This window comes from Eurosta solidaginis, chromosome 2, assembly GCF_040869045.1.
Source record: "Eurosta solidaginis isolate ZX-2024a chromosome 2, ASM4086904v1, whole genome shotgun sequence".
Taxonomy (NCBI): Eukaryota; Metazoa; Arthropoda; class Insecta; order Diptera; family Tephritidae; genus Eurosta; species Eurosta solidaginis.
In genome coordinates this window covers 113453618-113597796 of record NC_090320.1, presented here as the reverse complement: position 1 = coordinate 113597796, position 144179 = coordinate 113453618, and the positions used below count along the sequence as shown (strand labels likewise).

General features: G+C 40.0%; 2 pseudogenes; both read right to left on the bottom strand.

Moving 5' to 3' along the window:
• Positions 1–46401: 46401 nt before the first annotated feature.
• LOC137242317 (protein RCC2 homolog) lies at positions 46402–48886 on the bottom strand (annotated as a pseudogene).
• A 9595-nt stretch (positions 48887–58481) lies between these two features.
• On the bottom strand, positions 58482–137387 carry LOC137240162 (hydroxysteroid dehydrogenase-like protein 2 pseudogene; annotated as a pseudogene).
• Between the last annotated feature and the right edge of the window lie 6792 nt (positions 137388–144179).

The window sequence follows — 144179 nt, the reverse complement described above, 5'->3', positions numbered from 1 at the left end:
TGACCTTACAGGAGAAACCTTTCACAAAATATCTATGGAGTTCTTGTTTGGTGGAAAGCCACACAAAAAACAGCATACCTCAAAAAATTAGAGGGGGCATGCAGACTATCGATGCTTAGCATTACGAGAGCCCTGAAAACAACCCCGACGGCTGCACTGTATGCCATTCTGCACATTCCTGTAGACCTGGTAGCAAAGAACATAGCATTAACAACTGCAACTAGGCTCGGTGCCTCGGGGCAGCTTGAGCGCCGACCATATGGCCATAGTAGTATAGCGTCATCAATCACAAGACGAACAGACTACCTGATTCCCTATCTGCGCTTCGACAGAGATCTTAAGGTCACAAGAGAGGTGGACGGTTGGCGCAAGGGTGCGCAAATGGCGGACGAGGCGATACATGTGTACACAGATGTTTCCAAAGTAGTGGAAGGAGTAGGGTCTGCGGTATACTGTGCTGATCCGGAAATAAGCAGATTCTACAGGCTGCCGGATTACTGTAGCGTTTTCCAAGATATTAGCCGTAACCAAAGCAGTAGAAACCCTGGAAGAGAATAGCTTAAGCTGCAACCATGTTAACTTTTATATTGACAGTCAAGCAGCAATTAAGGCAATAATTTCGCATAGTACAGCATCTAAACGCGTGTTGGAGTGTAAGCAGTCTCTGGAGAGAATCGGGACAGGGAGAAGCATACATCTTTAGCTTTTTAAAAAGGGCGCATCCCTTGAAGCTTGCTCTGTGGACGTCCCATTTCGACTGGGCGAGAGTAAGCGAAGCTGAGAGGTACACATGATCGACCAAGCGGAAAAGGCGTGGGTTCAAGCGCGGGGCTATAAAGTGTGGAAGATTATGTGTAGGTCTTACACCCTTAGACTAAAAAAGTCGCTTCTATCATTAAAAAGAGGGGACTGTAGTCTCATGACGGGTATTCTGACTGGACACTGCCTTCTGGCGTCACATGCCTTTAAATTAGGCTTGGCTAGTGATAGCAGATGTAGGAAGTGCGGATTGGAGGAGGAAACGATTGAGCACGTTCTGTGCTCGTGCCTTGCCAGGCTAAGACTCCAGCTATTAGGAGTGATACAGCTATCAGATCTAGAAGCAACAGCAAGTATTTGCCAAGAGGACGGAGTTATTTTATAACACAGGTCATGGTTTTTGATGGGGTTTTTCAGTTTGGTCGTTAAAACAAACATCTGGTAACACAACGGACTCAATTAGTCTATGTGAGGTCCTCATGGACCGGCCAGTTCAACCTAACCTAACCTAACCTGCTACGCTATTAGTTTCAGGGGTAGCTACCATTATATTAGTAAAGTATTCAATAACAAATTTCGAGGGCCAGCTTGATGAATTTTCTGATAGCCAAGGTGGACCATTTTCCATAACTTATATTCTGCCAGTACCTTGGCTCTAACGCCTCTGGTCAAAAGATCTGCAGGATTTGTCTTATCGTGACAATGTCTCCAATCATAAATATTGGTAAGGTCATTGATCTCGCTTACCCGCACTGCAATATAGAATTTCATTTTCTTACCATGACCGATTATCCACTTAAGTGCTATTGCGGAATCAGTCCACAAATGAACAGATGCTATTTCGAAATCCAATGATTTTATTAAAAATTTGCTTAACCCATATCGTCCCATTGTTCGAATAATCGAACAGTAATTTTTACTGTTTTTTGCAATTTTTGCAGGGGTTTTCTTTAAAAGTGAGATACGAAATTATGACGTTTTATGTTGGTTTGGAGTGTTTTCTACATTATTACGAACAATTATTTTTTCTGACCATCACCCAATCTTTTCACAGAGCATAATAAAAACTCACTAATTTTAGCATGTTTTAAAAAGAATTATTTTAATTAAAGAGAATTAGAAAATATGAAAACCTGGTATAAGGTTTTGCTGCGAATGAGCTGAAGTTTTCGTTTTGATAGTTTTCGTGTTTGCAAATTAAATATACCGGCCCATGTATGTATGTGAAGTTAGATGTTCGATTAATCGAACGCTAGGCACAATTCAGAATTTTTTTCCTCTTTGAATTCGGTTGGAATTTGAAATGTATTTACCGTTTGTTCAATTGCGTAGAAATGTTTCAGTCGGAATAACTATAAGCACGTGTTCAAATTTAGTATGAATAAAATGACCATATCGAAGAAGACGCCGTCATTGGTATCGAAATTTGGTCAGATACAACTCCTCCTGCCACAGAAAATCGCTCCAAAAGGCAGCGTATTGAGACAAATGCAACACCAGTTAAAAAATATAAGCCCTTATCAGCTTTTAGTAAGCCCAAGTGGGTGCAGAGAAAAAACCGTGGCGGGACATTCGAATATGATATTTCCCCTACAAACGAGCCATTGGATAATGTTAAAAAAAACTTGGCAGAAAGCTTCCAAAACAAAACCACATTGGAACTGTTTTCACTCTTTTTTGATAACGAAGTCCTTGACATGATTATCAAAGAAAAAATAGATATGCTCAGCAGAAAAACGAACACTTTCGCAATGATCAAGTTGCTTTGAAGCGATTTCTTGGTATTTTAATTTTATCAGGATATCATACTTTGCCGACAACTCGGGACTATTGGTCAACAAACCCAACATTAAGAGTACCTATCGTGAAATTATGCATGTCCAGGAATCGTTTTCAAGATATCAAGAGGTTCATCCTTTTCGGGAACAACTACAATCTTCATTCGACAGATAAAATTGCCAAGGTACTTTAATCAAGTTTTTTTCATTTTGCATGATTGGCTTATAAACTGTATTCTGTTCACTTAGGTAAGACTATTGTATGAATTTATTAACGCATAATTTATGCAATTTGGTGTTTGGGAGGAGACGCTTTCAATCGATGAACAAATGGGTTCATATTTCGGGCGTCTTTCTTGCAAAATGTTCATACGTGGGAAACCCATTCGCTACAAATTTTGGTGTCTGTGTTCGGCTTCTGGCTACTTTTATAATTGTATACCATATGCTGGAGCAGCCGATAAATACGACAAGCCGCTTGGATTGGGAGCAGATGTGGTTTTACGGTTGCTGGAAAATGTTGAGTATCCAAGTCTTCATATGGTATACTTTGACAATTTTTTTACGTCCTACTACTTAATGTGCCTATTATCTGACAAAAAACTCTGCACAGCTCGCACCGTACGGGCAAATCGTATTGGAGGTGCACAACTTAAAACTGGAAGGCAGTTGGAGAGGTGCAATCATGACTACCAATTTGATAACAGCAATAAGATTTTGGTTTGTTGTTGGCAGGACAATAGCGAGGTTACGATTGCCACAAACTTCGAGCAAATCATGCCAATGGTGCCTGTAAAAAGGTGGAAGAAGCAAAAAGTAAGCGCTTGTGGGGAAATTGTTCAACCTGGAGGATATGCAAACTACAACCAGCCTCAGCTACTCAAAAATTATAATATGGGTATGGGGGGAGTGGATCTTCACGGCAATGCCGCCCAGAACTATGACATTGCGATTCGATCCAAAAAATGGTATTGGCCTTTATGGATTTCTCTATTATATTCTGCTTTTGTAAACGCATGGAAACTTGACTGTTTTTCTCGTCGAGTTTATAAGAAAAGCATCCTGCATCAGAAAGACTTCCGTGTGCAAATTGCTTATTCTCTTATAATGACCGCTGATGATGAAGACGTCGGAAACGCCGCAGAAGACGAAGAGAGGGACCGTGATTATTTACCAGGATCTTCAAAGGATAGTCATCCTAAAAAAATCCCGAAACTTGCGGACAGCACTTCATTGTGAAAATCGAAAATAATAAAAAATGGAGATGCAAATTGTGCAACAAGCTAGTAGCTTTCATATGCAAGAGATGCAACATTGCACTACACACCCATTGCTTTGAGTCATACCATTTAAAAAAGTAAACTTGAGCAATATATTAACTTGTTATGTCCTTTTAAAAGTTACTTAATAAATCGTTACCTTGAAATAATTTAGTTTTTTTTACTCAGCTGAAGCAATAACCAGATAAAAAAAAAATAAAAAAAAACACCTACTTGTGCCCAGTGTTCGATTAATCGAACACCTCATATCTCGAAAACTAAAATTTCTAAAAAAATTTTGATCACAAATATGAATTCAGCGACCCATTTTTACCCTAATCTACAAGTTTCATTAAAATTCGCGAAAAAAAAAAATTTCTTGGGATCATATGGGTTAATCTTGCTGCTATTAATGCCGTTGTCAACTCTAATTTTGGCAAAGTTAATTCCCTCTTCGTTGACACCTTTTCGATTGGACTCACTGTGTTTTTGGAGCATACGAAATGTATAGTTATAGTTCCACAGGCTGATATTCGGTGAACATGCGCAACAGTTCCGTATGCCTTGGGGCTAGCGTCAGCAAATATGTGTAGCTCACATTTTGAATCACTCGTGGGTAAACATCGCTGTATTGCAAAATCTTGTAATAATTGCAAATCGCCTTGCCAACGTTGAAAATCACTGGACAACTCGCCGCTCAACGCTTGGTCCCATTCAACATTCACTTTCCAAACGTCTTGCAAAATGAGTTTAATTGTAATTGTAAATGGACCAATAATCCCTATTGGATCGTAAATCTTCGCCATCGCTCTCATAATATTTCGTTTTGTGCCACGCAAAGACTGTAAAAAGTCGATGCTGCTTGACACATCTACGCTGATATCATCGCTTAACGTGCACCAATTAATGCCAAGAACCTTTTGATTGGGTTCGGCTTGAAACCCATCATTGAGAAAACGTTTTCGTAATTCGGTATTGTTTGTGTTCCACTTTCGTAAGTTAAACTTCAATTCACCCATGATCTTAGAGGCTGGGTGATATGTGGTCATAGCCAGATCTAAATTTTGCTCGCTTAAAACCAAGTCATCAACATAAAAGGACCTTTTCAACTTATCGCAAATAAGACCATACTGTTTCTTCCTAAAATCTAAGTGCTTATGAATCGTAGCTGCCAACAGAAATGGGCTGGATGCGACACCAAAGGTAACACTCATCATTCGGAATTCAACTATTTCTGGGAGCTCGTTTTGTGAATTAGGCAGGAACTTATACCACAAAAATCGATGCGAATCACGATCACAGACAGCTAGGGAAATTTGTAAAAATGCCTTTTCAATAGCGGAAATAATAGCAATTGCATTGGAACGAAACCTTAAAATAGTGCTCACCAAATCCGCAACCAAATTTTCTCCTGCTGTTCGTTGAGAGATGTAAATCCCGGTTAGCTTGAGGACGCATCAAACACAATACGCATTTTGGTTTGGTGGTTTCATGTTTACGATAAACTGGTCGATGTGGCATGTAGTACACTGGGTTACCAACGGCGATTTCAGCGCCTTCTCCACGATGTTATGTTATTTTGTATTAAATCGCGAATCGCGTTATCATATTCAGCAAAATTTTACTTATTCTTTCGCAATTTGTAGGTTAGTCCATAAAGCCGACTGAGGGCTACTTGTTTATTATTATTTAGTGTCGCATTGTCAATTATCCACGGCAATTTAACTACATATCGTCCATCGTCAATCGTTATATTAGCCAGTGTGTTTTCAATTGCCAATTTTTCATCGCGATTTTTTACGTTCGCTATGCTAATTGACTTTAAATTCCAAATTTGTGAAATATCAAAATATCCAGTGTCCTCTTCGCGCACTTGAAATACATATGCTGCGCCTTTGTTGCCTTTATGTTGAACTGTCCAACCGAAAAATGTTTTCACTGCTACTAAGTTATCCGCTACCGATTTGCTCTCCGATGTATTGTATTTCCAATAGTATTCTTGCCCAATCAATAGATTTATGCCGCTGATGAGCCTTTCATACAACTCTTATAATCTTCTAGTTCCATTTGCACATTGTTTAGCTTCGTGTTGTCAACTGTTGGCGTAGGTTAAGAGTCTTCACATATTGAAGGCACTACAGTCGCTATGACCTTACTTTGAACGCCGTTGTATTGACTCATTAGTGACAATTTACTCGCTTAAATTTTGTTAGGCGCTTGCTGTGATTTTTATTGCCAAATGCAATGACTCGTAATTTCTCAGTATCATATGTTAGTAAATTGAGCTCTTTCACAACTCTCTCAGTAACGTATGTTAGCTGGCTTCCATTATCCATTATAATTCTGAACAGAATATGCTCTGAATTATTTTCGTTGCTAATTATTACCTTCGCTGTTTGCAAAAAAGTTTTTGCACCGCTCTCCTCTGTAGTGCTTAACGTAGCAGCGGTCGCTGTCGACGGTGACGTCTTGGCTTCGACAGCGCTCGACTTATCGTTTATTGCGCTTTGTTCGACCTTTGTCGGCCGCTCACACATTGACACCACATGCCGCCCACCGCACAACTCACATTTAAGCCACTGGGCTTTGCAGAATGTTGAATTATGGATTTTTTTTGCAACGAAAGCATCTTCCTTCACGACGGAGAATGGCCTCCCCTGTTCAGCACTAAAATTACTTTTACAATTTCTTGTGGTGTGATTAGTTTTCTTACAAAACACACATTGTGGCGGTACTTGTTTAAGCATGCCATCCTTTACGTTCGTGGTCATCATATCGCTTACCTCCTCGCTCTGACAATAATGACTTTTCCAAAGCTTCCAGTTCAACTTTAATGAAATCAAGTAGAGTCTTTAACTGCGCGTCACTCGTGACGCTATTTTGGGAGTTGTTAGTGGTTGTGTTAAGTATCGTACTAGAAAGAGATGCCCTACCAGCTGATCTATGGAATTGAACGCGCATGGCTGAGGGGAGAGCTTTAAGCAATACCGACTTCACCATAACTTCATAATGTGACGATGGTATTTGAAGTGCCGTTAGGGATCTCATAGTGGCACTCACCTGATTATACAGTTGGCGTAGACCATGAACGTCGCTCTACGACTGTACTATTTTAAGATTCATTAATTTTTGCACACATTTCTCTACTAGTTTGTCACTACCGCCCTACTCCTCTTGAAACAGGGCTATGACATCGCTGTAGCATTGTTCAGGCGAAGTAAATCCCGCTACCGTAGCTTTCCCTATCAACGCCTCGCTTAGGAAGTTAAACTTTGCCGCTGTTGATAATTTTTGATTCTCATAAACCGCTAGCTTGAGCTGGTCCCAGAATTGCAACCAGTTTTCCAGCCTTCCGTCAAAAGTTCTTTATCTTGAAAGCCTTTAGTTTAATGCCATAATAACCACTTTTATTGTTTTGAACGTGTGGCGCGGTGCCCGCGCTGCTGTGTTGATTTGCTTCGCGCTGGATTAAAATAGGTAGAAAGGACGTAATCCATTTCTGATGGTAGCGTTATGGCCTTATCGTCGTACTCGATTACGCTTTCAACCTCCTTTTGCATATCATCCAGCTTTACAGTGTTCCGTACGGCTTCATCCGCCCTTTTGAGGTTGGCATGAGCATTTTTCAATCGCTGTGTGAATATGGTTAGCTCTTCCTCTACTGTAGCTGGACAACTTGAACCGGAAAAAATTGTAGGTTTGATTGTTTTTAGAAAATCGTTGGCCGCGTTACATCGCTTAGTAACCTGCGTTCGACACGATGCTCGGATTAGCACTTCCATAGTCACTTTTCAATTCGATTTTAATTAGGTTTTATGAATTTAATCGATCGCTAAGTCCCACTGTCCCGGGTTTCGGCACCATGAAAAAAATGATTTAAATAAAAACGCGCTATTTCATAAGGTTTCCGATTTTAGACAGTCTCGGTGAACTATTTAATAAGAACGAAACTCAAAAGTAAATTTACGTAGGTAAGTACATTTGGTTGAGTACATAGACACCAGTAAAAGAGAATAGAGTACAATGAGTGAATTTAAGAATTCAAATAACTAAGTAGGTATGTATATATATGTCAAGCTATTGAGTGACAGAATTCTGTTATATGTTTAATTTTCTACACCCAACGCTACGACAGTACAAAGAAAATGGGATTTTGTCTCAATCGTCTTTCGAAGGGACATCAAGTAGCTCATTGTCCATCAACACACAGGTGCAAGGTTTGTGCACGGCAACACCATAGTTTACTTCATCGGGTGTCCACGTCTAGCCAACAAGCAGCAGCTCAGACATCCACTTCACAACAAGCAGCTGTACATACACATACGAACAATTCATCGTCGGAAAATGTAATCCTCGCTACCGCAAAAATTCTTGTTCGTGACGTAATAGGTAGTTATAGGTTGGGCACCGCACTACTGGATTCTTGTTCGCAAGTCAATTTTATAACTGATGAGTTTGCGAAAAGGTTGTTATTACCAAGAAACAAGCAAAACATAGAAACTCAGAGCATCGGTGTGTCATCACTTACTTACTTAATTGGCGCTTAACCGTCTAAACGGTTATGGCCGTCCAACAAGGCGCGCTAGTCGCTCCTTCGCTCCGCCAACCGCCGCCAATTGGTCACACCAAGGGAGTTTAAATCGTTTTCCACCTGGTCCTTCCAACCGAGTGGGGGCCGCCCGCCCTCTACCCGCCGTCTACCATAGGCGGGTTCCGATAGAAACACTTTCTTGGCCGGAGCATCATCTTTCATTCGCATAAAATGGCCTAGCCAGCGCAGCCGCTGCGTTTTAATTCGCTGGACTATGTTGATGTCTGCGTAAAGCTCGTACAGCTCATCATTAAATCTTCTTCGGTACTCGCCATCGCCAACGCGTAGAGGTCCATAAATCTTTCGAAGAACTTTTCTCTCGAACACTCCCAAAGCCGCTTCATCTGCTGTTGTCATGGTCCATGCTTCTGCCCCATATAGCAGGATGGGTACGATAAGTGACTTGTAGAGTATGATTTTCGTTCGCCGAGAGAGGACTTTACTTTTCAATTGCCTACCTAGCCCAAAGTAGCATTTATTGGCAAGATTGATTATTCGCTGGATTTCAGTGCTGATGTTGTTGCTAGTGTTGATGCTGGTTCCCAAATAAACGAAGTCTTTTACTATTTCGAAATTATGGCTGCCAACAGTAGCGTGGTTGCCAAGGCGTATATGCGCTGACTCTTTGCTCGATGACAGCAGGTACTTCGTTTTGTCCTCATTCACCATCAAACCCATCTTTACCGCTTCTTTTTCCAGTTTGGAAAAGCAGAACTAACAGCGCGGGTGTTTAGGCCGATGATATCAATGTCATCAGCATATGCCAGTAATTGCACCCTTTTCACGGGTTTTTTCCAAGATTTGGAGCATTGTTAAAATCTGGTCGATGGTAGATTTACCAGGTCTGAAGCCGCACTGATAAGGTCCAATCAGCCGGTCCACGGTGGGCTTCAATCTTTCGCACAATACACTTGAAAGGACCTTATATGCGATATTAAGAAGGCTGATTCCACGATAGTTGGTGCATTTTGCAGTATCACCCTTCTTGTGGACTGGGTAAAGAACACTTAGATTCCAACCGTCGGGCATGCTTTCGTCCGCCCATATTTTGCTAAGAAGCTGCTGCATGCGCCTTACCAACTCCTCGCCGCCGTACTTGAATAGCTCCGCAGGCAATCCATCAGCGCGCACGGCCTTGTTCTTTTTCAATCTGGTTATTGCTATTCTAACTTCGTCATAATCGGGGACATATATTCCATCATCATCGATTGCGGGATCGGGTTCTTCATCTCTGCGCGGTGAATTGCTGCCTCCATTTAGGAGAGCAGAGAAGTATTCCCTCCATAATCTAAGCACTAAGGTGTGTCATCAACAAACATCAAATACAAAACCATAACGAACATAAGGTCGCAAGTCACTGGTTTCGAGCTCCTATTAACGTTTTGCATCACATCGAACATGGCTTCTCAACCAGAACCGTGAAATCCACATTTTAGCATCGAATATACCAAACTACGTTGTAATTGCTGATGATGAGCTTTATGTACCAAAGAAAATAAACATGCTATTGGATGCAGGAACATTCTTTAGTCTGCTGTCTGTTGGTCAAATCCAACTTGGACCTAACTTACCTATTTTGCAAAAATCCCTCTTAAGCTGTGTTGTTTCGGGACGTTACCAAACGGGTAATAATAACTTAACCAAATCATCTTATTTATTTACAGTCTTCGATCTTTTACACACCAAATTGGAAATACTGTGGAAGTTGGAAGAAGTTACGAGTAAACCAGAGGCTTGGACTCATGAACAGCAGAGTTGCGACCAGTTTTCTAATAATTCTAACATAAATTTAAGAAAATGAAAATTCATTAATGAACTGTCTAAAAAGAAAACAAAAACAAAGAAAAAACAAACACTAATGTAATTTTAACGAGTCTAAAAGAAAGTTTATTTTTTTATGGCCGAAGACCTTAGTTGTTAGTGCCTAGTTATAAGCTTATTTGTAAAATTTATTTTATAAATAAACTGTACATAATAATAATAATAATTATAAAAATGGTGTACAAACATATTTGAACATATATATAAATAAACACACCACATTATCTAGCTAACTTAGCAAATATATAGTCCACTTAAACTCATATCTATACAAACACATACAAACGTGTACATACGTACAAGCCTAAACCAATATACAGCGTCAAACTAAAGCAGGCATGCTTAACCAACGAAACGATATCATTTCGTTACGATAATCAACGTTAATAAACGAAACGAAGTCATTTCGTTTCGTTTATTAACGTTAAGTTCGTCAAATTAACGAAATGATTTCGTTTCGTTTTCTGCCATATCAAAACGAAATCAAATCGTTTATGTTGATTATTAATTTCAAACTATGCTGGCAAAGCTGATTGATGGCGGAGTCATTAAAGGTGAAAGCATTATCCAAGCTGATTGCAACTTTTCTCATGAATTTTGACAGTACGAACATTTCTCAGAGTATTTTTGACATTACCACCAACGAATTACACAAACAAATTACATAGAGTTTGTGTGTGTATGTGCGCTCGTTGTTGCCACCTTACGGCTTCACCATGGCTATAGCATTGCCAGCACAATTCAAACATAAAGTATCACGTTTTCGTTAACGTTTTTAGCGTTAACGAAAGCTTTTCATTTCGGTTAAAAACGAGATACAATTTATCTTGATAATTTCTTTATCGATAATATTTCGAAGTGTTTCAACGGAAACGGTGAAAATTTTTTGATAAACGATTAGCTTAACGTTAAGGTGCATCCCTGAACTAAAGGCCGCGGCACAATGACATTTTTCATATAGATGCGTTTAACACAAGCGTATGTATTCCAATAACAACGCCATAATCAACCAAGATGTTGCGTTTGTAAATATGAAGGAACTTCAGATTTGGAAATTAAAGTTTATTACGCCTTGCCCATTCACATACAAAATTTCGCGAAGCACTGTTATAAACATTCTCCCTATACAACAAAAATACTTGGTAATATATTTTGTGCCGTATTCGATTGTTATATTGCAGTTTTTAATTGCGAAAAATGTTAGAAAAGTTACCAACCAGTGGGAAAAATAATTTCATTTGCAAAGTGTGTCAACACCCTTAGCCAAAGCAAATGTCAAATTTTAAAATTATATATATATATAATATATATATATACATATAATATGTCTTGTCATACTAAGCTAAACTATAAACATAACGAATAAGTCGCGGCTATTTCGTCGGTGTCTTCTTTCTTGTTAATCGTATATTCCCTTTTCTGCATTATACGTGGGCTCTCCAAAGTATATCTCGTCTTTTCTCTTCGTTATTTATCTAATATTCTTGTGTTGGCAAAAACACGTGTGGTTGTTTGTTATTGCATGCTGTGATAGTGCTGTGCTGTGTTTTTGTTTTCTTATATCAGCCCCGTGCTCTGCTAGTCTGGTGCTTAAATTACGCTTCGTAGTCCCGATATAAATGTAGTTGCAATTCTCGTTGTTGTTGCCTTTGCAAGTTACTTCGTACACTACATTACTTTGTTGTTACTGATCTATTAGGCTTTTTGTTTTTATGAAGCATGTCGCTAGTGCGCAATTCGATTTGTAGGCTAAGCATAAGTTTAGTTTTTGTATAATGTTTGTGACATTTTCTGAGAGCCTGGGAACGAATGTGACGCTAAAGTATCTTTTGGGTTCATTTGTTATATCTGTAGTTGGTGATGGATTTGTTATGTTTTGCATTTCTATTATTTTTTGTCGAATTAAGTTATTCGTTAAGTGATCCGGGTAATTATTTTTCTTTAGCGTTCTTTTAATTAATTTAAGGTTGGCGTCGTGAAATTTGGGATGACTTATTGTTAGTATTTTGTGTATGAAGTTTCTCGCAGTATTTACTTTATATTTTTTGGGCTCTGATGATAGGAAGTTTATTAGGCGTCCAGATGATGTAGGTTTGGTGTACCAGTCTAATATTATATTGTTGTTGTTTTCGTGTATTCGGACATCGAGAAATGGGATATTGCCATTTTCCTCCATTTCCATGGTGAAATTTAGTCTTTCATGATATTTATTAAGAGTTTTTAAGATGAGTTCCTCGTCATTTCTTTTGATTATAGCGAATATGTCGTCCCCATATTTCACTAAAAATTTAATGTTTGTGTCATTTTGTTGCTTTAGTTCTGAGAAAGTATCGTCAAGTATTTCATTCATCACTATATCTGCAAACGTCGGGGGAAAGGGGGTCACCCATGGGAATTCCAAATGTTTGAGCAAAAATTTTATTGTTGCAAACGAAATAGTTGTTGTCCTTTAGGCAGAAGTCTAATATGCTTTGAAATTTATTCTTTGGTATATTTGTTGTTTCTTTAATTCTATCCCATTTTTTCATTATTATTTTAGAGGCTAAAGTGGTCGGTATATTAGAGAAGAGGACACAACATCAAACGACGCCAACACAACTTCATCACATATACTTACATTGGATAATCTTTCTTTTAGTTCATACGCATTGCTAATCTTGTATTTCTCAGATATTAAAGTTTGGAGAATTTATCCAATATGTTTGGACAAATAATAACACGGAAAATTAGTGGACGATACAATAGGACGTAGCGGATATTCAGGCTTATGTGTTTGGGTAATCCATACAGTCGGGGGGCTATGGCTGTCGAGCTTGTCATTTGTTGCATCTCTTTTGCACATATGAGTTTTGCCTTATGAAGATCGTATACAATGTTGTTGTTTTTCCTCTGAAGAGTGTTCGTTGGATCATTACGAATTACCTTGTAAGTTTTATTGTCTTCTAGTAGCTGGTCAATCTTTTCGTTGTATTCGGTTTTGTATAGAGCAACTGGTTTATTCCCCTTTTCTGTGTCTGTGATAATTATGTCGTCTTTGTGAAGTTTAAGGAATGTTTTTTTTTCTTCTTGTATGTTTCAATTATGAATTTTTCTGCTGAGTTATGACGTATGTTTCGATTGTAAAGTAAAATTCTGTTGCTTGATTTATTTCTGGCTACTTCTTTATCCTTTTCATCCTCTATTGTTTGAAATATTTGTTCCATTTCAGCTATCGTGCGTATGGGTGAGAAATTTTGGTTTGTTGTGGGCAGTGTAAATTTTCTGCATAGTGAGAGGAGCCATTTAACCTCTTCGGGAAACACAATGTTCGTTCTGTTGACGAACCAGTCGGTGTTTATGTTGATTTCCAGTTTTCGTAATTTTTCGCGCTTAAGATCATTTATTTTTCCTTTAAGTTCTGTTTCTTTTCCTTTTCTAACCATTTCGTGTATTAAGTTTTTTTTTGGTGATAGCCGCACCGAATTCCTCTTTTGTGAATTCTCGATGTATTTGTTGCTGTGCATTGCATATACTGTTATTGGTAGCTTTTATATCGATGTTTGTTTGTGTTATTTCTATGTTTAATATTTTTTGGAGGAAATTTTGTTTTGTTTTTTCCATTGTTTGTGTTACTCTTTCGGAAGTTGTGTTGATAGTTACATTTCTTACTGAGTATGTTAAGTGGTTTGGAGTTAAGTTGTTACATTCTAATAGAAACTTTAGTTGGTCTCTTTGTTTCGTTAATTTAAGCACCAGACTAGCAGAGCACGGGGCTGATATAAGAAAACAAAAACACAGCACAGCACTATCACAGCATGCAATAACAAACCACCACACAGCTGATATTGCCAACACAAGAATATTAAATAAAGAACGAAAAGAAAAGGCGAGATATACTTTGGGAAGCCTACGTATAATGCAGAAAGGGAATATACGATTAACAAGAAAGAAGGCACCGACGAAATAGCCGCGACTTATTTGTTATGTTTATAGTTTAGTTTAGTATGACAAGAGTACCGCGAATTATTTGTTATGTTTATAGTTTAGTTTAGTATGACAAGAGTACCACTAATTGTGGTATCAACATTGTATGTGTGTAGTGTTTTTAACGTAAATATTAAATGTAATATAAAAATCTACCATTTTCAGTGTAAGTTAGATATAAATGTTTAATGTGTGTTTAAACTTTGTGCATCTATATGTAACACCTACTAATGTTGTTTTTGTATTTTTGCTTTTTTATGGTTTTCTAAATAAACTAACAGTTACGCTCCTGAAGATGCTAAGAAAATCTAAGCGAAACGTTGAGATGTAAGGTGGAAAAATTGTGTCTTATTCGCACCCCACATAAATAGATCAGACCAGCTTATTATATATAAAATTAGATAAATTAACTGATCGGATAAATACGAAAGCAAATATCAAATTCTTCTTCTTATGATTTGATTGGAACAAAATTTGGGAGTTGGCTACTTTTCCATATCAGATGGCGCCAGTGTGGCTCAATCTACCGTTCTGCATAAAATTACGTGCAATCTACTCATAATGCATAAGCTTGTGTTAAACCAGAGCCGGCCACACAAATACTAAAACAATTGCATAAGTGTGTGTAAAAATTGAGTGAAAACTCCCCACAATGTGCTAAAAGAAAATGTGGACTGTGAAGTTTGAAATTAAAAAGGACTTTGTTTATTTGATAATAAATATAATATATATATAATATAATAACGCGGAGGTCGAGCTAGTCAGATAAAACTTTTGTGTTTATTCAATGCAAAATATACTTAAAAAATTCACTTTTTCATTAATAAATAACTATAAAACAAAGTAAATGCGGCCACCGTGGTGTGATGGTAGCGTGCTCCGCCAACCACACCGTATGCCCCGGGTTCAACCCCCGGGCAAAGCAACATCAAAATTTTAGAAATAAGTTTTTTCAATTAGAAGAAAATTTTTCTAAGCGGGGTCGCCCCTCGGCAGTGTCTGGCAAGCGCTCCGAGTGTATTTCTGCCATGAAAAGCTCTCAGTGAAAACTCATCTGCCTTGCAGATGCCGTTAGGGGCCGGCATAAAACATGTAGGTCCCGTCCGGCCAATTTGTAGGGAAAATCAAGAGGAGCACGACGCAAATTGGAAGAGAAGCTCGGCCTTAGATCTCTTCGGAGGTTATCGCGCCTTACATTTTTTTTTTTTTAATGTAAAGATAGAAATATATATTTTCGAAACATAAATTTATTCAATAAAAAAAATTTATGAAAATTAATAAAACTAAGTAGAACTTATAAAAATATATTTATACTAAATTGTCAATATTTATTAATAATTAGTTAATTATTATTGATTATTAATATTTAGATTGTCAATATTAATATGTATGTTCAAAGGGACTTAATAATACTAATTAAAACGTATTAAAAGTCACTTTAGCATTGCAGCATATTGTTTTTATTATGTGCCCAAAAAGTAGCATGGACTTTTCCTTTTGCATTCGCTGTTGATTTCAGTGAGTGACAAGCGAAAGCAAACGATCGTGATCACACATCGTTAGTGTAGGTGTGAAAATACGAACTCAAATTGCACAATATGCAACTTTTGGCCGGCTTTGTGTTAAACTCATCTATATGAAAAACTGATAATAGTCGTACTTAAAAATAGTTCAATATTATGAATGTACTATGTAATGTGATAAGTGCACGAACTGATAGTTTTAGGTTTAATCAGTATATATACGCGCACACTCATGCATGAAAATAAATACGTAAACATAGATAAACAGTGAGCCTTAATAAATATTAAACATCCTGATAGATTAGGTTCCTAAAAATGCATTGTTATGTGATGTACATGTGTGTTTATGTGTATAAACACCTACACAAACACACATAATTAGATTAGGAGCATCATTTTAAGAATTTGTGTATAAACACTAGTTATTACTAAATAAAATCAGAACGCATTTAGCTTCTCAACAAGAAACATTGTTGTGTCATTGTTTTCAACATTTTAGTGTTAACTACTGCTTCCCTCACCAGTGGTAAGGGCCAGCTAATTAATATTTTTTGGTCCATACGAGCCTCGAAAGAGCTCAGCAAAGGTACTGTAAGTCTCAAAAGAAAAAGAGCTTTGAAGAGATTTACAAGGTATAATCGAAACAGCTGCCGCCTTGTCTGTCCTGATGTCACGTTGTTTAAAATTCTCCCAAATTATTAAATAAATTAGAAAAAGGGCATTACTAAACAAAATAAATCCATGTAAGTCGGGCCTGCTCCCATTTACAAAAAATATATATAAGCCGTATTAGTGAGAAAACTATACGCAAAAATAAATTGCAATCCAAACGAACAACGAACGGCTGTTAGTCGAGGCACAGCTAGGTCAACCGGGCGACCAAACCAGTCTCCTCAAACGGTTCTTTCGGCGAAGAAAAAGCAATTTATTTAAACATATAAAAAAAAAACCTGTTAAAATGGCTACGAAGCATCATTTATTAGAAGAGCAAAAGAATTTGGGCGCGCAATTCAACACGTGGCTGGTGAAACAGGAAGGCCGCAAAACTCATGCATCAGAGGAGGCGAAGAAAACAATTCTTGAAATAAAAGACAAATTTATATCAAACCATCATAAGTTATTAAAGTTGAATTTGGAGGAGGAAGCTTACACTTAATCAAATTTTTATGACTGTGTTGGGTCATAGATTGGTAACCGCTGCATTTTTGAACATATGTTTTATACATACCTCACTACTATTTAATTATATGCATAAAGCTGCAGATATTGGTGCGTTATCGTTAACCGTATCTGTAACCTTATAACAGCTGATTAGACCAACCTTATGGGAATAAATGTAATCGATTATTGGTGTCATATCGTAACGCTCAGGTCGTAACCTATGATACGGTCAACCAATTGGTTTTTGCTTTTTCGCCGTATCCATAACCTAAAAATATTTGAGTTGGTGAATTTAATAACTTTTTGTAGATTTTATTCATTGTTTTGATACGTTATGACTAGGAAACTTATTTTTTGGGGAATATGTTTGTGATTGTTTACGTTTTCTTCATTTTTATGAAATTTTCACGATTTTTAGGTTAAGGCACCATTAATTGATAACAATGTATCGTATAGGGTTACGTTAGAGATACGACTACAGCGATACGACAAACGGCACAAATGACTCCGCTTTAAGCTATTCAAGGCCAGAATAACATAAGTCATTTACCCAATCATGTTTACTTGCATTGTTTACTTTGATTTGCTGACCTATTTTCGTTTGCTGCTAATGTACCATTGCATTGCATTCAAATTTACATACATACTCCCGCTATAATTAATCACTCATATTTGTTGTTTGTACACTTGCTAATATCACATTAAACACATCACATTAATATCACATAAAGCAAGCATAAGAATGTTGCGATCTCACTTTTTGCTAAATGCTTTTCTATATCATCTGTATGTTGAGATGTATGAATTATACAAATAGCTTTAAGCATATACATATTAGAGACAACCACCTTTTAAGAAGTTTGAATCGCTTCCCAAGGCAGTCGGTTCTATGTATCGGAGCGAATCGGGATTTTTCCCGACCAAGGACTGTCATTTCAGTGTGACCCCACTTAATTTGTTGCGTCCCTCCCACAAATTGTCATCCTCCCAGCAGCTCCTTGCAGCAGGACTGCTCCATATTCTCTTACTCCGGGAAGGCATCGAATCCAATCCGGGTCCATCTCCTGACCCCGGTCCTGAGAAATGGTTTTGCTGCATCTGCCGGAAAAGAATCTTTTTAGGACGGTATACTCTGCTCAGTGTGTCTCGTGTAAAAGATGGTTGAATCCGACAGGTTGTTCTGGGCTTGATCCCAAAACCCGACGTCCACGTAACTTTTATAAATCTTTTGTGGCTCCTTGCTGTTCACGCCCAAGGGCGTCTCGCTGTCTACGCCTAAGGGCCCCCACTACCTTCCAGCAGCCCCGCTGCTCAGCAAGCCACAACAAGTGCCCGCTGCTGCTCGCGCCCTATGGCGCCAACAACTCAAACAGCTGCTACCACTCATAACTACTACCTTCGTAGTAGAGTCGGTAGCAATTCTGAGCATCAGCCCCTTCCCCCGCCTTCTACCCCTCCCCCCCCCCCCCCTCTTTTCCGTCAGCAATCGTGTAGGTCAGGGAAACAGACTCTTAGTCCCTACCTCAATTTGCACCGTTTTCCAGCACAGAATAAATATGTTTGCGACATCCGCCCAATGCAGCTCCTGCCTTGGATGGTACCACTTTCCTAGATGTTCTGGTCTCCGCGACGGCAACCCCCGCGCCATGTTGCCAGGTCGCAAACCCAAATCATCCGGGTACCCCAATGCTTGCCCAAGGACGCCCAGTCCCAGGGCCACAACAGCATTTGCGTCCTGGCCTTCCACAACCCAGGCGTAGTCACCCGTCACTTACCCCCAGAGTGGCGGCGTCTCCCCTTATGCACTTCAGAATTCTGCAGTTAAACTGTAATGGACTAACTGGGAAGATTACGCAGATAGTCGATTTCATGAAGCGGCACAACATCCGCATTGCTACGATTCAATAGACTTGCAGACCTGCTCTGGGAATAATGTCCACAGGAAAGACCGCGAGAGCGGAAATGGAGGCGGCCTCGCGTTTATCATACACCACTCTGTGCAATATTATATATTTGATCCTGGCATCGACCGCAGGGACAATGTCTTAGAACGTCAAGGCCTATCTGTCCGGTCAGGCGATGCAAACCTAGAAATCATCAACATCTACATCCCTCCTGCCACCTGTTGCCCCAGTGGATACCGCCCTAATATCAGAGCCTTACTCACTGGCAACAATCGCATTATTTTAGGCGATTTCAATGCCCATCACGATCTATGGCACTCAAACTTGCGGGCGGACAGTAGGGGTGAGATGTTGAGGGATCAAATAGAAGAAACGACGTTCTACACAATAAACGGAGACGCCCCTACACGTATGGTAGGAAGCTGTCACAGTTCGACAGATATCTCAATCGTGAGCGCAGAACTCGTAAACTGCGTCAACTGGCAGCCGATGGTAACATTGGCATCCGACCACCTGCCTATACTTATTTCGCTCGAGCGTACCGCCGACTTCATCGTCACCGAAAAACGCACTTTCATAGACTTCAAAAAAGGAAAGTGGAAAGAATATAAATCTTTTACAGACAACCGCTTTGCTGCCCTCCCTATCCCGACTGATGCCCGCCAAGGGGAGCGTGCCTTCCGTAAGGTCATTGAATCCGCCTCGGCACGTTTCATTCCCGCCGGGAGAATTCCCGAAATCCGGCCCACTTCCCGGCGGAGGACACAAACTTAGCGAGAGAACGTGACCTAAATAAGACAGCTTGATCCTGGCGACCCCCAAATAAGGGATATAAACCAACGCATCAGTTTGCTTGTGGACGAACACAAGCGGGCGAAATAGGAGGAGCACCTAAGAGGTTGTAACCTCTTTACCAGTGTTGGTAAATTTTGGTCCACCGTTAAGTCCCTATCGAATCCGGCTAAGCACAGAGACAAAGTTTCCATCGCCTTTGGCGACAAAGTGCTGTCGGATGCGAAAAAATGCGCGAGCGCTTTCTGACGACAATATATAATGCATCCTACGGTCGACAAAGATAGACGGAGAGCCAAGAGACACGCATATAAACACAAATTCAGCGCGTCACCAATCACCATCACCGCTAAAGAGGTTGAGGATGCCATTGGTCGCGCTAAACCGTCCAAAGCAGTGGGCCCAGACGGCATAGCCATGCCGATGCTTAAAAGCCTAGGGAAAGAGGGTTTCAAATATTTAGCGCATGTCTTCAACCTGTCTCTTTCCACCTTTGTCATACCCGAGAAATGGAAAATGGCCAAGGTGGTCCCGCTACTAAAGCCTGGGAAACCAGCTAACATAGGAGAGTCGTATCGTCCGATATCTCTCCTATCGCCAGTAGCAAAGACGCTTCAAGCCATTTTGCTCCCTTATTTCCAAGCTAATTTGCAGCTAGCCTCTCATCAGCATGGCTGCAGAAAACTCCATAGCACTACCACCGCGCTAAATGCCATTAGCACCCAGATAAATTGCGGTTTAAATCAAAACCCCACCATAGAACAGTACTCGTAGCGCTAGACCTATCAAAAGCTTTTGATACGGTCAACCATGGCTCGTTAGTGCAATACGTGGAAGGGTGTACCCTTCCCACATGTCTTAAAAGGTGGACCGCAAATTATCTTGGTGGTCGGCAGGCATCGGTGCAATTTAGAAACGAAACATCAAAACCAAGGAGAATTAAACAAGGGGTGCCACAGGGTGGTGTCCTATCCCCACTTTTGTTTAATTTCTACATATCTAAGCTACCTTAACCACCGGAAGGAGTCACAATCGTTTCCTACGCCGATGACTGCACAATAATGGCCACAGGTCCAGGCCCAAAGATCGATGAGCTATGCAATAAAATAAACGGCTACCTCCCTGATCTCTCCAGTTTTTTCGCCTCGCGAAACCTGGAATTATCACCGACTAAATCTTCCTCGACCTTATTTACAACATGGACGTCCCAAATGTCGACCATTTTGATGGCACTACGCTACCGACTGTCCTACACCCCAAAATCTTGGGTGTGACGTTTGATCAGGATCTACATTTTGGTGAGCACGCAGCCGCAATTGTTCCGAGAATTCAGAGCCGTAACAAAATCCTCAAATCCCTTGCTGGTAGTACCTGGGGAAAAGATAAAGAAACGCTCATGACTACATACAAAGCAATTAGCCAGCCGATTACGTGCTACGCGTCACCCATATGGTCGCCAAGCCTAAAAATTACCCACTGGAAGAAGCTACAGGCCTGCTAAAATACTGCTCTCATAATTGCCACGGGCTGTCTTCTTATGTCCCCAGAACACCACCTGCATAATGAGGCGAGAATACTCCCCATCAGGGAGAGAAATGAGATGCTGACCAAACAGTTCCTGTTGAATACCCAGAAACCTGAGCATCCCAACAGACATCTGATTGATGAACCAGCAACGCATAGGGGCTTAAGGAGTCATCTCCATAAGCATTTTGAGGAAATACGGCACCTGAGAACCCAGCCGTATGAAGCGAAAAAACACAAGCAGGTCCTTGGTGAACTCCATAAACAGGCGTCGGACCTTTATACCGGTAATTGCCCGGTGAATCCAGTACTTAAAGAAAAGTATCCAAAACTCGCGGAAGAGGAACGCATACTCCCCAGGGAAACGCGTGCCACTCTTGCTCAACTTCGTTCTGGATACTGTAACAGGTTAAACTCTTGCCTATCCAGAATCAACCCCGACATACAAAATGTATGCCCCGCTTGCAATGTGTCCCCACATGACACCAACCAACCATCTCTTTAATTGTAATGTGGAACCAACGCCTCTAACACCCCTTTCCTTATGGTCCACCCCTGTTGAAACGGCAAGTTTCCTTGGACTCCCGTGAGAGGATATTGATGACAATTTGTGATCGGTCGCGGCTGTTAGGTGGCGCTAAGCATTGCTACAACAACAACAACAAGAAGTTTGAATATATACCATAGAATATCGGTAGTTATTAAATTATGTGAATTATATTTGGAACTGAAACTGTAAAATAAAGTTAGTCTATTAGCTGACCACCACGTCGTCAAGTTTACTCGGCACTATCAATTTTATAGTCGCTGCTATTATTAGTGGTTTTTCGCTTTTTGTAAATTTGGGCGGTCGCAAAAAACGCTTTGTGATCCTACATTTTTGGCTCCCAATCGTGGGGAACGAATAAGTTTTTGGTACCGAATTGCGCTTGGATTTTGGAATTGGTGGTCAGCATTAGACTGCACCATTAGGCATTATCATCGCATTATAGTTACAAAAACTACATCGCTGGACATCAGCATATTTGGAGGTGCCAGCATAGCTCGCTCATCGTGCGTTCATCAAGCCAAAATCACTGCATATCACCTGCTTTGCCGTCGCTATATCGTTGTCGCCAGAACTTGCAGCTACTAATACTTAAGTGTTTTCAACATTGGTTGCCGTAAGTAAATAAATTTTTGCATTCATCATAGCTCGCTAACCGTGCGCTCATCAAACGCATATCGCTGTATATCACCTACTTGCCCTTACTACGTCGTCGTTGCCACAATTTTCCTATGTTAATATTTTCATTTGTACACGCGTGAGGCACTGCAACACTTATACAAAGTTTTCCATTGCAGTTTATAACGTAAGTAAAAATCTTCTTTGCGTTGATTTTGTTCTGCTTTACGATGTTCTTGGAAGAGTTAAAACAGCAATGCGCTAGCACCTAGAAAAACATTTCGCGCATAAAAAGTATCGTTGACTCTAGTTTACGACCAGGTGGAAAGCCCCTTTCAACTGCAGAATACAAATGTCACCTGAGTATCCCGAGTCTTATTTTAAGCAGATCCTCTCATATCAAACTGACATCGAAATATTGGATGCTGAGGATGGAAGACGCGCTGACCTGGAAGAACTGTACATAACAACTAAACTAGCCATTCAAACGCAATTGTCAGAAGATAACAACGTTTCACTCTCGGACACAACTTGCGTACTACAATCGACGTCAAAACTTCCACGGCTCGAGCTTCCATCCTTTGACGGCAAGTATTCGAACTATCAAAACTTTATTTCCTCTTTCAAGCAAATTATAGATCGAGAGTTCAATTTAACAAATATTGAAAAATTCAATCATTTGCGAAATTGTCTCCAAGGCCAAGCTTTAGAAACTGTTGGTGCGTTCCAGGTGACTAATTAAAACTACCCAAAGGGTTTAGAGCGATCTAACCTAGGGTATGACAAAAAAACCCAAATATTTTTAGAGGATAAATCGTCATTATTTGATTTGCCTGCGGTTACAAAACCAAACAGTATTCAGCTTAGAATTTTAGTTGATAAGGCGTCTGCTATTTATGGTTCGCTGACGTCGCTAGGCAAATATTCCAAGATATGCTAATTTATATGGTTTTGCAGAAATCCGATGAACAGACCAACAAAAAATGGAAGGAATCACTGGAATTTAAAACGTTGCCATTATGCTCCAGTATGCCTTGCCAATTTTGTTCCAGCACAGGCCAAAGGGTTCCAAATTGTGAACGTTTCAAATCTTTGGATGTCACCCAACGCTACGACAATACAAAGATAATGGGATTGTGTCTCAATTGCCTTTCGAAGGGACATCAATTAGCTCATTGTCCATCAACACACAGATGCAAAGTTTGTGCAGGGCAGCACCATAGTTTACTTCATCGAGTGTCCACGTCTAGCCAAAAAGCAGCAGCTCAGACATCCACTTCACAAGAAGCAGCTGTACATACACATATGAATAATTCATCGTCGGGAAATGTATTCCTCGCTACCACAAAAATTCTTGTTCGTGACGTAACAGGTAGTTATAGGCTGGGCAATGCACTACTGGATTCTTGTTCGCAAGTCAATTTTATAACTGATGAGTTTGCGCAAAGGTTGTTACTAGCAAGAAACAAGCAGAACATAGAAACTCAGAGCATCGGTGCGTCATCAACAAACATCAAATACAAAACCACAACGAACATAAAGTCGCAAGTCACTGGCTTCGAGCTCCTATTGACGTTTTGCATCACATCTAACATGGCTTATCAACCAGATCCGTGAAATCGACATTTTAACATGGAATATATATATGTTGGTCAAATCCAGCTTGGACCTAACTTACCTATTTTGCAAAAAACGCTCTTAGGCTGTTTTTTTTCGGGACGTTACCAAACGGGTAATAATAACTTAACCAAATCATATTGTTTATTTACAGCCTTCGATTCTTTACACACCAAATTGGAAATGATGTGGAAGTTGGAGGAAGTTACGAGTAAACTAGAGGCTTGGACTCATGAACAGCAGAGTTGCGACCAGTTGTACAACAAAACAGTGTCAAGGAAACTCGATGGAAGAATAGTTGTGAAATTACCTTTCAAAAATAACCCAGGTTGTTTGGGCGATTCTCACACAACGGCATTGAGACGATTTAATGCACAAGATCGTCGATTAGAGAGATCATCACAATTGAGGAAACAATATGTGGAATTTATGAACGAATTCGAGAGTTTGGTACTCATGAGCATTGTAGAACATCCGAAGCTGAGCGGAGCACATTATTATATCCCACACCACTGTGTGTTAAAGCCAACAAGTACAACAACGAAGCTTCGAGTCATATTTGATGCCTCTTGTCAAACAACATCGTAAAAATCATGGAACGACATTCGAATGGTTGACTCTACAATTCAATATGAACTATTTACTCTCCTTTTTCGTTTCCATATCTTTATGTTTGCACTCACAGCTGACATTGTTAAGATGTATAGACAAGTGCTGATGCACCAAGACGATGGAAAGTTCCAGCACATCCTATGGAGGAATTCGCCGACTGAAAATATTAACACATATCAACTTAATACCGTTACGTATGGAATGGCGTCCGCTCCATATTTGGCTACGCGGAGTTTAATATATATAGCTGTGCAGCATTCAGAACAATTCCCAATTGGAGCAGAAATCGTTAAGTAATCATTTTATATAGATTACTTTTTGTGTGGTGCTGATACTCTGGTCGAACTCTCTCGAATAAAACAGGAGGTAACGCAGTTGTTAGAATTAGGCGAATTTGAGTTATCGAAGTGGCACTCCAATTATTATAAATTCAGAGAAGAAAACTCTGCAAATGATCTGAACATAGACGCATCTATTACAAGCACACTGGGCCTGCAATGGAATCGAAATCTTGATTTTTTTTATTTTTTCTTTCGATGCAAAACTCGGATCCACACGCAAATTTACAAAACGTTCAATTATTTCTGTAGCATCGTCGTTTTTAGACCCACTTGGTCTTTTGGCTACTGTGGTTATTACATCAAACATTTTACTGCAAGAATTATGGTTGCTTAAGTTGGATTGGGATGAATCGGTGTCACAGAACATTGCAAGCGCTTGGAAAAACTTCTTAGACTGTTTATCTTCACCTTCATCAATTAAGGTGAATAGGTACTGTTTATCACCCGACATGGTGTCCCTTGAGTTACATGAATTCTGTGATGCATCGATTCGTGCATATGGTTGTGCAATATATACCCGTGTTACCAAAAAGTGTGGAACTACCGTCGCATAGTGGTCCCAAACACCAAGCTAGCCGGAAAAAAGTCAATTTTTTTAACACAGCGGGAGAAAATATTTTGAAAGAGGTACGTTTGCAATTGCCCGCAGTGCATAACGGTACAATTATTTCACCTCAACTCGTTGTAGTTGCTTTGATTTATTGCTTTTAACAGAGGCAATTTAAATGAACTGCTGATCTTCATATAGTAGTTGATTTTTAACAGCGCAAGTGAAGTGAGTGTACAAAAATAAAAAAAAACTGTGTTTCAAACATATTTTGGTGATAAGGTGAAAAACGTAAGTTTAAGAATTAATTAAGAATTAAGAATTAATTTAATTAGCCATGCAACTCATTCTACGCTGCGCGTCTCTGGAACTCCATTCCTGCTGCTTTAAAAAATACCTTAAACCAAAACAACTATAGGAGAATCCTTCTTAGCTACTTTTCTACTTGAAAACCTAATCTTACCACTAAAATATCCGAATTTCATTATCTATCTATATCTTTATCTTGACTACATTCCTATTTTCTCACTCTTTCATTGTATATTTAAATTATTATTATATTAAACAAGTAAGGAAGGCTAAGTTCGGGTGTGACCGAACATTACATACTCAGTTGAGAGCTATGGAGACAAAATAAGGAAAATCACCATGTAGGAAAATGAACCTAGGGTAACCCTGGAATGTGGTTGTATGACATGTGTATCAAATGGAAGGTATTAAAGAGTATTTAAGAGAGAGTAGGCCATAGATCTATGGATGGACGCCATTTAGGGATGTCGCCATAAAAGTGGACCAGGGCTGACTCAAGAATTTGTTTGTACGATATGGGTATCAAATGAAAGGTGTTACTGAGCATTTTAAGAGGGAGCGGGCCTTAGGTCTATCGGTGGACGCCTTTTCGAGATATCGCCATTAAGGTGGGCCAGGGGTGACTCTAGAATGTGTTTGTACGATATGGGTATCAAATGAAAGGTCGTAATGAGTATTTTAAAAGGGAATGGGCTTTAGTTCTATAGGTGAACGCCTTTTCGCGAAATCGCCATAAAGGTGGACCAGGGGTGACTCTAGAATGTTTGTACGATATGGGTATCAAACGAAGGGTGTTACTGAGCATTTTAAGAGGGAGTGAGCATTAGGTCTATAAGTGGACGCCTTTTCGAGATATCGCCATTAGGGTGGGCCAGGGGTGACTCTAGAATGTTTGTACGATATGGGTATCAAACGAAGGGTGTTACTGAGCATTTTAAGAGGGAGTGGGCATTAGGTCTATAAGTGGACGCCTTTTCGAGATATCGCCATTAGGGTGGGCCAGGGTGACTCTAGAATGTGTTTGTACGATATGGGTATCAAATGAAAGGTGGTAATGAGTATTTTAAAAGGGAATGGGCTTTAGTTCTATAGGTGAACGCCTTTTCGCGAAATCGCCATAAAGGTGGACCAGGGGTGACTCTAGAATGTTTGTACGATATGGGTATCAAACGAAGGGTGTTACTGAGCATTTTAAGAGGGAGTGAGCATTAGGTCTATAAGTGGAAGCCTTTTCGAGATATCGCCATTAGGGTGGGCCAGGGGTGACTCTAGAATGTTTGTACGATATGGGTATCAAACGAAGGGTGTTACTGAGCATTTTAAGAGGGAGTGGGCATTAGGTCTATAAGTGGACGCCTTTTCGAGATATCGCCATTAGGGTGGGCCAGGGGTGACTCTAGAACGTTTGTACGATATGGGTATCAAACGAAGGGTGTTACTGAGCACTTTAAGAGGGAGTGGGCATTAGGTCTATAGGTGGACGCCTTTTCGAGATATCGTCATTAGGGTGGGCCAGGGGTGACTCTAGAATATGTTTGTACGATATGGGTATCAAACGAAAGGTGTTACTGAGCACTTTAAGAGGGAGTGGGCATTAGGTCTATAGGTGGACGCCTTTTCGAGATATCGCCATTAGGGTGGGCCAGGGGTGACTCTAGAATGTTTGTACGATATGGGTATCAAACGAAGGGTGTTACTGAGCATTTTAAGAGGGAGTGGGCATTAGGTCTATAAGTGGACGCCTTTTCGAGATATCGCCATTAGGGTGGGCCAGGGGTGACTCTAGAACGTTTGTACGATATGGGTATCAAACGAAGGGTGTTACTGAGCATTTTAAGAGGGAGTGAGCATTAGGTCTATAAGTGGACGCCTTTTCGAGATATCGCCATTAGGGTGGGCCAGGGGTGACTCTAGAATGTTTGTACGATATGGGTATCAAACGAAGGGTGTTACTGAGCATTTTAAGAGGGAGTGGGCATTAGGTCTATAAGTGGACGCCTTTTCGAGATATCGCCATTAGGGTGGGCCAGGGGTGACTCTAGAACGTTTGTACGATATGGGTATCAAACGAAGGGTGTTACTGAGCACTTTAAGAGGGAGTGGGCATTAGGTCTATAGGTGGACGCCTTTTCGAGATATCGCCATTAGGGTGGGCCAGGGGTGACTCTAGAATATGTTTGTACGATATGGGTATCAAACGAAAGGTGTTACTGAGCACTTTAAGAGGGAGTGGGCATTAGGTCTATAGGTGGACGCCTTTTCGAGATATCGCCATTAGGGTGGGCCAGGGGTGACTCTAGAATGTTTGTACGATATGGGTATCAAACGAAGGGTGTTACTGAGCATTTTAAGAGGGAGTGGACATTAGGTCTATAAGTGGACGCCTTTTCGAGATATCGCCATTAGGGTGGGCCAGGGTGACTCTAGAATGTGTTTGTACGATATGGGTATCAAACGAAAGGTGTTACTGAGCACTTTAAGAGGGAGTGGGCATTAGGTCTATAGGTGGACGCCTTTTCGAGATATCGCCATTAGGGTGGGCCAGGGGTGACTCTAGAATGTTTGTACGATATGGGTATCAAACGAAGGGTGTTACTGAGCATTTTAAGAGGGAGTGGGCATTAGGTCTATAAGTGGACGCCTTTTCGAGATATCGCCATTAGGGTGGGCCAGGGTAACTCTAGAATGTGTTTGTACGATACGGGTATCAAATGAAAGGTGGTAATGAGTATTTTAAAAGGGAGTAATCCTTAGTTCTATAGGTGAACGCCTTTTCGAGATATCGCCATAACGGTGGACCAAGGGTGACTCTAGAATCTTTGTACGATATGGGTATCAAACGAAAGGTGTTACTGAGCATTTTAAGAAGGAGTGGGCATTAGGTCTATAGGTGGACGCCTTTTCGAGATATCGCCATTAGGGTGGGCCAGGGGTGACTCTAGAATGTGTTTGTACGATATGGGTATCAAACGAAAGGTGTTCCTGAGCACTTTAAGAGGGAGTGGGCATTAGGTCTATAGGTGGACGCCTTTTCGAGATATCGCCATTAGGGTGGGCCAGGGGTGACTCTAGAATGTTTGTACGATATGGGTATCAAACGAAGGGTGTTACTGAGCATTTTAAGAGGGAGTGGGCATTAGGTCTATAAGTGGACGCCTTTTCGAGATATCGCCATTAGGGTGGGCCAGGGGTGACTCTAGAATGTTTGTACGATATGGGTATCAAACGAAGGGTGTTACTGAGCATTTTAAGAGGGAGTGGGCATTAGGTCTATAAGTGGACGCCTTTTCGAGATATCGCCATTAGGGTGGGCCAGGGTGACTCTAGAATGTGTTTGTACGATATGGGTATCAAATGAAAGGTGGTAATGAGTATTTTAAAAGGGAGTAATCCTTAGGTCTATAGGTGGACGCCTTTTCGAGATATCGCCATAAAGGTGGACCAAGGGTGACTCTAGAATCTTTGTACGATATGGGTATCAAACGAAAGGTGTTACTGAGCATTTTAAGAGGGAGTGGGCATTAGGTCTATAGGTGGACACCTTCTCGAGATATCGCCATTAGGGTGGGCCAGGGGTGACTCTAGAATCTTTGTACGATATTGGTATCATACGAAAGGTGTTACTGAGCATTTTAGGAGGGAGTGGGCATTAGGTCTATAGGTGGACGCCTTTTCGAGATATCGCCATTAGGGTGGGCCAGGGGTGACTCTAGAATGTTTGTACGATATGGGTATCAAACGAAAGGTGTTACTGAGCATTTTAAGAGGGAGTGGGCATTAGGTCTATAGGTGGACGCCTTTTTGAGATATCGCCATTAGGGTGGGCCAGGGGTGACTCTAGAATGTTTGTACGATATGGGTAAATAACAAAAGGTGTTACTGAGCATTTTAAGACGGTGTGGGCATTAGGTCTATAGGTTGACGCCTTTTCGAGATATCGCCATTAGGGTGGGCCAGGGGTGACTCTAGAATGTGTTTGTACGATATGGATATCAAATTAAAGGTATTAATGAGGGTTTTAAAAGCGAGTGGTCCTTAGAAGTATATGTGAAGGCGTTTTCGCGATATTGACCAAAATGTGGACCAGGTGATCCAGAAAATCATCTGTCGGGTACTGCTAATTTATTTATATATGCAATACCACTAACAGTATAACTGCCCAGATTCCAAACGCTGTTGATTTCGCCTTGTAGAACTTTTTCATTTTCTTCTACTTAATATGGTAGGTGTCACACCCATTTTACAAAGTTTTTTCCAAAGTTATATTTTGCGTCAATAAACCAATCCAATTACCATGTTTCATCCCTTTTTTCGTGTTTGGTATAGAATTATGCCATTTTTTTCATTTTTCGTAATTTTCGATATCGATAAAGTGGGCGTGGTTATGGTCGGATTTCGGCCATTTTTTATACCAATATAAAGTGAGTTCAGATAAGTGCGTGGACTAAGTTTAGTAAAGATATATCGGTTTTTGCTCAAGTTATTGTGTTAACGGCCGAGAGGAAGGCCAGACGGTGGACTGTGTATAAAAACTGGGCGTGTCTTGCACCGATTTCGCCCATTTTCACAGAAAACAGTTACCGTCATAGAGTCTATGCCTCTACCAAATTTAAGAAGGATTGGTAAATTTTTGTTCGACTTATGGCATTAAAAGTATTCTAGACAAACTAAATGAAAATGGGCGGAGCCACGCCCATTTTGAAATTTTCTTTTATTTTTGTATTTTGTTGCATCATATCATTACTGGAGTTGAATTCTGACTTAATATACTTATATACAGTAAGGATATTAAATTTTTTGTTAAAATTTGAATTTAAAAAAAAATTTTTTTTAAAAGTGGGCGTGTTCTTCATCCAATTTTGCTAATTTTTATTTAGCACATATATAGTAATAGTGGTAACGTTCCTGCCAAATTTCATCATGATATCTTCAACGACTGCCAAATTACAGCTTGCAAAACTTTTAAATTACCTTCTTGTAAAAGTGGGCGGTGCCACGCCCATTGTCCAAAATCTTACTAATTTTCTATTCTACGTCATAACATAAACCCACCTACCAAGTTTCATCGCTTTATCCGCCTTTGGCAATGAATTATCGCATTTTTTCGGTTTTTCGAAATTTTCGATATCGAAAAAATGGGCGTGGTTATAGTCCGATATCGTTCATTTTAAATAGCGATCTGAGATGAGTACCCAGGAATCTATATACCAAATTTCATCAAGATACCTCAAAATTTACTCAAGTTATCGTGTTAACGGACGGACGGACGGACGGACGGACGGACGGATGGACGGACATGGCTCAATCAAATTTTTTTTCGATCCTGATTATTTTGATATATGGAAGTCTATATCTATCTCGATTCCTTTATATATGTACAACCAACCGTTATCCAATCAAACTTAATATACTCTGTGAGCTCTGCTCAACTGAGTATAAAAAGTGTAACTTTCTTTCATTCTACGATAATTACATATTGTTTTCACATTGATATGGCTTAGTATAAGTTTTTAGTTTAAGTTCAAATATTTGTACGCATGTCGAAACCGACTGTCAATACTAATTCATTGTTGTGCTAAAAAATATTTCAATATCTTATTGTGCTAATTTCAAATCCTGAATAAATTTTAAATACCACTAAAAATATATGTTAAAAATCGTATTTTTTGTAGTCAAAAATGTATTTTTGTACATGTGTACCTCATCGTAAAGTTTTGTTTTACTTAGTAATCCACACGTATCAACCTTTAGTTTTGTATTTATTGTAACCTGTGTGTTAATAACTTGTGAGTTCTTTCATTATTGGCTGCCAAAATCTGCCTAAACACCCATTATTGCGTTTTCAGTAAAAATGTCTATCCAAAGGAGTGAACTTTTCAATGTTTGGTGTGGCGAAAAGCAGACCAATAAAAAAAATATGCTGTTTTAGAACATATTTATAATAAAACTGAAGTAGAGAATAGAGAAAATGAGGTTCTCCGCAATAGTTTGATGCGAGCTGTCAGTGGGTTTTTATATATTTTAAGGAAGAAATGGGCGCAGCCCAATCGAACAAAGCAAGTGTTTGAAGCTAACACTAAAAGTTGGTTAGAAGGAATGTTTATTATCCCGAAAAAAGTTTCGTTGAATGTTTCTGATGACGATATACCTTCAACATCTCATGGGCGTCCTTCTGAGCAGTTTTTAAAAAAAGGCGATAGAGCGAAAAAATGTAGGTTACACAATTAGTTGATAATTGGTCCCCGGAGGAATTGACCTTTGCTGCTGGAACAAGTTTGAATAAATCTTGGAAGAGAAATGTTGCATACATTATAAGATCCATTGACTCCTCTCCAACTAGAGCTCAAAAAATTAAAGAACAATTGTGCTCTTCTTCAAAAGGACCAAAACCTTATTCCAATGATGAAGCTTTAGCTTTGTATATCGACGGCGAAGTATGCGATGGATACGGCAAATTTGTACGTACAAATATATTCATAGTATTACATTCCGTCAAGTGTACACAAAATATTAATTCACAGTGCGGATTTTATTAAACACGCTGGACTTCCAATTGGAATGTTGTCAGAAGAAGCTTTAGCATGTAGAAACAAAGACTTAAGATATATACGAGAAGGTCAAGCACGCAAAACGTCTAGTGAAAATACCATATATGACCTATTTCACTATCTTCTGCTTTCATCGGATCCGATCATTTCATCATCTTCGGCAAACTCTTCTCATCGTTATCGTAATGCTGAACCTTTAAGCAAAGATGTGTTGTCACTGCTTTCAGATGTATCACTGGCCAATCCGGAAGTGGAATCTGAAAGTAAAGAAGATTCTGAGAAATTAATACAAAATTGAATTCTTAACTATTTTCATTAATATTTTGTATACAATTTAAATATGTTTTAGTAAACGTTAACTTTATATGGAGCGAAGAATTATATGTATATTTTCCATAAAAAACAATACACTTTCCAGTTACGGAACCCGTTCATTTTTGCTTCGATTCTTTATTGTAATTAGATATTTGAATGTGTGAAATTTCATTTCGATCCATTGACGGAGAAGTAAGTTATGACTTTTTTCCGGCTAAATTGAGCGTTGGTACTACTGTGCGTCGTCAACTTGCTCACCGCAAGGTCCAGAGTTGCATCCATCTAAAAACAAACTTTACCCAAATTAGAACTTTGTGGCGCTCTTCTTCTTGCTCGTCTTATAGAAAAAATTTAACCAATCATTATTAATAAATCGTTTACCATATTTCTTTGGACAGATTCCCAAATCGTATTACATTGGTTAAAAATGCATTCGGCAACACATTCGACCTTTGCAGGAAACCGGATTTCGGAAATTCAAGATATGACGAAAGGCGCTCATTGGAAACATGTCCCAGCACATTGCAACCCAGCAGATTTGGTGTCTAGGGGAGCGACTGTGGAAGAACTTGCCAAGTCAATATGGTACAATGGACCAACGTTTTTGTATGAAATCCCAAACAAGTGGCCAAAGGGCAGGTGCGGCGACATTGACGTGGAAATTGTAGAAAGCGAGAAATTAAAATCAGCATTACATTTTAGAAATCATCAATCAGCGTAGTAGTTACACTAGCGCACTTCGATTAGTAGCCTGGATGTTTCGCTTTATTAACAAATTACGACACCATATCAAACCTAATGGCGTTCATACACTTTCACCGCAAGGATTGCATCACGCGCTGCTGTGCATAATTTGGAACTTACAACAAAAACATTTTGATAATGATATTTGTCGACGGCGAAAAATCAAAGACGAAAGGATTATAACATTTAAATTACATTTACTTAAACACGATGAAATTTAATACATTATTCAACAAATTTATGTAAAGGCAAATAAACTTGACACGGCACGTTAAAAAAGTTGATGCCGTTCGTCTTCTTTTCGATAATCATACGATTATGCCGCTATGCGTTGAAGTACTGTTCAAAAGCAATAAGCAACATTACCATGTATTTGTTATTGTATGTTTTTCTATGTTGGAAAGTGCACGGTAACTTTTATTAAAATAACTGAGCAAACCCAGCAGACTATTAGATCACCTCAGTAGCCCAGTAATATATTTTAATTTACGTTGTTTGCTAAATTTATTATGAAATGACATCACCCCAGACCCCCAGCACCTTTCAGCCATCTTGACCATGTACCGTACTGAAATGTAGTAGACGTAATCGTTGCTTTGTCTGCTACGTTAAGCGCTGTAGGAACCCATCGCCATTGATCTGATGTTTTCGTACTTACAATCTCAGCTATGCGGAATGCGGCAAACTGTTTGTAAGTTCTGCTAGTTGAACGAACCCATAATATGACAGTTTTGGAATTGCTCCAAAATGTTGTACTATTAATGCGAAAGCCATGACAGTGGACTGATGATTCTTTTAGGCGATGATTCTTTGTAGCTCCAAACGTGGTATTGTCATACCCTTGAGTGGTGTGCATCTTACCTTGGCCGAAACCAGCGTAACATCGACCACGTTCGTTATTCGGAGATATCCGACGGCAGCATATGCAGAGGAACTTGCATCCACAAAAATATGTAATTGAACATCATCAGCAACATGCAATAATGCCGAGTAACAACGCGGCACCGTGAAAATTTTCCAGCCATGACTTCCATTGATATGTCAAGTCTTGGGGTACTACCTCATCCCGCTCAATTTCTAGTCGCCATAATGACTGAACCAACAGCTTCAAAAATATAGTGATGTTTGCCAGAAGTCCGAATGGGTCATATATTGACACAGATATGCCTAATAACGCTCGCTTTTTAGCCGTTCGCGTGCCATTTAGAACATCCAGGGCGATGTTGTAAAACTGAAATTGAAACTCAAGAGCATTATTAGTGGTATTCCAATACATACCAAGCACCTTTTCAGTTTTTGTGTTGAATCCATTTTGACGAGTTCCGAGTTACTATCTAAGTTTTCCCCATTGAACCTCTTTCTTGTTGCATATAAAATTGCGTAATTTAAAACCTGCGACGGTATTTATTTTAATGGCTTTATTTGTTATATTTAGAGCTTCTTCGGCGCTATCAAAGCTTATGACCAGATCATCAACGTATGCGTTAGCTATGGCAGCACGGATACCACCTGACATGGCGGTCTCAAATTTAGCGGCGTTGAAGTTCTTTATATATTCGGCGTAGCAAAGTGAACAAATAGCTCCAAATATCATCGACGACATTACATCGTTTGACTTACCATCTCGCCACAAAAAACGTTGAGCTTCTTGATCTTTATCAATTATTCGTACCTGAGAGAACATGTCTTGTATATCTCCGGCTACTGCAATAATACGTTGGCGGAATTTTTGGATGATCGCTTTAAGCGGTTGCGCTTGTTCCGGGCCCTTCAGTAGTGCGGAGTTTAACGACGTAGAACTTGTAACGACGGTTTCGTCAAAGACAATACGCAGTTTTCCCGGTTTCGACGGATTGACAACACCAAAGTAAGGGAGATACCATGTTTTGGGACTTTCAATAGCGGCTTCATTTTGCGTCAGCTTTCTGGCATACCCCTTTTCTATATATTTGGCGATTTGCCTTTTTAATTCTCAGCATAAAGGGCATCCTTGTGCATTCTAGACTCAGTACTCAATAAACGCTGCTTCGCCATTGCATAACTCGACGGAAGTTCGGTAAAATATTGTCGCCAAAGTAATCCTACTTCATAACTTTGGCATATGTTTTTTGTGGTTTCTAACAAGATTTTCCTGGCTCGTTGATTTTCGTCCGATTCCAACACGATTTTGATACTCCGGACTACAAAGCTCTAATTTGAAAAATACTTCTCCATTAAATTATTTAATTATTTATATGATTCCGACTTACGTACATAAAGCTAACCTGGGCATGTCAACGCTTTCTTGTTGGTGTGGTGCGTATACCACCCAACCCAACTTAGCTTCCGCTGCTACTGGTTGATCACGTCCAGCCTCGACGACTTTATTAGAAAAAACACAAATTAAAATTGTCCAAACCCAACAGTAAGACTGGTTCGACATCTTCATAGCTCTCTACAGGCAAAGATTTTAAATGATTAAACTTACTTTTTTCAAATGATTGCTTTGGCAAATGGAAACCCTTTATCATATGGACGTTTTTTAGGGTGTATGTATGACGACTGCGCTGGCTGAATATTGTGTTCACTTCGATTTTCCAATCGATAGGACCAATGATTACGTGTAATTCGGGACGATGGGGATTCGCTCGCACGTAACACCAAAAAAGAAATGTAAATGAAAGGGAACTAGTTAGTGGCTTATTGAAAACAACACTTTCACTAATCTAATTAACAACAAACTTTCTTTATTCAATAATTCAAAAGTAAGTGGAACAAGTAAGGAAGGCTAAGTTCGGGTGTGACCGAACATTACATACTCAGTTGAGAGCTATGGAGACAAAATAAGGAAAATCACCATGTAGGAAAATGAACCTAGGGTAACCCTGGAATGTGGTTGTATGACATGTGTATCAAATGGAAGGTATTAAAGAGTATTTAAGAGAGAGTAGGCCATAGATCTATGGATGGACGCCATTTAGGGATGTCGCCATAAAAGTGGACCAGGGCTGACCCAAGAATTTGTTTGTACGATATGGGTATCAAATGAAAGGTGTTACTGAGCATTTTAAGAGGGAGCGGGCCTTAGGTCTATCGGTGGACGCCTTTTCGAGATATCGCCATTAAGGTGGGCCAGGGGTGACTCTAGAATGTGTTTGTACGATATGGGTATCAAATGAAAGGTCGTAATGAGTATTTTAAAAGGGAATGGGCTTTAGTTCTATAGGTGAACGCCTTTTCGCGAAATCGCCATAAAGGTGGACCAGGGGTGACTCTAGAATGTTTGTACGATATGGGTATCAAACGAAGGGTGTTACTGAGCATTTTAAGAGGGAGTGAGCATTAGGTCTATAAGTGGACGCCTTTTCGAGATATCGCCATTAGGGTGGGCCAGGGGTGACTCTAGAATGTTTGTACGATATGGGTATCAAACGAAGGGTGTTACTGAGCATTTTAAGAGGGAGTGGGCATTAGGTCTATAAGTGGACGCCTTTTCGAGATATCGCCATTAGGGTGGGCCAGGGTGACTCTAGAATGTGTTTGTACGATATGGGTATCAAATGAAAGGTGGTAATGAGTATTTTAAAACGGAGTAATCCTTAGGTCTATAGGTGGACGCCTTTTAGAGATATCGCCATAAAGGTGGACCAAGGGTGACTCTAGAATCTTTGTACGATATGGGTATCAAACGAAAGGTGTTACTGAGCATTTTAAGAGGGAGTGGGCATTAGGTCTATAAGTGGACGCCTTTTCGAGATATCGCCATTAGGGTGGGCCAGGGGTAACTCTAGAACGTTTGTACGATATGGGTATCAAACGAAGGGTGTTACTGAGCACTTTAAGAGGGAGTGGGCATTAGGTCTATAGGTGGACGCCTTTTCGAGATATCGCCATTAGGGTGGGCCAGGGGTGACTCTAGAATATGTTTGTACGATATGGGTATCAAACGAAAGGTGTTACTGAGCACTTTAAGAGGGGGTGGGCATTAGGTCTATAGGTGGACGCCTTTTCGAGATATCGCCATTAGGGTGGGCCAGGGGTGACTCTAGAATGTTTGTACGATATGGGTATCAAACGAAGGGTGTTACTGAGCATTTTAAGAGGGAGTGGACATTAGGTCTATAAGTGGACGCCTTTTCGAGATATCGCCATTAGGGTGGGCCAGGGTGACTCTAGAATGTGTTTGTACGATATGGGTATCAAACGAAAGGTGTTACTGAGCACTTTAAGAGGGAGTGGGCATTAGGTCTATAGGTGGACGCCTTTTCGAGATATCGCCATTAGGGTTGGCCAGGGGTGACTCTAGAATGTTTGTACGATATGGGTATCAAACGAAGGGTGTTACTGAGCATTTTAAGAGGGAGTGGGCATTAGGTCTATAAGTGGACGCCTTTTCGAGATATCGCCATTAGGGTGGGCCAGGGTGACTCTAGAATGTGTTTGTACGATACGGGTATCAAATGAAAGGTGGTAATGAGTATTTTAAAAGGGAGTAATCCTTAGTTCTATAGGTGAACGCCTTTTCGAGATATCGCCATAACGGTGGACCAAGGGTGACTCTAGAATCTTTGTACGATATGGGTATCAAACGAAAGGTGTTACTGAGCATTTTAAGAAGGAGTGGGCATTAGGTCTATAGGTGGACGCCTTTTCGAGATATCGCCATTAGGGTGGGCCAGGGGTGACTCTAGAATGTGTTTGTACGATATGGGTATCAAACGAAAGGTGTTCCTGAGCACTTTAAGAGGGAGTGGGCATTAGGTCTATAGGTGGACGCCTTTTCGAGATATCGCCATTAGGGTGGGCCAGGGGTGACTCTAGAATGTTTGTACGATATGGGTATCAAACGAAGGGTGTTACTGAGCATTTTAAGAGGGAGTGGGCATTAGGTCTATAAGTGGACGCCTTTTCGAGATATCGCCATTAGGGTGGGCCAGGGGTGACTCTAGAATGTTTGTACGATATGGGTATCAAACGAAGGGTGTTACTGAGCATTTTAAGAGGGAGTGGGCATTAGGTCTATAAGTGGACGCCTTTTCGAGATATCGCCATTAGGGTGGGCCAGGGTGACTCTAGAATGTGTTTGTACGATATGGGTATCAAATGAAAGGTGGTAATGAGTATTTTAAAAGGGAGTAATCCTTAGGTCTATAGGTGGACGCCTTTTCGAGATATCGCCATAAAGGTGGACCAAGGGTGACTCTAGAATCTTTGTACGATATGGGTATCAAACGAAAGGTGTTACTGAGCATTTTAAGAGGGAGTGGGCATTAGGTCTATAGGTGGACACCTTCTCGAGATATCGCCATTAGGGTGGGCCAGGGGTGACTCTAGAATGTTTGTACGATATTGGTATCATACGAAAGGTGTTACTGAGCATTTTAGGAGGGAGTGGGCATTAGGTCTATAGGTGGACGCCTTTTCGAGATATCGCCATTAGGGTGGGCCAGGGGTGACTCTAGAATGTTTGTACGATATGGGTATCAAACGAAAGGTGTTACTGAGCATTTTAAGAGGGAGTGGGCATTAGGTCTATAGGTGGACGCCTTTTTGAGATATCGCCATTAGGGTGGGCCAGGGGTGACTCTAGAATGTTTGTACGATATGGGTAAATAACAAAAGGTGTTACTGAGCATTTTAAGAGGGAGTGGGCATTAGGTCTATAGGTTGACGCCTTTTCGAGATATCGCCATTAGGGTGGGCCAGGGGTGACTCTAGAATGTTTTTGTACGATATGGATATCAAATTAAAGGTATTAATGAGGGTTTTAAAAGCGAGTGGTCCTTAGAAGTATATGTGAAGGCGTTTTCGCGATATTGACCAAAATGTGGACCAGGTGATCCAGAAAATCATCTGTCGGGTACTGCTAATTTATTTATATATGCAATACCACTAACAGTATAACTGCCCAGATTCCAAACGCTGTTGATTTCGCCTTGTAGAACTTTTTCATTTTCTTCTACTTAATATGGTAGGTGTCACACCCATTTTACAAAGTTTTTTCCAAAGTTATATTTTGCGTCAATAAACCAATCCAATTACCATGTTTCATCCCTTTTTTCGTGTTTGGTATAGAATTATGGCATTTTTTTCATTTTTCGTAATTTTCGATATCGATAAAGTGGGCGTGGTTATGGTCGGATTTCGGCCATTTTTTATACCAATATAAAGTGAGTTCAGATAAGTGCGTGGACTAAGTTTAGTAAAGATATATCGGTTTTTGCTCAAGTTATTGTGTTAACGGCCGAGAGGAAGGCCAGACGGTGGACTGTGTATAAAAACTGGGCGTGTCTTGCACCGATTTCGCCCATTTTCACAGAAAACAGTTACCGTCATAGAGTCTATGCCTCTACCAAATTTAAGAAGGATTGGTAAATTTTTGTTCGACTTATGGCATTAAAAGTATTCTAGACAAACTAAATGAAAATGGGCGGAGCCACGCCCATTTTGAAATTTTCTTTTATTTTTGTATTTTGTTGCATCATATCATTACTGGAGTTGAATTCTGACTTAATATACTTATATACAGTAAGGATATTAAATTTTTTGTTAAAATTTGAATTTAAAAAAAATTTTTTTTAAAAAGTGGGCGTGTTCTTCATCCAATTTTGCTAATTTTTATTTAGCACATATATAGTAATAGTAGTAACGTTCCTGCCAAATTTCATCATGATATCTTCAACGACTGCCAAATTACAGCTTGCAAAACTTTTAAATTACCTTCTTGTAAAAGTGGGCGGTGCCACGCCCATTGTCCAAAATCTTACTAATTTTCTATTCTACGTCATAACATAAACCCACCTACCAAGTTTCATCGCTTTATCCGCCTTTGGCAATGAATTATCGCATTTTTTCGGTTTTTCGAAATTTTCGATATCGAAAAAATGGGCGTGGTTATAGTCCGATATCGTTCATTTTAAATAGCGATCTGAGATGAGTACCCAATATACCAAATTTCATCAAGATACCTCAAAATTTACTCAAGTTATCGTGTTAACGGACGGACGGACGGACGGACGGACGGACGGACGGACATGGCTCAATCAAATTTTTTTTCGATCCTGATTATTTTGATATATGGAAGTCTATATCTATCTCGATTCCTTTATATATGTACAACCAACCGTTATCCAATCAAACTTAATATACTCTGTGAGCTCTGCTCAACTGAGTATAAAAATTAGCACCACCTGCAAATGCCCCTACCACAAAAGTGGAAACCAATCCAAATCAGGGACATAAAATCCGGCTGCCCCCTTGCGATACCGATGTGTTTAAAAGTGATTACCTTTCTTGGCCGGCTTTTAGAGATATGTTCACGGCCTTATATATTCTCAACAAGGATCTGCAAGATGTTGAAAAAATTTACTATCTAAGGCAGAAAACTCAAGGGGAAGCAAAAGAAATAGTAGAAAGGTGCTCCCTGACGAATGAAGGATTTCAAACAGCCTGGAAAAACTTAAAAAACAGGTATAGGAATAAGCGTGTCCTAGTGAACACGCAATTGAAGCTTTTGTTTAATCTTACGGCAGTCGAATACGAATGCGGAACAGCAATAAAATAATTACAACGCGAAATAAATAATTGCATATCGGCTCTTCAATGTGACAAAATCGACATTACAAGCTGGGATGCAATTATAACATACTTATGTTCCACAAAGCTCCCGGAATCCACCTTGGCGCTATGGGAACAAACCGTAGAGAAGAAAACGGACATCCCAAAATGGGAATATATGAACAAATTCCTGTCCAGCCGTTTTCAGACTCTAGAAACTGTGTCTGACATAAAAGGTAGCAAACCATCCAAGCCGCCCAAAACTCACACGAATAGTTCAAAGGAAATGCCTACAAAACTTGGAGCTTACCAAGCCAGCGTTCCAAAAACGGCATGTAAGATGTGCAACAGTAAGGAGCACAAATTACGAAACTGCCAAAAATTCCGTAAGCTGTCCACGGCAGACAAAATAGCTGTGAAAAGCAACAACTGTTCTCTGAACTGCTTGTCGGCTGGGCACACAATGACAAGATGCACGAGTCCATTCAACTGTAACTCATGTCACTCAAGGCACTACACCTTGCTCCACCTTCCGACAGCTCATCCAAAAACAACATCAACAACGCCCCAAAGGGGCAACCAACATAACAATGATAACATCCCCTCCACTTCACAACAGGCAAGGGCAAGGATGGACTCTGAAAAGAGGAAAGAAAATATTAATAGCGTCTCTTCCTGTCATGCACATACAACAAAGGGGGTATTACTAGGCACAGCACGAGTGAAAATAAATTATAATGGAGTGGATTTCTCCGCGAGAGCACTTATAGACTCTGGGTCTGAATGTTCGTTTATAACAGAAAGACTCAAAAACAGAATACATCTGCCATCGAAACGATTGCACGTCCAAGTTTCAGGCATTAATAATACACCGTCTGCACAAGTGAAAGAATCCTGCTCCATAAGACTGGGTTCCCTTATAGACCCCTTAGTATGCATTGATACAGTGGTTCTGGTCCTACCTCAGTTGACAGGGGATCTTCCAACATGTCAAGTTGACGCAATGACTCGACAAGAGCTCCCTGCTGGCGGATAAAAGGTTCTTCGTTAACGAACCAGTGGACCTAATCCTAGGAGGCGACATTTATCCTCAAGTAATTCTAGACGGCATACGGAAGAACGTCTTAAATACGCTTCTCGCCCAAGAATCCGTCTTCGGTTGGATATTAACCGGTCGCACAGAAGCAACTCAGCCAATTAATAACCGAGTATCTTTTTTTAATGAAATCAGCATCGAGAAACAATTGACTGCCTTTTGGGAGCTAGAAGATATCCCTAAGAAAAGGTCCCTCACTGAGGTTAATGTCTATGGCGAGGCACTTTACAAAGCGACAACAAAAAGGAATACTGATGGGAAATACATCGTAGCCCTACCATTCAAGAAGGGGTTTCCAAACAGTATCACATTAGGGCCCTCTTTGAAAAGCGCTTGCTCTCAGTTTTACCGAAACGATACGCGTCTATCGAAAACGCCAGCCCTACAAACTGAATACAACAGAGTATTAGCGGAATACGAAACACTAGGGCATATGACAAAAGTTCCCACAATTATCCCTCCCCATGAACAAATTGCTATTTTTTGCCTCATCATGCGGTAATAAAAGAGGGGAGCACGACTACAAAAGTAAGAGTAGTTTTTAACGCATCGTGTCTCACTGCCAATGGCACTAGTTTGAATGACGTGTTATACACCGGCCCCGTACTGCAGGCCGACCTAACAATTCTGCTCCTGCGTTGGCGATTCTTCAAATATGTCTTTAACAGTGACATAGAGAAGATGTATCGCCAAATATGGGTAATGCCCAACCAAACCCAGTTTCAAAGAATAGTATTTCGCAATAATCCAGGGGATCCTATCAACGTCTATGAATTAAAGACAGTAACGTTTGGAGTTAACTGTGCTCCTTATCTGGCAATAAGGACACTGCACCAACTGGCAGATGATGTCGAGACTTCATCACCCATAGCAGCCAGCATTCTGCGTACAAGCATGTACGTCGATGACGTGCTAGCAGGAGGCCACAGCATCGAGTCAACAATTAAAGCTCGGGAGGAAGTCACCCACGCACTACGATCGGCAGGTTTTTCTTTGCGAAAGTGGACTTCGAACTGCAGCCGAATACTGAAAGGAATCCCAAAATCCCACTTGCTAAACGAAGATTTTCTGGAATTCGAGGATGCGAGTACAGTCAAAACATTAGGCATCAGATGGAACGCGCATTCGGATTATTTCTATTTTAACGCAAAACCTATCGAAAATCGTGAGGTCCTGACAAAAAGGGCAATACTTTCAGCGATCGCCAAACTCTTCGATCCTTTGGGATGGCTCGCGCCAGACATCATAGTAGCCAAGATCATAATGCAAAACATCTGGCTGGAAGGAACTGACTGGGACGAGACAGTGTCCACGCGTACCCTAGATAAATGGCAAACCTTTATGGAGGACTACCCGGATATTAACAATATTCAGATACCCAGATGGGTAAATTTTACACTAAATGCGGACGTTGAATTACATGGGTTCTGCGACGCACCCGAAAAAGCCTATGCAGCTACAATATTTCTTAGGGCAAGGGTTAATGAGGAGGTCCACGTCAGCCTACTAATTGCGAAAACAAGAGTAGCTCCCGTAAAAACAGTTTCGCTACCCAAATTAGAACTGTGTGGAGCAGTCTTGTTAGCCGAAACTTTAGAATCAGTGCGCGAAAATCTGAACTTGGGAAAATTCCATATACATCTATGGACTGACTCAACGATCGTTTTAGCGTGGATTATAAAACCTCCCTGCTCTTGGTCAACATTTGTTGCTCATCGAGTAACCAAAATCGTAGAAAAGGTAGAGAACAGTGCCTGGCACCACGTAGAGTCTGCATCAAACCCAGTAGATTTGGCCAGCAGAGGGATGTCAGCAAAAGACCTAGTCGCAAGCTCCTTGTGGTGGCAGGGACCTTCTTGGTTACAAGAAGACAATTCAAAGTGGCCAAATCAAGAAAAGGAGCATCAGACAAATATTGAGCAAAAGCGCGTAAAAGCCTTTACCAAATCAAAAATCAGTGGAAATGAGGATATCCTAGAAAGGTTTTCAGAATTTTCAAGAGCCCTGCGGGTCATATCATATATTATGAGGTTTTCGCAAAGAACCAATACTAAAACAAAATCTTCCTTTAAAGCGGAATCGTACTTCATTTCACCCAATGAAATTCAGGCCACGAGAAATTGTTTAATAACTCTCTACCAACGGAAGCATTATTTGGAGGAACTTTCGAGTTTAAAATCCGGGAAACTCATCGGATCAAAGAGTGAGATCCTGCCTCTTACCCCCTTGTCGATGAAAAGGGCATATTGAGGGTGGGCGGTCGTCTTTCAGGGGCCAAGGATCTTCCCTACAGTGAACGGCACCCGATCATTCTGCCGTATGACTGCCGGCTCACACGACTTCTTGTCCAGTTCATCCACAAAGATACCCTGCATGGTGAGAACCAACTGATGTTTCGTCGCCTCCGCACAGAATATTGGATTCCTAGGGTAAAAAATATGATCCGATCGGTTATACATAATTGCAAAACCTGCACCATATTCCGCAAACGGACCCAAACCTAACTGATGGGAGATCTACCTCCAGAGCGTACCACCTTTTCCCGGGCTTTCACCAATACGGGGGTAGATTTTGCCGGACCGTTTGACATCAAATCTTATAGCGGAAGAGGATGCCGCATATCAAAGGATTACGTCTGCCTCTTTGTCTGCTTTGCCACAAAGGCGATTCATTTAGAAGTCGCGAGTGACCTCAGTACCGCCGCCTTTTTAGCAGCTTTCGATCGGTTTGTCGCCAGGCGAGGTTGTCCGAAGAACATATACTCCGACAACGGAACAAACTTCGTCGGTGCCTCTCGAGCACTTCGATCCGAACTCAAAGCTTTCCTCGCCGATGCGCGTAACCAAACCCTATCGAAGTACTCTCACCAAGTCCTTCAATGGCACTTCTTAACTGCAGCCGCCCCTCATATGGGCCTACTGTGGGAAGCTGGAGTTAAAAGTTTTAAAAACCACTTCAAAAAGATAGCGTTGGACTATAAATTTACTATACCCTTCTTTGCAGAGTTGAGTCTTGTCTCAACTCGAGGCTTCTGAGCCCCTCCTCCAACGACCCGTCCAGCTTGGCGCCACTCACTCCGGGCGGTCATCTACTAGCCCCACTAGAGATTGACGTCAGTGAAAATCGTGCCTCAATTGTCAACCGCTGGGAGAAGCTGAAGGCATTACATCAAACGTTTTGCAAACGGTGGAAATCCGAATATCTCACCGAATTGCAAAAACGCACCAAGCGGAAACACCCACAAGCCAATCTGAAACAAGGGGACCTGGTAGTCATAAAAGAGGAAAATTTACCTCCGAACGAATGGAGATTAGGGCGAATAACCAAACTCCATTATGGAGCCGGCAAACGAGTTCGAGTCGTCGAGCTTGATACAGCGAGAGGGCACACGACGGGACCAATCACAAAGTTGGTCTTGCTTCCTCCTTGCGAGGAGAGGGTCGGAGATCTTTAATACCCCGCTTCTCATGCTCCCTAATTCCAATTCTTTTCTAGTCAGGGTGTGACACCGAATTAGGGATCTGAAGCTTGTCTACAATTTTTATTATCCTATTACAAATTATCCAAGACCAGCAAACCCTTCATGCAACACTCCTTAGGAACCAATTTCAAAACAACAATGCGGTTGGCCAATTGCATTGCTCTTTAAAATAGGTCTAGGTTTAAAAGCTTTTTCCTATCAGCCATGAAATTATTATAGAACAGGAGAATTTCCTACATATAACCTATGTTTAGCGGAGCCATTCACACACCTCCTATTTGGCGGAGTCACATTCATACAACTGCCTATGTTTTGGCATGAGTGCACTATACGCTCCTATGTTTAGCGGAGCCATTCACACACCTCCTATTTGGCGGAGTCACATTCATACAACTGCCTATGTTTTGGCATGAGTGCACTATACGCTCCTATGTATAGCGGAGCCATTCACACACCTCCTATTTGGCGGAGTCACATTCATACAAACAAACAAAATGGGGGCCAAACCAACACGTTCCCAAAATTTTACTCATGATAATGGCATATCTTCAACTCTAAGACTTTCATGGCTGACAAAAAAAGTTTTTCCTTAAAATTTAAAAGCTGATAGCTTAGCGCACAAAGTTTTTTTCTCACGTGCGTGGAGCACAAAAGGTTTCCAATCATTTTTATTTAAACTTTATTTCAAAAAAAAACAAAATTACCCTATGAAGCACCGATCGGGGTATTGGAGCAAAACGATAATTTTGGGGAAGTTATGTTTTCCGAAATTAGGCTCCAAAGCATACTAAATGGCTTTAGGCATGGAAAAAAACCCCGGTTTCTAGCGCTGCTGTCCTCAAAGAACGCATCACAGAAATTTAGAACAGTATAACCCCTGTTAACGAATTTAGTAGCCTCAGCGCCACGACGGTTTCAAGATGTTATTAAAAAACAACATTATTTAGAGCTACGTGAGGTTATTCATACTAAAACAGGTTATTTGTGTACTGTATGGACGTTGGTTTTTGTTTCTTTCACATAACTTTGCTATTTTATGCTAAAGTGAGGGTTTTTTGTATCTTATTATGACAATCAATAAAACAAAATGAGTCAGTTATACAACTGTATTATCCCATTTTTCAGAAAAATTATTAGCCTTTCAACCCAGCGGAAAAAGGGGGTGTATGTAGACTTTTTTCCGTCACTGTCTATTTATTTTTCTACGCCACCCTGAATATGTTTAATAAATGTTGGATAAGCTTTAAATAAATACGTTTTTGCAACTGCATTACTCAGTCACCGATAGTATATTCTAGTAACTTATCATATTTTTGCTTAGTTGACTCGTGAGCAGTATCTACTAGTAATATAGCATGAGAATAACCCATAGCGACCTGAGGTATTTTCATATTATCCATTTTGGGGACTTCCTTAGGAACAGTGGACGACATTGGGAACTCGCCAATACCCAATTCCCCATAGGTGGGAGAAGCGCCCCATGCTATTAAGGTATCATCAGCTGATAGGATAATAGAAGTGTTTCCGCATCCGATATCAGTAATGTTCCACCCAGATAAGTCCTGAACAAGTTTTGGGTACTTATTTGCTTCTCCCGTCTTCTTATTTTGCCCAAATAGAAAGAGTACGCCAAGCTCGTTGAGGACAAGACTAAAGGTTGCGCCACAATATACATTATGTTCATCACGTCCTTGAATGTCGAAAAATTTTATTAAACGAGGTACCATCTCGTCCGTAGGCTCTCATGACCAAGGCGCCCAAAACCGCCAAATCCCCAGCTATACACACGCTTATTAGAATCAATGGCGACCGTATGATTATTACCGCAGGCGAAGTCGACAATTTGAACATTCTCTATAGGTATACATTTCCTTCTTGCCTTTCTCAATATAAAGTACAATTTTTTTTTTTTTTTTTGGAGACGTTTCAAAGTGAAAGATAATTTGTTCGCATGGACGAAACACTTTGCATCTGTGTTATGTCCCAATTGACCGTATTCGGGTAACCCAAATGTATGCAAATTACCTTTAATGTCGAGCATCACGGAACACTCGGCTCCACAACATATACGAATAATTGGCGGACCACGGTAGTTTATTGGGGTTGGGATACTTACCACCGGCTGGGTGTTGCCTATACCACATTGGCCTGACTTATTCTCTCCGCAGGCATAAACACTACCTGTCTCCGTCAAAAGGAGGGAATGGTGCCGACCACATACAACTTGGACAACGTTGACGCGTTCCAAACCAAGGAAAAAAGTAGCCATCGAAATTTAAATCAAATGAAAACATGATTGTCAAAAGCTTGAGATAAAAAGCGCTCACATTCTAAAGTTATCAAAGGCACAAAGTATATACACAGAGCGTCTCAAAAGCCAACGCAGTCATAATAAAAAAAGCTTCAATTAATAAAAATTCCAACACACAAATTAAAAGCAAGAATGGAATTTGCATAGAGCAAGGGAGTGCGCGAAACAAAATTTCGTTTTCACCACCAGCACGGCTACCACTCGGCGTGGCATAATAGTAGGTATTTCGCATATTTTCACATCAGGTAATCCCAAGTGACCGAAAGGATTGCGGCCAAAAGAAATCGCCTTACGATCCATGTTTATTAGAAGGGTGTGAGCAGAAGTCGGACTACTTGCACAATAACGATACTTATCATCAGTAAATCGATGAAAGTTATAATAACGATTGGGTCCAACTTTTGCCACATTTTTGCGATCTCGTTTGCCAGTCAAATCCCATGTCACCATTCCACAAATTAGCAACCGGCCCGGAGTTTTGCCCAGGGATGCAAGTAGATCTTCTGGCAATTTCGTAGGGGGATCTAAATCCTCATTAGGAATCAAAACCTCCCCTTGGTCTGCGGTAGACTGGCCGTCTTCACTGGAAGCATCGCTTAACACAGCCTTGAAATCCTCTTGCTTCTTGGGCGACGTTTGTTAGGGCCAGCACCGTTTCCACCAACTTTACGTTTTGCAGACATAGTGCTTATTCTTTAATAAGATGATGTATGGATAGATATTGTACTTCTATACGAAAAAATTTATTCTTTATTCGCTTATTACACGGAATTTTAAAAAACGGGTACAGCGAAAGCGGTGCCGTAGATCTCAAAGTAAAATTCTTTTTATTCTCACTTTTTATTCGTGTTTCTGGCTTGAATGAGTCTTATACTTTAAAAGTAATACCCTTCCTTCATATAAAATCCTGAAATTTAATGTTACACACAACAAATTCGGGCGATTAAACCGGAGAAGGCGACGCTACAAATAAAACCACTACGTTTCCTGGAAATAAAAAGGGAAAAGTAATGACTAAACAAAAAAGATAAAATCGATCAGTATGTACTCACCACCGCGTGTTTTACATTCATGATTTTTTTTTTCGTTAAGGAAGTGGAAAAGTGTAGTAAATGTCAAAATTTCTACACTTCACTTCGGACCATCAAGTAGTCAAGCATCACAAATCACACATTCAAAATGGTGCATGCATGAGTTCAAGGTTGCTTCGTTCTGCGCATCTACGTCACACTTGACTGCTTCGGCGAATGAAGAAAAAAAAAAACAAGAGCTGAAGGAGAATGACGTAAAAACAGCTGACGTGATGTTTACATGAGCAATGCGCCACCATATATAATTCCAGCATTCAACACAGACGTTAGGAAACCACATGTCGCGCTGCCACACTACATGTCGCGTATAAAATATCTCTATCAATCATTTGGTCGAGATTCGAATACTTAAAGCTAAGGCCACACTGAGCTGCACTACACTACGCTGCAAAATATTCTTCGCATGTATTCTTATGGAACAATTCACACCTAGCGGCAGCAGCACTGCGCGGCGGGGCCATGAGCGGTAATGTTGATCAAATAGGCAAAAAAGTGAAGCGCCGCTGCCGCTACATGTCGCATCGCTTAGTGTGCACGCACTTTAATTCTACGTATTTCAGCATTTGCCATTGTCCTGAACCAGATAAATAATTTTGCATGCAAATGCAACATCAACGATTTGCGCCAGATAAATCCAGACCAGAAGTTTGGTTCAATTGGTGCGCCAGATAATTTGTTAATTACTTCTTTGGCAACGCTGCGTTTAATAAACCTACTTTTCAAAAATAGATGTTGCTGCTTAGCCTTTCGCCGTATGTGTTAAATGAAAAACCGCGGCGACATCTGCCTATCACATTTCGCGTGTGCGAAAATTTCATGACATCTGCTTCTCAAGTCTCTCCATGATCCAGTGCATTCCCGTGAGAATTGAGCGGGAGCCGGAGCGGTGAAACTTAGTGGAAGACGGCAATAAAGACAATACACGTCGAAAAATAATTTTAAATGGTGAAAACGCAACTGCGAACGATTTTTTTTATACACTTACAATAGTCAAATTGCGAATTCGTGGGGTGTGGTGGCATGCCACTTGGGGTAAAATTAAAATACACCACAAATTATGTTCCATGTGGTGGCAGGACCCTTGTGGTAAAATTAAAACACATCACAAATTATGTAGCGCCAGCTCAGCGACATCGGCCGACCAAACGCTGAAATATGTAAGGTAAAATACCAAAGCATCATCTACATGGGATGATGGGTGCTAAAATCAGTTTAGCGATTTTCCCTTTGCCCTTCTTTATAATAATAATAGCAAATATTAAAAAACATCCTCATACATAAACCCACTAGCCATCCATGTAGACGAAATCAATGTAATAACGCTCGATTATGTTTTTAGAATGACTCGTTTCACGGCAACTCGCGTCAAGACAGAGGAGCGTTCCAGAAATTTCTCCGTACCATGCCGCCTTTGCGCCGCAAATCGCGGCGTACGATTCTGCGCACAATACCGCAGGATGTCCGCTGAAAAGATGTGGCAGGCGGTTCGCAAACATAACTACTGCATCAACTGTTTGTCCCCTTTCCACAGTCACGAGGTATGCACAAGTAAGGACAAGTGCTATCGATGCAACGAGCATCATCATACTACCCTTCACCTGGACAAAACCAAGGAAAGGAGGCAAACAACCAGCGACCTTCTCGATGACGGAGAAAGCTCAGACGGGGCCTTATCCCTGGCCCTCACCGAAAGAACCAAGTCTTGGGCGCAACAAATGGATGATCAGGATGCCGAAGAAGAAGCAAGATTAGCGGCATTAGCTACCCTTCCTAAACAACAGAGCGGCTCTGAAACACGTCCTTTCCGACCGCTATTACGGCACGAACAACAACGGCAATTAGAAACCGAAGATGTACGAGCAACTGGGAGCAAGCAGAAATCACACGTCGGTGGCTCTGAAACACGTCCTTTCCGACCACCCCCCCCCCCCCCCCCCTTTCTACTCAGGTGAGACGTGGTGACGCGGAAACGCGTCCTTTTCGCTCATTGCGGCGCACATCGGGTAGAACGGTCCCGTATGAATCCAGAAGAAGACCGTGGGCAAGCACTTGTCCGACGAAAAGAAGTGCACAAACGTTTTAGGACCGGCCGAGTTATAGCAACCCCAGCTACACCATCGATAATAAGATCGTTTATCGCGATCGCACCCACGGCAGTCGTTCGCATCGAGTCCGGAGGACGCCTGCATCTGGTACGCGCACTCATCGATCCCTGCTCCCCAAACACAGTGATTGATGCCAATCCGGCGAACGAACTCCATCTGGAGCGCATGGTCCACGTCACCAACGAGATGTACACTCATATTGCGCGGGAAGTATGGGGTAGCAGGGAGGGTAATCACCCAAGCTACAGTAATAACACGCCATAACCGTCTCAACCCGATCGCTAGCGTATACTCCACAATCATTCACAATCATTTACATTTCTTTTTTGGTGTTACGTGTGAGCGAATCCCCATCGTCCCGAATTACACGTAATCAACGACTATTTACTTCTCTTGTTTCAAAAGACACTTTCCTGGGGCTTTCTGTTGTCTGGCTGTCACCGTACCATTGAAGTGTGAGAGGCATGACACGACCTCGTAGACTTAACTGTGTTGCGACATCTTCTTCCAGAAGCGACACTGATGACTCTTCATCGAACATCGCGTAGACAGATATTTTTCCTTGAGGACCTGACAATGTCACAGGGACAACTTTAAAAAGACTGCTTGGCTGGTCCTTTCGACAATTCAAAATTCGTTCCCGGTCGGATGACGACGTAGACGATGATCCTATATCCTTGTTCAACAACTTATGATGCATACGTTTGGATCATTGATTGCGGCTACGACAATTTAAGAGACTATGCCTTTTACCAGGCATCCGAAACAAAGACGATGTTGTCTGACCAATGACCACTTGTTGACTAGGTCGAGCGACTAAAATCTTCGGCATTCCGTAAAAGAGTGAGCGTTGTTGCATGAAAGACATGCAAGTTACTCACTGTTGCTATGAAGAACTCTGCGAGCCGACCCTCCACTTGGTCCAGACTGACAATTAGTTTGTGCATTATATCGCGGCTGTGGTAATGTTTGTTGACTAGAACGCAGAGAACTGTTACTAATTCCGGGCATAGTCGAGACTACTTTTGCCAAATCGCTCCAATCTGAAAATACGTCGAAAGTTGGGGAAACGGGAAGCATTAGCGGCATACTTACTCCAGTCAAATTGTTTGGATGAAGGAAGCTTAGAAACCAATTGTTCCAGCAACATGGGGTTCATAAGATGGTGCTGAAATTTGACTGACTTGAAAAACGCTGAAATATTGGCGCCACGATTTCAAAATTGTAAAATTTGCCCAAGGTGTCTATCGTTAATGGCAGGAAACTGCTTCACTTTTTGCAACTGGCAGCGTATCAGTAAGTCTTGGCATCCAGAGTTAAATGCAAGTTCTTTCATAACTTTTGGAACGTCATCAGGATATATTAGCATTGACGTTACTGACCGCTTCGCGTTACCTTGAAGTGCAGTCGCATTAGATTCTGTCGGTTGTTGTAGGAGAACTGGGCTGTGCTGTCACTGAAGTTCGCTAAAAATAGAGGTCAATCCTCTGGATTGCCATCGAAGGTAGGTAGTGGGTGTAATTTTACGGTGGAACTCTCTACCAGCCACATTGGATTTGATGACGAAGTTTGTCTTAAAGTTTTCGCAATAAAAAATATTTTAAAATCGCAGTGTCCTTTGCGGGACATTAAGATAAATGCGCTCCAGAAGGTAAGAACAGTCAACAGTTCTTTGTATAATGCCAAAAAAAAAAAATTTAACGAGAGGGCAGACCTTCTTTTTTCTAAAGATTTAAGATTTATTAACAATGATCGAGACCTGTAGGAGGGAACTGGTTCCGTGAAGTGAAGGTAAAGCAAAGCGTATTTAAGAAACACTTTTTGAACACGTTCTATCCTGTCTATTCTAAATTGATGAAATGGACGCCATATAAAGGCTGCATACTCCAGATAGGGACGTACAAAAGTGGTGTAAAGCAACTTTAATGTATAGGGATTTGAGAAATCAGAACTATTTCTTCTAAGAAAACCTAGCATAGCATATGACTTCGATACTATAAAATCAATGTGACTGTTGAAAGAGAGCTTGGCATCGAAAATAACACCAAGATCCTTTATTTCACTGGATATCTGCAGAGTATGAGCTGAAATACTGTAAGATGATGCTAAAAGATTATTAGATTTTGAAAAAATGAGAAAGAAACATGAAAACATTTGCTGATATTAAACGAAAGGTGCGACTTCAGGCACCACAAGTATACATTATTAAGGTCTAATTGAATTTTAGCCACGTCAGTTAGATTGGTAACTCTCGAAAATATTTTCAAGTCATCGGCATTTAGCAAAAAGTATAGAACTTAAAGCATGAGGAAATATTATTTATAAACAACACAAAGAGCAATGGACCAAGAATGCTACGCTGTGGGACACCCGATGTCACAACATACGAATAAGAGGAAGCATTATCAACCATAACCACGCATGGTCTATGACGTAAGTATGACTTAAGCCAATTCAAAAATTCAGAATGAAAGCCAATACAATCAAGCTTCGCAATCAGGATCCTATGAGACACTTTGTCAAAGGCTTTCGAAAAATCCGTGTAGTCACAGTCTACCTGACATCTGCTAGAAAAAGCCGATAGACAATACTCTCTAAACACTGCCAAATTTGAAACAGTAGAGCGCCCCGGAATAAAACCATGCTGGTTTTGAACAATCAAACTTTTGCCTGAAAAATACATTTTGTCCTTAATAATACATTCAAGTAGCTTTGAAACATTAGATAGTTTGGAAATTGGTCTATAATTGCTTACATTGTTTTTGCTACCACTTTTAAAACCCGGGGTCATGGATGCCAATTTCCAAGCATCTATAAAGACACCTGTGGATAGCGATCTGTTAACGATAGTTAGTAAAGGGAATATCAAAGCTGGACAATTCCTTAATAACACGGCAGATATTCCATCTACGTCAGTACGTGAAGAAGGCTTCAATTGCGAAATACCATTAGCAACATCTTCATATGTGAGAAGAAGCGATCCAAAACCTGACGATAAATTTGCATCAGAAGAAAAATTGAGATCAAGGTCTGACTCAGAATAATTGTTATCAAAATTAGACTTGAAGAAGTCGGAAGACAAATTTGCCACATCTACAGGAGTATGAGCTGATTTGTCATTAAAAAAACGGTTGATGGTATTATAGAACCGGACTTCTTCGACTTCAAAAAGTTCCAAAAGGTCTTGGGATTAGAGTTGATGCTATGTTGGATATTAAGGATATAATTTCTATGCAAAAACTTATCCAGACAGTTAAACTCTTTCAGCAAACGCTTGTAGGTATTATAATGGCATTGACTGTTGGTTGCCTTATAATTCTTGTAAAATTTATTGCGAAGATTTTTTAACTTCTTCAAACGATTGTTATACCAATATACTTATATGGTTTGCTTTTTACCACAGCAATATTGGTAGAACAAATGGCTTACAAAATTTCTTTGAATTTGTAAAAATTGGGAGAAACATCTAAGCCATCCAAAGAGTCACCCCAGTTAACATCTGAACAAATAATATTTAGATGATCGGAATCACAACGAGCATAATTAAAATCCATTTCCTTTTCCGGAGAAATACAGAACCAGAGCAACATGATGCAACCCTGGTACCGATATTGGATCAAGACATTCAGATAGAACATGATGCAAACCATCATCAACAAAAATTAAATCTAAAATTCTATCGAGCTTGTTAACATAATTGTTAATTTGACATAAATTTAAGCTAAGCAGATTATCAATAACATAAGTCTCATGAAAAGAAGATAGATTATTAGGAACAAGATCATTACATGAATAGCTATTTGACCAGCTAACGCAACCAAGATTAAAGTAACCAAAAGCGAATATCTGGTTCTCACCCAGTATATTGTGTACAAACGTTATAATGTTATCAGCATGCGCGATATAGAGGCTTTCAGCACTATTCGGTGGAATATACGAAGCAAATATATACAGCGAACTGGAAAAAGAAGATCTGCCAATGCATACACAAAGCTGATCAAGTAGTGGGTCAAAATTATCCAAATTGATTAAAGACGAACAGTATTTTGGGCTGCAATGAGGACACCACCACCCCTCGACCGACCAGTTATGTTAGCGTCCCTGTCTTTACGAAATACGGCAAGAAGTTTGTTATCAAAAAATTCAGCATCAAAGAAGTCGGCAGTGAGCCACGTTTCCACAATCACAAAAACGTCATATTCCACTTGCGAGCTAAGCGACAAGACAACGTCAGACTTTGTTCTAAGTTCGGAATTATTTTGAAAGTATATGCTGAGACTGTTATTAGCGATCGTATTGAAATCACCAATAGCATTAATAATATTATTTGTTTGTTTTATTCCGCTTGCGAAGAAATCGAAAGGGGCGAATACATACACCAGCTGGCCATAGATCAGCTAAGCTGAGAAGTTCTAGGTTAAAATTACAGCCAACAACGTTAAACTCATTCTGAGGTATCTGCGGGTGTGCATGCCCCACATTGCGAGGGGACGTAGCAGCGGAATGAGTTTTCAAAGCATCCGAATGTAATTGCGCACATGGAGGGGCAGCGACGTTGGCAGTGATATTAGTGATATGACTTTGCATTTTATTGGTGGCCGACGGCAAAACTGAAGAAGCAGTATGCAAAGAATGCAAAGAATGAGCATCACTAGTAGGTTGCATATGCTTATTACCACCATTCGCATTACTTAAATTTTCATTGGCAGCAACAACAGCAATACCAGTATCATCAGCATTAACAGCATACACATTAGTGGCCGATGGCGAAACTGAAGAAAGAGTATGCGAAGAATGGTTCTCACTAGTAGATTGCATATGCTTATCACTACCATTCGCATTAGATAAATTATCATTGGCAGCAACAGCAGCACTATTAGCGTCAACAGCATCCACAGCATACACATCAATAACGGAGGAATCGGAGAACCTTTCGCGTTGCTCACTGAGAGAATAGTCGAACTCTTTTGTGCTTTAGAACGGGTTAATCTGGTGTTTTTCTTGTTATTCGCATTTTTATTAATATTATTGTCATTTTCGGCCTCTAGTATTGAATTTAGGAATTTATTTAAATTGTTCAGGCTGGTTAATAATTCACTTATTTTTTCTTGGTTTAGTGGTTTAGAACAAAAAGACATAATAAGCAAATAAGTAAAAAACACTTAGATAAACAAAGACTGAAAGATAGAGCGATTAAAAACTTCCGTTCACAGCAAAGGTTGGCAACTTTTTGCCGTTGGAATGACATTACTAGCCTCTGCCTCGATCTGCTGTCGAAGCTGCTGCACCTCTATTTGACTACGACTCGTTTCGAAGTTCTTCTACAGAGTCTCGAAGAGAGATGCCAATGTTTCGTTTGCACCACGCGACGGTGTGCATGCTGCGGTGTACTCACCTATGTTCACTGCCGCAGTTTCTCCATCGGACCCGGTGTCGCTATCGTTCGCTTGATCGGAAGTAGTTCTTACTTTCTGACGAGTGTTCATATTAACAAACCAATTAAAAAAACAATGAAAATTTCTGAGGAAATTAGTTCCGAACCGTTGCCTAAACCTTTATATGTGAGCCTATATTTATAATGCCGACTGCCTTGACACCCTACACCTATAACGCTGAAAAACCTCCTAGTATAAAACGAACAATTTATTAATAGAAATAAAATACAAATCGATTAATGGCGAAATTTCAACAGGCTTTGAATCAAACTTACATTCGTTGGAAGCTTTGTAACTTACGACTTTATGAGACTGATCAATTTATTATTTACGCATTACAGTAATTTAGACGCCGAAGGATGAATATGATCAGCTTGACAGAGCTTTGCACAATTTTCCACCAAACTAACGATGACGTTGACAATGACCAAATAGACGGAAAACATCAAACACCAAATAAACGATGACGTTGACGGTGCTGCACAATTTTACCACCAAACTAACGATGACGTTGACTATGAGCAATTGACGGAGAACTGCACAATTTTACCACCAAACTAACAAAGACGTTGGCTAAGATCAATTGACGGAGATTTGCACAAATTACCACCAAACTAACGATGACGTTGACTACGACCAATTGACGGAGAACTGCACAATTTTACCACCAAACTAACGATGACGTTGACTATGACCAATTGACAGAGATTTGCACAAATTACCACCAAACTAACGATGACGTTGACTATGACAATTGACGGGACTTTGCAAAATTTACAACCAAATAAACGAAGACTTTGACTATGACCAATTACCGGAGAACTGCACAATTTACCAACAAATAAACGATGACGGAGGCTATGACCAATTGACGGAGCTGCACAATTTTACCACCAAACTAACGATGACGTTAACTATGACCAATTGACGTAGAAGTGCACAATTTACAACCAAATAAACGATGACGTTGACTATGAGCAATTGACGGAGAACTGCACAATTTTACCACCAAACTAACAAAGACGTTGGCTAAGATCAATTGACGGAGATTTGCACAAATTACCACCAAACTAACGATGACGTTGACTACGACCAATTGACGGAGAACTGCACAATTTTACCACCAAACTAACGATGACGTTGACTATGACCAATTGACAGAGATTTGCATAAATTACCACCAAACTAACGATGACGTTGACTATGACAATTGACGGGACTTTGCAAAATTTACAACCAAATAAACGAAGACTTTGAATATGACCAATTACCGGAGAACTGCACAATTTACCAACAAATAAACGATGGCGTAGGCTATGACCAATTGACGGAGCTGCACAATTTTACCACCAAACTAACGATGACGTTAACTATGACCAATTGACGTAGAAGTGCACAATTTACAACCAAATAAACGATGGCGTTGACTATAACCACTTGACGGAGCTGCGCAATTTTACCACCAAACTAACGATGACGTTGACTATAACCAATTGACGGAGAACTGCACAATTTTACCACCAAACTAACGATGACGTAGACTATGACCAATTGACGGAGGTGCGCAATTTTACCACCAAGCTAACGATGACGTGGGCTATGACCAATTGACGGAGATGACATTGACAATGCCCAATTGACGGAGATTTGAACAAATTACCACCAAACTAACGATGACGTTGACTATGACCAATTGACGGAGATTTGCACAAATTACCACCAAACTAACGATGATGTTGACTATGACCAATCGACGGAGATTTGCACAAATTACCACCAAACTAACGATGACGTTGACTATGACCAATTGACGGAGAACACCAACCACCAAATAAGCGATGACGTTGACTCCAAATAACGATTACGTTGACACCAAAATTCACAGAGAACTGCACAATTTAAAAAATTTGGCCCAGTCCCAATGATGATAACAAGGCACAGTTCACGTTCACAAATAATTTTTTGAATTAATTTATTTTAAATTTACCGTGACTATTTGATCGAGTGCAAGGGAAAATTTTTTTAAACTTTTATGTCGACGGCGAAAAATAAAAGACGAAAGGATTATAACATTTAAGTTACATTTAATTAAACACGATGAAATTTAATACATTATTCAATAAATTTATATAAAGGCAAATTAATTTGACACGGCGCGTTAAAAAAAATTGCTGCCCTTGCTGGCCACTCGTCCGCCCTCTTTTCGATAACTGTGCTTCTTGCTGTTCAATTTGGTTCCTGTTTAAATAGAAATGTCAGCACAATCAAAGAACAGCAAAATCATACGATTATGCAGCTATACATTGAAATTGCAGTAATGTTCAAAAGTAAAAAATAACATTATCATGTATTTGTTATTGTATGGTTTTCTATGTTGGAAAGTGCACAGTAACTTGTATTAAAATAACTGAGCAAACCCAGCAGACAATTAAATCAGCTCAATTTGCGTTGTTTCCTAAATTTATTGTGAAATGACAACATTAATCTTTTACAGAAAGATCTTATGACGAATGGCCCATTGCGTTACTTGAGCTCTTTTCTTGAATACGTGGAAAGATTTCAAATACTGAAGGTTGGTGGCAGACCAGAATATGCAGATATTCCAGAGGAAAGAAAGCAACCAATTTTATTACCAAACAAATGCGACTTCGTTATGCACTACGTTCGTCATCTTCATCATGCACTACCACGCAGGACCCAAGGCACTAGTATCACTCATAAAACTCCAGTTTTGGGTAATCAACGCTCGCGACGTAGCAAAGCGCATCGTCAGGTCATGCGTACATTGTGTACGCTATAAGCCAAAGCTAATGAACCAGGTAATGGGACAGTTACCGGTTGAACGGTTAAATCCATCTCGCCCTTTTGCACGCTGCGGTATCGACTTTTGTGGACCAGCTAATCTTTATTTGGGAATTCGTTATAAAACACTTTATAAAGCGTATATTGCCATCTTCGTCTGCCTGGCAACGAAGGCGGTTCACATAGAACTTGTATCGGACTTATCTACTGACGGATTCTTGGCGGCACTAAAATGCATGATTTGCAGAAGAGGGCTTCCTTCCGACATCTTTTGCGATAACGCAACACATTTTGTTGGTGCTTGCAACAAACTCAATGAATTAAAAGCGTTTTTATTCAAAACCGAAAATCGAGATGCAATAGTTAGATATTGTGCTAATGAATTTGTAAACTTTAACTTTATTCCCCCCAGGGCACCTCATTTGTTGGTATATGGGAGCTGCAGTTAAATCGGCCAAGGGTCACCTTAATCGCAGCATATTAACCGCAATGCTTACATTTGAGAAGTTAACGACAGTTCTGGTTGAAATAGTAGCAGAATTAAATTCTCGTTCTATCACCATTGTCCTGCGATCCCAATGATTATGAAGGGCTAACTCCGGGGCATTTTCTCATTGGTAGTTCACTAAGGGCTCTTCCAGAGCGTCAATTATCAGAAAATTTAAACAATTTACAAAGGTGGAATCAAATTACTGCGATCAAACAGGCGTTTTTGGTGGTCACACGAATACACCAATGAGCTTCAAGCGCGGTCAAAGTGGCTTGCTAAACGTGCAAATATCAATGACAATACAATGGTTATTATCCAAAAACACAATTTACCTTCACAAAAATGGCAACTTGGCAGAATTATTAACTGTCTTCCAGGAAAAGAGTCCAAAGTTCAGGTGGTCGATATTCGTACATCTAAGGGAGTCACTCGGCAGCCGATTCACAAGTTGGCACCTCTACCGGTTGAAATGGAAATGTCTTCAACGGGGTCGGGATGTTGGGTCATAGATTGGCAACCGCAGCATTTTTTGAACACATGTTTTATACATACCTCACTACTATTTAATTATATGCATAAGCTATTCAAGCCCAGAATAACACAAGTCATCCAATCATTTTTGGCAGCCTAATTAAAATCTCAGAAAACTGCAATGTAGAACCAATAAAAAAAGGTATCGAAGAAGATTTTTATATGGATGAGCTCATGACCGGAGCAGATAGTGTTCAAGAGTGTAGCGAAATCAAAGAAAAAGTTGAGCAACAATTAATGAAATTTGGTTTTCATTTAAGAAAGTGGCTCACAAATAATTCTGCAATATTAAAAGATAATTTGCAACAGAGCAGTGAAGAAAATTATATAATTAATAGCGATGAAATTGTGAAAACGTTAGGACTTAAATGGGATCCTAAAAAAGATGACTTTAAGTTTGAAATTAACTTAGAAGAAAATCACAAAATCACAAAACGACAAATATTTAAGAATTCATGAGCTTAACACCGGCTTATAATAATTGAATTTCAATTATTATGTTTTCTAAGAGAAACTAATTTAGCCACTATATACGATCCACTCTATCTCCAATAACCATTGCCTTAAAACTATTTGTGCAAAAGCTTTGGACACAAAAGCTAACTTGGGATGAAGAATTATCAGTTGAGTTAAAAACAGAGTGGTTCAAACTTGCACAAAATATAAGTGCGCTACATAATGTACAAATTCCTAGATGGATGCAAACTTTTCAAATGATAGATTTGAGCTGCATAGTTTTGCAGATGCTTCAGAAAGAAGCATACGCAGCAGTGGTTACATTAAATATGACGGACGAATGACCATAGCAGAAGCAAAAAGTAAAGTAAATCCTATAAAAATGGAAAAACCTTGCCTAAACTAGAGCTTTGTGCAGCTCATCTTTTATCAAAACTAATAAATCGTATTTTAATTACGATTAAGCAAAGAACGAAAATCTACACATGGAGCGATTCCACTATTACTTTATGTTGGATAGAAAGCAACAAAAGTAAAGACAAATTTATTAGAACTAGAGTCAACGACATTAAGAATCTGATTCCAAGTGCAATATGGAATCATGTAGTTTCTAAAGAAAATCCAGCAAACATAGCATCGAGAGGAATTCCACCCAATAAATTACAAATACACAAACTGTGGTGGAATGGTCCAGACTGGTTGAAAGAATCGGAAGACATGTGGCCTCAATCAATCAACGAGAAGACAGCATATGCGGTAACCGCAGTGAGTAAAATTAATAAAGACCATCCTTTAGACTCTCTTATAGAAAAATACTCCAGTTTTCAAAAACTAACTAGAATTGTTGCCTATGTATTGCGTTTTAAAACTAAATTGCAAAAAACTCAGTTCTGTCCGCAATATTTAGCATAAAAAGAGTTAAGAGCGGCAGAAATAGAAATTATTAAACGACATCAACGCAGAGTTTGAGAATTAATTTCAGAAATTGTTGAAAGAAGAAAATACAATACAGCACAGTAAGTTATCAAACTTAAAGCGATTCATCGATGGCGAAGGTGTGCTACGAGTAGGCGGTAGGCTGAAAAACTCAAATATCCCATATGAACAAAAACATCCAGCAATTATTAACAGATCCCACTTATCATGGTTAATTGTTATTGATGCACATAATGAGACATTGCATGGTGGCAATCAACTAATGGAAGCAGCAATAAGAAGAAAGTACTGGGTAATAAGTCTTAAAAAAAAGTTAATAAATGTGTTCAACGTTGCGTGAATTGCATAAGACACCGACAAGAAACTTCTCAACATATAATGGGAGACTTACCTGAGATGCGAGTTTCGTATTGTTCACCTTTTACACATATCGGTGTCCACTACGCGGGACCATAACTTATTAAGTGCTCCAAAAATAGAGGCATCAAAACATATAAAGGATACATTGTAGTATTTGTGTGACAACTAAAGCTATAAATTTAGAAGCAGTGTCTGATCTAACGGCAGAAGCCTTCTTAGCAGCACTAACACGATTTTTTGCTAGAAGAGGGCAAAGCTCACACATATACTCAGATAATGGTACAAATTTCATTGGAGCAAATATAAGTATAGAATCTGAATTTAAAAACGCCCTCAAAAACAGTTGTTCTATAGCCCCGATATTAGCAAGCGAAAAAATTTAATGGCATTTTATACCGCCGCAAGTCCTCACTTCGGAGGTATTTGGGAAGCAGGTGTAAAATCAGTAAAACACCACCTAACAAGACTCATTGGTGAAACCAAATTGACTTTCGAAGAAATGACTACGTTGTTATGCCAAATAGAAGCACTACTGAATTCACGGCCATTGTATACACTTATATACATTTTCTCATTGGCAGACCACTATTAGATATCCCAGAAGTTATACGAGCTGCGGAAAAGATTGGAGCTTCAGACCGTTGGAAAATGATTCAATAGTTAAAGAGAGACTTTTGGAATAAATGGAAAGATGAATATCTTGTTACACTACAAAAACGAAATAAATGGAAAGTCGATCATTTGAATATAAAAGGAGGTCAAATAGTGTTGACAAAAAATGAAAAAAAACAACCCCGTCAAGATGACCTTTGGGCTAGGTAACACAACTACACAAAGGCACGGATGATAAAGTTCGCGTAGTTACTATAAAAACAAGTGATGGAACTACGAAAAGATCAATACACAAATTGTGTCCATTACATTGTATCCAAGATGACGAAAAGAATACTCAAAATGAAAAAATGTGAGCTAACTCTACCTTCACAAAATCCTGCAGTAACAATTTAAATAAACCTACCTGACCAATATTTGGAATATTACTACTATTATTGGTACTTATAGCAAAAGTAACTAATATAAAAGGAGAAGCATCAGCAAGTACAAATTACATCTCAAAAACCTCCCTCTCAAATAGTACAGCTGGGTACTTGGACTTCTATGGAAGAGTAGACGTTGTAGCGTCTCGGTGGAACTTAGTAATATACTGTGACGAATATTAGCAAAACTAAGGCATACTATCATCACTAAACCGATACTAAGCAGTCACTTGTATCTACATACACTAATCAATCATTACGTCTACACATATGTACATACAAGAAGCGGAGAGATATGCACATACACATGCATATATCTGAGATGCTCACAAAAGTATGCAATCATCGGTCGAAGTATCACTCACATATACACGCGCATATGAGGAACTATAAACGTGCATCTGTAGTTTATAGCTGGTAAACAAGTAGTAAATTCTAGAAGGAGAAAAGCCTAGAAGTATGTGAACGAGGAAACCGAAGAGTATAAAAGCAGCAGAAGCTGAGTAGTCCGAAATCAGTTTGATTTAAGCACACTATTGGTTGCGAAGTATAGGTGTTATTGTGAAGTACTCTAATAAAGGCCATTTTGTATTATTGAATATTGGAATTATCTATTCAACAGTTTAGCGATACGAAGGTTGCAAATAAGAGGTTTTTCAGTAAAGTCGTTACAATTGGTGTCAGAAGAGGAATTGTTGAATAAATTCCGAAAATTTCGAATACAACAAGGACATGGCAAAGTGGAGTAAATTGAGGATCCAGCAATTGAAGAAGGAGTTGGAGAGCCGTGGATTGAATACAAGCGGCAATAAACTCAAACTTCAGGCACGACTACGAGAGGCAATGAGCAAAAGAAATTAACGTGGAAGAGTGTGTCTTTCATCTTGATGGCGATGAAGCAACAAAATTGGAGGAGAAAAATGAAACACCGCAGACAATGGCGAACACAGACTTGAACACGATATTAGCTGCAGTATCTGCAAAAATTTCGACAGTAACATCCAAGATGGAAAAATAACTAGAATCCCAGGAGACACGCATAATATCAGCACGCCGTGCGGAAGTGGAAAGGCCAGACTGGGTGAACACAATATTGGAGGCGCTGAAAGAATCGCAAAAGCGGAGTGAAAGAGGTATCAAATGCTTCAGATGCGGAAAGCCCGGTCACATTGCACGTCATTCTGATCTTGATCCTAGTGGTTTCAACAGCATGTGTGATCTTAATAACAAAGCTGGAGGGGATGAGCAAGAGGGAGTCGGATATAGAGATCGTGAGCTTCCTCCAACTACTGAATGTCCTGTGATATCTGTGTCGCAAATTGGAAGGAAATAAAGCAGTCTTACCGACAGAGGGAATGTGGATGGCAAAGAACGTGTACTGAATGTAGAAACGGGCGCATCTCATTCCTTAATCCGATCTGACTTTGTCAACAGGAGAGTAAAGCCATTACCTGGAGCAAGGTTGCGTACGGTCACTGGCGAGTATAACCAAGTCCAGGGAGAAGTGATCTGTGAAGTCTTAATTGTGAAGGTCATGGTTCTACACCAATTCGTTGTGGCGGAGATTGTTGATGAAGTCATATTGGGAGTGAACTTCTTAGTTGACCATGACATCAAGATCGATATGCACAGAAGGGTTATGCGTTATAAGAACCAGGATGTGCCACTTAACTTCAGTTTGGCGAAAGGGTTCATCAGTAATCGAGTACTGGTGGAGAAGACTCGACAACGACCACGAAAGTCAAAGGTTGAAGGATCGAACGGTCCAAATAAAGAGAAATCAAAAGTACTTGCGAGAGAAACACTGACATTTACAAAACCAAATAAAATAAAAAATAAATGTAAGGCGCGATAAGCTCCGAAGAGATCTAAGGCCGAGCTTCTCTTCCAATTTGCGTCGTGCTCCTCTTGATTTTCCCTACAAATTGGCCGGACGGGACCTACATGTTTTACGCCGACTCCGAACGGCATCTGCAAGGCAGATGAGTTTTCCCTGAGAGCTTTTCATGGCAGAAATACACCCGGAGCGCTTGCCAAAGACTTCCGAGGGGCGACCCCGCTTACAACAATTTTCTTCTAATTGAAAAACCTTATTTCTAAAATTTTAATGTTGCTTTGCCCGGGGTGCGAACCCAGGGCATACGGTGTGATAGGCGGAGCACGCTACCATTACACTACGGTGGCCGCCGACAAAACAAAATGTACGCACAAAAACGAAGAAAAGAATTTCCCAGAATGAATGCGAGGGTAGTTTCAAGCCAGGGCGCATTACTCTTATGAAACGTCGGAACGATACTGATTATGCGAAGCCAATCCGTCAAGCGCAAGCTCTACGAAGTAGTTTATTGGCCCAACAACAGAGTGTGAGGGAACGAATCAGAATAATGTGTACTAGAATGAAACACAGGTACGACAAGAACAATAATTCGGAAGGTTTCCGGGAGGGAGATTTGGTACTGCTATGCAACACTCACCGGCGGGAAGCTGTTCCATCGAAATTTTGGTGCAGTTGGGAAGGTCCGTACAAAGTTGCGAATAAGATCAGTGATACCATCTAACGTATACAAACCATTGGGAAACCACGAAATAGAAGGGTGGTTCATTTGGAGTTGCTAGCGGCGTTTAGATCAGGAAATTTGTCTGATCAGGACGATCATGCATAAATCTGAGATGCTCAAAAAGGTATGCAATCATCGGGCGAGGTATCACTCACATATACATGCGCATATGAGAAGCTATAAACGGGCATATGTAGTTTATAGCTGGTGAGTTTATAACTGGCAAACAAGTAGTAAATTCTAGAAGGAGAAACGCCTAGAAGTATGTGATCGAGGAAACCGAAGAGTATAAAAGCAGCAGAAGCTGAGGCATGGGCAATCAGTTTGATTTAATCACGCTATTGATTGTGAAGTACTTTCAAGTAGTCTAATAAAGACCATTTTTGCATTATTGAATATTGGAATTATTTATTCAACAGTTCAAAAGTTTAGTGATTCGAACGTTAGCAGAAGATTTGGAATAAGCGGAATTCGTTACGATTGGTGTCAGAAGAGGAATTGTTGAATAAATTCCGAAGATTGCGAATACAACTTGGACATGGCAAAGTTGAGTGAATTGAGGATCCAGCAACTGAAGAAAGAGTTGGACAGGCGTGGATTGAATATAACCGACAATTAACTCGAACTTCAGGCACGATTAGGAGAGGCAATAGAATCAGAAGGGTTTAACGTGGAAGAGTATGTCTTTCATCTTGATAGCGACAAGACAACAAAATTGGAGGAGAAAATGAAACATCGCAGACAGTTACGAGCACAGACTTGAACATGATATTGGCTGCAATATCTGCACAAACATCGACAATGGCATCACAACTGGAATCCCAGGAGAACGGTATAACATCTAAGATGGAAACTCAACTGGAAGAACAAAAGACATATATGGCATCCCAACTGGAATCGCAGAAGACACGCATAACATCGAAGATTGAAGCACAAGAAATGCGTATTTCGGAAATGTCGACACAGATTACATCAAATATGGAAACACAATTCAAAGAACAAGAGACAAGCATAACAATACAACTCGAAGCGCAAGCGGCGCGTATATCATACTCACAAAAGTATGCAATAATCGGTCGGAGTATCACTCACATACACACGCGCATATGAGAAGCTATAAACGTACATCTGTAGTTTATAGCTGGTGAGTTTATAGCTGGTAAACAAGTAGAAAATTCTAGAAGGAGAAACGCATATAAGGAGACCGAATAGTATAAAAGCAGCACCAGCTGAGGCATGGGCAATCAGTTTGATTTAATCACGCATTTTCAAGTAGTCTAATAAATACCATTTTTGCATTATTGAATATTGGAGTTATTTATTCAACAGTTTAGTGATTCGAGCGTTAGCAGAAGATTTGAAATAAGCGGAATTTCCCTAGATTCGTTACAATTGATGTCAGAAGAGGAATTGTTGAATAAATTCCGAAGATTGCGAATACAACTTTGACATTGCAAAGTTGAGTGAATTGAGGATCCAGCAACTGAAGAAGGAGTTGGAGAGCCGTGGATTGAATACAACCGCCAATTAACTCGAACTTCAGGCACGACTACGAGTCAGAAGGAATTAATGTGGACGATGATGTCCTTCATCCTGATGGGGACGAGGCAACAACAAATTTGAAGAGAAAAACGAAAAATCGCAGACAGTTACGAGTACAGATTTGAACATGATTTTGGCTGCAATATCTGCTCAAGCATCGACAATGGCATCTCAACTGGAATCATAGGAGACACGTGTAACACCCAAGATGGAAACATAACTACAAAAAGATAGAATGCAAAGGGAGTAGACGTGCGTGTGTTGGCTGGCAATAAATCACGACCTTTTGTGTATCTAAACAAAGTATACAAATAAGAAATCACAATTTTAAGCTTCATAAAACCGCGCTGAACATTTTAAAAAGTTTTTAAGAGGGGCCACCGATTGTTTATCTTGCAATATTTTTCTGTAAATTTAATTACATATATATATATATTTATTTGAACAAATGTCGGGCACGCGAAGCGCTGAATTTATGAAATTGCTGGAAGAAAGACTCAATAAATACGAGTAGAATATAATCAGGTAGCTAAACGACTCCATGAGTGGTTTGGAAGAAAGATTTATGCCAGAGCCGGCCAAAAGTTGCACATTGTGCAATTTTAGTTCGTATTTTCACACAGGCACTAAAGATGTGCGATCACGATCGTGTGCTTTCGCTTGTCACTCACTAAAATCAACAGTGAATGCAAGAGGAAAAGTCCATGCTACTTTTTGGGCACATAATAAAAACAATATGCTGCAAGATTAAAGTGACTTTTAATACGCTTTAGTTAGTATTATTAAGTTCCTTTGAACATACATATTAATATTGACAATTTAAATATAAATAATTAATTAATTATTAATAAATATTGACAATTTAATATAAATAACTTTTTATACGTTCTACTTAGTTTTATTAATTTTCATACATTTTTTTTATTGAATAACTTTATGTTTTGAAAATATATATTTCTATATTTACATTTACTTTGTTTTATAGTTCTTTCTTAATGAAAAAGTGATTTTTTTAAGTAAATTTTGCATTGAAGAAACACCATACCTTGTTTTATAAAAAAGTTTTATCTGGCTAGCTCGACCTGCGCGTTCTTAGTTATATGAATATAAATAAATATTGTTATGATTATTATGCTATTGAGAGCTTGAGATCAACAGCAGTCGATGGCATGCAATCTGAGCTTTTATCGCTCAAAGCGGAAGCAGAAAAGGCGCGAAACACAATTGAGCTGTTTGAGAATGCGGCGGTGTCAACAGATCTCATTATAAATGGCATACCAAAATGTAATGAAGAAAACTTGAGTGAGATGTTTGATGATGTATGCCGGGCAATTGGTTTTGCAACGCCTAGTGTATGTGAGTGTTTTCGTATGCGACAAAACAAAAGCCAAGCGCGCTCAGCGCCAATACTGTTTAAACTCAATTGCCAATATGATAGGCGAGAGTTACTTAAAGCAGTCGCTGCTTTTTGCAAACACAAAAAGGGATCAATGATGCTATCTGATAATGGTCAAGGCGGTGAGGGTAGTTTCTACATACATGGAAGTTTTACAAAAGCAAATAGACCTCTAATGCATTACGCAACTCAACTTAAACGTCAAAAACTCATTTCGTCGGCATTTAGCATTAGAGGGAGAGTCCATGTGAGAGTATATCACGGAAAAGAGGCAGTTTTTATGGACAGCAAATAGAGCGTTGATGCACTTGTCAGCCAGTCAAGTCACATTTCATAAAAATTAAGACAAACAATGTTGACATATTTATTATATTCTCTCATTTTTCCCTATTTTCCCCATATATTTCTTCTTTTGTTTTTATATTGTGTATTTTTCTCTATTACTCAATTACTGCCACTGTAAACTTCCAAATTATTTGCGCCGATTTTGGATCTCAGCACGTTTAACGCTGATATGAGTTTTATTGCTGACAAACCTTATTTCTAAAATTTTGATGTTGCTTTGCCCGGGGTGCGAACCCAGGGCATACGGTGTGATAGGCGGAGCACGCTACCATCGCACTACGGTGGCCGCCGACAAAACCAAATGGACGCACAAAAATTAAGAAAAGAATTTCCCAGAATGAATGCGAGGGTAGTTTCAAGCCAGGGCGCATTACTCTTATGAAACGTCGGAACGATACTGATTATGCGAAGCCAATCCGTCAAGCGCAAGCTCTACGAAGTAGTTCATTGGCCCAACAACAGAGTGTGAAGGAACGAATCAGAATAATGGGTACTAGAATGAAACACAGGTACGACAAGGACAATAATTCGGAAGGTTTCCGGGAGGGAAATTTGGTACTGCTATGCAACACTCACCGGCGGGAAGCTGTTCCATCGAACTTTTGGTGCAGTTGGGAAGGCCCGTACAAAGTTGTGGATAAGATCAGTGATACCATCTACCGCATACAAACCATTGGGAAACCACGAAATAGAAGGGTGGTTCATTTGGCGATGGTAGCGGCGTTTAGATCAGGAAATTTGTCTGATCAGGACGATCAGACTTAGGTGGAGGGCAGTGTGACGAATATTAGCAACATTAAGGCATACTATCATCTCTAATCCGATACTAAGCAGTCACTTATATCTACATAAACTAATCCATCATTATGTCTACACATATGTACATACAAGAAGCGGAGAGATATGCACAAACACATGCATAAATCTGAGATGCTCAAAAAGGTATGCAATCATCGGGAGAGGTATCACTCACATATACATGCGCATATGAGAAGCTATAAACGGGCATATGTAGTTTATAGCTGGTGAGTTTATAACTGGCAAACAAGTAGTAAATTCTAGAAGGAGAAACGCCTAGAAGTATGTGATCGAGGAAACCGAAGAGTATAAAAGCAGCAGAAGCTGAGGCATGGGCAATCAGTTTGATTTAATCACGCTATTGATTGTGAAGTACTTTCAAGTAGTCTAATAAAGACCATTTTTGCATTATTGAATATTGGAATTATTTATTCAACAGTTCAACAGTTTAGTGATTCGAACGTTAGCAGAAGATTTGGAATAAGCGGAATTCCCCTAAATTCGTTACGATTGGTGTCAGAAGAGGAATTGTTGAATAAATTCCGAAGATTGCGAATACAACTTGGACATGGCAAAGTTGAGTGAATTGAGGATCCAGCAACTGAAGAAGGAGTTGGACAGGCGTGGATCGAATATAACCGACAATTAACTCGAACTTCAGGCACGATTAGGAGAGGCAATAGAATCAGAAGGGTTTAACGTGGAAGAGTATGTCTTTCATCTTGATAGCGACAAGACAACAAAATTGGAGGAGAAAATGAAACATCGCAGACAGTTACGAGCACAGACTTGAACATGATATTGGCTGCAATATCTGCACAAACATCGACAATGGCATCACAACTGGAGTCCCAGGAGAATGGTATTACATCTAAGATGGAAACTCAACTGGAAGAACAAAAGACATATATGGCATCCCAACTGGAATCGCAGAAGACACGCATAACATCGAAGATTGAAGCACAAGAAATGCGTATTTCGGAAATGTCGACACAGATTACATCAAATATGGAAACACAATTCAAAGAACAAGAGACAAGCATAACAATACAACTCGAAGCGCAAGCGGCGCGTATATCATACTCACAAAAGTATGCAATCATCGGTCGGAGTATCACTCAAATACACACGCGCATATGAGAAGCAATAAACGTACATCTGTAGTTTATAGCTGGTGAGTTTATAGCTTGTAAACAAGTAGAAAATTCTAGAAGGAGAAACGCATAGAAGTATGCGAACGAGGAAAACGAATAGTATAAAAGTAGCACCAGCTGAGGCATGGGCAATCAGTTTGATTTAATCACGCACTTTCAAGTAGTCTAATAAATACAATTTTTGCATTATGTCACGTACACGTTGCTTTGGTTCCCGATGGTGGCCCTAGCTAGCTCAGTACATTTGGCAGGCCGTGGTTCTCAACCCGCCATCTTGGAACCGGACGCACACATATATTTATTTTCTTCCGTTCAACCTCTTCGGATTCACTTACCCACCACACAACAGGAATCCCACCCAACCTTGGACCGCTCGCATCGTGCAACCTACTATGCGGTCACCCTAATGCCATGCTCCATACTCCTACTTACCTCCTCATCATACCATCCTTACATCCCGCCCCAAAAGAATTTAGCAAGCCATATTACTTCTCTTTTCAGTTCAATAACGCATTTTTAATAAACATAATCTTAAAATCTATACACTACTGAAATAAAATCTTATACAAAAAGAATCAAGCTTCGTTTAGATTCAATAGTATTTTTTCTTCAAACAACTTAATTTATATATACATATATGTAAATTTGAATTTAACACCAAAATGTATATCTTCACACAGGCATAAAAAAGTAAAAAAAATAAACGTATTAAAAACAGTATTTATGAACGTGTAAACAGGCCTATAAATATAATCAACCTAAAAGAATTAAAATGTGCACATGAATTCCGTATAAAAAAAAACTGTATGACAAATATTCATTTGGGACTATATTTCTGGGTCTTTCTGTCGCCAAAATCACCAAACTCTTATCTACTCAAGTGGAGTTATATAAAAAAAAGAGTTTTAAAACACACCCTAATGCCTGCCTAAAAGAGCTCTTTTATGTGGGGATTGGGGGCGTATTGGTGCAGGGTTTATACCCTCCTTGCAAAAAAAAAGTAAAACAAAAAAAAAAACAGCCTAATTAATCGTTCTGGTATATTTTGTGACTGACAGACGCCTTATAATTTTATAAATTTTGGTTTAATCGAATATTACGTTTAAGACTATAACGGAAAAGATTTATAGTGACTCGGATATATGTCCATGCACATCAATGTAAAATTCAAATTTCATACAGTTTAAAATTTGGGATAAAAAAAAAAAGCAATTTCTAGACTACCCTGACTCGTTTGTTAATTTCTATCTACCATAAAAAGCTTTTGTACACATTTATGGTGAACTTTTTTGCTGAATGCTATAATGAGGTAGGTCGCTCCAACGTTAGGGTAAATGGCTAGGTGAATAAACAAATCCAATTGGACGCAGCTTTCCGAGATGCAATAAAAGGATTTATTGGTGATGAAATTGCAATACCAAAATCGTGATGAGATGCAATTGCGATTTAGGCATTTGTATAAAAATGGTGTTGAATTTGTAAAATTTGTTGATACTCGCAAAAATTTGATATTGAAGTTGCGAAAAAAAAATTGTCGCATTTAAAAACAAGGATGTTGAAGTTGGAAAAAAATGTTGCATTTGTAAAAATTGATACCAAATTCGTAGAAATTCGTGGTTTTGTAAAGATTTGTGATTTGTAAAAATCCGTGACTTGTAAAAATTTGTGATTTGTAAAAATTGTGATTCCCTGGCGCTCTAAAAAGGCTTCACTGGCCACCTCCGGTTCCCACTACGAGAAGAAAATCTCAATTAGTGCCAATTACATTTTTTTTTAATTAAGGCTCCCCAAGCCGATTTGGCATTCACGCGCCTTATGTCACACACACGTTAATATTATTTGCCCACATACCTACATGCAATATAAAATGAGTGCATCCACAAAAATTTAGTATTTTAATAAAAAAAAAATCAAAAAGATAGTAATTTTTAGAATTTGGGATTACGCAAAAAAACCAATGATTAAGTGGGAATCTTCACCCAAGAAAATCAGTGCTTGCGGATTTATTGAAGAGGCTGGTGACCGAAGTCGAAATTGAGGTCGCGTGAACCCCAAACGGCGCGAAAGTCTATATGATAAACAAAAAAAAAATCTTCATAATTTAAACACTCACCAGGTAAACAAATATTCCACATCCTTATGCAGCAAGGAAATCCTGTCCTGATGGTTGGATGCAGCGTCGTCCTTTTTCTTTAAAATTATCGACCGAAACCGCTTTTTTTAATTGAAGGCAATTTGCCTTATATCAAAACTTAAGAATTATTGCTATCGGCACTAAACTGATCCTTTCTGGATCTTCGCGCACAGGGAACTTTTCTTTAAGAAAACTTAAACACAAACGAAATTTAAAATATATTTTCTTTTATTTGGAAAGCGGCGCGCGCACTTTAGCCTGATATGCTGCTATATTTTACTTTATTTCTGTTCTCCTCCAGTTACCCCTTTTATACTATCCAACCCGCTGAAAAGAACCGTTTCCATTTGCCGTTTCCCACGGTCTTTCTTTTGTCTACCGCAACCATGACCACCCTATATCTATCCCTGTCCTTATTCTCACCATATCATGCACACCCATCTGGCAATCTTCCAAATAAAGCTTTTATCGTCATTGTGAATTTATGTGAATTCACAATGGTGTTTTTGTTAAGTTTTCATTTGACATTTATCGTGTTTACATTTTTGGTAAACACGATTTCTATAAATTTTATTTATGATAAAGTGTAGTTGAGGGATCGACTGCTACCCACAAAAATGTCGAGAGAGGTGTCACAAGGCGCGTCTTAATCTCGAAAACAGTGCTCCGAAGGCGGAAAATAAAAATTGTATCTCTATCCGGAGATATTTGCCGTTAAAGTTGGTGATTTCCATGTATTATTGTTATGTTGGTTACCCAACAAAAAAACTGTGAACATAAGTGCTTTGCGTGGATATAGTTTTGGGCTCCAAACCGGTGTTGGACCCGCCCAGGGTACTTCTTTATAAGCGGGACAGAAGGCTGCCAACGCAGAAAGGTGTTCTGTGCAAACATACTGTGGATCCCACTCCTGGTTTAGGAGGGACCCGCTGGTAACTTTTCGGTTTTTTTGTTCATATATTTTGAACGAGCCAAACATTTAATATTGCTGTTTTAACAGCGTACTCCACCTCAACATGTGAGGCTCTCTACATAAAAGCGGGCCAAGGTCTGAATGAAGCCCAACGCGGGGACGACCCACGACCTGACACTGTCTCCTGGTTCGCGAGCTATGCCGGGCATTTGTGTATGTACTGCATATTGGACCTCCCCGGACGACTTGACCCTCATCGCCGGAGAGAGATTTACGGGAAGTATTATAATATACAAAACTCCCATATAAGCACGTTACTTTATGGATATTTTGTTTATCTTTCTTTCAGGTTGGCTGACATAATGGATCGGTTTCGCTCTCCGGACGACTTGAACCTCGTCGCCGGAGAGATAGTGAGTGAATGAAGGAGGACTATTGTTTGAGGTCCTTGGCATGCCACGCAGCTAAGCTTTTTGCCGACAACGTTTCCAACAGGTACATGTTTTTACCTAACGCTCGCGTTACTCTGCATTTAACAAACTTTTTGCAAAACTTTGCGTTTATATTTTTATTAAAGTCGCTTAATACGAAGTTGCGCTTATATATTTCTTGTCCGGGCTGTCGTTCAGCAACAGTAATTCGCTGTCGTTAAGGGAACTTAGTTTCCGAGTCAGCTTATAGTCAGCGCCGCTGGTGAACATGTTCGTGCCGAATAAGGCGAAATATGGCGACACACCCGTTGCAGAGTGTACGGGACTGCGCAACGCGCACTCAATCTCTGGCAGATATAGGTCCCAATCCCTCTGGTCTGTTTTTAAATATGAACGGATAGCAGCCAAGACCGATTGGTTGACCCGCTCAGCGGCATTTGATTGTGGCGAGTAAAACGCGGTTTTCAAGTGTTTAACGCAGTACGTTTCTATCATTTTGGCAAAGTGTTTAGAGGTAAACTGCTGCCCATTATCTGAGTGTATTATTTCCGGCACACCAAACTTATGAAAGATTTCCTCGGTGAGGAACTTCACAACGTTGGTGGCCGTAGCCTCGCGCATTGACTTTAAAAATGTGAACTTGGAAAAATGATCCACAACTACAAAGATATAGGCGTTGCCTCGCTTGGACCTAGGGTATTTGCCTAAAAAGTCTATATAAATTTTCTGAAAGGGTCGTTCGGTAACTACCTCCGATCCTATACCAGGTTTCAAAATAGCGTTACTGGGCTTGCTTTCCTTACAAACCTGACAGTCGCGGACGTAGTTTCGGACTTGTACTACCATGTTTGGCCAGTAATATAAACGTCGCAAGCGATGCAAAGTTTTTGCCATACCACCGTGCGCAGCAGTTTCGCAACAGTGCGCATTCTCTATTAAGGTCGATGTCAATGCTGCCGGCACCCACAACTTCCATTCGTTTTCCTCCAGTTCTATATCTTTTGCAATCATTTTTTTGAAAACAAACCCGTCTTCGACTTTCAGGTCCGGCAGCCGCTCAGCATTTTTTTCTATAGTGCCTATCAGATCTAAATATTCCTCCGACTCAAACTCTACCGTATCCATTCCCGCTATCGATGATTGAGCTAGCTCCTCGATGCACCGTGACAGTGTATCTGCAACCACATTTTCAGAGCCCTTCCGGTGCTCTATTTCAAAATTAAATGCTTGAAGGTGCAAAGACCATCTCGCTAATCTACCACTCAGATCTTTTAGCCCCATGGGCGGAACTTTTGCACCGCCATCACAGCCGCGAGGCATTCCTTCTCGGTAGTGCTATATTTGCGTTGGCAATCGTTTAGTTTCTGAGAGAAATAAGCAATAGGGTTTTCGGAATCATCGTGATTTTTTTGAAATAACACCGCTCCTATGCCATAATCAGAGGCGTCACATTGAACCCAAAAACGTTTAGTAAAATCCGGGTGTCTTAGGACAGGCGCACAGGTAAGTGCCCTTTTCAATTTATTGAACGCCTCGACTGCTTGAGGTGTCATCTCGAATTTTTTCGTCTTCTTAAGGGCATCGGTCAACGGGGCCGCTATCGCAGCAAAATCTTTAATGAACCGTCTGTACCAACCGGCTGTTCCTAGGAAGCTCCGAACTTGCTTCATGGTTTTTGGTACCGGGATGTTCACGATTGCTTTTACCTTTTCGGGATCGGTTTTTAGCATGCCCCCGCCCACAATGTATCCTAGATAAGGCAACTCCTTGAAACAAAACTTTGACTTTTTTAATCCTATTGTTAATCCTGCTTCTCTAAGACAAATGACGACTTCTTGCAACGTATGCAGATGCGAGTCGAAATCGGGAGCGATTATAAGTAAATCGTCCAAGTATATAAAGACATTTGCCTTCAATCTCTGTGGTATGACTCGGTCCATCAATCGGCATAACCGTTGCGCCGCATTGCATAGTCCGAACGGCATGACCACGAACTGATATAAGGGACGCCCCGGGACTGTGAAAGCGGTGTATGGTTTACACTTGTCTTCCAGTTCTATCTACCAAAAAGCGAACTTAAGATCCACGCTACTAATAAAATGGGTATCATCTATGCGACTAATTATACCTTCTATATTCTGCAGCGGATAAGCGTCTTTAATGGTCAAATCATTAAATTTTCGGGCATCTAAACAAAACCTATTTTTACCGGGTTTACGTACTATAGTGGTCCGATTACTCCATGGGCTCTCACTTTCTTCAATTACCCCCAATTCTAACATTTTTTCTATTTCTGTGTAAACTATAGATTGCATTGCAGGTGATAGTGGGTAATGGCGATCTTTCACAGGAACTGCATCTTCCACGAGTTTAATGGAGTGTTTTTCCAGCGGAGTACGACCTAAACCCTCTTTTTCAAACGTCTTGAAACTTTCGACGACCTGATTTAAGCGCTGTTGTTGTTCTGCCGTGAGGTAATGAAGCACACGCCGTTCATTCCTGTCTTCCGCCGTCACCATCTGCTGCTCTAACTTGGACAAATCGATTTCATTTACATCTATGACATTTAGCGCCAATTGGAAAACGCGCCAGAAGTCTATCCCGAGATAAATGTTTTGTTCAAGGTATGGACATAAGTAAAACGTTATTTTATTTTCTACATCTTTGTATTTGACAGGTATAGTCAGCTTTCCCAATAACGTATGTGCGCCACCACCTGCAGTTGTAACCTTCGAAATGAAACGTTCGATAGGTACCCCTAACTCCTCGACTAACTCACGGCATCCTCTACCTAATAGACTAACTGATGCACCTGTGGCCAGTAGCCCTCGTTTTTGGACACCATTTATTTCGATGTCCGCGTACACCCGTGGGTCATCTCGGTCTGCCCTTTTAACAATGGCAACAACTGCTCGACGTAGCATCTTCCGGTTTCGAAATTGTTCCCTTGCCTTCAATATCTTACGTGACATCCTACGACGACCTAGTAGCACGCAGTCTGCAAAGATTCTTTCGCGGGCTTCTTTGTACCTCCCCATACGTTCTTCAAGGGACAGTCTAGTCGGGTTATTTGTTTTGTTATTGATAGTATCCTTTGTTGGTTTTGGTTTTATACGTAATATCTGCTGATCGCCCCCTCTCACGAGGTCTTCCTCGACTGTGTTTGTCGACGCGTCTACTCTAGCGGGAATTGTGTGGAGCGCGATATCCCCGCTGTCATCGCGTTCCGTTTCGCGTCTCCCGATAGCTTACATATTGGACACTTCGGCGTGATGATGTCCGCCTTCCCACACTTAAAACAAAATATGCGCCTCTGAAGCGACATGCAGTCGGTGAATGCATGTCCTTCGGCACCGCAATTCCAACAAACTAGGTTTTTACGACTTGCTTGGTCACGAGATGATGGGTGTTTGGTAACGCGCTGATAACGGAGCTCCTCCACGGAGACTTGACCCTCATCTCCGGGGGACTCCTGCTCTTCCGGCGAAGTATCAATTATTTCGTTCACCTGGTATGAACGAGGCACAAATCCGCCTTGAGGAACTCGATCCCTACGAGGAAAACACCTTTCAACTTCCTTACACTCCATACGGAGTTGCTCTATGGAGTAAACTGCAATGGGGTATACTAATTTGGCCAACGATTCCCGCAAGTTCCCTTTGACAAGCCGAACCATTTCGTATTCGGGTATGGGGTTCCTTAGCCGCGAACGCAGTAAGCCGACAGCGTGAAAAAAGTCATCAATCGCCTCTCCGGGGTTTTGTTTGCGTTCAGTGATATCTCTCATTAGATCGAAATCCGTGAGCTGAGATCCGAACTGCCGTTGTAACGCGAATTGTAAGCTTGGCCAGTCTAAGTTGCGATTCGTTCGGAGCCTCTCCACTTAGCAGCCGATGAAAGTCCCTAATGATCTCAGCCCACGAACACCCATACTGCTCTTTCAAATACTCCACCCTAAATACAAAGTCCTCTATGGTCATGGAATCGCGGTGACCCTGATAACTGATCCCCCACTTTTCTACGTTAATTTCAGCTCGGTAGGTACCAGCCCTGTCTTGAGGTTCGGGTAGTATTCTCTGTGAGGAGGAACGATTGTTTGCCGCTGCAGGGTCCAGGATTGGACGCTGATTTGCTTGATTGTTGAACGCCGGTAACGGACCTACCGCCGACCTAACAGGAATATTATTATGTGCATTAAGATTGTTGTTGACGTTTTCATTAACGCTTTCGTTTTCAGGTATCGAACGCCTCGACTCTGCTGACTCGCTGCTAATGTTATGCCTCCTTTTTTTATACTGTATTCGTGGCCTATTTGTCTGACTGCCAGCTCCCACTTCGACACTGGAACTGCGTACAGTTTCAAACAACGCCTGCATGCCTGCACGCATTTCGACTAAAAGGGCTTGTTGAGTTTCTGCCATCATACTTTTTATTATTGGGGTTACTTCTTCGCGTATGTTTGGTGTTATAGGCCTACTGGCCACGACATTAGTCGTGAAATTGAGACCCGGAGGGGGGCGCGGAAAGGGTAAAGACGGTGGCCGGATGAGTACCGATTGGGTAACCTGGGCTTGACCATATTGTTTGGGCACTGTCCCAGTACTAGTTGTAACTGCTTGCATAATACTTTGTGGTGCGCCTTGCCCACTACCGCCTACATTTTCATCCCCTTTATTTTTCGTACCTACGAACCTATCTGAAAGATCGATGAATGCGGGATCACTCTCATTCACTTGCTTATTTGCGTCTTCTGCTGGCATGTTGGCTATCTTTGTTCTTGCTCGTGTATTATGGGCCGGTGGCGAGTGATTCATACGAATGATTCAAAAAAAATTTGGACTTAAAAAAAATCTTTGTATACGAGGCACCAAAAAGACACACTGTAAATGTATATATGTATATAAAATCCTTATGTAACCCTAAAAGAGAAAATTATAGTATAAAACCCGAAATGTGTGTTAAATCCTATGAGCCTTGCGTGTCTACAGACACGCCTTCACGTACTAGCGCTTTAAAAAAAATCAAAAGAAAATTTATATAAAAGAAAATTGAAATCAATATAAAATATATGTATATGCGGGTTAAAACCCTATGCGAAATTATATGTAACAACGTATTAAACAAACAAAATTTTTTTGGTAATGAACCAATTTAAAAACCATGTATATAAGTCGAAGTGACTGCGTATGTATGTATGTGTATTAGATCCTATAAAATTTTAATCTCGGCTAGCCCACACCACCGTATCAGCGCCAATAGTAGTAAAAAAAATCCAATTATTTCGGTAATAAAATAGAGAAAAAAAAATTTGGATGTAATAAAAAAAAGAAAAAAAACATACGATCTAAGGACAGTAGATACACGTTAAATTCCCTCTGAATTGACTATTCGCATATACGAACCCATATATTAACAACCCATGTAATATAAAAAAAAATAGAACGTGTATTAATAAAACAAATGTTTATATGTATAAAAAAACTATAAAAGAGGATATCTGAATATGTGTATGTTCAATCCTATAGGTACTGAATCTTATAAAAAAATATATATCTATTGGTATAAAAAAAATATTCATGTAAAACAAAATATCAGGTAGCCACGTAATCTCGATATAATCTCAAAAAGGAGAATATACGACAAAGCGAAATATATGTATGTTAAATGCTATAAACCTTGAGTGTCTACGAACACGCACCCATGTATTAGCGCTTCATACAAAATCAACCAAAAAAAAAAAAAAATGTATACAAAATATATATATATATCGATAAAAAAAAAATGTTTGTATTGATGAAGAGGTGTGAATGTAGTATACTTGTAGGTTAAAACCTATACTAAAAGAATGTTCATAAACTTATAATGACGTATTAACGTAACACGTACACCAAAAAACTCAAACCTTTGTAAAAACTGACCCCAAAAAACCAATACCAAAATTAAGACAAAAACTCTCCGATATAAAAAAAGTATAAAAAAATTTAATAATTTAGAATGTTATGAGTTGGCGGGTGTTCAGATGGCCTGACTACTTGAGGAGGCTTAGGGTTCTGGAGCATAGTTGTTCGTTCCTGTGTGGGTTGGTATGTGAATCCTCACTGATAAACTAAATAGACGAAACATCTCAAAAAAAAAAAACTATTTTATGCTTCTCAACACCTACCATTCGCGATGTAGTTGTGGTCACAAAATCTACTACTTGTGGAACAACAAAACTCAAAAATCTCTGTTTTGGCTTCCACATTTGTAGCCATATTTCTGAAACTAAAACTCTCTATAAAAACAAAGTGGAGAAAAGAAAGAAATCTAAAATAAAATTTTGTGTTGTAAAATGTCGATGCAAATAGATCACCCTCATGTTTGGTGTCTATGCCACCGTTGGGTTATTGTATCAGATCTGGTGGGCTTGCTCCTAACTACTGGTGCAATTAAACTTTGTAAGAAGTACACAAGCAAGTCACCTAACTAGCTTAGAACCCCGCTTACACCATATCCTTTTTCAAATGAACGTTTTTTTTTTTTTTTGTTTTTGAAAGCTTAAATACATTTGTAAGTGCAAGATTAATTGGGTAAAAAAAAAGATAATTATTTCTTTGTATTTCTCCTAGATATTACAGAAGAATATTTGATTTCTTGCGAGGGCGCCAATTCAAGCTTCATTTCATGCGCTCTGTTGAGTTATAAAAAAAATTATTTCTCGGGCGCTATACGAAATATAGCGGCCCCTTCATGTGTTTTAAGCTTGGGCGCCATTATAAATATATGTCACGTACACGTTGCTTTGGTTCCCGATGGTGGCCCTAGCTAGCTCAGTACATTTGGCAGGCCGTGGTTCTCAACCCGCCATCTTGGAACCGGACGCACACATATATTTATTTTCTTCCGTTCAACCTCTTCGGATTCACTTACCCACCACACAACAGGAATCCCACCCAACCTTGGAGCGCTCGCATCGTGCAACCTACTATGCGGTCACCCTAATGCCATGCTCCATACTCCTACTTACCTCCTCATCATACCATCCTTACATCCCGCCCCAAAAGAATTTAGCAAGCCATATTACTTCTCTTTTCAGTTCAATAACGCATTTTTAATAAACATAATCTTAAAATCTATACACTAGTGAAATAAAATCTTATACAAAAAGAATCAAGCTTCGTTTAGATTCAATAGTATTTTTTCTTCAAACAACTCAATTTATATATAAAAAAAAAATAAATGTAAGGCGCGATAACCTCCGAAGAGATCTAAGGCCGAGCTTCTCTTCCAATTTGCGCCGTGCTCCTCTTGATTTTCCCTACAAATTGGCCGGACGGGACCTACATGTTTTATGCCGACTCCGAACGGCATCTGCAAAGCAGATGAGTTTTCACTGAGAGCTTTTCATGGCAGAAATACACCCGCAGCGCTTGCCAAACACTGCCGAGGGGCGACCCCGCTTAGAAAAATTTTCTTCTAATTGAAAAACCTTATTTCTAAAATTTTGATGTTGCTTTGCCCGGGGTGCGAACCCAGGGCATACGGTGTGATAGGCGGAGCACGCTACCATCACACCACGGTGGCCGCCATAATTTATATATACATATATGTAAATTTGAATTTAACACCAAAATGTATATCTTCACACAGGCATATAAAAGTAAAAAAAATAAACGTATTAAAAACAGTATTTATGAACGTGTAAACAGGCCTATAAATATAATCAACCTAAAAGAATCAAAATGTGCAAATGAATTCCGTATAAAAAAAAACTGTATGACAAATATTCATTTGGGACTATATTTCTGGGTCTTTCTGTCGCCAAAATCACCAAACTCTTATCTACTCAAGTGGAGTTATATAAAAAAAAGAGTTTTAAAACACACCCCAATGCCTGCCTAAAAGAGCTCTTTTATGTTGGGATTGGGGGCTTATTGGTGCAGGGTTTATACCCTCCTTGCAAAAAAAAGGTAAAACAAAAAAAAAACAGCCTAATTAATCGTTCTGGTATATTTTGTGACTGACAGACGCCTTATAATTTTATAAATTTTGGTTTAATCGAATATTACGTTTAAGACTATAACGGAAAAGATTTATAGTGACTCGGATATATGTCCATGCACATCAATGTAAAATTCAAATTTCATACAGTTTAAAATTTGGGATAAAAAAAAAGCAATTTCTAGACTACCCTGACTCGTTTGTTAATTTCTATCTACCATAAAAAGCTTTTGTACACATTTATGGTGAACTTTTTTGCTGAATGCTATAATGAGGTAGGTCGCTCCAACGTTAGGGTAAATGGCTAGGTGAATAAACAAATCCAATTGGACGCAGCTTTCCGAGATGCAATAAAAGGATTTATTGGTGATGAAATTGCAATACCAAAATCGTGATGAGATGCAATTGCGATTTAGGCATTTGTATAAAAATGGTGTTGAATTTGTAAAATTTGTTGATACTCGCAAAAATTTGATATTGAAGTTGCGAAAAAAAAATTGTCGCATTTAAAAACAAGGATGTTGAAGTTGGAAAAAAATGTTGCATTTGTAAAAATTGATACCGAATTCGTAGAAATTCGTGGTTTTGTAAAGATTTGTGATTTGCAAAAATCCGTGACTTGTAAAAATTTGTGATTTGTAAAAATTGTGATTCCCTGGCGCTCTAAAAAGGCTTCACTGGCCACCTCCGGTTCCCACTACGAGAAGAAAATCTCAATTAGTGCCAATTACATTTTTTTTTAATTAAGGCTCCCCAAGCCGATTTGGCGTTCACGCGCCTTATGTCACACACACGTTAATATTATTTGCCCACATACCTACATGCAATATAAAATGAGTGCATCCACAAAAATTTAGTATATTAATCAAAAAAAAATCAAAAAGATAGTAATTTTTAGAATTTGGGATTACGCAAAAAAACCAATGATTAAGTGGGAATCTTCACCCAAGAAAATCCGTGCCTGCGGATTTATTGAAGAGGCTGGTGACCGAAGTCGAAATTGAGGTCGCGTGAACCCCACACGACGCGAAAGTCTATATGATAAAAAAAAAAAATCTTCATAATTTAAACACTCACCAGGTAAACAAATATTCCACATCCTTATGCAGGAAGGAAATCCTGTCCTGATGGTTGGATGCAGCGTCGTCCTTTTTCTTTAAAATTATCGACCGAAACCGCTTTTTTTAATTGAAGGCAATTTGCCTTATATCAAAACTTATGAATTATTGCTATCGGCACTAAACTGATCCTTTCTGGATCTTCGCGCACAGGGAACTTTTCTTTAAGAAAACTTAAACACAAACGAAATTTAAAATATATTTTCTTTTATTTGGAAAGCGGCGCGCGCACTTTAGCCTGATATGCTGCTATATTTTACTTTATTTCTGTTCTCCTCCAGTTACCCCTTTTATACTATCCAACCCGCTGAAAAGAACCGTTTCCATTTGCCGTTTCCCACGGTCTTTCTTTTGTCTACCGCAACCATGACCACCCTATATCTATCCCTGTCCTTATTCTCACCATATCATGCACACCCATCTGGCAATCTTCCAAATAAAGCTTTTATCGTCATTGTGAATTTATGTGAATTCACAATGGTGTTTTTGTTAAGTTTTTATTTGACATTTATCGTGTTTACATTTTTGGTAAACACGATTTCTATAAATTTTATTTATGATAAAGTGTAGTTGTGGGATCGACTGCTACCCACAAAAATGTCGAGAGAGGTGTCACAAGGCGCGTCTTAATCTCGAAAACAGTGCTCCGAAGGCGGAAAATAAAAATTGTATCTCTATCCGGAGATATTTGCCGTTGAAGTTGGTGATTTCCATGTATTATTGTTATGTTGGTTACCCAACAAAAAAATTTTAACATAAGTGCTTTGCGTGGATATAGTTTTGGGCTCCAAACCGGTGTTGGACCCGCCCAGGGTACTTCTTTATAAGCGGGACAGAAGGTTGCCAACGCAGAAAGGTGTTCTGTGCAAACATACTGTGGATCCCACTCCTGGTTTAGGAGGGACCCGCTGGTAACTTTCGGTTTTTTTGTTCATATATTTTGAACGAGCCAAACATTGAATATTGCTGTTTTAACAGCGTACTCCACCTCACCATGTGAAGCTCTCTACATCAAAGCGGGCCAAGGTCTGAATGAAGCCCAACGCGGGGACGACCCACGACCTGACAATTATTGAATATTGGAGTTATTTATTCAACAGTTTAGTGATTCGAACGTTAGCAGAAGATTTGAAATAAGCGGAATTTCCCTAAATTCGTTACAATTGATGTCAGAAGAGGAATTGTTGAATAAATTCCGAAGATTGCGAATACAACTTTGACATTGCAAAGTTGAGTGAATTGAGGATCCAGCAACTGAAGAAGGAGTTGGAGAGCCGTGGATTGAATACAACCGGCAATTAACTCGAACTTCAGGCACGACTACGGGTCAGAAGGAATTAATGTGGACGATGATGTCCTTCATACTGATGGGGACGAGGCAACAACAAATTTGAAGAGAAAAACGAAACATCGCAGACATTTACGAGTACAGACTTGAACATGATTTTGGCTGCAATATCTGCTCAAACATCGACAATGGCATCTCAACTGGAATCATAGGAGACACGTGTAACACCCAAGATGGAAACATAACTAAAAAAAGATAGAATGCAAAGGGAGTAGACGTGCGTGTGTTGGCTGGCAATAAATCACGACCTTTTGTGTATCTAAACAAAGTATACAAATAAGAAATCACAATTTTAAGCTTCATAAAACCGCGTTGAACATTTTAAAAAGTTTTTAAGAGGGGCCACAGATTGTTTATCTTGCAATATTTTATATTTTTCTGTAAATTTAATTACATATATATATATATATTTATTTGAACAAATGTCGGGCACGCGAAGCGCTGAATTTATGAAATTGCTGGAAGAAAGACTCAATAAATACGAGTGGAATATAATCAGGTAGCTAAACGACTCCATGAGTGGTTTGGAAGAAAGATTTATGCCAGAGCCGGCCAAAAGTTGCACATTGTGCAATTTTAGTTCGTATTTTCACACAGGCACTAAAGATGTGCGATCACGATCGCGTGCTTTCGCTTGTCACTCACTAAAATCAACAGTGAATGCAAGAGGAAAAGTCCATGCTACTTTTTGGGCACATAATAAAAACAATATGCTGCAAGATTAAAGTGACTTTTAATATTATTAAGTTCCTTTGAACATACATATTAATATTGACAATTTAAATATAAATAATTAATTAATTATTAATAAATATTGACAATTTAATATAAATAACTTTTTATACGTTCTACTTAGTTTTATTAATTTTCATACATTTTTTTTATTGAATAACTTTATGTTTTGAAAATATATATTTCTATATTTACATTTACTTTGTTTTATAGTTCTTTCTTAATGAAAAAGTGATTTTTTTAAGTAAATTTTGCATTGAAGAAACACCATACCTTGTTTTATAAAAAAGTTTTATCTGGCTAGCTCGACCTCCGCGTTCTTAGTTATTTGAATATAAATAAATATTGTTATGATTATTATGCTATTGAGATCTTGAGATCAACAGCAGTCGATGGCATGCAATCTGAGCTTTTATCGCTCAAAGCGGAAGCAGAAAAGGCGCGAAACACAATTGAGCTGTTTGAGAGTGCGGCGGTGTCAACAGATCTCATTATAAATGGCATACCAAAATGTAATGAAGAAAACTTGAGTGAGATGTTTGATGATGTATGCCGGGCAATTGGTTTTGCAACGCCTAGTGTACGTGAGTGTTTTCGTATGCGACAAAACAAAAGCCAAGCGCGCTCAGCGCCAATACTGTTTAAACTCAATTGCCAATATGATAGGCGAGAGTTACTTAAAGCAGTCGCTGCTTTTTGCAAACACAAAAAGGGATCAATGATGCTATCTGATAATGGTCAAGGCGGTGAGGGTAGTTTCTACATACCTGAAAGTTTGACAAAAGCAAATAGACCCCTAATGCATTACGCAACTCAACTTAAACGTCAAAAACTCATTTCGTCGGCATTTAGCATTACAGGGAGAGTCCATGTGAGAGTACATCACGGAAAAGAGGCAGTTTTTATGGACAGCAAAAAGAGCGTTGATGCACTTGTCAGCCAGTCAAGTCACATTACATAAAAATTAAGACAAACAATGTTGACATATTTATTATATTCTCTTCATTTTTCCCTATTTTCCCCATATATTTCTTCTTTTGTTTTTATATTGTGTATTTTTCTCTATTACTCAATTACTGCCACTGTAAACTTCCAAATTATTTGCGCCGATTTTGGATCTCAGCACGTTTAACGCTGATATGAGTTTTATTGCTGACCAACCTTATTTCTAAAATTTTTATGTTGCTTTGCCCGGGGTGCGAACCCAGGGCATACGATGTGATAGGCGGAGCACGTTACCATCGCACTACGGTGGCCGCCGACAAAACCAAATGGACGCACAAAAATGAAGAAAAGAATTTCCCAGAATGAATGCGAGGGTAGTTTCAAGCCAGGGCGCATTACTCTTATGAAACGTCGGAACGATACTGATTATGCGAAGCCAATCCGTCAAGCGCTCTACGAAGTAGTTCATTGGCCCAACAACAGAGTGTGAAGGAACGAATCAGAATAATGGTACTAGAATGAAACACAGGTACGACAAGAACAATAATTCGGAAGGTTTCCGGGAGGGAGATTTGGTACTGCTATGCAACACTCACCGGCGGGAAGCTGTTCCATCGAAATTTTGGTGCAGTTGGGAAGGCCCGTACAAAGTTGTGAATAAGATCAGTGATACCATCTACCGCATACAAACCATTGGGAAACCACGAAATAGAAGGGTGGTTCATTTGGAGATGCTAGCGGCGTTTAGATCAGGAAATTTGTCTGATCAGGACGATCAGACTTAGGTGGAGGGCAGTGTGACGAATATTAGCAACATTAAGGCATACTATCATCTCTAAGCCGATACTAAGCAGTCACTTGTATCTACATAAAGTAATCCATCATTATGTCTACACATATGTACATACAAGAAGCGGAGAGATATGCACAAACACATGCATAAATCTGAGATGCTCAAAAAGGTATGCAATCATCGGGCGATGTATCACTCACATATACATGCGCATATGAGAAGCTATAAACGGGCATATGTAGTTTATAGCTGGCAAACAAGTAGTAAATTCTAGAAGGAGAAACGCCTAGAAGTATGTGAACGGGGAAACCGAAGAGTATAAAAGCAGCAGAAGCTGGGGCATGGGCAATCAGTTTGATTTAATCACGCTATTGATTGTGAAGTACTTTCAAGTAGTCTAATAAAGACCATTTTTGCATTATTGAATATTGGAGTTATTTATTCAACAGTTCAACAGTTTAGTGATTCGAACGTTAGCAGAAGATTTGGAATAAGCGGAATTCCTCTAAATTCGTTACGATTGGTGTCAGAAGAGGAATTGCTGAATAAATTCCGAAGATTGCGAATACAACTTGGACATGCCAAAGTTGAGTGAATTGAGGATCCAGCAACTGAAGAAGGAGTTGGACAGGCGTGGATTGAATATAACCGACAATTAACTCGAACTTCAGGCACGATTAGGAGAGGCAATAGAACCCGCAGGGTTTAACGTGGAAGAGTATGTCTTTCATCTTGATAGCGACAAGACAACAAAATTGGAGGAGAAAATGAAACATCGCAGACAGTTACGAGCACAGACTTGAACATGATATTGGCTGCAATATCTGCACAAACATCGACAATGGCATCACAACTGGAATCCCAGGAGAATGGTATAACATCTAAGATGGAAACTCAACTGGAAGAACAAAAGACATATATGGCATCCCAACTGGAATCGCAGAAGACACGCATAACATCGAAGATTGAAGCACAAGAAATGCGTATTTCGGAAACGTCGACACAGATTACATCAAATATGGAAACACAATTCAAAGAACAAGAGACAAGCATAACAATACAACTCGAAGCGCAAGCGGCGCGTATATCATACTCACAAAAGTATGCAATCATCGGTCGGAGTATCACTCACATACACACGCACATATGAGAAGCTATAAACGTACATCTGTAGTTTATAGCTGGTGAGTTTATAGCTGGTAAACAAGTAGAAAATTCTAGAAGGAGAAACGCATAGAAGTATGCGAACGAGGAGACCGAATAGTATAAAAGTAGCACCAGCTGAGGCATGGGCAATCAGTTTGATTTAACCACGCACTTTCAAGTAGTCTAATAAATACCATTTTTGCATTTTTGAATATTGGAGTTATTTATTCAACAGTTTAGTGATTCGAGCGTTAGCAGAAGATTTGAAATAAGCGGAATTTCCCTAAATTCGTTCCAATTGATGTCAGAAGAGGAATTGTTGAATAAATTCCGAAGATTGCGAATACAACTTTGACATTGCAAAGTTGAGTGAATTGAGAATCCAGCAACTGAAGAAGGAGTTGGAGAGCCGTGGATTGAATACAACCGGCAATTAACTTGAACTTCAGGCACGACTACGAGTCAGAAGGAATTAATGTGGACGATGATGTCCTTCATCCTGATGGGGACGAGGCAACAACAAATTTGAAGAGAAAAACGAAACATCGCAGACAGTTACGAGTACAGACTTGAACATGATTTTGGCTGCAATATCTGTTCAAACATCGACAATGGCATCTCAACTGGAATCATAGGAGACACGTGTAACACCCAAGATGGAAACATAACTACAAAAAGATAGAATGCAAAGGGAGTAGACGTGCGTGTGTTGGCTGGCAATAAATCACGACCTTTTGTGTATCTAAACAAAGTATAAAAATAAGAAATCACAATTTTAAGCTTCATAAAACCGCGTTGAACATTTTAAAAAGTTTTTAAGAGGGGCCACCGATTGTTTATCTTGCAATATTTTATATTTTTCTGTAAATTTAATTACATATATATATATATTTGTTTGAACAAATGTCGGGCACGCGAAGCGCTGAATTTATGAAATTGCTGGAAGAAAGACTCAATAAATACGAGTAGAATATAATCAGGTAGCTAAACGACTCCATGAGTGGTTTGGAAGAAAGATTTATGCCAGAGCCGGCCAAAAGTTGCACATTGTGCAATTTTAGTTCGTATTTTCACACAGGCACTAAAGATGTGCGATCACGATCGTGTGCTTTCGCTTGTCACTCACTAAAATCAACAGTGAATGAAAGAGGAAAAGTCCATGCTACTTTTTGGGCACATAATAAAAACAATATGCTTCAAGATTAAAGTGACTTTTAAACCGCTTTAGTTAGTATTATTAAGTTCCTTCGAACATACATATTAATATTGACAATTTAAATATAAATAATTAATTAATTATTAATAAATATTGACAATTTAATATAAATAACTTTTTATACGTTCTACTTAGTTTTATTAATTTTCATACATTTTTTTTATTGAATAACTTTATGTTTTGAAAATATATATTTCTATATTTACATTTACTTTGTTTTATAGTTCTTTCTTAATGAAAAAGTGATTTTTTTAAGTAAATTTTGCATTGAAGAAACACCATACCTTGTTTTATAAAAAAGTTTTATCTGGCTAGCTCGACCTCCGCGTTCTTAGTTATATGAATATAAATAAATATTGTTATGATTATTATGCTATTGAGAGCTTGAGATCAACAGCAGTCGATGGCATGCAATCTGAGCTTTTATCGCTCAAAGCGGAAGCAGAAAAGGCGCGAAACACAATTGAGCTGTTTGAGAGTGCGGCGGTGTCAACAGATCTCATTATAAATGGCATACCAAAATGTAATGAAGAAAACTTGAGTGAGATGTTTGATGATGTATGCCGGACAATTGGTTTTGCAACGCCTAGTGTACGTGAGTGTTTTCGTATGCGACAAAACAAAAGCCAAGCGCGCTCAGCGCCAATACTGTTTAAACTCAATTGCCAATATGATAGGCGAGAGTTACTTAAAGCAGTCGCTGCTTTTTGCAAACACAAAAAGGGATCAATGATGCTATCTGATAATGGTCAAGGCGGTGAGGGTAGTTTCTACATACATGAAAGTTTGACAAAAGCAAATAGACCTCTAATGCATTACGCAACTCAACTTAAACGTCAAAAACTCATTTCGTCGGCATTTAGCATTAGAGGGAGAGTCCATGTGAGAGTACATCACGGAAAAGAGGCAGTTTTTATGGACAGCAAAAAGAGCGTTGATGCACTTGTCAGCCAGTCAAGTCACATTACATAAAAATTAAGACAAACAATGTTGACATATTTATTATATTCTCTTCATTTTTCCCTATTTTCCCCATATATTTCTTCTTTTGTTTTTATATTGTGTATTTTTCCCTATTACTCAATTACTGCCACTGTAAACTTCCAAATTATTTGCGCCGATTTTGGATCTCAGCACGTTTTACGCTGATATGAGTTTTACTGCTGACAAAAGATGTTTAAATTTTCTCTTGAAGCTTGTTAGTAGAAAGTATACCGGGTTGCAATTATGCCACTTTAATGCTAGATGCTTTTATAATCAGAAAGTTGATTACATTAATTATATTTTGCAGGTCCTTGATATTGATGTTGTATGCATTACGGAAACATGGTTTAGTGAGTCCGTATGTGATAATACTTATTTACTGCGTGGCTATAAACTATTAAGAAATGATAGGCAAACGGGGGCGAAAGGTGGTGGAATCGGCATCTACTGCAAATCCGGGATTAATCCAAAAATTATATTTAAATCAAGTTGTGATGATCCGGTAGAGCACTTGGCGGTAGAAACTGGAAATGGTTGCAGGAAGTGTTTTGTCGTATGTGTTTACAATCCTAGTAGAAGATTTGATCTTAGTGGCCTTTTCAATGAAGTTGCTGAATTAGCTCCCAAATATGAGCATATCTTGTTATGTGGGGATTTCAATATTGATCTTCTCAATAGTGATAGCAGTTCCATTGATTTAACAGATAAGCTGATTTCTGTTGGTTTGGAAGTAATAAATAAATTTCCCAACCGCTTTGGTCATAATTGTAAATCAAGTCTGCTTGACATTATATGTGTGTCTGATCGTTTTAACGTACTTCATTGTGATCAGTTTTCCATTCCAAGAGTATCAGATCATGATATGATGTTTTTAGCGTATGATTTACAGTTTAATAATGATGTACACAAACAATTTTATTACAGGGATTTCAAATTTGTTGATATTGATGCATTAAGATATGAGGCTGACACCCTTGATTGGAACACAGCTTGGTTCTTTCCAGATATAAACCAAAAGCTGTACTTTTTCACTTCAAACTTAAATTATCTTTATGATAAATATATCCCTGTAAGAATGGCCAAAGTCTCAAATAAAAAACCTCCAGGGTTTACAAGAGTTGCATTAAAATAAATAAATAAATGTAAGACGCGATAACCTCCGAAGAGATCTAAGGCCGAGCTTCTCTTCCAATTTGCGTCGTGCTCCTCTTGATTTTTCCCTACAAATTGGCCGGACGGGACCTACATGTTTTATGCCGACTCCGAACGGCATCTGCAAGGCAGATGAGTTTTCACTGAGAGCTTTTCATGGCAGAAATACAATCGGAGCGCTTGCCAGACACTGCCGAGGGGCGACCCCGCTTAGAAAAATTTTCTTCTAATTGAAAAATCTTATTTCTAAAATTTTGATGTTGCTTTGCCCGGGAGTTGAACCCAGGGCATACGGTGTGATAGGCGGAGCACGCTACCATCACACCACGGAGGCCGCCACAAGAGTTGTATTACAAAGTATAAAAACAGGTTATACATACGTTGGAAACGTACACCAACGCGCGAAACTGGGAAGCATACCGCGTTGCCCGTAACAAAGCTAATCTGACCACGAAAAACTCTAAAAGGCAGCACTACCCAACCAAGTTAGATGTAAACTTATATGGCAAAATATTGTGGAACCATCTAAAGTCTGTTGGAATTGGGAGTAAAACTAGTATAGAATGCAATTTAGACGCCAATTCTATGAATGATTACTTCTTAGAATCTAACATTATCCAAAGCAGAAGAGATTTTAAACTAAACGAAAGCTTACTACTTGCAACAGAAAAAACATTTGACTTCTCAACCGTGACTGAGTATGATATCCTAAAAAGTATTTTTTCAATTAAATCGAATGCCATTGGAGAGGACAACGTAAGCTTAAAATTTATAAAGATGATAATTCCAATCATACTTTCAACTCTAACACACATTTTGAATTTTTCCATCACTACCTCGACGTTTCCGGACTCCTGGAAAATAGCTAAAGTTAATCCAATCTCTAAAAATCGTTCGGATGCCATTCCATCAGATTTTCGGCCAATTAGCATACTTTGTGAGGACCCCAAAACCGAGGGTTTTGTACCCTCACAACATATACCTATTTTTACCATTTTCTTACATACATGTCATACAAGAATTGAATTTAACTCTGAATTTAACATTTATACATTTTTATGACATGAATTATACCTTTATTAATTACACGTCAAAACAAATACATGCGGTCGTATATTGAATTATTATTTACTAAATTGAAGGACAAACCAGACTTGCGCACTTTTGCACGCAAGCACAATATTTACATTTTTCGCCCACATAAGTTTCAAATATAGGTCACCCTAACATACACTAAAACATTTGGAAGGAAAATGGAAACGCACAAAACATAAAATTGTGCCGGTCAACCAACCCTTTGCGCATCCAATGCACTTAGCTACAAATACAACATACATAATAATTTGGATAAACGAAGATCAGCAGCAAAAGTCGCCAAACTAAGCGCCGCTACTAATTGGAACTTTTCTTTACATACTTTCGTACAAGCATACGACACACCAACGCACGCCATAAGCAGAAGCCGAAAGCATCAAACGAGGCCAACGCACCATCAAAACCAAGTGACAGCGAACATACGCATAAACACAAATGATTGAATTCAATAGGTAAAGCGAAGATTGGAAAACACGACAGGCATACAACAAATGTATGTACGAGATTAGGTACATTGTTCGCTATGTATATTAGGGCTCCCGACAATTGGGATACGAAATGCCGGGATAGCGGATTATCATACATGATCGAAAGTATGCATATATATATATATATATATATACAGATGTACAAGTCATATGCATGATAATGGAAGAAGGGAAAGCGTATGTCGGCGTATAAGCGTATGTATATACTAATAGAATCCAGCGAAAGTAGCGTTAGACTAGTATTCGGTTTTGAATTTCTATATTTTATAATTGTTATTGTAAAATTACTGACTGCGTGCGCGCAGTCCTACATAATTTTATAACGGAGGAATTATTGCAGATTAATTGTTTTTAGGAAATAACCGTCCGCCGGCGTACAAAATCGTATATAAGGGCGGTAAATTAGCTTGTAAGATCAGAAGCTAGGATATAGGCATATGAGTCAGTGGGCTTCTACCACTGACCAGAACACGACCTGAAGGTTTCTACTTCATTTCGTAATTAGTTTTATATTCAGTAGGAGGTTTATACTCCAACTGACAGAGAGCTTAGCAAAGGGGTTCTACCTCAGCTACTCTTATCTAGACAGGGACAGAGAATAGGAGTAGTTACTAAGGACATTGAATTTTTTGAATAAATCTTATAACGTTCTCCGAACTCCTTTGTTTATTTATTTCAATCGGAATAGTTTCTCCCACCAACCATAGGAACCCTGGACGGACTGCGCGTACCGCAGCAGAAATAAGTCCGTCACCTATGGCGCCCGAGCAGGCTTAAATAAAATCAAGGAAATCGTCAAGGCTTTACATAAAGGATATTCAAAGGAAGGTAACAAGGATATACGGAAAGCAAAACAGCGAAGGCTAGGCACAGAAACTAACAAGGAAACGATACACAAATAAGAAAATGGTAAAGGTATCATGGGTATATTATCTGACCCGAGAGGAGCTGGTAAGTTACCACTCGGAGTTCGAGCTGGATGACACAGGAACGGTAGACGAACTAAGGAAGCGACTGGCGGTGCTCGTGCAGGCAGAAAAGGACAACGAAAAATGGCGGGATCGGCATACAGACCTAGCTCTACAACATGCAAGGACGAGTTCTACTCTAAACAAACCACAGGCAAGTAGTCGGTCGACATCTCCAAGCGCTATGAGAACGGATGACGAGAATACAACCGGCGCACCCATCCAACACGAGGTCCCACAGCCACCACTATATGCGATGCAACAACCAGGCACATACGCAACCACTATGAACCGGGTAAGAAAATGGGGTTTGAAATACGACGGGAGCAAGGACCCTCTAGGGTTCATAGAACGCGTTGAAGAACTAACAGAAGGATACGAAATAAACGTCAACTCTATACCAAGAGCATTGCCGGAGCTACTCAAGGACAAAGCGCTGGTTTGGTACCGAAATAACAACCGGAGCTGGAAAGAGTGGGACTCATTCAAGAAGGACTTCCTAAAATTTTTCCTCAGCTCCAGATATTTTGAACAGTTGGACGACGAGATACGGGCACGCATGCAAAAACCAGGAGAGAAGTTCACGGATTATGTGCTAGCACTACAAGGGCTGATGCGACTTGCCGCCTACACCGAAGACCAAAAGCTGAACCGCATATACAGGAACTCCCGCAGAGAAATCCAGCTGTATGTTAAAAGAGGCGAGGTCAGCAGCCTGGAAGAATTGGTAAGTTTGGTAGAAGATTATGAAAATATTACCCCTGACAGAGATCCGATGCGACCAACGGCAAGACCATTTGTACCAAAGCGCCCAGAAGAACGTTACCAATATATACAGGCGGAAGAGCGGGAACAGCAGACAGAGGAACAACCACCCCAGAAGTCAGACCCGGCACCAAGATACATCGATAGGAGCACGGCGTGCAGACGATGCGGAGGAGGCGGCCATGTCGCATACGGTTGCCGTAGCGTTCGCATCGAATTCTGCTGGACATGCGGAAAGGTAGGCACACTCACACGAAGCTGTTGTAGACGAACGCAGGGAAACGGCCAGAGACCTCATTGGACCGAGGAGTGGGGTCTCCCCAAACGCAACCTCGGGAAAACTAAACACGTTAAGACATACAAAGGGCCGGATCTTGGCAAATATTACGGTAAATGGCGAGGAGGTGGTAGCAGCAACCGATACAGGGGCGACGCGAAGCTTTGTAAGTGGAACAATGGCAAGAAGGCTAAAGACAGGTATATTCAAGGCGATAGAAACACGAGTGATACTGGGAGATGGCAAACCGAAGACGATCATAGAAGCGGTAGATGTAGAAGTGGGAATGAGTAACCAAGTGCTGCAAAATGAAATGCTAATCCTACCAGGACTAGTCGACGAAGTGGTGCTTGGAACTGATTACCTGGCGAATGTAAACATGGAGATGAGATGCGGAGAACAAACGCGGTCACTTGTACAACAATGGTCGAAAGTAAAAATGGAAGTAGTCACAAAGATAACAGCCTAAAAGTTGCGAACACAGACGAGTCGGTGAGTAAATTTCTCAACAAAGAATTACAGATGTTCCAGGAGATGTCAGGTGTATCCAACGTGGCCACGCACAAGATAGTGATGAGAGACGACCGTCCCATAAAACAAAGGTATTACCCGAAGAATCCCAAAATGCAAGAGATTATTAAAAAGGAAATCGATGAGTTTATCGAGAAAGGTTGCATCGAACCTTCTAGAAGTCCGCACAGCGCACCAATAGTTTTGGCAAGGAAGAAAAATGGTAAGTGGAGACTATGCGTAGATTACCGCCAACTAAACGCAAGGTCAGTACCAGACGCATACCCGGTACCCCGTATCCAACACATCCTGGACAGATTGAGAAGTGCTCGGTTCATCAGCAGCCTCGATTTAAAAAACGGATATTGGCAAATCTCCATGGAAGAAAACAGCAAACAATACACCGCATTCACTGTACCCGGACGTGGGCTATATCAATGGAAAGTAACGCCGTTCGGTCTGCACTCAGCCCCAGCAACTTTCCAGAGAGCACTCGATCCCGTTATAGGACCAGAGTTGGAACCTTACGCATTCGCATATCTAGATGACATCATCATTACGAGCAAAACATTGGAAGAACACATAAGACACCTGGCGGAAGTATTTCAACGGCTACGAAGAGCAAACCTTAAGATAAACCCGGAAAAATGTGAGTTTTTTAAGAAAAGTTTAAAGTATCTAGGTCATGTCGTTAGCGAGGAAGGCATTCACACGGACCCGGACAAGATAGCAGCCATCAAAGAGTTGACACCGCCAAACAATTTACGCGAACTACGAAGATTCCTAGGAGTGGTATCGTGATACAGGAGATTCATCTCAAACTTTTCACAAGTTTCACATCCGTTGACGTCAATGCTAAAGAAAGGAAGGAAGTGGAAGTGGTCGGAAGAGCAGCAGTCGGCATTCGAAGCATTAAAAGCCGCACTCACCCAAGCACCTGTACTAGCTTGCTCAGATTTTTCGAAGAAGTTTTGCCTACAGACGGATGCAAGCGATTTTGTCCTCGGAGCAGTGTTCACTCAAGGATCAGACAGCGAAGAAGGAGTGATTGCTTATGCGAGTCGCCGACTTAACAAGGCAGAAACAAATTACTCCCCGACAGAGAAGGAATGTTTGGCAATAGTTTGGGCGATTAGGAAGATGAAACCCTACCTAGAAGGATACACGTTCACGGTACTCACAGACCACCTAGCTCTAAAATGGTTAAACGCAATAGACAGTCCGACAGGACCGATTGCTAGATGGGCACTGGAACTACAACAATACTCATTCGACGTACAGTACCGGAAAGGAAAACTAAACGTGGTAGCAGATGCACTTTCGAGACAGCCGATGGACGAGCAACTAACTACGTTGACAGTAGAGCAAGGCAAAGACGAGTGCAAGTTGCTAAAAGCGAAGATTACAGAGGTAAGAAAGGCTCCGGAGAAATTCCCAGACTATGTGATCGAGGACGGAACGCTACACAGGAGAATAGAGAGTCAAGTTGATGGTAAAGACACAGTACCGTGGAAGCTATGTGTACCGACCCCACAGAGACGCAGAGTGCTGGCGGAAATTCATGAAACACCAAGCGCAGGACACATGGGCGTTCGAAAATCTATTGCACAAGCGACCACACGATATTACTGGCCCGGAATGTTCAGAGACGTAGGAAGTATGTACAAAAATGTCATGGATGTCAGGTATACAAACCTAGTCAACAAGAGGCCGGGGGTAAGATGTTAACTAAAATTCCAGAAGAAACGTGGGCAACAGTGTGTGCAGTCTTTGTTGGTCCAATGCCACGCTCAAAACATGGTAATACAATGGAATTAGTTTTCGTTGACAGATTTTCAAAATGGGTGGAGATAATGGCAATTAGAAAGGCAACAACAGAGAGCGTAATACGAGGATTTAGAGAGAGAATTTTGGCACGATTTGGCATTCCAAAGGTATTAATCACAGACAACGGAGCGCAATTCGTGAGCAAACGTTTTAAGAAATATTTGGAGGAGATTGGCGTAAAACACCAGCTAACAACACCATACACACCGCAGGAGAACCCGACAGAAAGAGCGAACCGCAACATCAAGAGGATGATAGCACAGTTTTCAGGGAATGAGCAGAGAACATGGGACGAGCTCATACCAGAGATAACACTCGCATTAAACACAAGCGTATGTGAATCGACCGGGTACAGTCCAGCATATGTAGTACAAGGCAGAGAACCAAGGATCCCCAATAGCCTTTATGACGAGCATACATTCGGTACAGGTGAGAAAGTAGCTAATCCATCGGAGAAATCGATGAAGATGAAGGAGATATTCAAGATGGTACGACGGAAGCAAGAGCGAGCATCAGCAGAGCAAGCAAAACATTATAATTTAAGAAGAAGGCAATGGCGACCGGCTATAGGTGACCTAGTGCTGGTAAAGGAGCATCAGCTGTCAAAAGCGGTGGATAACTTCGCAGCCAAACTAGCGCCCAGGTACAGTGTACCTCACCGAGTAATGAACTTTGTATCACCAGTGATCGTAGAGCTAGACAAAGTTTTCAGAGGAAGGCGGAGGACAGCCCACTTAAGTGAGCTGAAAGCATACCACGCAACCGACGCCGCCGACAACAATGAATCCAGGAAGCAAAGGTAACAGAGTTACAAGAAAAACGCTAGTGAAGATAAAATCCCGTCAACATCGTCCAATCGAAAAGCAAACAATATTTCCGAGGTACAACAACAGAGAGAGAACAGCGAGGTAGCCATCTGCGGTACGCTTACACGAGTCAGCGAAGAGACCGAGAGACAACGAGGAGAGAACCAAAGTACAAGCCAACAGCTGGTAGCATACAGAGACGCTCAAGGGCAAAACAATACGGAGAATCAGGTACAGGTCGCTCGAGGAACCCAAGTACAGATCGCCAGAGAACCGATACATGGAACAAGATTACACCTATGGAGGCAGTTCGCTATGGCGGCCTTAAACGAGTACACACCCCGAGACAACTCCGGAATAACGGACTATTACGTGAGATTCTACTGCAACTCGACTCAAATCGGTAGTAACGTACACGCCCAATCGGAACAGTATCAAATCATACATGAAGAAATTTCATTTAAAGAAGTACCCGTACTTCGAATCAACCACTAAAACCCGGTAAACTCTAACCACAATTACATAATCACAGAAATGTACTTCTTAACTAGGCTCAAGACATACCACGTTTTTACAAAAAAAAAAAACAAATTCCACCATATACGGTGGGAACACCCTAAGGAAAATCCACCAGTTTTTTATTTACAATATAGACTGGAATCACACACCACCGATGGGAAGGGAAGCAAAACGCCAACAACTAACGACGACAGCGAAATATTAAGCCGTATGGCCAGCGAGGTCAACGGCAGCCTCAACAAACAGCACGACGACAGCGAAATATTAAGCCGTTTGGCCAGCGAGGTCCACGGCAGTCTCAACGACGACAACATCGACATATTGAGCCTGATGGCCAGCGACAGCAGAGACGACGATGGCAGCATGGGCGACCAATTCGGCGTACGGATCACGCACACCGGCATGGTGACCGTAAGCTTCGCTGCGGTAGGTGAGGGGGGAGTGTGAGGACCCCAAAACCGAGGGTTTTGTAACCTCACAACATATACCTATTTCTTCCATTTTCTTACATACATGTCATACAAGAATTGAATTTAACTCTGAATTTAACATTTATACATTTTTATGACATGAATTATACCTTTATGAATTACACGTCAAAACAAATACATGCGGTCGCATATTGAATTATTATTTACTAAATTGAAGGACAAACCAGACTTGCGGACTTTTGCACGCAAGCACAATATTTACATTTTTCGCCCACATAAGTTTCAAATATAGGTCACCCTAACATACACTAAAACATTTGGAAGGAAAATGGAAACGCACAAAACATAAAATTGTGCCGGTCAACCAACCCTTTACGCATCCAATGCACTTAGCTACAAATACAACATACATAATAATTTGGATAAACGAAGATCAGCAGCAAAAGTCGCCAAACTAAGCGCCGCTACTAATTGGAACCCTTCTTTACATACTTACGTACAAGCATACGACACACCAACGCACGCCATAAGCAGAAGCCGAAAGAAAAGAGGATAAATACAATAAGAGCCGTCACTCGTTATTTTGTGTGAGAGGGACATTTTTAATTGTCTCGCATTTATCCATGCCGTGTAGGCCCCTTGTGCAACTGTGATTTTTGGAAAGAGAATTAAACTAATTAAATACAGTCGAAAAATAAACACAAATACCCCACGAAAATGTATAGAAGACATTTATAAACATCTCGCCCAAAAAAAAAGTAGCGACTACCTCTCAGTATACATCAAGTAAATGGCAAAAAAATAACGAGTGACGGCTCTTATTGTATTTATCCTCTTTGCCGAAAGCATCAAACGAGGCCAACGCACCATCAAAACCAAGTGACAGCGAACATACGCATAAACACAAATGATTGAATTCAATAGGTAAAGCGAAGATTGGAAAACACGACAGGCATACAACAAATGTATGTACGAGATTAAGTACATTGTTCGCTATGTATATTAGGGCTCCCGAAAATTGGGATACGAAATGCCGGGATAGCGGATTATCATACATGATCGAAAGTATGCATATATATATATACAGATGTACAAGTCATATGCATGATAATGGAAGAAGGGAAAGCGTATGTCGGCGTATAAGCGTATGTATGTACCAATAGAATCCAGCGAAAGTAGCTTTAGACTAGTATTCGGTTTTGAATTTCTACATTTTATAATTGTTATAATTGTTATTGTAAAATTACTGACTGCCTGCGCGCAGTCCTACATAATTTTATAACGGAGGAATTATTGCAGATGAATTGTTTTTAGGAAATAACCGTCCGCCAGCGTACAAAGTCGTATATAAGGGCGGCAAATTAGCTTGTAAGATCAGAAGCTAGGAGATAGGCATATGAGTCAGTGGGCTTCTACCACTGACCAGAAAACGACCTGAAGGTTTCTACTTCATTTCGTGATTAGTTTTATATTCAGTAGGAGGTTTCTACTCCAACTGACGGAGAGCTTAGCAGAGGGATTCTACCTCAGCTACTCGTATCTAGACAGAGAATAGGAGTAGCTACTAAGGACATCAAGTAAATGGCAAAAAAATAACGAGTGACGGCTCTTATTGTATTTATCCTCTTTGCCGAAAGCATCAAACGAGGCCAACGCACCATCAAAACCAAGTGACTGCGAACATACGCATAAACACAAATGATTGAATTCAATAGGTAAAGCGAAGATTGGAAAACACGACAGGCATACAACAAATGTATGTACGAGATTAAGTACATTGTTCGCTATGTATATTAGGGCTCCCGAAAATTGGGATACGAAATGCCGGGATAGCGGATTATCATACATGATCGAAAGTATGCATATATACATATACAGATGTACAAGTCATATGCATGATAATGGAAGAAGGGAAAGCGTATGTCGGCGTATAAGCGTATGTATGTACTAATAGAATCCAGCGAAAGTAGCTTTAGACTAGTATTCGGTTTTGAATTTCTACATTTTATAATTGTTATAATTGTTATTGTAAAATTACTGACTGCCTGCGCGCAGTCCTACATAATTTTATAACGGAGGAATTATTGCAGATGAATTGTTTTTAGGAAATAACCGTCCGCCAGCGTATAAAGTCGTATATAAGGGCGGCAAATTAGCTTGTAAGATCAGAAGCTAGGAGATAGGCATATGAGTCAGTGGGCTTCTACCACTGACCAGAAAACGACCTGAAGGTTTCTACTTCATTTCGTGATTAGTTTTATATTCAGTAGGAGGTTTCTACTCCAACTGACGGAGAGCTTAGCAAAGGGATTCTACCTCAGCTACTCTTATCTAGACAGAGAATAGGAGTAGCTACTAAGGACTTTGAATTTTTTGAATAAATCTTATAACGTTCTCGGAACTCCTTTGTTTATTTATTTCAATCGGAATAGGTTCCCCCACCAACCATAGGAACCCTGGACGGACTGCGCATACCTCAGCAGAAATAAGTCCGTCACAACTTCCTTCTTTGTCAAAGGTTTTGGAAAGGCTAATGTTTACGCAAATACTTCATTATCTAGACAACAATAATCTTCTTGCCGAAAACCATTCAGGATGAAAAAAGGGTCACAACTGTGCAACTGCTATGCTTAAAGTAATTGATGATATTTGACCGTCCTTCGATAAAGGTGATTTACCTGTTTTAACTCTATTGGACTTCTCCAAGGCTTTTGACAAAATTTACCATACAATACTTTTGCACAAGCTTGAAAAATATTTTGGGTTTCCTTAAGGCGCGGTAAATCCGGTCAAAAAATACCTTAGTAATCGTTGGCAAAAGGTTGTGACTAAAAATATAGCTTCTGAGCTAAGAAGATTGTATTCGGGGGTACCTCAGGGATCCATTTTGGGCCCGATTTTGATCAGTATTTTCATTAATGATATGGTCTACTGCTGTAAAAAGTGTCCATACACCTGCATGCGGATGATGCACAAGTATATCTATCCCGTCCAAGAGGACTATGTGAAGATTTGATAGCTAGAATCAATGATGATCTGCACTCAATCTCTATTGGGGCCAAATGTAATAATTTGAGTCTAAACGCAAAAAAAACCAAAGCCATATGTATTTCACATAGGTAGAATTGTGAGGAATTCTTTCCCCCAATAATTTTAGAAGACTCGTCTATAAATTTCGAGTCAGTTGTAACTAGCCTTGGTTAGAAAGTTAATTCATACCTTCGGTGCTCCGATTATATAAACCAAACCATATCTAGAATTTATTTCATTCTAAGAAAGCTGTGGAACACAGTTAACTTCGTCCCGCAGGACACAAAATTACGTTTGGTGAAAACCTTTATAGTTCCATTCATTTCTTATGGCGAACTCATCTACGGGCACCTAGATAGCGCATCTGAGCGAAAACTTGCAATGGCCATAAACAGCTGTGCAAGGTATTTAGTTACAAGATACTCGATTGCAATCTGACTTGCTACTTGAAGTACAGTAATCTTATATATATGCATAAACTCATTAATACGAGAAATCCAAAGTACCTTTTTGAAAAGTTGGCTTTTGCGCATTCGATTAGAACATGCAACCTCATCGTACCAAAACATCATTATATTACTTCATCACGAACGTTTTTTGTCAGTGTTGTCAAACTCTGGAACTCTTTACCAAACAAAATTAAATCGATAACAAATCCAGGCGCTTTAAATTGGAAGTATTTAAGTTTTTAAATATCTAAATATTTCTTCCTATTTTCTTTTACTTTTTCATCCTTATGAGCTTTATTTCTGTTTTTCATATTTTAAGGAATAAATGTTTATAAACCTAAAATATCTGTTATAAGTTGTTAATTGTGATTTAAATTAATGCAATATTTTTATGATATGCATATACAGTAATTATTATTGTTATTAAATATTATTATTATTAATTATATATGAAAATATTGTAAATTGATTTAATGACGATGGGCTTAAAAGACATTAGTCTTACGCTCAACCAACGAGTCTTATAAATAAATCCCAGGAGAACCGTATAACACCCAAGATGAAAGCACAAGAAACGCGTATTTCAGAAATGTCGACACAGATTACATCCATGATGGAAACACAACTGAAAGAACAAGAGGCACGCATAACAGTATAACTCGAAGCGCAGGAGTATAACTCGAAGCGCGTATGGATGAGAAAATAACGCAGTTTGAGGAAAAAATCGAAGCCGAGGTGGATGCTTTGAGAGGTTGGATACAGGAGTTGCAATTAAATCGCCCAGCTGTTTCTGCAAGTAATACGAAGCTAAAAACTCCATCTTTTGACGGCTCTGTTGCTTTCCAGGTATTTAAGCTTCAGTTTGATAAGGCCGCAGCAGTGAACAACTGCAATGCTGAAGATAAAGTTGCAGATCTGTTCGTGGCATTGAAAGGGCCTGCAGCGGAAATCTTACAGACGATTCCAGAGTACGAACGGAACAGTTATGAAGCATTGATGGCCGCTGTCGAGAGACGTTATGGAAGCGAGTGTAGAAAACAGATATACCAAACTGAGTTGCAAAACCGTTACCAAAAAGCGAATGAGACCTTGCACGAATTTTCGTCGGATGTTGAAAGATTGGCTCATCTCGCAAATGCAGACGCACCCGTGGAATACACCGAGAGGGTTAAAATTCAGAGCTTTATAAATGGAATACGGGATGTCGAAACGAAACGAGCAACATATGCGAACCCAAAGCCAACATTTGCTGAAACGGTATCACATGCTCTTATTCAGGAAACAGCATTGCTTCTGTGTAAGCCAGCGTTCAAAGCTCACCGTGTGGAGGTAGAAAGGCTAGACTGGGTGAACACTATATTGGAGGCGCTGAAAGGATCGCAAAAGCGGAGTGAAAGAGTTATCAAATGCTTCAAATGCGGGAAGCGCGGTCACAGTGCACGTCATTGCGATCTTGATCCTAGTGGTTTCTGTCTTAATAACAAAGCTGGAGGGTATGAGCAAGAGCGAGTCAGATGTAGAGGTCGAAAGCTAGCTCCAGCTGTGGAATGTCCCGTTATCTCTGTATCACAAATCGGAAGAAAATCGAGCAGTCATACCGTCAAAGGAAATGTGGATGGCAAAGGACGTGTACTGACTGCAGATACGGGCGCTTCTCATTCCTTGATTCGATCTTATGTGGTCAACAGGAGAGTAAAGCCATTACCTGGAGCAAGGTTGCGTATGGTCACTGGCGAGTATAACCAAGTCCAAGGGGAAGTGTTATGTGAGATCTTAATTGGACAGGTAACGATTCTACACAAATTTGTTGTGACGGAGATTGTTGATGAAGTCATATTAGGAGTGGACTGTTTAGTTGACCATGACATCAGGATTGGCATGCAAAGAAGGAATATGCGCTATAAAAACCAGGATGTACCACTCAACTTCAGTTTGGAGAAAGGGTTCAGCGGTAAGCGAGTGCTGGTGGAGGCGACTCCACAAATACCACCAAAGTCAAAGGCAGTAGTTCCGGCAAAGGTTGGTGGAACGAATGGGCCAAACAAAGCAAAATGAAAGATACCTGCGAGAGAAACACTGGCATTGACAAAACCGAATGGACGCACTATAACGAAGGAAAGAATTTCCCAGAAAGAATGCAAGGGTAGTTTCAAGCCAGGCCGCACTACTGTTGTGAACTTCAAGATGATACTGATGATGCAAAGTCAATCCGTCAGGATCAGGCTCTGCGAAGTAGTCCAGTGGCCAAACAACAGAGTGTGAAGCAACGAACTAGGATAGTGAGCTTTAAGATGAAGCACAGGTACGATAAGAATAACAATTCGGAAGGGTTCGTGGAGGGAGATTTGGTATTGCCATACAACCCTCACCGGCGGAAAAGTGTTCCATCCAAATTTTGGTGCAGTTGGGAATGCCCATACAAAGTTGTTATGAGGATCAGTGATACCATCTACCGCATGCAAACCATTGGGAAACCACGAAATAAAAGGATGGTTCATTTGGAGAAGCTAGCAGCGGTTAGATTGAAAGATTTGTCTGATCGGGACGATCTAGGTGGAGGGTAGTGTTATGAATATTACCATCTCTAAGGTTATTAAATAAAGGCACAACAACAGAAACATTAAGCGAGCTACATAAACACATTAATCATCATTTACCCACATACATACAAGGCAACGAAGAGAAAGCTCACATACAGATGTAGTCATCGGTGGAAGTATTACTCGCATATATACGCGCATAGGGCTATGCGAAAGGCTATAAACGTGCATCTGTAGTTTATAGCTGGTAGCGTATAGTTGGTAACCAAGTAGAAAATTCTATCAGAAGAAATGTCTAGACATTTGGGCACAGAGTATAAAAGCAGCGAAAGCTGAGTGATCTGGATCAGTTTGATTTAAGCACGCTATTGGTTGCGAAGTATAAGTGTTATTGTGAAGTAATTTCAAAGTAGTCTAATAAAGACCATTTTCTAATACAGAATATTGGAGTATTTTATTCAACAGTTTAGCGATAAGAACGTAAGCAGAGGGTTGCAAATAAGCGGAATTTCCCTAAATTCGTAACAATATGTATATAAATAAACACACCACATTATCTAGCTACCTTAGCAAATACAGTGCATTTAAGCCCGGTTTTTCAGTACAAGTTGAACTCAGTTTGTCAGTTAAACTACGCTTGAACTTATTCTGCCATTTTTAGTCTACTTTAACTGAAGTTGCAGGGTTAAACTCTAGTTATCCTATCGGTGATTTGCATTCGTTCGAAATGGCGTCGAATATACCCAACAAGCATTTGGGTTTGAGTACCATTAGAAGTCATTTGATAACTAGGCATACTTCTAAAATCTCAAGAGTTGTCTCGAAACAGTGGCTCAACTCGAGAATCATAGCTTACTCAGCAAAAGGAGGAATTTTTTTACAAAGCAAAAAATGCTATTACTTAAGTTGAAACAATTTAATTAACAACTTGTGATTCTTTGACTGGACTCAAATGTAAGATTCATTACTACAGTATTTTCACGAAAATAAAATGAAATATATATAATTTAACAAGTAAGGAAGGCTAAGTTCGGGTGTGACCGAACATTACATACTCAGTTGAGAGCTATGGAGACAAAATAAGGAAAATCACCATGTAGGAAAATGAACCTAGGGTAACCCTGGAATGTGGTTGTATGACATGTGTATCAAATGGAAGGTATTAAAGAGTATTTAAGAGAGAGTAGGCCATAGATCTATGGATGGACGCCATTTAGGGATGTCGCCATAAAAGTGGACCAGGGCTGACTCAAGAATTTGTTTGTACGATATGGGTATCAAATGAAAGGTGTTACTGAGCATTTTAAGAGGGAGCGGGCCTTAGGTCTATCGGTGGACGCCTTTTCGAGATATCGCCATTAAGGTGGGCCAGGGGTGACTCTAGAATGTGTTTGTACGATATGGGTATCAAATGAAAGGTCGTAATGAGTATTTTAAAAGGGAATGGGCTTTAGTTCTATAGGTGAACGCCTTTTCGCGAAATCGCCATAAAGGTGGACCAGGGGTGACTCTAGAATGTTTGTACGATATGGGTATCAAATGAAAGGTGTTACTGAGCATTTTAAGAGGGAGCGGGCCTTAGGTCTATCGGTGGACGCCTTTTCGAGATATCGCCATTAAGGTGGGCCAGGGTGACTCTAGAATGTGTTTGTACGATATGGGTATCAAATGAAAGGTGTTACTGAGCATTTTAAGAGGGAGTGAGCATTAGGTCTATAAGTGGACGCCTTTTCGAGATATCGCCATTAGGGTGGGCCAGGGGTGACTCTAGAATGTTTGTACGATATGGGTATCAAACGAAGGGTGTTACTGAGCATTTTAAGAGGGAGTGGGCATTAGGTCTATAAGTGGACGTCTTTTCGAGATATCGCCATTAGGGTGGGCCAGGGTGACTCTAGAATGTGTTTGTACGATATGGGTATCAAATGAAAGGTGGTAATGAGTATTTTAAAACGGAGTAATCCTTAGGTCTATAGGTGGACGCCTTTTCGAGATATCGCCATAAAGGTGGACCAAGGGTGACTCTAGAATCTTTGTACGATATGGGTATCAAACGAAAGGTGTTACTGAGCATTTTAAGAGGGAGTGGGCATTAGGTCTATAAGTGGACGCCTTTTCGAGATATCGCCATTAGGGTGGGCCAGGGGTGACTCTAGAACGTTTGTACGATATGGGTATCAAACGAAGGGTGTTACTGAGCACTTTAAGAGGGAGTGGGCATTAGGTCTATAGGTGGACGCCTTTTCGAGATATCGCCATTAGGGTGGGCCAGGGGTGACTCTAGAATATGTTTGTACGATATGGGTATCAAACGAAAGGTGTTACTGAGCACTTTAAGAGGGAGTGGGCATTAGGTCTATAGGTGGACGCCTTTTCGAGATATCGCCATTAGGGTGGGCCAGGGGTGACTCTAGAATGTTTGTACGATATGGGTATCAAACGAAGGGTGTTACTGAGCATTTTAAGAGGGAGTGGACATTAGGTCTATAAGTGGACGCCTTTTCGAGATATCGCCATTAGGGTGGGCCAGGGTGACTCTAGAATGTGTTTGTACGATATGGGTATCAAACGAAAGGTGTTACTGAGCACTTTAAGAGGGAGTGGGCATTAGGTCTATAGGTGGACGCCTTTTCGAGATATCGCCATTAGGGTGGGCCAGGGGTGACTCTAGAATGTTTGTACGATATGGGTATCAAACGAAGGGTGTTACTGAGCATTTTAAGAGGGAGTGGGCATTAGGTCTATAAGTGGACGCCTTTTCGAGATATCGCCATTAGGGTGGGCCAGGGTGACTCTAGAATGTGTTTGTACGATACGGGTATCAAATGAAAGGTGGTAATGAGTATTTTAAAAGGGAGTAATCCTTAGTTCTATAGGTGAACGCCTTTTCGAGATATCGCCATAACGGTGGACCAAGGGTGACTCTAGAATCTTTGTACGATATGGGTATCAAACGAAAGGTGTTACTGAGCATTTTAAGAAGGAGTGGGCATTAGGTCTATAGGTGGACGCCTTTTCGAGATATCGCCATTAGGGTGGGCCAGGGGTGACTCTAGAATGTGTTTGTACGATATGGGTATCAAACGAAAGGTGTTCCTGAGCACTTTAAGAGGGAGTGGGCATTAGGTCTATAGGTGGACGCCTTTTCGAGATATCGCCATTAGGGTGGGCCAGGGGTGACTCTAGAATGTTTGTACGATATGGGTATCAAACGAAGGGTGTTACTGAGCATTTTAAGAGGGAGTGGGCATTAGGTCTATAAGTGGACGCCTTTTCGAGATATCGCCATTAGGGTGGGCCAGGGTGACTCTAGAATGTGTTTGTACGATATGGGTATCAAATGAAAGGTGGTAATGAGTATTTTAAAAGGGAGTAATCCTTAGGTCTATAGGTGGACGCCTTTTCGAGATATCGCCATAAAGGTGGACCAAGGGTGACTCTAGAATCTTTGTGCGATATGGGTATCAAACGAAAGGTGTTACTGAGCATTTTAAGAGGGAGTGGGCATTAGGTCTATAGGTGGACACCTTCTCGAGATATCGCCATTAGGGTGGGCCAGGGGTGACTCTAGAATGTTTGTACGATATTGGTATCATACGAAAGGTGTTACTGAGCATTTTAGGAGGGAGTGGGCATTAGGTCTATAGGTGGACGCCTTTTCGAGATATCGCCATTAGGGTGGGCCAGGGGTGACTCTAGAATGTTTGTACGATATGGGTATCAAACGAAAGGTGTTACTGAGCATTTTAAGAGGGAGTGGGCATTAGGTCTATAGGTGGACGCCTTTTTGAGATATCGCCATTAGGGTGGGCCAGGGGTGACTCTAGAATGTTTGTACGATATGGGTAAATAACAAAAGGTGTTACTGAGCATTTTAAGAGGGAGTGGGCATTAGGTCTATAGGTTGACGCCTTTTCGAGATATCGCCATTAGGGTGGGCCAGGGGTGACTCTAGAATGTGTTTGTACGATATGGATATCAAATTAAAGGTATTAATGAGGGCTTTAAAAGCGAGTGGTCCTTAGAAGTATATGTGAAGGCGTTTTCGCGATATTGACCAAAATGTGGACCAGGTGATCCAGAAAATCATCTGTCGGGTACTGCTAATTTATTTATATATGCAATACCACTAACAGTATAACTGCCCAGATTCCAAACGCTGTTGATTTCGCCTTGTAGAACTTTTTCATTTTCTTCTACTTAATATGGTAGGTGTCACACCCATTTTACAAAGTTTTTTCCAAAGTTATATTTTGCGTCAATAAACCAATCCAATTACCATGTTTCATCCCTTTTTTCGTGTTTGGTATAGAATTATGGCATTTTTTTCATTTTTCGTAATTTTCGATATCGTGGATAAAGTGGGCGTGGTTATGGTCGGATTTCGGCCATTTTTTATACCAATATAAAGTGAGTTCAGATAAGTGCGTGGACTAAGTTTAGTAAAGATATATCGGTTTTTGCTCAAGTTATTGTGTTAACGGCCGAGAGGAAGGCCAGACGGTGGACTGTGTATACAAACTGGGCGTGTCTTGCACCGATTTCGCCCATTTTCACAGAAAACAGTTACCGTCATAGAGTCTATGCCTCTACCAAATTTAAGAAGGATTGGTAAATTTTTGTTCGACTTATGGCATTAAAAGTATTCTAGACAAACTAAATGAAAATGGGCGGAGCCACGCCCATTTTGAAATTTTCTTTTATTTTTGTATTTTGTTGCATCATATCATTACTGGAGTTGAATTCTGACTTAATATACTTATATACAGTAAGGATATTAAATTTTTTGTTAAAATTTGAATTTAAAAAAAATTTTTTTTAAAAAGTGGGCGTGTTCTTCATCCAATTTTGCTAATTTTTATTTAGCACATATATAGTAATAGTAGTAACGTTCCTGCCAAATTTCATCATGATATCTTCAACGACTGCCAAATTACAGCTTGCAAAACTTTTAAATTACCTTCTTGTAAAAGTGGGCGGTGCCACGCCCATTGTCCAAAATCTTACTAATTTTCTATTCTACGTCATAACATAAACCCACCTACCAAGTTTCATCGCTTTATCCGCCTTTGGCAATGAATTATCGCATTTTTTCGGTTTTTCGAAATTTTCGATATCGAAAAAATGGGCGTGGTTATAGTCCGATATCGTTCATTTTAAATAGCGATCTGAGATGAGTACCCAGGAATCTATATACCAAATTTCATCAAGATACCTCAAAATTTACTCAAGTTATCGTGTTAACGGACGGACGGACGGACGGACGGACATGGCTCAATCAAATTTTTTTTCGATCCTGATTATTTTGATATATGGAAGTCTATATCTATCTCGATTCCTTTATATATGTACAACCAACCGTTATCCAATCAAACTTAATATACTCTGTGAGCTCTGCTCAACTGAGTATAAAAAATAAATAAATGTGATGCGCTAACCTCGTGCTCCTTTTAATTTTTCGTACAAATTGGCGGGACCGGACCTACTTGCTTTATACCGACTCCGAACGGCATCGGCGAGGCAGATGAGTTTTCACTGAGAGCTTTTCATGGCAGAAATATAAACGGAGTGCTTGCCAAACACTGCCGAGGGGCAACCCCGCATAGAAAAGCTTTCTACTAATTGAAAAACCTTGTTACTAAAATTTTTATGTTGCTTTGCCCGGGGCGTGAACCCAGGATCTTCGGTGTGGTAGGCGGAGCACGCTACCATCACACCATGGCGGCCGCCTGTATAATTTATTTTTGATTACTTACGCATCATTACTGCTATCAAACAGGTGTATATCTCTCACAATAAACAGCTGTTGGTTTTTTTCAACTCCATCTCAACTCGATATGCAATGTAGGATATCAACTGGATAATGTTCATTTGAGAACTGTACATTTCTCAAGATCTCTCGAAATTAGGATATTAATTGGAATACATTAATGAAGTTGGAGATCAACTCGAAGGCTTTTAATTTTACAAAACTTCTCAAAGGTTAGATAGTGATTGAAGAATGAAATTGGATATCGACTCGAGAACTATATGGTTTAAGAATAATTAAATAACGATGTTGGATATCACTTCCGGAGCTATGAATATATATAAATTTCGCTTGAGAATTTTTTCCATGTTTGTAGGGTAAATAAAATCCAGCTGTTTGCGTATCTACAAATTATCTAGATAAAAAAACAATGTTGCCCAACAAAAAAGCATACCCCAAAGGCGACCTTAAACTGCGACAGAAAAACTGCTCAGTAGTTTAATTGGAGTTTAAATTTGAATAGAGTTTAAGCAAACTTAGTTTAAGCTTGGCTTAACCAACTACTGAGAAACCGGGTCTTAAACTCATATCTATACAAACACATACAAACGTTGACATATGTACGTACAAGCCTAAACCAATATACAGCGTCAAACTAATAGTCGCACTTAAAAATAGTTCAATATTATGAATGTACTATGTAATGCGATAAGTAAACCAACTGATAGTTTTAGGTTTCATCTCAGCTCCTCGGTAAGAAACATTGTTGTATCATTGTTTTCAACATTTTAATGTTAATTACTACTTCCCTCACCAGTGGTAAGGGGAAACTAATTAACAAATGTAAAATTGATCCGAACGAACGAATGAGAAAAAAAAGGAAGTTACACCCTAATATAATCATATTCGTTCATTCGAAACAATTTATTGACTGCAAACAAGAATATGACAAGCTTGATCAATTTTCCAAATTCTTCTTTTCAAAAGGAAGGATGATATAAGAATAAAATAAGGCCTTATATCAAATAATATAATGTAGTCTATGTACGTTGCACTAAAGTTGCATTTGAAATGTGCGTGCAGTTGGCAACGCGGGTGACAAATGCAACTGCACCCTACGTCACAGAAATGGAAAAAAGAGAAAGAAAGAAACCCGAAGGGCGGCCATTCTGTTTGCCGCACGCTTAACCGTCGGACGTTCTTTTTCAGTTTAACGTGAATACAGAGCGTGTAATTTAAATTAATTATTGTGTGTCCCTTATTAAAAATGAAAACGTGGCGAAGACGACCGTCACGATAACTATTTTGTTAAATTAATAACATGGCGACGGTTTGGAGGCGGTGCCCTCCACGACTACAGCTGAAGGCAGGTAACTTGAAGGCGATTGAATATAACAAATCCGCCTGCGTTTGGGCATGTATAATTATGCTAAGGATTGGCAGAGATCATAGGAGACAGGCATTCGATTCGGTGGCTTTATTACTACCAATCATAAGCTCACCTGAAGGTTTCTAGTTCATTTGGATTTATTTTTATATTCGGCAGGACGTTAACAGGGGAGGGCTTCAGAATAAGAGTAGTAGTAGAAATACTTTAAGTATACGTTAGTTATTAGTTCAAACCGTGTTTCTTTAATTTCACAAAGAAGCAACCTTCCCCAAATTTTCTAGAAACCGTGGAGGGACTGAGCATACCACCATAGAGGAAGTCCGTCACTCTATGGCGCCCGAGCAGCTTTAAATAAAAATTGAGCATTTGGAATCTAAGAGAAAACAACAAAGTAATCGTTGCTTCAAGGATTAAAAAAGGAGAAATAACCAGAACGCGTATAGGCTTGGATAGAACCATGCGACACACAGAACAATTTCACAAGGGCGTACTCATACACTAGGAAAAGCGAGGCAATAGTAAAGGTATCGTGGGTATATTACCTTACACGAGAGGACCTGGTGGCATATAGCGGTGAGTTTGGTCTTGAGGATTCAGGATCGGTGGATAAGCTTCGGATATGACCGGCGGCATTTATGGAAGTGAAAAAAGAGAATGAAACATTGCATAACCGACTTAAAAGTTGCCACTTTGACGAACATGGTTAACAAATCTGCCCACACCAAAGATATCCGACCAACTTAACTCACAAATTAAATGACGGAGAAGCTGGTGGTGTATACAATCTGCTCGAGATCCGGCAACCACTTCACGAAAAAAAATTTATTTTTTCGGTAGCCACTATCGACTTCATCGATGGTAGTGTCTATATATCCTAGTTAAGTCAATCGGAGAAACAGGTAGTCTCAACCGAAAAAACATTTAAGTTAGTATTGCTCATCCATTCATCGGTCTATCCGACAGCCAATTTTTCGGTGGGGTCATCATTTAGAGAAAAGTGTAATAATATGACTGTAAACAAAAATTATTTCAAAATTAAATATAATTCTGTATTAATTCCATACTTACCGGGATATTTCCATCATTTATAAAGCTGCAATTCTAAAATTTCATACGAGCAACTTCGTAAGGTTGACTTAAAAACTGTATTTAACTATCTTGAAAAAAAAGCGCAAAGTTTACTTAGGCTGCTCTAATGTACATCGACCTCAAACACGGTTGAAAATGTTGTGATTTTATTTATAACCATCTTTCCTTTTCAAAATCGGTTCATTACCGCGATCGCTTTCTCTATAAAAATTTATAAAATTCGATATCTGTAATATTTTCTGTTTTTCCCATGTATTTGGCGATGAGCATTTACACAGAAATTTCAGATATTAATTAAGACGATCGACTTCTCTGTTTTCCGAAATGTTTTCATATCCAGCTCAAAGTTTAGACATTAAAAGGTCCATAAAGCTATATCACTGTCACCCGATCAAAAATTACGGCTCACAGTATTGGAAACATTTAAAATGTTACCCAAAATTCGGCGAAAGACAGAAGGTTTCAATCCGGGGCAAATTTCTCTCAGAACGAAACGAGCGACCTGGTAACCAATGTTCAGAGAAAGCTTAGATCCTAGAGGGGAGTCGTTAGCGTCATCTTAAATGGAGACAGCTTAAAAGCACCCAGCGAAGGGTAATGTCCCACCCGCTCTTCACAATAATTGCTACTAGAGCATTCCACGGTTGGTACGGATCAAATTGAACACATTTTTTTCATTTTTAGATATTAAATAATTAAAAGCTATAGACAAAGTAATAAATGCATTAGTACTGTGTAGTACATATCTAAATACATATAGCCTTTAATTATTTGAATATGTGTGTGAAAAATCGCAAAAAAGCACCCGTTTGTAAGAGATACCATTCCGTCAGATGAAACTTTAGCAAGAGTATTAATATTAAAATAAAAATACCTCTCTGTTTGTAGTACTTATATCTTACTTACTTACTTAATTGGCGCTTAACTGTCTAAACGGTTATGGCCGTCCAACAAGGCGCGCCAGTCGCTCCTTCGCTCCGCCAACCGGCGCCAATTGGTCACACCAAGGGAGTTTAAATCGTTTTCCACCTGGTCCTTCCAACGGAGTGGGGGCCGCCCTCTACCTCTGCTTCCATAGGCGGGTTCCGATAGAAACACTTTCTTGGCCGGAGCATCATCTTTCATTCGCATAACATGGCCTAGCCAGCGCAGCCGCTGCGTTTTAATTCGCTGGACTATGTTGATGTCTGCGTATAGCTCGTACAGCTCATCATTAAATCTTCTTCGGTACTCGCCATCGCCAACGCGTAGAGGTCCATAAATCTTTCGAAGAACTTTTCTCTCGAACACTCCCAAAGCCGCTTCATCTGCTGTTGTCATGGTCCATGCTTCTGCCCCATATAGCAGGACGGGTACGATAAGTGACTTGTAGAGTATGATTTTCGTTCGCCGAGAGAGGACTTTACTTTTCAATTGCCTACCTAGTCCAAAGTAGCATTTATTGGCAAGATTGATTCTTCGCTGGATTTCAGTGCTGATGTTGTTGCTAATGTTGATGCTGGTTCCCAAATAAACGAAGTCTTTTACTGTTTCGAAATTATGGCTGCCAACAGTAGCGTGGTTGCCAAGGCGCATATGCGCTGACTCTTTGCTCGATGACAGCAGGTACTTCGTTTTGTCCTCATTCACCATCAAACCCATCTTTACCGCTTCTTTTTCCAGCTTGGAGTAAGCAGAACTAACAGCGCGGGTGTTTAGGCCGATGATATCAATGTCATCAGCATATGCCAGTAATTGCACGCTTTTATAGTATATTGTTCCAGTGCGGTTAAGTTCTGCAGCTAGTATAATTTTCTCCAGCATCAAATTAAAGAAATCGCACGATAGGGGGTCACCCTGTCTGAAACCTCGTTTAGTTTCGAACGGCTCGGAGAGGTCCTTCCCAATTCTGACTGAGCTGATGGTGTTGCTCAACGTCATTTTGCACAGCCGTATAAGTTTTGCGGGGAAACCAAATTCAGACATAGCGGCATATAGGCAGCTCCTTTTCGTGCTGTCGAAGGCGGCTTTAAAGTCGACGAAGAGGTGATGTGTGTCGATTCTCTTTTCACGGGTTTTTTCCAATATTTGGCGCATTGTGAAAATCTGGTCGATGGTAGATTTACCAGGTCTGAAGCCGCACTGATAAGGTCCAATCAGCCGGTTCACGGTGGGCTTCAATCTTTCGCACAATACACTTGAAAGGACCTTATATGCGATATTAAGAAGGCTGATTCCACGATAGTTGGTGCATTTTGCAGTATCCCCCTTCTTGTGGACTGGGCAAAGAACACTTAGATTCCAACCGTCGGGCATGCTTTCGTCCGCCCATATTTTGCTAAGAAGCTGCTGCATGCGCCTTACCAACTCCTCGCCGCCGAACTTGAATAGCTCCGCAGGCAATCCATCAGCGCCCACGGCCTTGTTGTTTTTCAATCTGGTTATTGCTATTCTAACTTCGTCATAATCGGGCGGGGGGACATATATTCCATCATCATCGATTGCGGGATCGGGTTCTTCATCTCTGCGCGGTGAATTGCTGCCTCCATTTAGGAGAGCAGAGAAGTGTTCCCTCCATAATCTAAGCACTCTCTGGACATCAGTTACAAGGTCGCCGTTTTCATTCCTACAGGAGTTTGCCCCGGTCTTAAAACCTTCCGTCTGTCGCCGTATTTTTTGGTAGAATTTTCGGGCGTTATTCCTGGTGGCTAGCAGCTCAAGCTCCTCGCACTCACGCCTTTCTGCTTCTGCTTTTTTCTTCCTGAAAAGGCGCCTCGCTTCCCTTTTCCACTCACGATAGCGTTCACACACTCCTCTTGTCGCGCTCGCTTTTAACGTAGCCCTGTAGGCAGCGTCTTTTCTTTCGGTTGCAACGCGGCATTCTTCATCATACCAGTTGTTTTTTCGTGGCCGCCGGTAACCAATTTTTTCCTCGGCGGCAGTATGAAGTGCTTTGGAGATATGCTCCCACTGCTCCTGTATTCCTTCAGGATGAGTTGTGCCCTCAGAGAGCAGGTGTGAGAGTCGAGTTGCGAAATCATTGGCAGTCTGTTGTGATTGAAGCTTTTCGACGTCTAGCTTTCCTTGTGTTTTTTGTTCCTTGTTTTTAGCCGCGTTGAGGCGGGTGCGTATTTTGGCTGCAACGAGATAATGGTCCGAATCGATGTTAGGTCCTCGGATCGTTCGCACATCTAAAACACTGGAGGCATGCCGTCCGTCTATCACAACGTGATCGATCTGATTGCGAGTATTTCGCGCCTCATATTTTATTGGAAAAATGTAAGCAATGTTCATACATGGAAATTTACTGCAGTTTATTTATATTCACATATGTACATATTCCAAGTACAGGCTTGGTCTATTTTCAGAAATTAATATTCTGAGTTTTTTCAGCTTCTCAGTATGAGGGAATTAAAAAATGGTTGCTAAGGAATTTTTGAGAATCATTTGATTTTTAAATTGTTCTTTTTCTTCAATAAAATTTTTATTTTTTTTTTATTTTTAACTTTTTTTTTCAAGCTGATACTAATTAAATACGTCTTTCTTGGTACGTTGAGGTGTGATATATTTAAAATGTATTGGCATTGAAAACTAATAGCAGGGCAATTTGAAAATCGGCGAAAATTAACCACTTTCCCTTGAATGCTCGTACTATAGACATTGTTTATGCACTTCTTAGCTAGATTTTTATTCGTCACACGTAAGCAAAATACGTTTAAGCACTAGCGGTCGTGCCTACTAATATTCCAAATATGAAATGAACACTCAAAACAAACTTCCTTTGAAGATAAACATTGGAGGAATTTTTTAGTAATAGGCAAAGAAAATTTTTCCTCAATTTATTATATGAATTTTTATGATAGTGGAGAAAATGTCCAGGCATATTAGGTAGGTTTCTCTTATGTTTTTACAAAACTTTTATAATTTGGATAAGAAATTCCTATGGGGAAAAAATTTATTTGAGTTTAGAATTGATATCTGAGTCACAGATTTACAGAGCTCCGATGACCCCGTGGATCCGCCACTGCCAATAACTAACATTGATCCAAGGACAGCTTGCAGGCGATGTGGCAGAGGTGGTCATACTGCATAAGGTTGCGGAGACCCGAAGTCTTCTGGACACGAGGCGGGGTAGAAGTACTTACACCTGATTGTTGTCGACGCACACAGGGAAACGACAAGATACCACATTGGCACCGAGGGATGGGATGTTCCGACGTGCAGTTGTAAATTTATAATATACAACGGCGCGGATTATAGCAAATATATCTTTGAACTTTTGAAAAATCGGTGGCAGCATGTAACGTAGCGTTACAATAACATAACCCCCCGTACTTCGTTCTTACACTCACACCTGCGCCCCCCTGTACTTCTTTCTATAGCATAGCCAACAACCAACAACAGATGGCAGGCGACAACAATACAAGCACCATATGGTAAATGGCCATATGCAAGCAGTGGCAGGCCAGTGGTGTACTTTCAGACAATCACCGCAACAGTGGTGTATTTATTTCTCCAACATTTTGCGGTACAAACCGTATAAAAGGAGTGAATCTGCATTTTGCAATTCAGTCCTCGCAGGTGAGCCAGCGGGAGTGGTTGTCTTTTTAAAGACAAAATTGCCACTACGGCTAGCTAGCCGAGTGAAAGGGGCGATGTCATGGCGCGGGTCACCCTTCACCTGGGCTGGACTACGCGAGTGGTGTCTTCGGAATATCTCCCTCCATCGTCCACCTAGGTTTAGGGGGCACGATGTCCTAATGACTAAGCCGCCCTTCCCGCGCAGCTCTGGCGCTGGTATGGCGCGGGTCAACCTTCACCTGGGCTGAACGGCGAGAGTGGTGTCTTCGGACTATGTCCCTCCATCGCTAACCCAGGTGTCGAGTGGCGCGACGCCGAACGACCAAGCGACCCCTCCCCCCACAGCTCTTCTATAGTAAGCTGGTCGGAGCGGAATTAACCACTCCCAATAGCGAGCTGGGAAGAAGAGCGTGCGGCCGTGATGCGGATCCCTCCTTGCTACGCCCGGTCGACGAGAGCGGTGTCGTCGGACTATCTCCCTGGCCTGGCAGGGGATGCCTCGCCGCTCGAACGACCGCACGACCCCCTCTCCACAGCTCTGGTTTCGGCCGTGAACCGATGCGTGTGCACAAGGGACTAACGCTGTACCGTTAAGGTGCACTTCCCCTCCGCCCACGGATGGATCCACGGTGTCTCGGCTGGTACAGTCCCGCCCCCCTTGCGCACCTTCTACTAGCGTGCAAGTAGGGAGGCGAAGGTGTCCAGCTGTGAAGTCAGCACTAACCCGAGTCCTCGCAGTCTCTTCCTTAAGTGGCCGACCCCGCCGACTATCGATCCTGCCGACGACTACCGATCTATCCGATCCCGCCGACGACTACGGCTCATCCGATCCCGCCGAATACCCGCCCTGAACAAGAAGCCGCTGTACAGGTAAACTCCGTCGCAATCTTACCTCCCCCTCGCCTTCGCCCTGGTATGCGCTCCGAAGCCCACCGCCGCTGCCGTCGCATCGTCGCCATCTGGTGCCGCCGCTGCTTCTATCCCGCCGCTGCTACGCCGACCGTTGGCCGTCCCCTATTCTACCGCCGTTAAGCAGCCGCTGCGTCCGTCCTGCTACTGCTACGACGCCCGTGGGTCGCCCGGCATCCTACCGCCATCCAACCGCCGCTGCTTCCGTCCCGCTGCTGCTACGACGACCATTGGTCGCCCGCTATCCAGCCGCCGTGCTCATCCCGCCGCTGCTACGACGCCCGTTGGCCGTCCGCCATCCTACCGCCGTTCAGCCGCCATACTGATCTTGCCGCGGTTTCCATACCGCCAACCCGTCCGTTACCCGACCACCTTCCCGATACCTCCCCTACTACGACGACCGTTAGCCTCCGATCCGTCCCCTCACCATCTTGCAACGGAAAGCTGCTTCCCGCCTAATACCTCCAGCCGTGTGTGTATTCGCAAAAAATAAATATTGTGTTTTTATTCAGTAGGGGTTTGTGGGAGTTTTACTGAACTCTGGATTGACTGAGCGTTACGCCAGCCTTAGACAAAACCCACCTCATAAGCAGTTGACACGGGTGCAACCAGAAGTTTTATTAGCGAGCGTATGGCGAAGACACTGAAGACAGACGGATCAAAGACGTGAGTACGAGAATAGTAATGGGCGATGGAAGACCCAAAGCTATCCTAGAAGCAAAAGATGTAGAAGTGGAAGTTGGTAACCAAATACAGCACAATGAGATGCTAATCCTACGAAGACCGAAAGAGAGAAAGGGGTAATGTACCACAGTGGTCAAAGGTGAGGATTACGGTAAACTATACCCAGCAATTAGCAGTTGTAGCATTCATTCATTCAGTCATATGAAAAAACACATATTTTCGTTTTTCTTGAGACGCATTGACTGTTATATACATATTCATCAATTTTGTACATACATACACTCTACGTCTACGGCTCGTAACTTAAGGCTTGTTCTATTTCAAATTCCTCATACACAATTTATTCCCACGACTAGCCATACGCTTTACTGGTGGATTATTCATGAATAAAAGTAAACGGAACAGTGCGAGCAACAATAACGTTTCAATTGGTATACAAAAGGAATCACAGCAAAGGAAGTTTGTACAAAAACACGAATCTACGTCCTTATCCAGTCAGAAATGTCCAATGCGAAGCATGCGAAGTGGAATAATATTTAAGAAAGACGGTTTGAGAATAGCAGCAGCAATATTCCAGTCAAAGGCATCATATATAATGTTTAAATTGATATACAAAAGGAATCGCAGCAAGGGAAGTTGGTGCTAAACACAAATCTACGTCCATAGACACCCAGGAAAGGCCAATGCGATGCATACGAAATGGAATAATTAAAAGAGGCGGTTTGAAGCGAAAAAACAAGAGGACAACAATACAACAAGCAGCAAATATTTATTATGATAATAATTATTTTTAAGTAGGTAACACTAACAATATTCCGGCAACCTAACGGCTGCCTATTGACAAACAAAAATTAAATTTTTTGCTGTAAAAACTTTTTTACTAATTATTGAGTTATGTTCCCCGAAGAGGACATACAATGTCAAAGTCAGTTTGACCAAGTTTTTAATAAATTGTTTAAATTAAGTTTGGATTTGCAAGAAAGTAAAAACGAAAAACCCGAGAAAGTCAAACAAAGCCCTAAGCCACTGACAATCGAGGAATACAGGAAGAGAAATTGAGTTCAAACAATTGAGGAACCTAAAGCCTCAAATGCAGTCAAACTAAAAAGAATAAAATAATTAAAAAAAATTTTTTAGTTAAACGGTTTTATTGAAAACAATACTTACATGAAATAATAATAATACGAAAAGCTAGAAAATAATTAGATAGGTCCTAGGTACTAGTCATCACACTCCTTATTAATCTAGGGCGTTGATCAGACAATTAATTAAAAGCGTTGGGCGCCTGCAATTTCTAAAAATGTGAGGCGTAGCATAACCTGATTAAGGTTCAGTTGGTTTTACTTATGACTATCAATAGAAATACGACGCGTCCAACGCTTTTATTTAATTGTCTGATCAACGCCCTAGATTGATAAGGAGTGTGATGACTAGTACCTAGGACCTACCTAATTATTTTCTAGCTTTTCGTATTATTATTATTTCATGTAAGTATTGTTTTCAATAAAACCGTTTAACTTAAAAATTTTTTTAAATTATTTTATTTTCAAGTTTTTAGTCTTTATTTAATTGCCTATTATTTCTCATTCTATTTAGTTCATTTAGTGACTCATTATTACAAGGACTCTTTCCTGACAATTTGTTACAACCTAAGTCCTCAATACATAATCCTTCCAAAGACTTTACTCGACTATGCGCCGCGTATGCTTGTCCCTCCTCAAACTCCAAAATATTTTGATGTCACTTCTACTGGACTGTATGCAATATTTGTTCCAAATATGAGCCAAATCGGGCATCATAGGTCGCTTTCTATTCATGTATGTATTATGTGTTCCAAATTTGGACCAAATCAAATCGGACCACAAATACGATTTTTGTGAATATCTTGATCCTTGCGCCACCTAGCGGCGATTTTTTTTGATAGGTCGCTTTCTATTCTTGTATGTATTATGTGTTTCAAGCATGAGCCAAGTCGGACCACAAATACGATTTTTGTGAATATATCGATCCTTGCGCCACCTAGTGGCGATTTTTTTTCATAAGTCGCTTTTTATTCTTGCATGTATTAATGTGTTCCCAATATGAGCCAAATCAGACCACAAATACGATTTTTGTGAATATCTCGATCGCCACCTAACGGCGATTTTTTACAGGTCGATTTCTATTCTTGCATGTATTATGTGTTCCAAATATGAGCCAAATCGGACCACAAATGCGAATTTTGCGAATATCTCGATCCTTGCGCCACCTAGCGGCGATTTTTTTCTTATTATTGCATTGTCATCGGGTTCTGAACTATATTCCAAGTTTCAAGCTTGTAGCTTGTCGGGAAGTAACTTAAATTTCAATTACAAGATTCGTTCACAACGGCCGTGCGGCCGTGCTGCGGCCTGCCTGTCATCTCAAGCTAAATAAAACCGTTTATAAAGAGGAGGAAAACAGGCCAACCATAAGAGATCTATTGCAAAACTATTCGAAAAAATAAATTTGAGTACAGATAGGGAAGAAAAAATAAAAATACAAAAAGAAATAAAGGAGTTAAGAAATATAAAGAAAAATAATCATCAAATAATAATAAAAGAGGACATAAAAAACCAAGACCAGTAATATAAGCATTAGGGTGTTGAAAAAAAAAATATTAAATATTGCAAAAGCATTGATTTTAAATAACTTGGAAAGAGTTAAGAAGCCTAGGACTTATGTAAAAGGCCCACTTGAGGACCTTAAAAATGAAATTGAAATTGAAGGTGAGGAAAAAACTCTAGTATGGTTGAAAAAATGGTGGAAACTTATTGTTATGCATAGGGAACCAACAATATTGAATGTAACGAACCCAAAAAAACACCTGAAGAGTTATATAGGTATGAAGTCAAATATTTAGGAAGAACTGATCAATAAATGAAAAATAAAGACAAAAAACAATATTTCTACATTCATATTTTTCACGATGGGAAGCCAAGAATCAAAAATAGAAAAACCAACATCAAACGTTGTAAACTCAGTCCAAGTAATAGATCATACTGAGGCACTGGATACCATTAAGGTCATGCTTCTAATCACCTGTGTAGTTAGTTGCATTAGTTTGTTTCTGAAACTCTATTCAACCCATAACAAAATCTCAAAAAAGCGATATGCCAGCCGCGCCGACGGTTTAGATAAAGGTTAGCAAAATTTTTTTTTTAATTACCATCCCCAATGAACAAATGGGAAAAAATGTATAAGGAATTAACGGAAAAAAAAGCAAGGCAGAAAAACCATATAAATGAATAAACAAAAATACTTCAATAAAGCCTGAAACAATAGCTAAACACTTAACAATTATTTTAGAATCGCTATGGGAGAATCAATACGTAAATTAAATCCCATACTCACAACAAACCATCAGACAGAGGCACGCCCAATTTTTTCGAGTGTAAGAGACAAATTAGTATCTTCACTCGCAAGGTACAACATAGAAATAAGAGTACTAACTAAAGTTGAAGAAAACCTTCAAATTGATTTCAATACCCTCTTGTCGGAGTCCTCCTCAAGTCAGACTCCATTAACTAAAGATACTAAAATAATAGAAGTTCCAAATACGACCACCAAAATGGCACAAACAGTAGTAGATTTCATCAAAACAGCATCTTCAGTCCTACATGAGCTTGATGGTAGGTCAGAGAATTTGAACAGTTTCCTAGATGCCCTTGATATTCTTGAACAGATAAAAGATAACCATAAAGCTCTGGCTATAACATTGATTAAAACCAAACTAAAAGGCTCAGCACGAAACCTTATTAGCACTGAAAACACAATTCAAGAAATAAAGTCAAAATTGAAATCTGCTATTAAGGGTGAATCAGTAGAAGTTTTGACAGCAAAACTCCTGAACATACAATAACGCAGTAAAACTGCAAACCAGTATACTACGGAAGAAGAAAAAATTACCAAGGCACTGGAAGGGGCTTACATATCTGATGGATTAAACCCAGACTTAGCAAATAGATATTCTACACAAGCAGCAGTCAAAGCTATGTGCAAGAACTTCTCTAACGACAAAGTCAAGATGATAATGCAAGCCGGAACGTTCACATCAATGAACGATGCCATTTCTAAATTCACTAATAGTTGTACCGAAATAACACGCAGCTCAAATACAATCATGAGCAAAAGGCAACAAAACCAATATCGTAATGGTTTCCGTGGAGGATACAGAAATAACAACTGCGGAAATTATCGAAATAGAAGATTTAGACCACAAAACCGATTCAACAACTTTAGACAGAATAATAACATTGGAAGTGGACAAACAGGTAGTCCTCAAAACAGAAATAGAAGTTTCAACCAAACACGAAATCCTGGCAATGTACGTAATTGCACCCAGCAGGAAAACCAGGACACTGCATCTCAACAGTAGATAACAAAAAAGTGTGTATACTTTATTTACACTTAAACAGCTACATATCCTCTAAAACTAGTCTAAATAATTCACTTTCAACTCTCCTAGTAGATACAGGGGCAGACGTATCAATTATAAAAAAGGGTCAAATTGACAATAATGTCACGATGAATAATGTAGAAATAACAGATCAAAAGGGCATTGGACAGGGAGTAACAAACACACTAGGTACAGTCAAAGCAGATTTAATAGGAGATGATCTTTTGATAGCACATAAATTTCACATAGTTTATGACAATTTTCGAATTCCAAGCGATGGAATCCTAGGACTGGACTTTATCAAAAAATATAATTGCATTTTAGATTATGGAAAAAAGAAGACAGATTAATTCTAAGGCCCCGCGATTTTCCACCCACAATCAATACAACCCCAATACCCCCAAGATCAGAAGTAATTCGAAAAATTAATAAAAAATCTATCAACTCTGAACTTTTTATTCCCCATCAACAACTACAAGAAGGAATCTTCATTGCCAATACAATAGCAAACAAATGTCAAACTTTCGTTAGAATCGTAAAATGAAGGACTCTATAGTGGTGACATGGTTTTTTTATGCCCAAATAATTAATAGCAGTTTGGAAGATGGTATTGTACCAGAAAAGTGGAAAATGTCAACGGTGATTCCAGTTGAAAAAATTAAAAAGACAATACAGCCAGAAGAGCTTAGACCCATAAACACCATACCAAGTTACGCTAAAATCCTTGAAATTTATGTTAAGAATCAATTGGTAAAATATCTATACTCAAACAAAATACTTGTCAAACAACAGTCGGGTTTTAGGAAAAAACATTGGTGTGAAACAGCCCGTAACTTCGTGATATCGGAGTGGAAAGATGATCTAAATAATCAGAAGGTGGTGGTTGCTGCCTTTCTTGACCTTAAAAGAGCCTTCGAAACGGTAGATAAGGAAATCCTTATCAAGAAACTCGAACAAATTGGTATTAAAGACATAGAGCTTGCTTGGTTCCGCAGTTATTTAAAACATAGGAAACAGCGAACAGTTATAAAAACAGCGATATCTGATGTATTGGAAGTGCCCATAGGCTTACCACAAGGCTAGGTCCTAGCACCAATATTGTTCCTAATATATATAAATGATATAGTTAATGCGATACAAGACTGTGATATCAAAATATTTGCGGATGATGCATTATTTATGATCAGTGATAATAATATTACTACTGCGGTATTAAAAATGCAAAATGGTCTCAACAATTTATACACATGGCTATGTGCGAATAGACTAAAGCTTAATTAAAACAAAACCAAATATATGGTCATAACAAGAAAATATATTAATGATGAGGACTTAAGTGGGCTAAAAATAAATAATGAAACCATACAAAAAGTTAATAGCATAAAATATTTAGGGATTATAATTGATAACAAACTTAAATTTGAAGAACATATAAACTACACAGTTGCGAAAGTCGCGAAAAAGATTGGTGTTGTGCAGAGATCTACCAAGTATATACAAGAAAAATATAAAATTATTATTTATAAATCTATTATTGAACCACATTTTATGTATTGCCCATCGATATTATTCATAATAGCGGACAAAGAAATTGATAAGCTACAAAAGCTTCAAAATAGATGTATGAGGTTTATTCTTAAAAAACGTAGAGATGCTAGAACGGCTATATGTTAAAAAAGTTGAACTGGTTTGTCAAGCAAAAAATTTATTTTCATACCATGAAATTGATATTTCATATAAAACATGGAAATGTACCTGAATATTTAAGTAGTAACGTAGTTCTAGTGGAGCAAACACACAATATAAATACTAGAAATGGACATAATTTTAAATTGCTATTTTTTCGAACAGAAATAGATAAGCAAAACATTTTTTACAAAGGCCCAAAGGGTTACAACGAGCTCCCATTGGAAATTAAAAACTGCAATGAAATCTTAGTTTTTAAGGCAAAATTATATGAATTTTGTAAAACTCTACCTATAAGATAGAATAGTACAATTTGTATCTTGAATTAGGCTTTAAGCCGTAATAAATAAATAACTAACTAACTAACTAACACTACTGACAGAATCGCAATTATTTAAAACTGCGATATAAAAACAGAAAATCTTAATGATTACGTACTAATCAAAAGCAGTATAGAAAATAACTCTAATAACAAAGACAAATTATAAAGACTTAATAAAAAATTTCCCCAATTTGCTAGTAAACAATTAAATTCACAATGCTCAGAATACATAGATATATTCGGATTAGAAGCAGAACCTATTACAGCCCACAATTTCTACCAGCAATAATTCAGCAATCACACAAAAATGAAATAAACACACAAGTAGACAAGTTACTTAAAGATGACATTATAGAGCCTTCAATGTCCGAATACAATGTCCAATCCTATTAGTACCAAAGAAATCGTTACCCGGTAATAAAGACAAAAGATGGAGACTAGTCATTGACTACAGACAAGTAAATAAAAACTAACTGCAGATAAATTCCCACTGCCAAGAATTGATGACATTTTGGATCAATTAGGAACAGCAAAATATTTTCATGTTTAGATCTGATGTCAGGCTTTCATCAAATAGAACTAAGTAGACCCAAATTCTAGAGACTTTTCTTCATTTACAGCAGATAATGGCACTTACTTTATCAAACGATTTCCCTATGGCTTGAAAGTAGCACCAAACTCATTCCAAAGAATGATGACCTTAGCATTCGCAGGTCTGAAACCCTCACAAGCATTTTTATGTATGGATGACCTAGTAGTATTAGGATGCTCCGCAAAGCTTATGATGACAAATTTACGGGATGTATTCTCAACCTGCAGAAAATATAATTTAAAATTACACCCTGATAAATGCTTATTCTTTAGTCAAGTGGTTACTTATTTAGGACATCAATGCACTAGCAAAGGAATCCTTCCCGACCCAAATAAATTTGAAATTGTTCTGAACTACCCAACACCCAAAACAGCTGATGAAGTCAAACGATTCGTTGCTTTCTGCAACTACTATAGAAGATTAGTACCAAATTTCGCAGAATATACAAGAATATGAACTAGACTCTGTAAAAAGAATGTCTCCTTCGACTGGACAGAAGAATGTCAAAAAGCTTTCGTTTATCTAAAGGAAGCATTAATTAGTCCAAAAATCTTGCAATATCCAGATTTCAACAAAGAATTTTGTATAACAACAGATGCTAGTAGTTATGCTTGTGACGCAATCCTGAGTCAAGAATACGAAGGCAAACAATTACCAGTGGCCTATGCTTCAAGATCATTCACAAAAGGTGAAATTAATAAAGCTACAATAGAGAAAGAATTAGCAGCAATTCAATGGGCCATAACATTCTTCAGACCATACGTATATGGCAAAAAATGTCTAATTAAAACTGACCATCGACCCCTAACATACCTGTTTTCAATGATAACCCCTTCATTAAAATTAACTAGAGTAAGATTGGATTTGGAGGAGTATGACTTTGAGGTGGAGTACATAAGTAGCTGGAAAAGAGAATTACGTAGCCGGCGCATTGTCGAGAATAAATATAGAGAATTTAAAAGAAATGTCAGTGGAGGCTTGTGAAATACTAAAAGTCACTACAAGATTAGAGACTAGAAAACCAATTATAAGATAAATGAAGAAAATAAAAGTCACATAGAGAATCCTATAGTATATGAAGCGCTAAATAAATTTTAAGTAAAAAGACATGTCAAGCTCGTTTTCGATCCTCCAAAATTCTATTTCAAAAAAGGAAAGAAAATTTGTAGCACAATAGATACAACCAACCTAATTGTGGAGGATAAGATTGACTTAGGACAATTCTTTACCAGGCTTACAAAAGAAGCCGGAAATTTAGGTCTTGTAAAGATACAGTTGTCCTTCGGGGACAAATTGTTTAAAGATAATTATACTCGACAAGGCAAATTTAAGGAGATAGGTACCAAAGTTCTCAAAAATCTAACAGTAGCACTAACCCCAGAGGTTATGAATGTGACAGATCCCGTGAAAATTAAAGAAATTCTTCATAAATATCATGACGATCCTATCTGTGGAGGCCAACCAGGAATAAATCGCATGAGAAATAAAATCAAACAAAAATATGGTTGGAAAAATATGAAAAATTACATAAGAAAATATATAAAAAATTGCATCCACTGTCAGAAAAACAAAGTTAAAAAACCAATAGCTATAGCGGAGATACCTCCGAAAGCATTTGACATAGTAAAAATTGATACAGTGGGCACTACCAAAATCAATTCATGGAAATGAATATGCGGTTACTATCGTTTGTGATTTAACTAAATACTTGGTCGCAATTCTAGTCCCAAGCAAACACGCTGTGACGGTTGCTAAAGCTGTATTCGAGCATTTCATTCTGATTTATGGTTATATGAAAACAATCATGACGGACATGGGAACAGAATACAAAAATAACTTGTTTGAGGAATTATGTAAACGTCTAAAGATTGAACATAAAACTTCAACACCTTACCACCATCAAACTTTAGGAAGAACGCAGTCAGAGAACATTTAGTGATTATGTACGTTCTTACATATCTAGTGACAAAGACGATTGGGATGAGTAGCTCAGGTATTTCACATATTGTTATAACACAACACCATCTACTGTAAATAAATATTGTCCTTTTTAGCTCGTATTCGGAAAAAAACCCCAATATTACTGTTTAGGCAGGATGCCTAACTTCTCCGCATCTGATTGCGATCCCCCCCCCCCCCCCCATGCAACTCTGCAAATCGATACTCGATACTCGAATTAATTTATAACCACCCACACCATCACCCTCATGGATGTGCATGCACGTACATGCACGTGTATGTGTGCTTTTTGTCAGCACTCATTCATATGCATGTCGGGGTTGATGTGTGGGTGCCTTTCCCCTCCAAAACGGAGGATTTTGCGGGTCAACGGTTGTAGCTTGCTATACAACCGGCCTCTTTGATTTTCAACAGCCAACCAGCTAACATCTGCCGCCAAGGATCTCCGCCGCTTCCTACAACTGTACAGTCAGGTAATATTGTATTCAATTTATTTTATCTCTACCCAATAAAGTGCATTATTATAACGACGAAAATCCTCCTGTGTTTCTTATTTGTCTCGTTTGAGTGAATCTTCTATTCCCACTGAGATCGACCGGGTGCGCCCACCTCTCCAGGATTAGACCCACACCGGCCGAACATTTGGTCCATCTTCACCAGGAATTTGGAATACAGTACCTATATACAGTCCACATCACAAGATACCATAGCTGACCGCACACACTTCAGAATTCCTAACATAAAAAGTTATACGGAAAAATATTTGCCCATCAACAGCTATACCACAAAATTTGGAGAGTCTATTATTTAATACCAGCGTGCAAAACACTGAGCAAGCGACAGCCAGCTTAAGCCATCAGCTACACCACAAGTCATCTTGCCACATCATCACCAGAACATACAAATCACCAAAAAGTTCACGGTAAGTGCAATATTTCTTGCCACATTTTTTTTGGTTAAAATAATAAATAAAAATGCGAAAAATCGATCTAAAGGTGCCACACGTGATTGTAGTTAACCGCGAAAAGTGTGAAAAAACTGTGTAGTGCCAAAAAGGAAAATAAGTGCAAACGCGTTGCATTAACGTCGTTTAAGATTCCTTGTGACTATCTGGTCTGTCCCCCCACCAGCGGTAAGGCTCTCCGGACACAGCACAAGGAAGAGGTACACATAACCTCACTTTCACATAAAATTTCACTCCATTCGATTTAAATTTTCCTTTTGCATTACATTATTTTCACTAATTTCTCTAACTAATCTTGTTACACAGTTTTGTTCTCTGTTGTATAAGATTTATTTCACGGTTTCACACTTTTCGTCGAGTTATGTCAACGCGCGCACTTATCTTATAATAAAATTGAAGGTTGAAGTGGCGAGTGGCCCCCCCTTTACTTTGCACAATACACATTGGTGGTGATTCCCCCTGCTCCCGGTTTTAAGGCACAAATAATCTGCAAAGTCAGATAAAAATAAACAAATTAAAAGTAAGAAATCAATTTTGCGTAATTTTAATAGTTGTTGGTTGGGTGATTCGCTCAGGTTTTCAAAGTTTTTATATCCCTTGGTTAATTTGCTCTCGATCTTTCAACCATGAACATGGATTCTTACATTAGATTGGCCGATCGAATAATCGAATTCGAGGCCGATTTTAATGATATCAATGCGGCTCTGCACACTGTACATACTCTTGCAATACAGCAAAAAGAGTTACAAGCCAAGTGGGAAAAGCAGAGAACGGCCTAGAGGAGTTGCTTGGCTCTGACACGCTCGACGCAAAGAAAATTGTAGCGGTCAAGATCAAGCATAAAGCGGCATATGCCGTATTCTTGCGATGCATGTCGAACATGGCTGAACTTCAAGCCAAATTGAAGGAGGAAAAAGATAGGGCAGTCAAACCTGAGGGAGAACGCGCGCGCGAACACAGTATCCGCCTGCCAGCTTGTGATACTGAGGTGTTCAAGGGCGACTACCTATCTTGGCCAACGTTTCGTGACCTGTTCACGGCCATATACAAAAACAACAGTCGCCTAAGCCCGGTAGAAAAGTTGTTCCACCTCAATCAGAAAACTCAAGGTGAGGCAAAGGACATCGTCAAGAAATGTCCCTTGACAAATGAAGGCTTCGAAACAGCCTGGAAAAACCTATGTGAGAGATACGAGAATAAGCGGATTCTCGTAAACTCACAACTACAAATTTTGTTTAATCTAAAAAAGATAGATAGCGAGTGCGGCAGCTCTATCAAAACCTTACAGCGCGACATAAATAATTGCTTGGCATCTTTAAAAACACATCAGATCGATGTTAAAAATTGGGATGCGATTATTACCTATTTATGTTCGACAAAATTACCTGAAAATACGTTGGCTCTATGGGAGCAGAGCATTGACCACAAGACGGACATATCCAAGTGGGAGGATATGGACAAATTCTTGTCAAATCGTTTCCAGACACTTGAAACCGTGTCTGGTTTTACAGGAAATGCCACTTCTAAAGTGCAAAAGTCAGACACGTCGCGCCAGTCGACGGAAAACCCTACAAAAAGACTTGGTGCTTTTCAAACCAAAGTAACCAAGCAAACACCAAAATCAATATGTAAAATGTGAAAATCTACGGAGCACAGATTACGCAACTGTTCACGTTTTTGCGATTTAAACCCGGTAGAAAGGATTAAATTCGTCAAATCCACAAATGGCTGCCTGAATTGTTTATCCCCAGGACACACAGTGACGAGGTGCACCAGTTCGTACAACTGTTCCAAATGCCACTCTCGTCACCACACGCTCCTGCATGCGGACACACTTCAGCAACCGGCGGTGCGAAATCCCTTCAAAGATGCGGATAATGCCCCATCAACTTCGGCACAGGCAAGGAAAAGACAGGAATCGGGACAACCACCTTCTTTTACGAACCAGAATGTCAAATCCTGCCATGCCAATTCCAGCACAGGTGTGCTCTTAGGAACTGCTCGCGTACACATTCACCATAATAGTACCGACTTCTCCGCGCGGGCATTAATTGATTCTGAGTCTGAATGTTCCTTTATAACTGAAAGACTGAAACGCAGAATCAATTTGCCAGCGAGGAAAATGCATGCCCATGTTTCAGGCATCACAAATGCGGTGTCAGCTCAGGTGAAAGAAGCATCCAACATCGAATTACGTTCACTAGTGGATCCCTGCTTTAGCCTGACTACACCCGTACTAGTTCTAGCGAAACTCACTGGGAATATTCCATCCTGCCATATCAACGCAATGACTATGCAGGCATTCCCAGACTTGGTTTTGGCAAACAAGAGGTTCTACGTCAACGAAGACGTAGACCTCATACTTGGCGGAGACATATATCCCCATATTATAATGAACGGTATAAAAAAGAATGTGCTAAACACACTCTTAGCCCAAGAGACAGTGTTCGGTTTGATACTAACCGGTCGTATCGAATCACCGAATCCAACGAAGAGCATTATGTCTTTCTACAACGAGGTTGCGTTAGACAACCAACTCAAAGCGTTCTGGGAGGTAGAAAATGTATCAAAAAATAAAATATTAAATGAAGAAGAAAGGTACTGCGAACAACTATTTAAAGAAACAACGCAGCGAAGTGAGAATGGAAGGTACACCGTGTCACTACCATTCCGGCAGGATTACCCTAACAGTATTAACTTAGGACCGTCCCTGAAACGCGCATGCTCTCAGTTCTTCCGGAATGAGGGGCGGCTAATAAAAAACCCAGATTTAGGAAAAGAATATGTTCGAGTGTTGTCAGAATATGAAACGCTTGGACATATGAGAAAATTAAAAAAGAATATCCCATCCGACGATTCGGATCATTACTTCCTGCCCCACCACGCCGTTATTAAAGCAGAAAGTACCACTACAAAGGTACGCGTAGTATTTAATGCCTCGAGCCCTACGGCCAACGGCAATAGCCTAAACGATATTCTCCTCCCAGGCCCATTTCTACAAGCCGATCTACCCATCCTTATCTTACGTTGGAGACTATACCGTTTCGTCTTCAATAGTGACATCGAAAAGATGTATCGACAAATTTGGGTGAACGAAAATCAGACCAAATTTCAACGTATTGTGCACCGCACGTCCCCGAATGACCCTATTAGTCTTTATGAATTAAAGACGGTTACCTTCGGAGTGAATTGCGCTCCATATCTCGCGATAAGAACGCTCCTACAACTGGCAGACGACGTGTCAAACTCACACCCTACAGCGGCTAACATACTACGAGAATACATGTATGTAGATGACGTGTTAGCGGGTGGACATACGATCACATCGACTATTAAAGCCAGAGATGAAATTCGTCAAGTCCTACACTCAGCGGGCTTTCCACTTCGCAAATGGACATCCAATTCAGAGGACATTATAAGGGACATCCTCAAAGCAGACCTGCTCAATGAAAACTTCCTGGCATTCGAAGATACCAGTTCAGTTAAAGCGTTAGGCATTCGATGGAATGCCCTCTCCGATTTTTTTTTATTTTAAAGCCGGGACGCTGGACAACCCGGAAAACATTACGAAGAGAGCGATACTATCAGCAATCGCCAAACTTTTCGATCCCTTGGGATGGCTGGCACCAATGGTCATTGTGGCAAAAATACTCATGCAGAGTATTTGGTTGGAAGGCACCGCTTGGGACGAACCAGTATCTACCAGTACGCTGGAACGATGGAAAACCTTCACCGACCAATACCATGAAATCGATACAATCCGGATACCTAGATGGGTCAACTTTTCACCAGGAACCGACATCGAGATCCATGGATTTTGTGACGCATCCCAGAAGGCTTATGCAGCAGCCATTTACATGCGCGTCAAAACGGATGATAATGTTTGCACGAACCTGCTTCTAGCCAAAACCCGAGTAGGCCCAGTGAAAACTCTTTCTCTTCCACAAGAGGACCACGGGCTCCTCTTAACAATCCCTCCCTTCCTCCCCATCCCTCTTTTCAAAAAAAAATCTACCCTAACCTAACGCAGATCCTCTATCTGCCACAGAACCTAGAGAGACTCAGCCCACTCTACCCTTAAGCTTCCAAAGCAAACACAAATTCACTCGTTCTCCCATAACGAGGACACCAGAAACCATCCCACTCACTCGTTCTCCCATAACGAGGATACCAGAAAAGCCTACCGCAGAAGGGCGAACCGATCTGCCACAAAACACGTATTTGTTAAGAAATTACAAAGTCACACCCAAGGTCACTCGCTCCCCCGAGCGAGTATACCAGAACCCTAACGCAGACCCACGGTCTGCAACAGAACACACATGCACTCGGCCATCAGAATTTATCAGAATTCCTCATATCACATACACTCTCATTTATCTGAGGATATGAAATCGGAATTCAGTATCCAACTAGTAAAGGTTTTAAAATCGAAGAAAAACCCTCCTAATATGCCTGGACGCTTATAAAATTCAATAAGAAGAGAGACTCCTTTGCAGACTGGAGAATCCCTCAAATAGCCTTTTGGGGGTTCATCATATTTGGCACATTGCGGTCACAACCGCTTGTGCTTAAACTTATATTTTTATTGACGAAGAAATAGTGAGAATAAGTCTGAACATTCGTGGTTGTCTTTGCCGACCGGTAGCTGAATTAATGCTAACCTTATGAACTTCGGCATGTGGTCCTATCTTACTTCTAATTAAAAAGGGCCTAAACAGAGAATTCACAACTATTCATTCGTCATACCGATTTATAATTCAGGAGTTAATCGGGTCTCGGTGGGTATTTAGCGAAAGTCGTTTCGAAACATCCAATATATTTTCAAGAAATAGGACTAGAGTACTTATCCTCTCCCACCCGACTTGGAAGTCAGATCTTCTACAATGATATCCTCCCTTCTCTTTGTTTTTAACTTTGGAACAAGTCCGAAATGTACAGCGACAGTTACTTGAGAAGATTGTGTCATAATTCAAAGGCAGATCTTTCGAATCTGCTCCATTTGCGCACAGAGACTTAATCGAATATCAATCGGATTTATTGAAATAATTAAGGTTCCCTTTTCATAAAGGCCCTTTTTGTTTCATTAAGCCTCTGTGTGAAACTGGCATCAGCCGCGTAAGCACAGGTATGGACTACCGCAGTTCAAATTATCCTTCAAAACACAGCTATTGAGTTTCGAACTTTGAGATTAGACCCATCATAGGTTGTTGTTTAGCTTATCTCAGACAGAATTGGGTTCAAGTACGCCCGTTCTCAAATTTTTACTTCCGTTCCAGAACGCACACTCAAAACCATGATACCGATATTACAAGGTGGAACCGGTGAGCCGAAATGAAGTTCAAAAAAAAGGGAAAACCATTCTCTCCTTTTGGCGGCCATGATGGATTCTACCTTCTAATAGTTGTATCATGCTCAAAACTAGAACCATAATAGGTCCCAAAAATACAAAAAAAAAAAAAAAAAGCAAGTTACTCACATTCCAATCGAAATTTACCGAGTATCTTGTCCACACGAGGTCCTGCCCCCGAGATCCAGCTCCGCCCAACAAATCTATCAGCAACAACTACGCGCGGCCGAATTGTTACCTATAATTTATAGATGGTGATATTTTATAGCACAGATGTGAAAAGGTAGGGGAATCACGTTTTCACTCACCTTACGCAATCGTAATATTTCTCTGCCAGCGGCAGCTAAGTCGCCTTACAGTGAAAGCTCACGGTCGCACATCTATTTGGCCCATCATCGGAAAACCTTATCAACGCTGCTCAAGCTCGAGTCATCGCTATTCTCAGACACTGGAGCGGCGCCCGCACCACCATTGGCTGGTGATGTCGAGTTATTACCATTTTGCACACCCTTTACTGAAGCATTAGTAGCCATATTCGAATTGTAACCTCAAGAGCTCATGTTTCATTGAGGTGCACTTGTATTTTTCACATATGTCCTCAAACGTCTCTATCGCCTTTTCAATATCTGCATTTGTAAGGTGACCCTTAATCAGCGACCCTTCTCCAATGGATTCTTATACAGCGGCATACCTTTCTCTATATGTACTTCTAATACGTTACGTTCCCTTATGGCTTTGCGTCCATTACATTGTTTAAAGCGATCCTTCTCAGATATCAGCTCGCCTGTACCCATACATTTGCGGCACACTTATTCGGTATGTTGCACTAAACCGAATCCTATTTGTTGGACACGAGTCTCTACACCACTACCGCGACATTGCATACATTTGTCAATAGCACCTTTTTTGCCACCACGTCCCTCGCATTTATCGCAAATCACACTTTTCTGTAAAGCCAACTTGCGTGTGGCACCATTGTACAATTCTTCCAATTTTACAGACATTTGATGTACAACATCCTTACCACGACGCTCACGGCGACGACCACCACCTGCCGAAAACAAATGTTTATTCTTGCTTCTTTTGTTCTGCAGCCCAAATGGGCGAATCTATTTCACGTTGCTCGCTGCCGCCCAAGAATTCGCCCACTTTCAATACTGAATTGATAAACGGCCTGTGTTTTTTTTTTTTTTTACAAGATCCGCTGTTAGTAAAGTTTCAATTTGGCAAAATAATGCAGGTATTTGGCCGGTTAATGCGCCAGACGCTTTCTCTAATTTTTGAACGTTAGATTTATCTTCTGTGACATCCAAAAAGAAATCGGGCATTAGTTTATCGACGTAGTCCGGATTGCAGGCATACTGTTTAAAATCAGTTATACCAGAGGAACCTAATACTTCATCGTCAATTAAAAACTGACCCGTACACTGATAGGGTCCCGTATCAACACAGCGTATGCAGCATCCGCCATACTATTGGCTTTACGCGAAGTATTAAAACTATCTGAGCCGGCCAACATTTCAATAGCAGCCGTATGTACAGCGGTACGTGGCCATAAGGCATTCAGCGCCACTGTGGCGGAATGAAATTCTGCAGCCATACGCAATGCGCACATTGACATACCATACTTGGCCATTGTATCGGCAACATGTGGTGCAAACCATCTCTGATTCAAATTTAGTGGCGGTGAAATATTTAAAATATGTGTATGATTACTTTCCAATAAATGGGGTAAACATTCCTTCGATACGAGCAATGTGCCACGTGTATTAATGTGATGCATAAGATCGTAACGCTTCATTTCAGTACCTAATGTGTCGGTTAATGATATGGCTGATGCATTCTTTATCAATATGTCAGTACCACCAAATTTTGCGACTGCATCCTTAACAGCCGTACGTACTTGTTGTTCATCACGCACATCTACTACGCATGGATGTGCACGTCCACCGACCCTTTAAATTTCTTCTGCTGCCCTATAAATTGTTCCAGGCAGTTTCGGATGTGGTGCACTTGTTTTAGCAGCAACAATATTTGCACCATCACGAGCAGCTTTTAAAGCAATTGCTTTACCACTACCTCGCGAAGCACCTGTGACGAATATTGTACGTCCAGCTAATTTCTCGGTATTAATCATTTTTAGTTTGTTCCTGTCCTCAGTACTTATTTATTTTGTAAAAACCCTGGTCGTAATAGTTTGCGAAATGCAAGTAATTATAGCTCAGATATCGAAATACAACAAATTGAAGAGTCCAAAATACATATTTGGGTGAAATAAAATTCACGACTCGTATTCATGCGGCGGTACTCAGCATAGGAGACCGCAGAGCAAGCTGATTCCACAACAAACAATATTGTTGCACTGTTTTGGTATCATCGAAAAAAAAAAAAGAAATTTCCAAAAAAAAAAAATTGTATCATTTCACACTTTCCCCGTAGACAACATGCATGATGAAGAAAAGTGCACTTGTAAATTGGACAGTAATCCGTGGGGCGATGTGTGTGGCATGGCGAATTCATACCATTTTGTATTTACCACCCTCTCGAAATCGAGTCTTTCACTCAGGTGGTGCCAGCAAACCACCCAAGGTGTAGCAGGGTACCTGAAAATATAAAATAAATAAAAATGAAAAGAAATTAGAATATTAATAAAACACTAAAAAAGGAACACACCTCCTTAAAAATTAATTGCTCTCATTTACAAACAAAAAAAAAAAAATGTTTTTTCCTTTTGATTTTTTGATTTTTTTTGCTGTCGGTACTGCCTTCTTTTTGGCGGGGGGTAGGACTTGTTGTTTTTCAACAACAAATATCACAAAAGGTCATTATAAGGGCTCGATGCAAAAACAATCCGAGTCCCGAAAGTAAAGAATCCCGACACGACAAATTCCCGAAATTGGAATAAGTCAACTGTTTCTACTGGCTTAGTGTGCTACTGCCCCAGTGACCTAGTTTTTTTTTTCAAGGGCAAGCCAATACATATATGTATATATATATACTCGCACGCCACAAATTCACCATACCAGCTGTCAGCTAACCAATAAATACACGACAGGGTTGCATGCTATCTCAGAATGGTACGTGCAGATAGAACGCGTCGTTGAGAACGCATCGCCAATCTGCATGCAAGCACCGGCAGTTGGTACACTTTCGAATTTAATTACGATTTTCGCTATTCGTCATGAGCGGTCGCACAAAATAAAATCAATACCGTCGTCAGCCTCTACGGTTCGTTTTTAAACTCGGTTTATTCATCTATTTTAAAGTACGTTTTGTTGAAATGCATAAGCTGCTCGAAATCAAAGCACTAACTACCTTGCAAAAATGCTCTCGTCATTCCATGTCATTTGACTAGTCATTTTACGGTGATAGGTTATATTCGTAGTCACATTTGCATGGGCGTGGGTAAGTTTTGTGACCAAGTGTTTTGTAGGGTAATAATATAATACACAACTGACGAAATACATGCGCTGCAGCGAAAACGCGCATCACCCAACCAACCTCACGGCCACTCGCCCTGGCACATCCATAAAATGCCACAGTCAACCTGAGAGCGACACGACACGTTATACGCTGGAACGGAGACCTCGGCCTCTTCGTCCAGCCCAGAAAAACCTCAAAACCATCGAGTCTGGAACGGAGACCTCTGCCTCTTCGTCTAACCAACAAAAAAAACCGCAAATCTGGAATGGAGACCTCGGCCTCCCCATCCGGAACGACAAAAACCAAAGAATAACAAAAAATGCTGCCACTCTGGAACGGAGACCTCGGCCTCTTCGTCCAGCCTTACTGGCCATCGACTAGACACATATTACATTCTGAATTTCTATATTTAAGAATTATGTATAATTCAATGGCAAGAAATATTCACTTACATCTGTTCATCACCATTAACTTTTATCATCCTAGCTTAGGTGGCATGCTGAGCAAGTCGGAAAGGATTCTCGGCCATTTTGCATCGCAGACGAACTCCTCATTTAGATTAAGTTAGTGTGTAAGTCTTATATTCATTTTTCTCGTTTCACCGGAGGTCATTGGCGAAAAACGATGTTGCGTAGCGCAAGGGGGGCCGGCATGTTTAGGCAGGATGCCTAACTTCTCCGCATCTGATTGCGATCCCCCCCCCCCCCCCCCCCCCCATGCAACTCTGCAAATCGATACTCGAATTAATTTATAACCACCCACACCATCACCCTCATACATGTGCATACACGTACATGCACGTGTATGTGTGCTTTTTGTCAGCACTCATGCATATGCATGTCGGGGTTGATGTGTGGGTGCCTTTCCCCTCCAAAACGGAGGATTTTGCGGGTCAACGGTTGTAGCTTGCTATACAACCGGCCTCTTTGATTTTCAACAGCCAACCAGCTAACATCTGCCGCCAAGGATCTCCGCCGCTTCCTACAACTGTACAGTCAGGTAATATTGTATTCAATTTATTTTATCTCTACCCAATAAAGTGCATTATTAACGAGGAAAATCCTCCTGTGTTTCTTATTTGTCTCGTTTGATTGAATCTTCTATTCCCACTGAGATCGACCCGGTGGGTCCACCTCTCCAGGATTAGACGCACACTGGCCGAACACTTACGAATTCCTAAAAAAAAAAATAAGCCTAATCTACACTCATGAGGCTTACGACAAAGAAATTAAATACAAACTACAAATAGCACAACAAAGAGCTAGAAAGTTAGTTCAGGAAGCCAAAAGAACACAAAAATTAAATTACGACAGAAGTAGCCATAGTATAAAAAAAGAAATATGGGAAGCTTAGTATTAGTTAAGGACGAATGAAGTCATAAACTTAATAGTACATTTAAAGGAAAATATAGGGTAGAAAATATAGATAGTAAAAATAATTACACTTTAATTCCCTGTAATGTAGAAAATATAAATGAAAAAAAGAAAATTATAGTTCATAAAAATAGGCTTAAACCGCTATAATAGAAAAACTAATTACAATAGCATATTTTGAATAAATAAAAGCATTCCACTTTACTCATACTCTCCATTAAGTACTCATAACACAATATGAAAAAAAATAACTTCCTAAATAAAGACAATAATTGTTTTGACACCAAACCGAAAACAATAGTTTTACTTGTCCATACTATACAATGCAAATGCGTCTGTGAGTGGATTTCTCAATCAAAAATTACAGATGTTCTCAGAGCTGTCTGATGCATCCAACGTGATGTCGTACAAGATAGTCATGAGAGACGGGATTAATTACAAGGAAATCAACGAGTTGACAGAGAAAGGTTGTATGGAATCATAGTCATTTGACGTCCAGCGTCGGAAGGGAACATTGAACGTAGTGGCAGGTGCACTTTCGCGACCGATGAACGATCTTCAACTTAGTGCAGATGCACTTTCGCGGCCGATAGACGAGCAGCTAGGTTCTTTTACGGTGGCACAAAACAAAGACGAGTGAAAATGCCTAAAAGCAAAGATGGCGGAAATATGAAACGCCCTAGGGTGATTTCCAGAATATTTTATCGAAGAAGAAAAGCTACACAGAAGAAGAGAGACGCGAATGAGAATTAATATGTACCGCCACGACAGACGCAGAGTGCTAGAAAACATTCATGACACATCAAGAGCAGGAAACATGGTTGTCCGAAAATTAATTGTACGAGAAACGACTCGCTATTACTGGCCCGCATTTTTAGAGATGTGAATAATTACATACAGCAGTGTGACGCATATCAGGTATACAAACCTAGTCAATAACACGCCGCTGATAGATGGTAACTAAAATTTCAGAAAATCCTTGGGCAACAGTGTGTGCAGACTTTGTTGACTCAATGCCACGATGGCATTCGTTTTCTTAGACATATAAAATAGGCGAAGATGGTACAAAGGTAGAGAATCGAGAATTCCCAAAAGCCTTGAGAAATTGGCGAACCCAGGCTAGTAGTCATAGAGCTCACTTAAGGCAGCTGAATGTATATATTGCAGCTGAAACCAAAGATAACAGTCGCCCTCTCGAGCCCTGGTTAGCGAAAAGGCAAGGTCAAAGAAGAATCGCAGATCATAACACAAGCGGTGAAGAAACACCATCGTCATCATCGAACGAAAGTGTAAGCAATAATCCCGAGGTATAAGAGCAGAAAATGAACACCGAACTGCTATTTGTAATATGTTAACACAAAATATTAATTAGAGGTATTCAGTATTGCCAAATGCTTTTTATTTAGACTACTTTCGGAGTAGTACAATTATACTTCACTATCATGTACTTTACAACATATAGCGTAGTTAAATCAAACTGATTACTGATTCCTCAGCTTGCGCGCTTTTTATACTCACGGTTATCTCGTTCGCCAATTCTCCTAAGGTCTACACTCAGAGAAAAACGCCGTTCTAAAATCCAGCACCTCCGGATTCAGTTCAAACTTTTCAGATTCTTCCTTTTGTTTTCTTGCAAAATGAACGACCTGTTCTTAAAACAACAACCTTGTTCTTGAACTGACACCATTTTCTTGAAAAGAGAACAGTTGGTCTTAAAATATGAACAAATGTTCTATTAATGAGAATGATGTTCTTAAATTAAGTAACAACGTTATTAAATTAAGTTCAAGAAAAACTAACGGTAAAATTCGTGTGCACTACAATATTAAATGCAACATTTGGCACAAGCTATCAAGCAGTCATAGTGGCACAGCGGCTGTTATGTTGCGGTTGTGATCATGTGGCACGAGTTCGATGACCGCCTAATTCTGAATTTTTTTAAAACAATTTTTTTATCCTCTATTTTTTTAACTCTTATTTTTCATTCAGTTCCATTCACATATGCACAAACTTGTTATGAAATGTTAATGAAGGTTAATGAAATGCTAAGTATATATATACATTTCATCATCAAATAAAAAGAATTTCTCAATAAGAGAAATTTATAAAAAAAAATCATATTATGCGTTTCTTAATATTTTGGTTTTAGTAAAAATTTTTTTGTTATTAATATCTTTTATTAATGACACAAAAATTTTTATTAATAAGAAAAATAAATAAATGGGTACTAATTAAAAAAATTACCTTCCCACTCCCACCAATTATCAAGCACAAAACGATCTTGAATTGAGACCGAAAACTGTTAAATCGACCACAAATCACTCTGAAGCTTGAGAACGAAAAATCTTAAATCAAGCTAAAGTAGTGCTCGAAATGAGCACAGAAGGTTCACACATCAATACCAAACTGGTCATAAAATACGAACGGTATGCTTGGAAAAACCGTTCTTAAAACAAGCCCATTGGTCACGAGTTAAGAGGGTAGTCGTTTCACGATCATGTGTTCTAGAATAGCTACACCCCATGCTTGGTTACCCAGCTATATACAAGTATGATTGTAGTTTATGCTTTTCTTCTAACCATATGCGTGTTTGTGTGTAACTGCTTCTTCTCTTAGCTGATGACTACAAATGTGTATGTGATATATCTCTTCACTTCGAGCTACTTGTTATGAGTGTGGAATATTCTTCTTTTCTTTGTAAGTGTCGCCGCTTGCTTTTTTTATTGTTGTGATTATTTACTAACAGAATAGTGATGTCAGCATTCGCCACAATACAAACCATTTCAGAGATTCAGGTAGAAATCGCCATAGGACAAAGTTACTGATCAAATATGGGACTCCCTAGGCAGCTCGTCATGGAAACTTTGAGTTGTTACACACCCCGACACAACCAGGGACAGATTACTACGTGTAGTGATGACCGTTCGTTTCAATAGTTTACTTTATTCTGATTATTCTTGCTGTACCAAATGTCACTTACAAGCTATGTTCTACTTATATATATATTCCTATGTATATTAACCGTGTTTTTTTTACATCTATATCCGATTACGCTTAAGACCGTTAAGTGACAAGTTTAGAATATAAAATCAGTACTTCCAAGTTTCAAAAAATAGTTTTTATTGACTTTTTTAGCCTGTTTTACCATCCATAATTAAAAAACAAAATGTCAGGAAGAGAAATGTAAGTACTTTTGTGTAAATATTATAAAAATATCTAAGTAATGCATATTTACTAAATTCTTTTCAGAAAAAAATCAAGGAAACGTTTTACGAGGGAGAATACGCTTCTTTTGTTGAAATGCTACTGTGCCCGAAAGGACGAGTTTAAGTCTAGTAGGAAAAAGAAGTATGCTTACGCGAACGTGTTGGAAGATATGTTTGGACGAGGCTTTTTGGTATGTTTCTTTTACTAAATTTTGTATTCAAAAGGTTGATAATGTTTTATATTTGTAGGACACCACTGTAACAATAAAGCCGTTGGAGGCGAAGATGCGCACGATTTTTATAGCTAATAAAAGCGCCAATCGCGATTGTTGTGGACATCAGCCTTGAGGGGGGAGGGCGGCCAATATACAGACACCCTTAAAAAACAGTGGTTGGAATATCAATACTTTTGACCCCGACATATTCAAGCTAATGTTGCCAACAGTCGAAATAGAGGAAGTGCTAACGAAATTGCGAATAAATTAATGGCGGATATTAGAGCAGCATGCGATGCGTCAATGACTAGAAAGCCCACGCGCAAACAACATGGTTCCACATTTTGGTGGAACGAGCGCATACACTCCCCAAGGAGAGAGTGTATTCAGGCCAGGAGGTGCTATCAACGAGCCAGAGGAAGACCTGACTTCCTAGAGTGCAGAGCTACCTATAAAAGAGCGCGACTCGAACTTAAGAGAGCAATAAAAGATAGTAAGCGCGAATACTTTCTTAAGCTTTGCGATGACGTCCAGAATGACCCGTGGGCACAGCTTATAAATTGGTGTTTAAGAAATTAAAACACAAAGGAGAAGCGATGCCAACATGCCCGTATTTTCTTCGAAACGTGGTAGATACTTTATTTCCCACGCAAAGGGAGCTAGTTTCTCCCACATCATGCGCAGCACTATACTTATTTGACGAGGTTACCGTCGTCGAGGTCCTTCAAGCGGTGAATGGACTGCAAGACCGCAAGTCTCCTGGCCCAGACGGGGTACCAAACAGATCACTCAAACTAGCTCTCACTTATAACACGCCAGCGTTTGCGAAATTATTCAATGCATGCTTGGCTGAGGGGACATTTCCTACAATATGGAAACAACAAAAGTTGGTACTGCTGCCCAAACCTGGTAAAAATACGGCGGAACTATCTAGCTATAGGTCCATCTGCCTGCTCGACTCCGC